Consider the following 130,273-nt stretch of genomic DNA (forward strand, 5'->3'; position numbering starts at 1 on the left):
TCATTTAAGGAAAACCCCAAATTTCTAGATTTCTTCACACAAACAATATATTTCTTCATTGTCTTGACAAAATTCCACCAAAACATCATTTCTATGCCAATATGTTTTAACTACTTCAAGAAAATCTTTTAATGAAACAAAAGAAGAATTTCTTTAACAAGCCACCAATTTCTTGAGTCAAAAACCAAAACCCTCAGAAAATCTCTAAGAAAGTTTCAAAATCAACATCAATCTTGCATAAACAAGTATATATAACTCAAAGAAATCCCTACCTCAAGTTTGATGAAGAGATTGATGAAACCCTAGGACCAAATGGTGTAGAAATCCGATCTCCGCCGTACAAAGTGAAGCTCTTGCTTTACTCCCCAACTTTGATGAAGGAACTTTGGTCAAAATGTGTATGGGTTTGGAGAAATCAAAGATCTTGTGGTGTTTTTGGGTGTGAAATGTAAAGAGAAGGGAGAACAATGTGTTTTTAAAGAGAGAGGGATATAGGAAAAATGAGATACACTCAGCCCCAAAAGAAAGAAAAATAGAAAATTTCGGGCTGCCCAGAAGCCCAAACGTGCGGAACGTCTTCCCGCACATACGGCCTTCATCCCCGTACGTGTGGTGGCCCCTCTCCGCACCTCACTCCACACCTGCCTTTTATGCAGGGACCCACTTCCCCGCACGTGCAGCCTCATCCCCTGCAAGTGCGACCCTCTCCCGTACGTGCGGTCCAAGGCCCCGCACGTGCGGCCATAGTCCTCCAGCCTAGAATTTTTCTGGTTCGATTCCAGATACTCCGGTCTCGACCGTGCACCCTCCGAAACAAGTGACACTCAACCCGGAATAAACCAAGACCAGAATTTGAGAAAAAACTTTTGAACACAACAAACCCAAAGAGGATGATGAGTGAAGCGGCGTATAATGAAACCGGTCATCACAACATGATTTTGCATTTTTATTTTTCCTCTTTTGATTTCAAATCCTAAAAATTCTACTTCTTTTTGTGCATACACACATTTCTTTTCCCCTAATATTATTCCATGTTTTTCACATTTTTCTGTTATTATTTTAATATCTATTCTATATTGTTCTATGGATCTGGAAAAAATTAAAATATCATCTATATATACAAGAGAAATATTATTCAATTCTTTAAAGATGCTATCCATTCTTCTTTGAAATATTTGAGGTGCATTTTTTAACCCGAATGGCATTACAAGCTATTCATAATGTCCTTGTGGTGCACTAAAGGCTGTTAGTGGAATGCAGTCTTTATCCATTTTTATCTGTCAGTATCCACTTTTACAGTCCATTTTGGAGAACCAGGAGGCGCCCTGTATTCTATTGAGAAGGATTTTCTTATTCGAAATAAAATAACCATCTCTTTTAGTATTATCATTTAATTTTTTTATAATTTATTACCATTCTAGCCTTTTCTCTTTTGACCTCAGTATGATTTCTGACCATAAATGCTGGACTACTATGTGGACTTTCACTATCTCTAATTAATCCTTTTTGTTTTAGATCTTCTATCTCTTTTCTGAATTCCTTTATATCATTATAAGTATATACCATTTGTTTTACTCTAATTATTTTATTAGGATCGATTAAGTCTATTTTAGCTATACTTTTATCTTTATGCCAAAATTTTAACGGATCATCAATATATAAATTTTTGCATCTTCTTGTTCTTCTTTTTGAATTTCTTCTTGAATACCAATTTCTTTAATACTTAGTGCAGTTTCGCGCCCAATTGGAGAGATTACCTCATCACCACGCTTGCTGGGTACGAAGTCAATATTGTGATGTATAACAGCCACTTTTAGTTTTAAGACTTCAACTGGCTTATTGTTATTTGTAAATATAACAGAGTGTAATGTTTGTATGCAAGGGCTGTATAATCTTTGAAAATTATTGCCTATAATTATGTCATGTGATGGTTAATCGGTTGCCCAAAGTTTAGGAATGATAAAGGTAACTGAATTAATTTGGATAACTAAATTTTTTATGGCATCGATATGTTTCATCGTACTATTGTTAACTATTCAAACTATTAATGATGGATTTTGCTTTTTCCACATATATTCGGGAATGAGTTTCTTTTTCCCAAAACATATTGAGTATCCACTATCTAAGTAAGCACATAGTTCGTAGGTATTAAATCCTTCTATGTGTATTTTTATTGGTATATATATATATACTATTAACATTAGTGAATGATAATGTCATTTTATTTTTTTCATTCTTTTTGTTATACCGTTTTACAAATGTATCGTATTCTTTTTGTGCATCTTCTTTATCGTCTTTTATCTATGCCATAAGATTCTCCTCATCTTCATATACTGGCATACTTAAAGGTTGTAGGTCGGTATGGCGCCATTTGAGACCTTGTATGGCCGACCTTGTAGGTCTCCAATTTGTTGGGCCGAGGTGGGTGATGCACCTTTGTTGGGCCCGGAGTTGGTGAGGGAAACAACGGAGAAAGTTGAGCTCATCCATAGGAGGCTTGTTACAGCCCAGAGTCGTCAAAAATGTTATGCCGACCGTAGGAGGAGACCTTTGGCATTTGAGGTGGGCGATCACATGTTTCTGAAGATATCACCTAAGCGGGGTTTGATGAGATTTGGTAAGAGAGGGAAGTTGTCCCCTCGATTTATTGACCCTTTTAAGATCCTTGAGAGGATTGGCGAGGTTGTCTACCGTTTAACTTTGCCGCCGCAGTTGTCCGGAGTTCATGATGTGTTTCATGTTAGTATGTTTCGGAAGTACGAGCCGGATCCATCGCATGTATTGGATTGAACCGACTTAGAGGTTGACGAGGATGCCTCGTATGAGGAGAGACTGGTTCGGGTCTTGGATAGGCGGGATCAAGTCTTGCGAGGCAAGACCATCCCTTTGGTGAAAGTTTTGTGGAGATATCACGGGGTGGAGGAAGTCACTTGGGAACGTGAGTTGGAGGTCCGAGAGAAATATCCGGATCTGTTTGTGGATGCTTGAGTATATGTTGTATATTTTATTGTGTTGTTAAACTTTAAGAGCATTGAATGTGTCTTAAGTTATAAAACATTGTATATGTTTCGGTTTATGGAAGTATTGTAGAACTTGCCTTAAAATGGAAGTTTATTATAACACTGCATATGTTGAATGTGTTGTAAAAATGGAAATATATCACGAACATTGAATATGATATGGAATTGTGAATCTTGTATATGGGAAATTGTTGGAATTGAAGGAAATGCATGTTGTAAAATGTATTATGAAATGCCTCTTGGTAAGAGATGGAATGACCAATATAGGGTCAAGTTATTGAATAATGAAATTTAATATTGCTGGAAATTGAGGAAAACTTGTTTTTGAAAACTTTTGCCTAATTTCGGGGACAAAATTCTTTAAAGGGGGGAGGTTATAGCGATCCCGGATTTTACACCTTTATGTACAGTGTTCTGGACTTATGTTCCGTAGTATTGGCTGTTGTGATATCTTGTTTCCGTCCTTCAATACTTTGTCTTTGAGTTATAGGATGTGTTGGGCAGGTTTGTAACAGGTTTGGTGAGTTTTGAAACAAATGGCTGCTGCCCAGATTTTGGTGTCTTCGCTCGAGTGAGGACTTTGTCGCTCGAGTGAGCTCTTTGTTTTAGATCCTTAGCTCGAGCTAGGGTTTGTTCGCTCGAGTGAGAGTTGAGTTTTGTGTCTGGTGGCTCGAGCGAGAAGTCCTTCGCTCGAGCTTGCGTCTGCGTCTGGTTCTGGACCTAAGAGTTGCATTTCTTGGCTCGAGCGAGCTTTTCTTTGCTCGAGCAAGCATTCTGTCGCTCGAGCGTGCTTCTGGGTTGCAGACCTGAACCTTCGAATTGTTGGCTCGAGCGAGACTTTCTTCGCTCGAGCGAGGGTTCTTTGTGTCTGGTCGCTCGAGCTACCAATCCTTCGCTCGAGCGAGCCTGTGTTATATCAGTAGGCAGTAACGGGTAAACACTTCACTTTTTCATCTCTTTTGTTTTGTAAACCCTAGATCCGAGCTCTCTCTCTCTCTCTACATACTCTCTCTTTAGGGATTCATCTAGTTTATGTGTGTTTCTACCCTAAGTTCTTTGTAAGAAAGATAGAGAGTGGCTTGGGCTTCGTTTTAATCTAAAAAATCTTGGATTTGGAGCACTTTGGGTTTTGGTCATCTTTTCCATTTGTGCTCTTCATTTCGAGGTAGGGATACCTTACTCAATCTCTTGAGTTTTGTCATAAATTTTGGGCATTTTGATATGTTGGGGTTGTTTGGTAATTGCTGGAAAAGTTAGGGTTTATTGTGTAATTTCTAAAAGAGGGGTTTTCCATGTTTGAGTTATATTTATGTTATAGACTTGAAATGGAGGTTGTTTATGGATTATGGATGAAAAATGAGCATTAGGGCTATTGTTGGAAAATGGGGAAAATGCCCTAATTGTATTGAATAATTAATCTGCATAATTAATTTGGGGAAATGTGAAATTAAGTTGAGAATATTGAAATTGGAAAATTATGGGATTAAATGGTGTAGTTGGATTAATTTATCACTCACCTATGAAAATGTTGATATTATATCCATTTGATGCATTTATTTTCTGTTTAGAAATAACTGCTTTGGGCTATCGGTGGAGGATAGTCTTGAATGTTGTAGACAATGCATGATGATTAGGCGAACTAACACTAATCAAATGAATATGTCATCAAATATGGCGGTTGGAATAATACATCAAATTTATGTATTGATTGATCTTGTATATGATACGTGTTTATATACATTGTGTTGTGTGGGAGGAGATACAGGATGTACTCCATTGATACAGCAAATGTGTGTATCTATTGAAGTATTGATATAGCAAATCTGTATATCATACATGAAGTATGGAAGTGTTTTGTTTGAGATTGATACAATAATTATGTGTATCTATTGTGAAGTGAGAAATGTGTAATACAAATTGTTATCCCAATTGAAATGGATGTACTATTAATATGAGATGTAATCTCATTTAAATTATCTGGCCAGGTTCTGAGCCACGTTTATGAAATGAGTTGATAACAAAAGTAAAGTGGAATGTAACATGGACATAAGTGTTAGGGAACTGTATTATGATAAAATTGGTTTATAAGTGTTAACCATCTATCAAATGCTATTATTTTAGTCATTGCTTATAGTTGGTTTAGTATATTTCTACTGGGCTGTGGCTCACCTTATATGGGACATCATTTTCAGGTACAGATGGTATGCCACCTCCAAGGATGTAGCTTGGGAGGCTAGAGGCTGACAAACTTTTTGTGTTATATTTTGTTGTATTACATGTAAATTCAGGCCAAGGGCTTAATATGTTATGAGTTAGTACTTTCTTTTGTATAACCAAGTGTTGGCTTGGAAAGTTGTAAGCCGTTGGGTATTTACTTTTGTTGTCAACATGTAATACATTTGTAAGGACTACTCTCATGAATAGAAAGATGTTTACTTCTCTTATATCAATGCATGTTAAGAATGTTGGGTTTTATGTATTATTTTGAGGGCATTACAATAACCTATTATTCTTTTGCTAATTGAACCCCTTCCAGATTGTATATTAGAATTATTTATAGAGTGTCTTCCTAACAATATACTTACGTTATCCATTTCATCATTATTTTCTATTGTGCTAGGAGTTTCTATTTTAATATTTCCACTATTATTGATTTTAATTATATTTTTTCTTTTTGTAATATTTTTAGGATTATTAAAACTTGCTATCCATCAATTTTCTAATTTGATCTCATTATGATTTATTCTTTTAGCTGTAATTTTATCTATTGGTATTCCATTGGTAGGTTCAAATTTATCTGCTTCTATAATTTTATGCTGTATTTTAGGATCTATGGTATTATCTAACTTGTATATTATTTTCCAAAATATCCTTAATGGATAGGTGGTTTCATGCATATCGATTCCTACGGTTTTTATTTTTAGAGTTAAATATTTATTTATGAATCCATCTTTTAAGCTAATATAATATCCTGGTCTGTAATTTAAACCTAATAGTCCTCTACATAGATTACTTTTCATTCCACTGATTATGGATCTTCCACAATTTTGTTGTCTAATATCACACAAAAATGCATATATATATATATATATATATATATATATATATCTATATCTTGTCATTTGTCAAATAACGGTGTTATTTGTATTTGTACACTCCCTATATACAGATATTTATATTTATTATCTTTATTATTCTTTAATATATTTTCATAATTTATTAAATTTATTTCTCCTTCCTCATATTCACAATTCTTAATTTCAATATATCATTCCATCATTTCGCATATATATTTACTTTTTAGTTTGAATATTGATTTATGATATATTCATCATTTCATGTTATTGGTAATATCCAATCTTTTTCTATTTCTTTTTTCTTGAGAATTTTCTATCACAAATTGTTCTCCTCTCAAATTTTATATACTTGTTTCTTCTGTCATCGTAAAATTTGACTCTTCTTCGGTGTCGCTATAGCCTTCGTCTTCTATTTCTATTTCTTCTTCAATTAATTCTATTATTCCTCTGTTATTCTCTAAAGCTATTTCTAAAACTTCTTCTTCTTTTAATTTCACATAATCCAGACTTCCTAAGGCTTCTATTATTTTATTATTATTTTTATTTCTATATTGATTAGCAAAGTAGCCTATTTCTCCACATGCCCAACATTTACAGGTTTTTTTTTCTTCTAGACAATAATTATTTTTTTCTAAAAAACCTTCTTCTTTTGTTGAAATTATAGGATTTTTTTTATAATATTTTCTTTTATATTTTTCTCCTCTTTGCTTATTGAAACTTTTTCTTTTATAAAATGTTTTCTTTTTTTTTTATTATATATTTTTCTTCTTAAAGGCTCACATCCCCATGAATTAGATGTTTGCTAACAATGTAAATATTGTTTTTTCATTTTTCTTCTTTCCTTCATTTTCATGCATTCTTGCTCTACCCAGTCTCTTAGATATTTAATTCTATGACCCAAGCTGTCACTTGTGGCATCTCCTAATTCTTTTAACCATTTTTCATATTTTTCTTCTATATTAACATTTATAGGATATGGTAATTTATGAAAAAGCATGGTTAAATGAATTTTATTTCTACCTATTTGATAATAATAATAGGAGTATTTACATATATAATTTTCTATATATTCCATATTTCATATTTCTATGTTACTTAATTTCCTGACCCATTCTCTTTTTCTTTTATCTTCATCCCACTCTTTTCCTACGAATTCTTCTTCAATATATTTTACGAATATGTTTAACATACCTTCTGGGGTAGTTTCTATTGTTAATTTTTCTTTGTTACTTTCTCTTAGGGATCGTTTGGTTTCTGAGTTGGGCTAAAAAATCATAAAAGGACAACAAAAAAAGTTAAAAAATCACAAAAGAACAAAAATCACAAAAAAACAAAAAAAAAATGCAATTCCAAAGCCAAAAAGCCAAAAAAACCAAACAAGAATACCAAACGAGGCCAAAAAAGTCATTGTTAAACAAGCATTTAGATTGCCATACCAGCTTGCTACTATACCTCTTTTCCGTTGTTTTATTACCCACTTGTGTTTGTCGTGCAATCAATATCTAATAAATACCCAATATTACTTATTGGCTTTAACGGTACCTCCCGTAAGAATACTTCCTTCCTAGGGGTAAAATCAACATTATTTGATGTTCCTCTAGCAAAAGACCCTTTGTTTAGATAACTATAATTTCCCGTTCTTCTTTTATATTCATAATTTTTCGTATCATTTTTTAATTGTCGCCTGGTAAAATTTTTAAAATCTAGATGATTTGGATTAGCTGGAGCAAACGAGTTATTTCCTTCTTGTTTTATTATTGCCATATCCATATCGTTAATGTTATTAGTTTCTTCTTCTAAAGTATTATCTTTTTCCATATCATTAACGTTATTAGTTTTTTTTTTTCTACGTCATTATTTCTCATTACTTGTTCTAATTCTTCTAGGGGAATGTGTTTCATTTCTTCCAAGCTGATTAATCCTAATTGTTTATAGGTATCTTCTTCTAATTCTATTCTTTCACTATTTATTGCTTCTATTATTTCTTCATCCATCATATCTAATAGTTCAGTTATTTGTAATATTATTTTATATTTTATTTCATTATCATTTTTTTTTTCAACCATTTCTTCTAATTGTTTTAAGCTATAATTACTTAACTCCATTATCTTTTTGTTTTGTATGTGAGATTAATTCAAAAGGCTCTTCCGGATTATTTCCTTTATATGGATGGGGATATAAGTCTAATTCTTTTTATTTTTCGCTACTTGTTTTTTTGGATCTTGTACAAAATGTCTAATTTCGTTTATTATTTCTAATTGATTAGTTCTAAGTTTTTCGTTAATTTCTTTTAATAGCCTAATTAAGGTATTATTTAGTTTTATTATTATTTGTAAAGAAGTATTGTTATTTAAATTATCAAATTTTACTTCTTCACTATATTTAATACTTATGCAAGAGTTATTGGCAAGGCTGAAAAATCGAGCTCTGATACCAATTTTATTTACAAATTTATTTTTGCTTTTTTGCTGGATCTAATTTAATATTAACTCTTGTAATAATTTTCGTTGATAATTTACACTTTCCTTTTCTAAGATATTTTATTTTTTATACTAGCAATTCTTTGGCTATAATTTATTATAAATTGTCCAGAGGCAATAGTTAAAAGAGAATTTAATCTATTTAACTCACTCTCTCATCTAGAAATATAATCTAAACTATCTTTATTTCAGCTCTAAGGGTTGCAATAAAACGCATATACTGATGAATTTTTAATAACTATTTATATTTTTATAATTTTGTAAGATTTTTGGGGTCAATTTATAATTCAATGAGTCTTTATAGGTACGGCAGTGATAGGTAGCTCGAAACCGAGCGGCTCGAAATGGCTCGAATTCAAAAACGGCCTCGTTTTTTAGATGAAGGTGAAGCAGAACCAGAAGCAGGGGAGGGAGGAGGAGGAGGGGGAGGAGGAGGAGGAGGAGGGGAGGAGGAGGAAGGAGGAAGGAGGAGGGACTGGAGGGGGAGGGGGAGGAGGATGATGGACTGGAGGGGGCCCAACATTTGGGGCTGGAAGCGGGGGCCGGGGGGCGGAGGCGAGGCAGAGCTGGCGATCGCTGGTGCTGCGACGATCGGCGGCAGCGAGGCGACGGCGGTGGCGATGGCGAGGCGAGCAGCGATGATCCTCTCTCCCTCTTTCTACTCTGTTCTTCCTCCTCTCTTCTTCCTTTTTTCTCTCCCTCTTTCTCCTCTGCTTCTTCCTCCTCTCTTCTCTCCCTCTTTCGAGCCAATTCGAGCCATTGGATTCGAGCTATGGTTCATTTCCGTTATAGGTAATGTGGCTCTGAGTTGGTGTTTGATATGTTGATTTGACCTTCCAGCTAGGATTCGGGGCAATTTTGAGCCAAGGAATTCGAGCTCTTTGGAATTTTAGGGAAAAAAAAAAAACACAAACACACAAATGGGTACTCAAGTTACATCTTTGTCATTAGCTTTTTCCAAAAATACTTGAGCTTAAATTGTTTTTGGTCAAAAAAATATTATTTATCCAAAAAGATGTATATTTATTCACAACTTACTTACCCTACAACATATAAGAGTTTTAGAGATCAAATATTTTGATTTCTAAAAATGAAAATTTTATTACAGAAGACATTTATGAAATTAATTTCTATCGTCATAAGAATAGTCACTAAAAGATCGTTTCGAAAAGTCAAAAACAAGATTTTTAGCGATAAAATTTTGAAAATTTCACTAATAACTAAACTTTTAGGGCAAAATAATTTGGTTTCAAAATAGTTTATTTTTTGAGACAAAAAATTTGGTATCAAAAGAATAATAATTTATCACTAATATCCAATTTTTGTTGCTAAAAATATAATAACGTCACTTTTTGTAATAAAATTATTTAGTCCCTAAAAAATAATTTTGTCTCTAAATTTTAGTCCTTAAAATCTTAATTTTTTGTAATGTTATTTGTTTATCTGTCTAACTATTTGTACATGTATCACTTATCGATCTAATTTTTTGTTCATATGTTTATCTATTTATACATATATCACTTATTTATTCACACATATATTTTCCATGTCAAATATCTGTCAATTTTACAGCCATCAACTGCTGCCGCCGACTATCGGTTATCAGTGATTTTCCGACGATGTGAATCATTTATTTGATTTTATTATGAATGTAAAAATTAAAAACTTAAATTATTTTGATAATCATAGTCATATGTTTTTGATGATATTATTTTAGAAAAAAACTAATGACATAGATAATTTTAAAAATAGATTATCTATTTTTTATATACAAATTTAATAAAATCATAAGTTATAATTATTAGATCAATATAATCTTTTTTTTTTTCAAAATTGATTAACATAGATAATCTAACAAATTAACCATTCAGATTGTCAAGTGAGACCTATGATAGGTCCATTGGCCACAACATCTCCATCATCTACAAAGAGATTGGAGAGAAGTGTGTCTTACTATTTACGTCTCCTATGAACATGACAATCCACAAAATAATAATCTTAATAATTTATTTGTATAAATTCCTCTAGTGGAGCAATTATCCATTGCGTACAATGTCACGAAATAATGTCATTGTGGATTTACACAAAACTTCCATACATAAATGATTGAGACTGTTTTATGACATTATCATTTAGCCAAGAAAAAAAATTTCCATCAAAGAAATAGTGTTCTCCATTTTGTTTTCTGGTCACATCTTTGCATTTTTTTCCTGGTACGACAAACCGTCGTTGGACACTTCGGTCCCACTTTCTTAATGTGTTTTGCTTTCAGATGTCTACTCCAACATTTATTTCCAAACACTAAGTGTGCTTTCAATTGATGTTATTCTTTCTTTTAAGTTAAGATTCTCTATAAGAAGAAAAACAAAAATCACATCCACTTCATGATAAAGGAAGCACCCTAAGGCAAGTGTTCTTTCTTCTAAGCTAAGATTCTCTATATAAAAGAAGAAAAAAATCACATCAACTTCACGATCAAGAAAGCACTCTAAAACAAAGTGTTTGAACCCACAAGGGCAGTTATATGGCTCATCCCAAGACGGTTATTGAAAAGGTTTCCAGTTGGCTTAGGGTTTTCAATGATAGCATGATCGACTGCATGTGAACCAGATCCCAGAAGTCAAGCTCATGGTGAAACCGGTCCCCCCTTATCAAGAATACATTAATGGAGTAGCAATTCGCAACGTAATCAGTGGTCCCGGAGAGAAATAGTGATATTCCAAACGAAAATAAGTATTTGATAGAATATTGGATAAATTATACTCGTAATCCTTATATTTTGTTTTTTATGTTATTTTGGTCCTTACATTTTTAATTGGTTCAATTTTGACCATCGATTTTAAATTTTGTGTCAATTTGATCTAATTAATGATATTGTTAGTATTTTTAATAAAAAAATAATTACTGAATTAGTTGAGATTAACTTACTAAGTAAGCCAAGTTTGTAATTTTGTTTATAAAAACATGACATATAACATTATGTACATATTTTCTATTAAAAAATACTAACATTTGTAAGACTAAATTGAGATAAAGTTATAAATTCAAGATCAAAATTGAACCAATTAAAATTATAGGGATCAAAATGACATAAAAAGCAAAATAAAGGAAATACCAACATAATTTGACCTAAAATATTTAAGGGTAAATTACACTAACACCCCCCCGGAGGTTTCTATTTAATATAGATCCCTCCTTACATTTGAAAAATTACATTCCTCTCTATGAGGTTTGAAATCTCATTACAAATTGTCCCTTGAATTTCTGATGTCATGCTCTAAAATTTTCTAAATGATCATCTTGCCCTTTTTATAATATTTTTTGTAGAAATTTTTATATGTGAATATATTTTTTTTTATATTTTTATTTCCACCATTATATTTAAATTAGATCAATAATCTAGATGTATTTAAAAAGTATAAAATTTGTACGATTTTTTTTTTAAAAAAATCCATTGAATACAACAAAATGAGATAATATATTGAATTTTTTTGTATTTTTGTATTTGGTGAATTAAAAAAAAATTACAAAATATTATACTTATTAAGTATATCTAGATTAGATTTATTTAAAAAATATAAAAAATTACTTAAAATATTAAAAAAATTAAGTAAAAATTAAAGTAAAAAACATGAAGAATAAAAAAACTCAATTTTTTGTGTGAGTTAAAGTAAATAAGATGATTGTTATATTCCTTAAAATGACATGAATAAAATATCTGTATTATTTTATTCAACAATGTTAGAGGGCCACAATTTTTGTGGCCACAATGGCTTAAAAATGCTAAAACCACGTCGTTTTGGCATGTTTTGCACCCAAAACGACGTCGTTTTGGCAGTTTTGAGCCATTGTAGCCACAAAACTTATGACCCTCAAACATTTTCCTATTTTATTATTTTATATGTATAAATGTTAATGAACAAATTTATCATTTTAATCTGATAAGGGGTAAGTGCAATTTTTTAAATGTAAAGAAAAAATTTATATTAAACAGAATCTCAAAATATATCAATATAATTTACTTAATATTTAATAATTCATTTAGAGTTCCGGGCATTCCTCAAACGTAAGATCCAGATATAGATGGGATAAGATAACAGTTTAATCCTAACCTAAGTGGGTAACTCCTTAGCTCATTTCTTTGAAAAGCGAATGGGGTGAATTATATTAGCAATCTCTATAATTTATGATTTGTATTATTTTGATAATTAATTTTTTAATTGTGATACATTTGACGTTAAATTTTGAATCTTGTTTTAAATAAGGACAATTAAAGATATTTCCTTTACAAATGGCCAATTTTAAAGGCAAAGTCATCATATAACTTATTTTGTGTTGTTTAACTTGTATGTTATTTGAAATATAATGATTTTTTTTTTTAAAATCAATAATGTTAAAACATTCTTAGTTATAAAGTTCTGTTTGGTTTGATTTTTAGAATCTATTTTGAATTTTTTTTCTAAGAAACTAAAAATTAAATTAGTAAAAAAGAAATTAAACACACATTATTTTTATGTAATTTTATCTATCGGGAGGATAGAAATAATTTTTTTAAATAAATTTTTTTATATTTATTTTCGTTAAATTAGTGTCTATTTTTTCAAAAGACGAACACGGCAACAACTTTAATACCATTATTAAACCAATCCATTAAATAAAAAAATCTAAAACTAAAAATATTTTATATATTAAACATATCAATTAAACATTAAAAGCCTAATAGCCATCGATTACATGATAATCATCCAAAAATATCTATTAATAACAAATATAATCATTTATTACATGATAATCATAAAAAAAAAATATCAATAAAAATAACCATCCATTACATTAATTTGGTAAAAAAATAAAAAAATAATTTGATCTTCATCGAAACGCATACTAAAAATTAATTTGGTAAAAAAATAAAAAAAAATAAAATGTAAAAGATTTATCATTTTTATATAATTTTATTTTTGATAGGTAGAAATATTTTTTTGACATTTATTTTTGTCAAAACTATTTATATTTTATCAAATTGACGACTTTAACATTGATATGGAGCAGCAATGTCTTCAATTGTTTTTATTTAGAACGAGATTTAAAATTTAAGATCAAATATATCACAATTAAAAAGTCAGCGATCAAAGTGATACAAATTCTAAACTAGAAGAACCATTAATGTAATTCGCCCAAAAGAAAATTATATATCTTTATCCCAAAAAAAATTATGTAAAACACCATAGCAACAATGTGTAATCTACTTTTTTCGTAAATAAATTTTGGGACAAATTACCACGGTATTTCGTGTATTTTACTTTGTGTGTCGTTTTAGTCCTTATATTTTTAATTGTATTGATTTTAACCTTTAATTTATGATTTTGTTTTAATTTGGTCTAATTGATTATAACTCTTAACATTTTTTTATAAAAAATACGCACATAAGTATCACATGTCATATTTTTAAAAGCAAAATTATAAACTTACTCATCTTATTTAATTAACCTCAACTAATTTAGTGATAATTTTTCTTAAAAAAACACTAATGATATTATTAATTGGATCAATTTGAAACAAAATTTAAATTTAAGAGCCAAATTGAGAAAATTAAAAGTGTATGGACAAAAATAATACAAGAGATAAAATATATGAACCACCGGTGTAATTTGCCCTAAAATTTATCTTTTTAAGTATTTTGTTTTAGGTTTAAAGTGGAAATTTTATATTAATTCACATCATTTTATAATTGTTCTTTTTAAAATGTTAATTTGTTTTGTTATTACCCATCAAGTACCAGTTAAATTTTTTGTTTATATAAAATTCATATACAAATATAAATATTAATATACCAACTAATGTACCCATCTCATCTTCCGTCCAACCAATCTTCATTTTTTTTTAAGATTAATATTTATTGTTTATTTTTAAGGGCTTGAGTTTTTCTTTTACAGTTTACTTGTTCGGTAACTATTTTATTTTCGATTTTTAGTTTACATTTATAAAAATTAAAAACATTATCATAAAAAATTGTTTGATAATTTTTTTTTTTTGCTTTATAAATGACTGGTATCTGTTTATAAATTTGACCACAAATTATAAACTCAAAAAAAAGTTTACGTTGGTTTTTAAACAAAAAACGGAAGCTGAAAAAATGCGGATGAACAATATTTAGGAGGGTGCATAAGTTTGTGTCGTGTTCAAAACTGCGTAGAAGCAATTTTCAAGTTCCTAAAATACAACGGTAATATCAAAGTTATCTTTGACTTTAGATCATCGTCTTCCTCTACTTTCTTACGCTGTTCAAAGACTTGAAGATTCAGGTCTCTCTCTCTCTCTCTCTCTCTCTCTCTCTCTCTCTCTCTCTCTCTCTCTCTCTCTCTCTCTGTGTTTCACAGAGAGCTTCCATGGATTTTTTTTTTAAAACAACATATCTGTTGCAAAACTGTAGAGCTCTTGCAAATTTCTCAACTGAATCAATCTTAGGTCAGTCTCTTTCTCATTTTCTCTCTCTCTCTCTCTCTCTCCGAGAACTTCCATCGTTTTTTTAAACACATATGTTTTTATTTATTTATTTATTTATAAATATTGCTGGTGGTTCCTTGTGGATCTATTGTAAATCTGTTGTGCTTCCATTATAGTTTTTTTTTTTTTTTTTTGAACACTATATTTGTTGTGAGGGTGGACTATAGGTCTTTCCTTGTTTTTGGTGAGGGTGTTTTTGTTGCGGTTTTATGAATTGTTTTGTTATGTTCCTGTTGATTGTTGGTAGTGTGAATCTATCTTTTATAGATTGTTTTTGGTGTACTGCTTGTACCCAATTTCATTCATATAATTTATCTATCTCTGATACGTGAAGTGTTGGCTTAGGTCAAGGAATATGAAAAATGTAAAGGTTATAGATGGTGTATTGACAGTGTCGTCTCATATGGGGAGTTGAAAATGTTAAGAATTGTTGTGTGGGTAATTTTCCGACCACACTGCCCGCTTAGTAACCAGCTGGAGAGCATTGGCAGAATAGATGGCACTTGACAGACCTGCAACAGAAATATAAGAATCCCGCGGTGGTTTCGACCACCCGGGGGCACTCCGACGATCAAGTCAGTATATCTCTCAAAGATAAATCAAGTACTAAACTCACAAGCTTGAGTATCAAAAGCATACCTTAGACCCATGGGGGTGCCTCTCTTTTATAGCCAATACAATCCTAGTCCCAATAGGAGCCTGGCCCTAATGGACTTAGGATTACTGCTAATCTGGGACTCCCAGTGGGATTAGGATAAACTCTCTAAGAGTCTTATCTTTACCTAAACTGAAGTCTTCTCCCAATCTAGGACTCTTGTCCATATCCAAGTTGAGTTCCTTCTTCATTCTAGGACTCTTGTCCCTTATCCGCTTATCTCGGATTCCGATATCTTCGGAGGCAACCTCGGCCTAGCCGAGATGACCTCGGCACAACGACCAAGACACGTGGCACCTCGGCTGACACGTCGGCGTCACATTTCCACGTGTTGGTACTCAGAAAATATATCCCCACAACTGCCCCCTAGGTTCTATTACCTCGGCATTCTGAGGTGATGGAACCTACACTGTTCGTTCATCTGTGCCCCTCTGTCCGAGATCAAACTTGCCGACCTTAAAGTTCCCTGGACTTTACTGTCCACTGGTGTCAAGAATCAAGTTTCATGCTTTCCAAGGTGCTTGAAATCGCACCTCCTAGCCGAGGTTTTGGTTCCTTTAATTTGTAAACTCCAAGAGCTTTGCAACTGCTCCACTCACACTCTCTGGTGAGTTCCCGATTTCCAGTCATCTATTTGACTCCGGCGATTTTCATATCGGCGTTCATTTGGTAGGTTCATAAATTCTTACTTTTTATTAAGCTCAATCTTTCAAAACTCTTCTGATTTACTTTGAATCTGTTTATTTGCCATCTGTTGCCTTCTGTTCTCGTCTGTCTTCAAGTTTTTGATTTCTTATTGCTAAAATGCCTGGAACTGTTCTTGTCATATCCGCTTTCTGTTGCTAGCATCATGTCTGGTTCATTACTTTCTTGTTCTTCACATACTTACTTAGTGCCTGTGTACTTGGCTTTATTTTTTGAACTTTGTCCTCTTCTTGACTCTATTTTTTCTCTTCTTATTTTTCTTGTTGCATTTCCAGATTCTTGCCTTAGTCCCTAGTTCTTAGGGTCTTCATCTTTGTACTTTTGTTTTCTTTGCATATGTCACCTTTTTTGCTTCTGAAAAATGTCTGTTGTTGGCCGATGTTAACATCCCTTGCTCCTTGATTATCATTCTTTTTTCCATAGTATTTGATAGCCATGTCGGGTAATTGACTTCTCGGATTTCCCTGGGCTCCAGAAGTCTGTCTACTTCTTCCTCTACTGCTTCGGCGTGCATCAACATTGGCCCTCTTGCTCGTTGGATTACAGGTTTGGCCGACCTGTCGACGTTCAATTTGTGGCATGTGACCTCGGGGTCAATGCCAGGCATTTCATAAGGTGTCCAAGCAAATACCTCAATGTTTGCTCTCAAACAAGCTTCCAATTCTATTTCTTCTTCTTTGGCTAAGCTTGAGAAGAAAGAAGCGTTCTTCATCCCCCTTCTGGACGAGGATTTTATTCAGTGCCTCTTCACTCTTCTCGGCTGGCTCCTTGCCGACATCATCTAGGACCTCTATGTCCTCGTTTTCAATCTCTGCCTTCTCTGGTTCTCGAATGCTGCAGGTGGATTTCATTGCTGCCATGGAGCAATTCTCCGCCTGCAATTGATCCCCTCTGACTTCTTCAATCCCATGTTCTGTTGGGAACCGCAGTAGTTGATGCAATGTTGAGGGAACTGCCCCCATTGTATGCAACCATGGCCTTCCCAAGATGATATTGTATGGCGAGGCCGTGTTAATCACCATGAATTCTGTCTTGATCTTCTTCTAACTGCTCTTGCATGATTCTATACTTAGAATATTTTGCGTGTCTTTCATACTTTGCCTCCTTTGTGCGATCTTCTCGGGGTTACATACCTCAGGTATAATAGCTATAAAACTTTTACTTCGGCAAGATACTGACCTGCAAACTTTTCATAAATTCTAACAAATGTGAAACATATATTACTCAATGTTAACTTTGCAAACTTTTTCTCAAGTTTCAACAAGTGTTTAAACGGTGATTTCGGTCTAGCCTACTTGTAAATTGCTACAAATTTCAACAAGGATTAACATATACTGTAACAGGGATCAACAAGGATTAACATAACAAGTGTTAAACAATAAGCTATTTGTAAATTGCTACGAATTTCAACAAGTGTTTAAACAACATACTTAGCTTTTTCCTCAACCTGTAAATTGCTGCAAATTTCAACAGATGGTCATATGTCGGCTTAACGTTATCTTGTAAATTGCTACAAATTTCAACAAATGTTAAGCATCTTCTTTGGTTTAACCAACCTGTAGATTGCTACAAGTGCTTAGCAATAACCTCGGCTTTGCTTCAACTCGTAAATTGCTACAAATTTCAACAAGCGAAGAGAAACAGTAATCTTGGCTTAACTTCAACTTGTAAATTGCTACAAATTTCAACAAGTGAAGATAAGGAACCATCTCAACTTAACTTCAACTTGTAAATTGCTACAAATTTCAACAAGTGAAGGTAAAGAACCATCTCAGCTTAACTTCAACTTGTAAATTACTACAAATTTCAACAAGTGAAGGTAAGGAACCATCTCAGTTTAACTTCAACTTGTAAATTGTTACAAATTTCAACAAGTGAAGATAAGGAACCATCTCAGCTTAATTTCAACTTGTAAATTGCTACAAATTTCAACAAGTGAAGGTAAGGAACCATCTCAGCTTAACTTCAACTTGTAAATTGCTACAAATTTCAACAAGTGAAGATAAGGAACCATCTCGGCTTAATTTCAGTTAAGCATCATCTCGGCTTTAAGCATCGTCTCAGTTTCACTTCGGTTAAACATCATCTGGGCTTAACTTCGGTTAAGCATTATCTTGGCTTAACTTCGGTTAAGCATCATCTCGGCTTAACTTCGGTTAAGCATCATATTGGTTTAACCAACTTGTAAATTGCTACAAATTTTAACAAGTGGTAAACGCATTCTTCTTCTCTCTGCCCCCCAGTGTGAACTTAAAATCCACTTGGGTTCTTATCATACATGTAGCTTCGACCTTGTCGCCGAGGTTTAATTCAAGCCGAGATTGTCGGCCTTGGTTTCTCTATTGATCTTACTTGGCTCCAACCTGAGTTTGATTTTCGGCCTCGCATCGGCGAGCCATTTCTTTTTTCTTGTTCCGACGCCTTTGTACCCGGCATGTCCTCCTCGGCCCTAGTATACTTCTCAATTTTGGCCAACTTTAGTCTGATCTTGTGTGTTTCCTTTTTATCTTCAGGGATCTGAGATCTGCTCATTGTGCTCTTCTCTTCTCGGACTCAGGTGCCGAGATCTTATCTTCTGGAATCTTGGATCTGCTCATTAGGTTGAACTCTTCTTTTCTCGAACCTGCTCATCTAGGCCGAGATCATATCTTTTGGGATCTGGGATCTGGGATTTGCTCACTCAGGTTGAGCTCTTCTATACTTGAATGTTATCTCATTGGGAGCGCTCATGCCCCCTGTCTTTGTATTCCTTCTGGAAGGGTCTTCGTTCCTCCGCAGGTATCTATCCTTCCATACCTGGAGGTCATCTTCGTTGTAGTATCCGCTTCGATATGTTGTCTTTGGTACGTCACCTTCCTGGCCGGCGTCTTTCACTCCGTGACTCTGGTCACAAGTTTCTGTGTTGCGGTCGTCCCCTTCAACGTCGAGATCGATAGGTCTCCCACTCCCAGCAGGAACGTTGTCTCTAATCTCATCCTTTTGTCCATCATTGGCCATCTATTCTTCTTTCTTTCCCACAGACGGCGCCAAATTGTGTGGGTAATTTTCCGACCACACTGCCCGCTTAGTAACCAGCTAGAGAGCACTGGCAGAATAGATGGCACCTGACTGACCTGCAACAGAAATATAAGAATCCCGCGGTGGTTTCGACCACCCGGGGGCACTCCGACGATCAAGTCTGTATATCTCTCAAAGATAAATCAAGTACTAAACTCACAAGCTTGAGTATCAAAAGCATACCTTAGACCCATGGGAGTGCCTCTCTTTTATAGCCAATACAATCCTAGTCCCAATAGGAGCCTGGCCCTAATGGATTTAAGATTACTGCTAATCTGGGACTCCCAGTGGGATTAGGATAAACTCTCTAAGAGTCTTATCTTTACCCAAACTGAAGTCTTCTCCCAATCTAGGACTCTTGTCCATATCCAAGTTGAGTTCCTTCTTCATTCTAGGACTCTTGTCCCTTATCCGCTTATCTCGGATTCCGATATCTTCGGAGGCAACCTCGGCCTAGCCGAGATGACCTCGGCACAACGACCAAGACACGTGACACCTCGGCTGACACGTCGGCGTCACCTTGCCACGTGTTGGTACTCAGAAAATATATCCCCACACTTATAATTTATTGTTGAAGACTTATTAAAATTTATGGATTATTTTCACACCATGGTATTTAGGCAGTGACAACAAAAGTACACAATGATCTCCCCATTAATGATGATGATGTTGTTGAAGTTGGTAGAGGAAACGGTGGTCCATGGCTTTAGGCAAATGAGGCTCTTTTCATTATTCTCATGGATGAGAAGTTCAAAACCATGAGTAGTAAACTAATTGAGACATTCACTAAACAAGCTTGGAATAGGTTGAGGGATCAAATGAATGCAAAAACCCAATACCAGTGTAACGCAGACCAGCTTCGAAACAAATAAAATCAACTGCGTATTATGTTCAACAAATTTACAGCATTATAGAAGCATACTTGTGTTGGTTAGGATAGCCAACGACTTACTATCACTACACCAGATGATGTTTGGGAGGCCTTTTACAAGGTTTTATTAACTTTTTGCATTTTTTTTGCTACATTTAATTGAAGAATTCTTCATGTTAACCTGAAATTTATTAGTTTGTAGGTTAATAGCCATGCAAAGAGATTTAGGAAGAAAGGGATGGTTTACTACCATGAGTTGTCTCGTATCTTAAGAGACACATCTGCAACTGGTCATTTGGCTCATCGTTCCACCAAATCACCTGCCGAAAGTAATGTTAGTTCTGATCCTGAATTTAAGCTAAAGAATGAGGACTTAGATGCATTGGAAATTAATAGTGATAATGATAATGGAGATGGCTAGGGCAATGGCAAGGGCAAAATGGCAGATAGAAAGAGTAAGAAGAAGAGCTCTTTTCAAGCTAATATTTCTGAAGCACTCAAAGAAACGAGTGAAAATAGTAGGAGGAAGGTGGACCTAATGGAAAAGAGATTGACAAGTGCTTCAATTACTAATGTTGGCGATGATAGTGGTTCAATTGAAGGTGGCTCTACTGGCTCACGTTCACTACTGAAAGAGTGCATTGCACTATTGCATGCTATGGAGGAAATTCTTGCACCTACTTATACTAAAGTTATGAACAAGCTTGCATTGGATCCCATAATAAGGGAGGTATTTGTTGACATGCCTGCTGTTAGGATGAGGGATTGGGTCCTCAATCTTTGAGAGTTATTCTTAGAGAGTTCAAGTTTAGTGCGGTATGTCTTTGTGTTGTTTTATTTGCTAGTAATGTTGGTACTTTTGATATTTGCTGATAATGTATAACAATAGTAATGGTAGTTGGCATGGTAGTTGAAGTATTTAATACTTATGTTAGTACTTTAGGTCTGTGAACAAGCTTTGCTATTATGGGTTTGGTATGGTAGTTGAAGTATTTATAGAGTATCTTTGGTATGGTCTGTGAATAAGTTTGCTTTTCTAATATTGTTTTTTTTTTTTAAATTTTTTTTATAGAGAATTATTTATTATGGAAATAGAGTATTGCTTGTTGTAGCATGTTTTTGATACTGTACTTAAATGTTATTACATTGGGAGTTGATGGGTAGATACCAATAAATTTAATGGTAGTTGAAGTATTGAACACAGACAACCTAACTTTAATGCTACTGCTGTATTCAATGATCTTCTGCTATATAATGCTTGTTGGTGGCCGTTCCAAAATTTTTTGGGTACATTATGCAAATAGTCCCTGTACTTTACACGATGTGTCAATTTCGTCCCTGTAGTTTCAATTTGCTCGATTTTGCCCCTTAATTTGACGGATTGTGTCATTTTAGTCTAATAAATAACAAATAATGTGTCAATTTGGTCCCTGTAGTTTCAATTTTCTCGATTTTGACAGGGATTAAGTTGACACATTATGAAAAATACAAGGACTAAATTGACATATTATTTGGCTTTCTGTTAACTTAACAACCATTATTTATTGGATTAAAATGACATAATCCGTTAAATTAAGGGGGAAAATCGAGTAAATTGAAACTACACGGACCAAATTGACACATCGTGTAAAGTACAAGGACTATTTGCCTAATTTTTCCAATTTTTTTTTTATCATCAGTCCAACAAAACTTCTGCATTGTCAACAATTGGAAAATGTATGTGTGACCATATTTACATGTGTTCTCTTAAGAGTCCAACAAAGATTCTTACTACATTATTAAATATATTTAATATATGTGTGACCATATTTACATGTGTTTTCAGTATCACTAATACTTTTCTTTTTAAGGGGTCAACACAGTATCATAGTGATATATATATATATATATATAAAGCCGATGCATGCTCTTTATTTGAGTTTTGACTCAAACAGTGACGATGAAAATGTACAATTTCTGGTGTGTGTAGCACTAAATGTATATTGTAATACTTACCTTTGACCTAGACCATGCCGAACGTCCATATTACAAGGACATAACTACGTATTAGAAACATTGAATGGAAATGAAGCAAGGTGTCCAAGGAAAATTTTAGATTGGAACCAGATGTACTTATTAGTTTGTGCGAGGCACTTAAGGTATATGACAAACTAGAACACTCATGTTATCTAACTGTCTAAGAGCAAGTTTGTATATTCTTGCTAACAATTGGTTAGAACGAACGAAATCGTGTTGTCCAAGAGCAATTCCAACATGTTGGCCATACCATCTCCAAATGCTTTAATTGAGTATTGAAGGTAGCATTTAGGCTTAGTAAACAAGTTATAAGGCCTCTAAATTTTGATGAGGTGTTTGCAAAAATCCGACATAATCCACGATTCTACCATTTTTTAAAGGTAATCACTTACAGAATATTTGAAGTATAATTTTTAGTAAAATATCATGCATTATTAAAGTCATTTGTCAAATAGGATTGTGTTGGAGCAATTGATGGTACCCACATATCTACAAGGGTGCCAGCATCAGAGCAAATACCATATCGGGGTAAGCATACTGTTACAACACAAAATGTAATGTATGTTTGCTCATTTGACATGCAATTTACGTATGTATTGGCCGGTTGGGAGGGCACTGCAAATTATTTAAGAGTGTTTATTTAAACTGTATATGATCCAGCAAATTCATTTCCAATGCCACAAAGAGGTACGTATTATATGGCATTTTGTTAATTTATAATTAATATTCTTCTGGCAACCCATAATAATAGATACATACATGTTGAACAAATAAATATTATGTTGTTGATTCAGGTTATACAAATATGCCTGACTTTTTTCACCATACCGTGGTGAGAGGTACCATGTAAATAAGTTTCGTACTCAATGTCGACAACCAAGAAACAGGGAGCAAATGTTCAATTACTGACACTACACAATGTGATTGAGATGCTTCGGTGTCTTGAAGGCTCGTTTTCCAATTTTGAGAGACATGACTCTGTATTCAACTAAGATGCAGAGATACATCCCCATTGCATATTGTACAATACACAACTGGATTAGGATCCATTCTCAAGGTGACACATTGTTCACTGAATGGGCCAATCCAGATCGTATCGTTGAAGATGTTGGGCCTAGTAGGGGTGGTAGTAGCAGCTTGAGACATGCATGAAGTAGTTCCCAGCAACCTATTAATGTAGACATTAGTCAACCTCAACTACGTCACATGTTTGATATAAGAAATTAAATTGCTAGTGAAATTTGGGAATCTGTCAAAAACAACTGAAATATTGTTTATGCTTATAATAGATTGTGGAAGATATTTTTTATGGTTTGTGGAAGAAATGAGATATTATTATTATGATTTGTATGTCAGTTGTTATGAACATTACTAATGTGGTTATTAAATTTATTTATGGTTGGTATTATATCAATATAGTTATTATAGATGCTTATTATAATGTGTATGATCGCATTGTCATAAATAATAAAAAATAAATATAAATATTTTAGGCCTTAACAAACATTTTTTTAGTTTATATTTTTAAAATTTTTCAAAAATTTTATCCAAACCAAATGCGTTTGTAGTTTATATTTTTCTAAAAATAATTAAAAATCAATTTATAAAATTTTTGTAAATATAAATTAAAAACGTAAATGTTACCGAATACTATCTAATAAATTCATTTTCCTACATGATTTTTATTTCAATATTCATGTTCATTAATTAACCAATCACATTGTAGTCATAATGGCCTTGTTTTTTGTGCATCTTTTTGTAAGTTAAAAATTAATAATAATAAAGAAAAAGTTAAAGCCACCCTTGTTCTGTCTTGCAACAAATTAGTTTTTTTTTTTTTTTTTCTAGTTTATAATTGTTGAATTAAATAGTTTGGTATAAACTCTAAAATTAAATAAGTTATAAAAATGTCATTTAAGCGGTAACAAACACCCTAATAATTGTCTTGATTTTATTTTGTTTAAAATTCTATGTTACATCAATGTTTCTCCATTACCATGACCTTCCTCCACAGGCCTAGATGAGATATTGGCCAATTCCGCATATCTATCTTCACAAGCTTCTTCACTAACCTCTTCCAAGACCTTGTAAGTATAGAACATAGTGCATATGAAATAATAAATGAGATTAATAACTTGTAGTCCCGACACAAACAAGTAGTAGTATTCCAATTTGCCCCTATTGAGATTTCGATTTGGTATCCAATTGCTCTTTTTGCTTGTGTAGTCGTGAAGCAACGATACTATCAATGTACCTGTCATTTTATTTTTTAGTTTAATAAATAAAATAAAATAAATTAACTCAAAGTAAGATAATACATCGATATAAAACAATACATCAAGATAAAATTAATAATATATTTCTCTCTACGCCTCTGTTTGAGAAGATGGGTTAGGGTGAGTTTGGGGTTATTTTAATCACAAAAAGATAAAATAGATTTTTTAATCTAATAAGACAAAATATCATATTCAACCCATAATTATTACCTTCTTTCTCTCACAAAAAATTTAAAAAGTCAAAAAAACCTTCTCAAACGAGACTTTTTAGCCCCAGACTAAAATAATCAAAAAATTAAAAAGTCAACTCACTTCCCAAACAAATTCTAATCTAGTTGAAAATCCTACGTGATATGTGATTAGATCAAGATTAACTTATTCCAAAACCCAATATTCAAAAACTCTCAACCTAAAATCATCAAACACTTACGAGAGTGATTTTAGTTTGTTTGTTTCTGAGAATAAACAATAAATCGACACAAACGATTTTTTACGTGGAAAAAACCACAATTGAAGAACCTTCAATTGTAATCAAAAACCACGGGCGAAACGCCACTATCAATCCACTACTGAAGAACAAAAAGATTACAAAGATACAATACAAATTACCCAACCCAGTCAATTTGTCTCTGAATCTTCTGTAACTCTTTTCACCACACCTTCGTCACGGAATTGATCCTGAAGTTGATTCCACACCACAACTCCACTTGTCGAATTAACGACTACGTAGAATCAAACGCCTTTTGAATTCTACGCTTTAATCTTCGGAATCCACCGAAGAGAACTTTCTTCTACCTTAAGAAGCAACCTCCTTGATGTATGAATCTCAATGCATAAGTTCAGAACTCTCTCAAGAACATCAAGGAAAACTATCAAAAATCTCCAAAGAAAACTTTGAACACAACCCTAGTTTGTTTAGATCAGATCTAGGAAAACGTCCTTCACAAAAACACCCTTAACAGCTTTAAATAGAAATCTGGATCCGCGATCTCCGCTCGAGCTCACCACAGCCCGCTCGAGCGGACTGACCAAAAACGGCGTGTGAATAAGCTGAGATGCGCTCGAGCGTATGATAATCCGCTCGAGCGTAAAATCACACCCACCAGTATCTGTGCTTGCCCTGTCAAAATACTGAGACCTGCTAATCTACGCTCAAGCTCAAAAGTCTCCGCTCGAGCGGACAGTACAAAAAAATACTTTTGAATCAACACAAGGTTTTGTCTCCGGATTTGACAACATAGGGACCTAACAATCTCCCCCTTTGTCAATTCCCGGACAAAACCATTCTAAACATTATTCCTCACACACACGCACTAAAACAATTTCAAAACAAATAAACAAAACAATCTTTTAAAACCCGCAAACACACAACTAGAAAAAGACTTCATTCATTCAACTTCATCCACTTAGGCGCGTGTTCCATGAGCCTGAAAAAAAACATCCAAACACAAACCAACCAAAAACAGGTGGAACTGGATTAAATAACCATTAAGCCAAGCATAAGCAACCAGTATCCATCCATCCATAAACATATATCCATCCATAAACATATATCCATAGTATAACCAGAAAAAAAAAGAAAAAAACTATATAAAATCCAACTGTACCAAGGAAGGATAACCAGAGAACAACTGTACCAACAAAAAATGGAATCATAAAAAGCTGTGTAATCAAAAAATCAACTGTACCCATCAAAACCATCAAAAGACCAGCAATATCACTCCCCCTTTTTGGCCGGGAATGAAGAAAGCAAGAAATCAAGCACCAGGTGGAGGAGGGGCCGGCTGAAGCGTCAGTAAGGAAATGATGTGGTCCAGCTGCGAAGTAGTGTGAGCGGCAGTTTGCTCCAGTTGACCAAGACGACGATCAAAGGCATCAAAACGAGCATCAAGAAAGTCTAACCGCCGAGTCATAGCCTCCTCAAAGTGCCGAAGCTGATCAGGAAAAGAGCTAGGTGGAACAGGAGCCTCAGCATCATCACCGGCTGCGGTGGCATCAAACTCGGCCTCTTCAGCAAGACCAGCAGCAACTCCTGCAGAAGGACCAACCCGGGATGACTCCCCCTTAATATGAGCCCGACTTTGAGACACAGTTTTCTTGGTAAAAGGGCGAGAAGGAGAGGCAAACTCATCATCTTCTAGGATAGGGGTCCCAAGGTCAGACAAAAGTCGGTTGATCAAGCAACCGTAAGGAAGGCCAAGCTTTTTATGCCCATGAGCACTGATCATCTTGGTGATAATAAGAGAGGCGAGATCAAAAGACCGGTGACGGGCAATACAAGACAAAATGAATCCTTGGTCTTGTTTGACCTCGGATGAGTGTGTAGTGACAATGATGTTGGCACAGACAATCAGATTAAGCAGTCGGAACTCCGGAAGAAGTTCAAACTGTTTAATCAAACCGCCTTTAGGCTAATGACGGGCAACACCACACAGTTCCAAAGCCACATCATCAAAGTTACAAGTAGGACGATCAGGAACAGGGAAAGGATAGTATTGGGGAAAGACTTGCTCAATCTGAAGGAGTTGGCGAATCAAAGCAGGGGTGACAGAAATGGATTTTGACCTAACCCATGTAGTGAAAGATGGCTCATAATCCCGAATACCCTCCATATTACAATAGAATTCTCGAACCCAATCGAGATTCTGACGCCCAGAAAACAATAAAACAAGGTCACCACCTAGAGGGTCGAACAATGGACGAATTTGGATGGACTCAAATGTATCAGGTTGAACATTCCGTTCTAAATGAACTGTGCGAGTCACAAAAGATTTGTGGAAGAACTTGGATTGTGTGGCCGACTGAAACCTATCAGGGTTATAGGTAGGGCGAGAAACGGTGGCCTTTCGGCGTTTAGGAGCAGGAGCAGACATACCGAAGAAGACACTATTACACCCAACAAACCAACAAACCCAAAACCCAAACCATACCAAAACAAAACCAAAACAAATCATTAGTTCAATAATCAAATTAAAAAACAGGGCATGAAATCCTCAGTATACAATGAAAAAGATCAAGCATGAACAAATAGGAGCATGGTATTGAAGAACTCATAACTAATACACTCAATATGAGAGAAATTGCTAAGTATAAGTATGAATCATGAGAAAATCAATGCCAAGAATTCAAGACCAGATCCATACGCACGCACAGTGACCTCAACAGAGATAAACAAACATGAAAGCAGCCCATACAGCGACAAGACAGCAGAAACACAGATAAACCCGAATACCACAGACACAATAAAGAAAACACCCATAAAAAAATAGACAAGAGGACGAGGAAAAAAATGTGGGAGAGAGAGGATCACAAACGACACACAAAACCCACAAAAGCACAAACCCAACAACCACTAGAACCAAATAAAACAAAAAACAACGAAAATAAAAGAGGGTAAAACTTACCAAGGAGCAAATCGGTGGGTAGGATGATGGATGTGAGGGAAAAACGACCACAATGCAGCCACAAAACAAACCCTAGATCGAGAAAAAGAAACAGGGAAAAAAAAACAAACTTGAAAAGGCGAGAGAGGGAGTTAAGTATGAAACTGGTCCGCTCGAGCGTACTAATTACCGCTCGAGCGTACAACAAAGCAAGCAGACTCCCGCGCGAGCGTGCAAAGGGACGCTCGAGCTAAAAAAACCATCTCTCAGAACTGCCAAAACACGAACAAACTGCTGCAAGAGTGAAAAACACGCTCGAGCGTAAAACATTCCGCTCGAGCGGAAAGAACCCCCTTTTTTTTTTTTTTTTGAAATAACAAAACACACCTAGAAAGTCCTGTAACAAGCAAGGAGAGCAAGTGAGACTAAACCACAAAGACAAGAAAATCCATCAAATGATGAGTCCTGCCAATTTTGAGAAAAGAGATGAAACACCAGCTCATGAACAACACAGATAGTATGAAATCAAAGCCACACGCATCATGAGAATGCATAACTCAAAAACACACATGAGAGCTCATGTAAAAATGTGTGTGTGTGCAATCCTTGAGAGCCACAAAGCTAGAGTTAATCCTAGTAGTGATCGGATGGCTGGACCTCCGACACGAGTAACTAACTATCACAGAGAAAAGTCAAACCACTAGGAATCACGGGGTATTTGTTAAGTAAATGTGGAAGCTCCCCCTCAGATTTTTTTTTTTTTTTTTTTTTTTTTTGGGTTGCACTCACTGGTGGCATGCACGCTCAAGAGTATGGATTCCAACCAGAGAAGAATGAAGTCAAAATGATGGCCTGGTTGGTGCCTCTGAGGTAGCCTTTTCTTAATGCCCGGAGATCATGTACTGAGGGAGAAACCATGGAAGTGAACTAAGGCGGTAGATGGTTAAGAGACTTAACATCACCCATGATGTACTAGTATGGGTCAATTTCTCCGTAAAAGTACAAGAAACACTGTCAGTGGTCCATAGAGAACTTTGATCACTTATGCGGAAACCCCTGCAACAGTTTAGCTCAAGAATGTGTACAGAATGAGATCACGAAGTAAATGAGTATGGGCATTCAGCATGAGCTATGAACTAAGATGTGAAACAAATCTTGTAAGAAACATGAGCAGTGTTCATTTAATATTTTGAAGCAAAAGATACCAGGACTCAATCACAATGAGATTAACACATCTAAGAATAGTAAGTCAGCCACTCACACTCACCTCACGACCACAGGAACCAATCTAGTTACTGAGCATTACACCTAAGGTCTTTCTAAGAAACTCAAATCGAAGAAGATCAAGGGGTTTTGTAAAAATATCAGCTTTTTGATGCTCAGTAGGGATATGTTCCAAAACAACAATGCCTTCATCCACTAACTCTCGAATAAAATGATGACGGATGTCAATATGTTTGGTGCGAGAGTGTTGGACTGGATTTTTTGAAATGTTTATGGCACTTGTGTTATCACAAAAAAGAGTGAGGGTATTCAGTTCTATTCCATAATCATGAAGCATTTGCTTCATCCACAACATTTGTGCACAACAACTCCCTGCAGCAATGTACTCAGCCTCAGCAGTGGAAAGAGAGATGGCATTCTGCTTTTTACTATGCCAAGAAACCAAATTATTCCCAAGGTAAAAACACCCCCCGGAGGTACTTTTCCTATCATCAGCACACCCTGCCCAGTCGGCATCTGAAAAACCAGTAATTTCGGCTGTAGTATCAGTGGAAAACCAAACCCCATACCCCAAGGTCCCATTAACATACTTGATGATGCGTTTTACCGCAAGAAGGTGCGACTCTTTAGGACTGGCTTGGTAACGAGCACAAACACCGACACTGAAAGAAATATCAGGACGACTGGCTGTGAGATACAAAAGACTCCCTATCATACTCCTATAAAGGGTAGGATCAACATCAATACCAGAGGAATCTTTGGAGAGGTGAAGACTGGTGCTCATGGGAGTGCGTGCAGGTTTGGCAGACTCAAGACCAAACTTAGACACAAGATTTTTCGCATACTTAGACTGAGATACAAATATACCCGTAGGAGACTGTTTAATTTGAAGACCCAAAAAATAAGACAACTCTCTCATCATGCTCATCTCAAACTCATGTGTCATGCAATCCGAAAAATATTTCACAAGATGTTCAGCAGTGGATCCAAACACAATATCATCAACATAAATCTGAGCAACAAGAATATGAGACTTAGTATGTTTCACAAATAAAGTCTTATCCACACTACCCCTTTGAAACTCATTGTCAAGAAAAAATGTAGTAAGTCTATCATACCAAGCTCGAGGGGCTTGTTTCAATCCATACAAAGCCTTGTCTAACTTGTAGACATGATTAGGACATTTAGGGTCCTCAAACCCTTTTGGTTGCTCAACATATGCCTCTTCTCTCAAGTACCCATTCAAAAAGGCACTTTTCACATCCATTTGAAACAATTTAAAGCCAAGAAAACATGCAACACCAAGCAAAATACGAATAGATTCGAGACGTGCAACTGGGGCAAACGTCTCATCATAGTCAACACCCTCTACTTGTGTGTAGCCTTGAGCAACCAACCTAGCTTTGTTCCTAACAACTGTACCATTCTCATCAGATTTATTTTTAAAGATCCACTTGGTACCTATCACATTCATGTCTCTAGGTCTGGGAACTAGAGTCCAAACTTTGTTACGTTTAAATTGACCTAATTCTTCATGCATAGCATTGACCCAACTATCATCTAGCAAGGCTTCTTTAAAATTCTTAGGTTCAATTAATGAAACATAACACATATGTGATACCTCATCCCGAATCTGTCTTCGGGTTTTCATTCGATCCGAGACACTTCCAATCACCTGTTGAGCTGGATGATTCAGTTTCACCCTAGCTGATGGTTTAAGCTCAGGACTTGCGGTGACAGGGGCAACAGGAGTGATGTCCCTTGGAGCACTCTTTGGGCTTGACCTTACCTATGAAGATGGTTCTGTAACCATTTCTTGTGATGGGTCCGCACCTTCTCCTTGATTTTGTGATTCCGTGTCCAAGATTGGAGACTCATCATTATCATCCTCATTTGTTGCTGGAGTAGGTGCACCTGTGTCATCTATAACCACATTGATAGATTCCATTAAAGATGAAGTTCGCAGGTTATAGACTCTAAAAGCTTTACTAGTGGTTGAATACCCTAGAAAAATACCTTCATCACTTCGGGAGTCAAATTTGCCCAAAGGCTCTCTATCTTTGAAGATGTAACACTTACTCCCAAAAGTTTTGAAGTATTTTACATTAGGTTTCAAACCCTTCCACAATTCATATGGAGTTTGTAAAGTGCCGGGCCTTAGATACACGCGATTTATGACATAAACAGCAGTATTTAAGGCTTCAGCCCAAAACTTAGGAGGAAGTTTCTTACTAAGGAGCATGACCCTAGCCATTTCTTGAACAACCCTGTTCTTCCTCTCAACAACTCCATTTTGTTGTGGAGTAATAGGAGCTGAAAATTCATGCTTGATTCCATGCATATCACAAAAATCCGAAAACGAACTATTTTCAAATTCACGACCATGATCAGTTCGGATTCTTATGATACGCCCAATGGAAACACCCTGTTCATTTTGGATTTTAGGGACTAAGGCCTGGAAAGCATCAAACGTATCAGATTTTTCCCTTAAAAAATTTACCCACGAAAATCGAGTAAAATCATCAACAGTTAAAAAAATGTATCTTTTACCTCCGATGCTTTCAGTGCGAGTAGGACCCATTAAATCCATGTGAACCAATTCAAGAGGACGTTTGGTTGTAAAGCTGTTCACCTTTTTATGAGGAGCACGGGTTTGCTTGCCAAGCTGACATGGTCCACACACATGGCTCAAATTCTTACCTAGTTTAGGTATTCCCCTCACAAGCTCTTTGTTGGCTATCTTAGTTAGGTCATTGAAATTCATGTGACCTAATCTTTGATGCCACAAATCAATGTTACTAATGATGGCAGAGTGACAAGTGAGATCATTAGTAGTAACAATCCCATAGCAGTTATCAGATGTGCGAACCCCATGTAAGACAGTATTTCCCTTTTTATCCAAAATTTCACATTTATTTTTTGAAAACAATACTTCATGATGGGAATCACACATTTGACTAATGCTTAAAAGATTTGCTTTAAGACCATCAACTAGTAGAACATTATCTAGCTTGGGAAGACCAGTAACACTGATAGAGCCCTTACCAATGACTCTCGAAGTGCCGCCATCTCCAAACGTAACAATTCCTCCTTCATATTTTTCAAGGGAGGTGAAGTAGGATTTGTTACCAGACATATGACGAGAACACCCACTATCAAGATACCACATGTGTGAATCACGTGCTTTTAGAGCAGTGTGAGCAACAAAACAAGTCAAATCCTTTTTTCTAATCCAAATCTTTTTAGTCTTGGTGTTCAGCCTAGACATGTAAGGTTGTCTCCTAACCCAAAAAGTATTAGAATTTCTACCCTTTTGAGACACCTTACCAAACAGTTCAAAACAGTAAGGACGAATGTGGCCATACCTACCACAGTGATGACAAATAAAAACCGGTTTTACCTCCTTTTTGTTGATTTTACCAGCTTTAGGTAGACGGAGAGAGAGATCAGTCTGGTCTACCTTCAATTTTCCCTTTGCTTGAATCTTCTTGTCATGTGAAGTAGAGGCCTGACCCTTGTGAGCTGTTGCACCATAGCCTAACCCGCTTTTGTCGCAACCCATTTGTTGAGACCCGAGGATGTCTTCTAAAGATTTGGAACCTTTGTTCCACATGGCAATAGTGGCTCTAGCAACCCGAAGCTCTTCATCCTTTTGACCGACTATCTCTTCCAATCTGGCTTGTGACAGCTCAAGACTTTTAAGCTTTTCTTCATATGTGGAATACACCCTCAGAAGTTCATTCCTTTCAGTTTCACAGGATAGTAATTTACCACATAAGTCTTGCCTGTCACTCGAGATCTTGACGATATTCTGCTTTGCTGCTACAAGTTCTTCTTTCAGCCTGACATTCTCACTCTCACATGTCTTGAGCTTGAGGGAGAGTTTGTCGTTGAGTTTGGACAAATTCAAAGATTCCTCGTACAGCTTTTCGTAGGCTTGTTGTAGTTCATCGCCATTGATCTCATCATTATCCTCAGATGTTTCATCATCCTCTTTTTGCTCTTCATTCTCCTTGACCTCATCCAGTCTAGCAACTAAGACAGGAAGGTTGCTGGATGGTAGTGAAGGCGAAATTCCTCTTTCGTGGAATTGGCTCAGAATTTCCCATGCCTCTTTAGCCTTTGTGCAATGAACAACCCGTTGCTGTTCTTCAGGAGAGATTGCTCCACGAATAATGATTAGGGCTCTCAGATTGCCCGGATTATCTGCACTTTCTGTATCTTCTTCAATGGCTTGCCAACCTTCTGGTTCAAAAGCTCTGATACCAATTGAAAATCCTACGTGATATGTGATTAGATCAAGATTAACTTATTCCAAAACCCAATATTCAAAAACTCTCAACCTAAAATCATCAAACACTTACGAGAGTGATTTTAGTTTGTTTGTTTTTGAGAATAAACAATAAATCGACACAAACGATTTTTTACGTGGAAAAAACCACAATTGAAGAACCTTCAATTGTAATCAAAAACCACGGGCAAAACGCCACTATCAATCCACTACTGAAGAACAAAAAGATTACAAAGATACAATACAAATTACCCAACCCAGTCAATTTGTCTCTGAATCTTCTGTAACTCTTTTCACCACACCTTCGTCACGGAATTGATCCTGAAGTTGATTCCACACCACAACTCCACTTGTCGAATTAACGACTACGTAGAATCAAACGCCTTTTGAATTCTACGCTTTAATCTTCGGAATCCACCGAAGAGAACTTTCTTCTACCTTAAGAAGCAACCTCCTTGATGTATGAATCTCAATGCATAAGTTCAGAACTCTCTCAAGAACATCAAGGAAAACTATCAAAAATCTCCAAAGAAAACTTTGAACACAACCCTAGTTTGTTTAGATCAGATCTAGGAAAACGTCCTTCACAAAAACACCCTTAACAGCTTTAAATAGAAATCTGGATCCGCGATCTCCGCTCGAGCTCACCACAGCCCGCTCGAGCGGACTGACCAAAAACGGCGTGTGAATAAGCTGAGATGCGCTCGAGCGTATGATAATCCGCTCGAGCGTAAAATCACACCCACCAGTATCTGTGCTTGCCCTGTCAAAATACTAAGACCTGCTAATCTACGCTCGAGCTCAAAAGTCTCCGCTCGAGCGGACAGTACAAAAAAATACTTTTGAATCAACACAAGGTTTTGTCTCCGGATTTGACAACATAGGGACCTAACACTAGTTATTGATCAAACGGTGTTGTTTAGGCTGTGGGATCCTCATAAATTCCTCGTCAATGAGCCCTTTCATTTATGTTTTAGTTTTGTGTGTAGATGTTTAATTTATAAACAAAAATAATTCAAATCAATCCCATAATCGTAATATAATGATTTTATTATTTTTATTATGTACTATGTTCTCAAAGTATACATGTCATCTAATTTTATTTTTTTTTAAACAAATGTGGTTTAATATATATAATTACAATTATCGAATCGATTTAATTTTTTTAATGAATAATGACAAATTAAAAGATATACAAAATGAATCTTCGAAATAAAATGATGGTGGGCTTCGTGAATTCAAACAACACATTTTAATGGATAATAAGACTGAACATAAGCCTTTTGCTAAGAAAAAACTTTATTAATAAGGCCGAGTTTGGCAATTCTTGAAAAATCTAAAAAGATAAAAAATTACTTAAAAAGTTAAAAAGTTAATACTATTTACCAAAAAAAATATTAAAAAAATAATATACACATATTAATACAAATCAAAAAATAAACTCATGGATTGGCATTGACGAGATGGTGAAGTCAGTGACCGAGGAAAAAAAAAATTATAATAAAATATTCACTAAATTGGATGGTAGAGCTAGGCTCGTGGGGGCTCACCATGGGTCCCGTTTTGATAATTGAACCGTTCAATAAGTAAAACTCGTATAGTACTATATTCCTGTAAAAAATCACGCTTATCGGATATCACTAAATATATGATCAAATCAGTTTTGTATAAAAATGGATGGTGTTATAGTTAACAGTTAACAAAAAAAACTAACACGATCAGATAGCTATCAATATCCAATCAACGTGATTTTTTACAAGCATATAGTACTTGACGAGTTCTACACATTGAATGGTTTTGATTAGTAAAACGGGACTCATGGTAGGTTCCCATGGACCGAACAGAACCGACCAATTTATGCCCGAAAAGTAGAGAATCAATCTCCTACATTGCCCTTTGCCGCGCTGCCCTTTACGCTTTTAGCTTCCAACCGTACGGCCTATTCCATCACTTTATTCCTCTATACACTTATTTATATAATTTTTTAATACACATTTTTTCAAAAAAAAGTTAAAAAGTTAACCCAAACATCCATATTTTTTTCCTCAATTTTTTAGTCTAAAAAGATAAAAAGTACACTTATTTCGAACACCCCAAACAACTCCCAAGATTGCGTTTAAATAATGAATTTAAAAAGTGATTTGAAAAAAAAAAAGAGCATTAATTTTTATTTTGTTCATATGTATATTTTTTATTTTTTAAAATTTCTACTCAAATTTATGATCAAGATACCTGCGTAATTCCCAAGTGCAATTGCTATCCAGTAGAAAGATGCCGCCGTGCTTCTCATGCTCTCTGGCGACTGATCGTAAAAAAACTCCAACTTCCCAACATTGAAGAAAACCAAAGCTATTCCATGAAGCGAATACTGAGGAACCAACCAAAACACACTTATAGGTATAGTCGCAACCGGTTTATCAAGCAAATTATAATATGCAGCCACTGATTTCCTCTTAATCTCTACCAAAGCCGCAACAACAGTACCCAAAATGCAAATCGTGTAGCCTATACCGATTCTCTGCAGGCATGTGATGCCTGTAGGGTTTCTAGTGAAACGACGAGCGAAGGGCACGAATAGTCGCTCGTATAACAGAAGGCCAATGAGCACTGTGAAAACATCGAAGACTTGCATGGTTGCAGGAGGGATTTGGAACGAGTTTGAGTGGGTGAGGTGACGATCCATTGTTCGACCTTGTTGAATGCTAAAACTTTCTTGATGGGAATATGCAGCAATTTGTAATATTCCGGATGCCCAGATGGGTAACATTCGGACGATGGATTTGAGCTCTTCGACTCGGTGGACTGTGGATAGCCTCCATTGATTTGGTGAGTGTGTTTGATCTGAGTCTGTTACTACCGCAGCTTTGTCAAGCCACCTTCAAATATGAGGAGCACAGTGCACAAAAGAAGTTCAAGTAATCAGACGTATGGTTTGTTTGAATGTGGTTGTTTAGTATAAACCAATGGGACCTATAAAAATGTGAGAATTACTTCATGTGAAGTATCTGAAGTATCATATCATATTCTATGGTTGGTTTTAGTGCACTTAAAATATTGAGTGATACATATAAAAAATTGAGTGCTCTAATCAGTCACGAATAATTTAAAATCATTAGCCACAAAACAAAAAGGTTTTTTCATAGCTGAATTGGTTGTCTCAATTGTAAGCTAACCATATCAGCTCATGAATTAGCTATTAACCAACACTTACTAGGATTTGGGCATATCAGATGTAAATCAACCGTATTAGTTTGTGAATTACCTATGAACCAACACTTACCAAGAACCGGTCAATAATATATGTGGTTTTCATTTTTGTTTGCCTACTAGGTACAACGGTATGAGAAAGTTTAAGTGCACCAAAATTAATCATAGAGTCGGATACATGCCCCTCTTTCATGAGGCGAGCTACACCTTTTTGTTGCCACCCCAACTATGTAAGAGAACATGCTGTGATTTTTCTATAAATGTAAAAGAAAAGGTATTTAAAAAAAGTTGTTGGATTAGCTCGATAACTAAAAACATGATAGAGATGCGAAAAAAAATCACACAAAAAAATTTCGGAAAAGTACCAACTCACTTGAAATCATTGGTGTGTAGAAGCCTTCCATTGGAAGAAATAGAAGCATCAAGATTTTTATTTGTGTACAACAAAGTTGAGTCTTCTGGCACAACTTCTTTTCTCTTACTCACAGAAGCAACAATCACTTGAACCAATCTAACCAAAGGACTCCCTTCTGGGTTCTCTTTCTTATAAAAACGAGAGCCAATAATGAAGACCACAATAGACAAAGCCATGGAAATGGTAGGAATTCCAAGACCCCAACCCCAACTCACATTGTCTTGAACATAAACAAGGAATGTTATAGCAATGAGTGTCGCTAAATCTAAGAAGAAATAGTACCAGTTGAAGAAATTCCAGCTCCTAGACTCTGTTTCTGCCTTTGACATGCCGATTTGATCAGCAGCAAAGGTGATCACACAAGGTCTGATGCCACCTAATCCGAGAGATGTGAGGAGGAGAGAAATATAGAGGATCGATAGCTGAAAGGTTGAGGCTTCCTTGCAGTCCACTTGAGTTGGGCACGGCGGAGGGCGGAGTCCTGGTAGGACTGCCGATATGATTATGCTCACCAATCCCTGTTCCAAAAAAAAAAAAAATGTTTCAATTTTGTCGCCGATGCTGAATCTAATTAAAGAGCTAACAACTTTCGAGTAAGAATGGTGTAATTTTTACACATTAATGGAACCATTTGTATTTATCCGAGGTATTAGAAGAGATCGGTATAATTTATGTATGAGGTTGGTTTGTATTATTTTGGTTTCCAATATTTATATTGTGTGAATTTAATTCGAATATCTAAAAAATATTTTAATTTGGACCCCAATTCAAACTATATAGTTAGATGTTGTTAATGTGAAGGGTAAATCCGTAATTTTGAAAATCAAAATGACAATTACATGTTTTGATATTGAAAGTGCCATTTACATGTGATTTTTCACATTAATGACAAAAATCACATATTTTAAAAATTGAAGTGTAATTTTTCAAATGAGTTTTCATATCAAAATGAAAAAGTTAGATCATATTGAAATAACTTTTATATATTGAGAATCAAATTGACATAAATTACATACTTTGGAAGCTAAAAATATAATTAACCCTATCAAGAATATTGCAATTCAGTCTATCAAGTCCAACCTATTTCCTTCTCTCTCCATATTGAGAATAAAGCATAAAAATTATAAATACACATAAATAAAATAATAATAATAATAATAACAATACCCAATAAATAAATAAATAACAGAGAAAAAAGAGCTAACATTGTAATAAAATTAATGGAACTATTTTTATTTATTATTCCAATTAAGCGAATAAAACTACTCAACTTAAAGTCATTTCGGCTTGTTAATCAATTCAATATGTATGCTAGCTAAATTTAAACACATTTTAGATTTCATTAAATTTTCAAGTCATTCTCAAACAACTTATAATTTAGCTCGATAAGATTTATATACACTATAGAAAAACAAAAAACGAAAAACAAAAATCAAATTATTTGAACTCCACATGAACTGGTCCCTAAAAACACATTCAAAATTCAAATTTAAATGATAAAATACTATGCTCAATTTGACACGTATTATAAAAAAGAATGGGGGAAGAAGATACCAAAGTATAGATAGAGGAACCGAGGATTATGGTCCAATATCTACCGACAAAAGCGTCGGCAATGAGTCCACCGATCAACGGAGTGAAACCGGCCGTGCCATTAAAATTGGTGAGGGTGTTGGAAGCCTGCACCAGTGGCAAGTTCAGCTTTTGAGTTAGGTATGATATCATGTTGGTTTGGAACCCAGTCGTCGCAAATCTCTCACTTATTTCATTCCCTGCAAAATCCTCAATTAAATACACAAATGGATCCTATTTATGTGTTTTTTTCTTCTATATATTTGATTTTCAATAAGTCTATGAACCTAAACTTATGTACTCCGAATGAAGATGTGTGGTTGGGATTGAATTTGTGTATTGTGAAATCTATGTATATAGTAAATTTGAATTAATTATGAGTAATTTCTAAGTAGTTAAGCCTGAATTTATAATATTATTGTTTGATTTTTGTGTTCATAGTAGAATTAGGAGGTGGGTTCCTTCTGGTCCATAATCCTGATTGGAAAACTTCAGACTTGTGGTACTCATCACAAGCCGCATTTCAATGATTAGAACTGTTAATTTTCTCAAACACTTCATGTATATCAATCATAAAAAGAATTACATTCATTTAATAATCACAAGCTATTCAATTTATTGGGTTTATTGCTAAAAAAAATGGACAACATATTTATAAAAATAGACTATTCATGATTTTTATGACAAATGCGATTTAATAGATTATAATTATTGGATAGACCTATTTTTTTTTAGGGGTTATTTGGGATGACCTAAATAAGTGTACTTTTTGTCTTTTTACGAAAAGATGTGCAGAAAAGTAGAGAGGTGATGTGATGGAAAAAAGATAAAAAGATAAAAAGTGTGTACTTATTTTGAGTAGCCAAACTTGGCCTTATATGAATAATATACATTATGTGCTCAAGAAAAGGAACTATTTGAATCGTAAATAAAACCTATAATTGTCCCCACAGACCTAGACAACGCACTCCAACTATACTCCTCTGGATTACTCTCTGAAGTTCTAAAAAATACTCATTTGGGTTGAGTAACGGGAAACTTCTGATTTTGTATTAAAATTTTCAAGTCAAACACTGAGCTTGTTCGAGGATTTTTTGTCTCACTGTGCTTTTTTCCATCCAAACTTCTTCTCTACTACAGAATTAGAGTTAGAGAAATAAATCATCTAATAGAGACGTGATTTAAGATAACAAAAACAAGCTCATTAATAAAATTGTCTCTTTTTGCAGATTAAACAACAACAACAACAACAACAAAAAACCCAAAAAAAACCAAAAAAAAAAAAAGAGAGTGACAAAAACAAACTTTTCTCACTTTTTTTTTTATCATTTTTTTTTTTTTTTGGTTGTATTAACTTAAAATAAGTATATCAAGGTAATAAAAATTAAGGAAAAAAAATTTATCGCTTAACTTATACTGTAAACTAATTACAATTGAGAAAAATAACAGACTTATGTTGTATTTTGCTAGAGAGAAATTAACAAAAACAAGTTGAGAGCAACAAAATGAAAATAAAAATGAAAACAATACTTACCAAGGATGAATGGAATTGGTTTAATCCCTCCAACCTCCCTCTTCTTCTTCTTAATCTCTTTCCTTTCTGTCTCTCCATTCTCTATCATATTTTTCTCTGCATCCATCTTCTTCTCAAACACTGGTGAAACGCCGAACGGTCATATATGATTATGATCCATGGGAAAAGAAGATCATAGACAATTTTTTGATAAAATAAGAGAGCTGGTGTGGGATGGAATTGACTTAATTAGATTGTTTTGCAATGTTTTAAGATTGTCTTCCATTAGGGAGTGGTTCCATGTAAAATATAATATTAATTAGTACATTATAAACCTATCATTTATTTGCTTTCAAGTTGCATGAGTTTGTATTTTTAGGAGGGGGATTCCTAGGGAATTGTTTAGGGCCGTGTGATCTATTACGAATCCCATCTAAATAATTTGAACAATTTATTTTGTTACGCACTTCGTGTATTTTATTCATAACAAAAATTTGGTCAATCCGATAACTGCAACTTGTTCAATTTCTTATATTTTTTTCACAAATTGTGTTTTAAAAAATTGAACCATATATTTTTTGACGACAAATAATAAATTTAACAAGTTGTAATTATTGGATCGATCTAATTTTTTTTATGAATGAAAAACACAAAGTGCCCGACAAAATGAACGGTTCGAATAATCAAAACAGAACCTGTGGTAGACCCCCGTGAGCCTAAACAATCTCCTCCAATCTAAATTTTGGATTAGAGGAATCCTCCTCCATATTTTTATGAGCTGGTAATGTAAATTATATTTTGTATTCATTTGGTAGTGTATAAAACAATACTTTAGATGAGAAGAATACGAGGGAGGTAGGTAACTATATCTTAGAACTTAAATTGTTTTTTTTTCCCTATTCATTTTCAAACTAGTTTTAAAGTAAAAGTACAAATTTCTCCATGTGGACGTTATATTTAGGATAGGCACTACAATCGCATCATTCGTTGGCAGTGCGCATAGTATATTGTGCACTAAAAATGAGATCACAATTAGTGAAAAATAAGAGATGTTTTTTTACTAAATTTGATGAATGAGTTCGATATTATCATTAGAAGTGTAACTTTCCTTCTCTATTCCTCTCTCATTGAATCCAAAACAATAAAAAAAATCAAAAAAATAAGAGATTTCGATAAACATGATGATTATGTTATTTAATTTTCTCAAAATAAAATAAATACAACAATATATATTTATATCTATTAAAAGACAAGCATAATTTTGTCATTCCTCGTTTCAGTACCTAGGACTTTTTTTTGTTTTTTTGTTTTTGTTTTTTTCAAATCCCATAAATGAAAATGTAGATAGACTGGTCCAACACCACACAGTAAATTGCATTTATGCGTGGGCCAAACATAAGATCTTGTGAGACTTGAAGAATCATCTTGGATAGATGAGAGTCAATGAGGAGATGAATTTTACCTTATAGATCTGTAGAAATAAACATGGTTGACACCATTCAATCGAGGTTGCCAGTCGAAGACATTCTGATAATAAAGTTAGAATCTTCAAGCAAAGAGAATAGATCTATTTTTTTATATAGAAATTATAACAACCCAAATAATAGTTTTATGAAAATTATATGATAATCTATTTTGAAATACCTTAAGTTAAATTAGTTAAAGGAAAATGCCCTGACCCCAGGGCCCAGTAGGCTGTGATTGGCCCTTTTTTTTTTTTTTTTTTTTTTTTGATCCAATGACCAACCTCCACATGTGTATGGGGGTGGTGGGGGTGATTGGAGACTAGGGGTCTCAATCAAAACTATTAGTTAAATAGACACTTGAAAAATCATTTATACTTTTATGATTATATGCACTAAAATATAACTTGAAATTAGGAATTATTATGTTTTATCAAAAGTTATAATGTAATTATATATTTATTCTGGGCCAAGTGTAATTAGGAGAGAGTGTGCAATTTTTTGGGGAACTTGTGCAATGCATTTGTTGCATTTGAAGGAGACGTAGATTGTTTGGTGTGCCATGTGGCTTCACCGCATGGTTGCACAATATTGAATTGTGCAGTATAGAGCTACATACTAAAGCCTCATTTGGGAACCATTCTATTTAGTTAAAAAATTATTAAAAAAAAATTAAAAAGTCAATAATTTATATTAAAAAGTCAAAATTTTTCTCTTCTCTTTACTTTTTGCATATCTTTTAGTAAAAAGTTAAAAAATCATCCCAAACATACTAGTTTTTTTTAACTTATATTATAGCCAAATAGTCAAAAAATTATTAAATTAGCATGTTCCAAAATGAGGCCTTAGGCCTTTTCAAGAATAGCAAATGAGAAGTATATGGGAGAGTGGGTTGAAATTAGAAGTGAGAGTATACTATTAATTTTGAGGTGAGTTTTATTATATTTAAGTTATTATAAACTGTTTTATGTAAATCAATTTTACAAATCATATTAGTTTAAAAATATATTATTTGTTAAATGAAACCTATTTGTTTAAAAAGAAAAATCCATTAATATAATTGTTACTAAATATCTTTTGAATAATTGTTTTGTAAGTACCACAACGGGGTTCCATGCCTTGGGAGACTTTAATATCCATTAGCCCTCTGAATTATCACTATATGTGACTCTCTGTTGCCATGGATTCAATGGCCCTCTGATTTCTGGTGTGGAGTAAAGTACTGTACGGAATTAAATGTTATACTATGGTAGGAGTCACCTCTAGAATTCGTATGAGTCACCTCTAGAATTCGTATGAGTCATCTCTTGAGTCCATATACTTGTTCAATTTTGTCATCTTCTGTATCGTGGTTATGATTATTTGTTTATATGATTTTTGTGTTATACTTCTGTTATTTAAAATGATTTATGTATTTCTGTTACCAAACAAATCTCTGTTTAGCCCAAATAATTATTCATGGTGATTTTTATACTCTTATGCTCTTAGTATAATATCTCTCACTCTGCCATGTGTTTATAGTTGTTAACCACTTTCAGATGATGATGCTTAAGGAGGGACTTGTTCCCTTGTCCGTACGTTGGTATAGCTGGACTAGGGCTTGGTTAGACACTGAGCACATTGTAATATAGCTTGGCTTTGTTATTGTATACAATAAAAAACTCCAATATATGTTTTAATGAAATAAATATTTGGGTACCCTTTTTATTTTATTCCACTGTGTATTTCATCTGATATATTTTGGTATTGACTTATGTTTTGTCTTGTCATGACGCCTAGACTCTAGGTACTGAGGTTGGGTTATGACAAAAGTGAGTGCGATATTTACTTAATATGCTTCCTTATTGGGGTTGAGCTCATTGTTAGGACTTGTTTGAATTACTCCTAATAATCTGACATTTTTTGGGCCACCACAAGTCTCAAAATGTGCTTTGGTCGCAAAGAGTACGTTTAAGCCTACTGGGCAACTATGGAAACTTTAATCCAAAGATTAAATGAGAAAATTCAAGTACTTATACACTAAATCAATCACTCAGTGGCATACCAAGATTATTGCCTTCTAACTAAAGCACATAACAAATCAAATTAAAATAAGTCGTGTATTCCAATCAAATAATGTGATCAAAATGAATTAATTTTTACTAATTTGCTGTTAATTAGGACTATATGCTCAGTTATTGGTGATTTGGTATGGTATTGGTCGTTTAAGGAGAGGTTTCAACATTAGACAGTCCCATGGAATCACAGCCCTAGCATTTTTAGCCAAAAGGTTTCAATCTAGGAAGGCAAGATGCGTTGGTAAAGCATAGAGATAGTCGCCCATTGGAATCTTGAAAAATGTTTTGTCATCATCGCTACGTTTAGTTTGACGGCCATGCATGCTTCTTGGATTTTAAAATTGATTTTGCCTTGGATCATTGTTTTGGTGTATGCTATTGATTTTAAATTGAATTTATAAATTTAGATTTAAAATTTAAAATTGTATTTGACTCATGAATTTGGTTATGAATTTAGAAAGAAAAGAAAAAAAATATAAGTAAAATTTAAATGAAATATAATTATATTTTATTTATATTTTAGACTTTTTTTTTAAAAAAAAAATTTAATCTAAATTCATGAAACAAATATAGCCTAACTCTGGCACAGGAACCATAAATTGTCAACGGCAACAGTTGCCAAACTTGACGAATAACTTACTTCAATTACTTGTTTAATAATTTAGGTTTTAAAAATGAGATTTTTGGTGAAACCTCCTTTTGGGCCTTTTTATTAAGGTAAAGGATAATTCAATCAATTTTCTTTTAAAAAGTCCCTGAGTAGAAAATGCCTACCTCAATAAGGACATTTTATAATTTCTAATTTTTTTTATCACAATATTGCCCTTATATATATAGTATCATACGTTTGAAAATTTTGAAATATGAGCTAAAGATCTTGCAGCCGATAAAGACGATGAAGACGATCTCCAAATTGATCATACTTCACAAAATCGATGAAGACCTCCAAATCTGAAGATCTCGCAGCCGAACATCTCTCACTTGTTCAACAATAGACGATCTCGCAGCCGAACATCTCTCACTTGGTGGCTGATGATCAACACTCTCAATTAAACGAGAGTTTCATTGAGATTTGTGATTGTTGATCGAGTTGTAGAGGTTTTTCTTCTCAATTAGATATGTTGATTTGTTAATTAATTTTTTTTGTTTTTCTTTGTTTGTTTGTTTTTTTTTTTTTTTGATTTATTTTTGTTGCGTTTGATTTGATTGCTGTGTCTTTTGTTTCAGAGAATGAAAGTAAAATTTTACTCTGGTTCGATTGCTCTGTCTTTTGTTTCAGAGAATGGGAGTAAAATTTTACTTTGGTTCTATTGCTCTGTTTACAATGAGAGAAAAATTTTACTCTGGTGTTAGAATGACAGTAAAATTTTGATTATTGAGTAGATAGGGGAGATATGTTCTTTTAGCTTATGCGTCTTAGTTATCAATTTTTTACTAGCAAAAAAGTTGCACCAAACAGAGTAAAATTTTACTTTTATACAGAGTAAAATTTTACTTTTAAATTCAGGGCGTAACATTTTACTCTTAGATTCAGAGTAAAATTTTACTCTCATGCAGAGTAAAATTTTACTTTTATGCATAATAAAATTTTACTTTTAGATTCCTTTTGTAACATTTTACTCCTATATCAGAGTAAAATTTTACTTTTATGCAGAGTAAAATTTTACTTTTAAATTCATGTTTCAAGTTGTGTTGGTGACACACTGTATAAGTTGTTAATCTTTGGCAAACTAAATAGTAAAAATTAACTATAAAATATAGTACAATGTTACACTAAACCACAGTAAAATTTTATCAATTCAAACTAAACACAAATTGTAGTGACAGTAAAATTTTACTTTGATAGTGATAGTAAACTTTTACTTTGATAGTGACAGTAAAATTTTACTATTAATTGATTGCAGATTTGTAAAATGGTTCCACCTCTTAAGTTGTTATGCAAGTATGGTGATCGTACCATTGTGTTCAAGGTTGTGTCAAACTGCACGTTGAAGGATTTAACTGATTTCTTAAGTTGTAAATTGAAGAAGTTTGATAATAGTGGTTACATACTATTATCGTATTGTTTGCCTGGACATTCGTAATGCATGATTGATGATGATTCTGATTTTCAGAATATGTTGTCGCTTGTTTATCCCCTTGGCGTTGATCGGGTTGATGTGACTATTACTGAAATGGGCATTTCAAATAAAAAACATGGAGTTGGAAAATCAGGGGACGTTACTGGATTCAACATTACTGATGATGAAATGGATTTACTCCCTATGTTTTGTCAACATGAAAAAAGGACTTTGTTGTCTTGTGGATGGGTGAATGGAATTACTCATGTAGGTCAAAGATTTATTGGAGGTGCAAAGGATTTCCGAACTGCATTATGTAAATCTGCCATTGAGATAGGATTTGAGTTTGTGTATGTGAAGAATGAGAAGTGTCGGGTCACTGCTATGTGTTCAATGCGGGAGTCGAAAGCTTGTTTATGGCGAGTACATGCATCTCTAGAAAGTGCTAATAATTTTTTCTATATTAGGACTCTACATGATGAGCATACTTATGGAGCTACAGTTCGTACTTCTAAAAACTCAAGGATGAGTTCAAATTTGGTTGCAAGTTTGATTGTTAATGAAGTTCGTGGAAACCCCCAAACTCGTCCAATTGATGTTGTGCGTCAATTTACAGATCAATACGGGCTCACCATTACGTACAATCACACTTAGTTGGGAGTTGAGAAAGCTAGGACTACTACTTTGGAGATTTTTCTATGTCTTATGATGAGATTCGATGGTATATGGATATTGTGATGAGCACAAATCTTGGTAGCTATTTGCGTCTTGACTATAACCATCAAAGTGGACGGTTCAAGAGGTTTTTTGTTACATTTAATGCTTCCATTCAAGGGTTTAGGCATTGTCGTCCTTTATTGTTTATCGATGGAACTTTTTTGAAAGGGAAATATAAGGGCACCTTGTTAACAGCTACAGCGAAGGATGGGGATCAAGGTACATATTACTATAGTTTATTCAAAAGTAACAAGTTACTTATTCAGAGTAAAAATCTGCTATATTTGTCCTTTTCGTTTAATGTACTTACTAATCGTAAAATGTTATTTTTCAGGTTTTTTCCCTCTTGCAATGGCGATTGTCGATACGGAGACTACAGACAGTTGGGAATGGTTTCTTATGCATTTGTCGAATATATTGTTGGATGAAAGACCAATTACCTTCATATCTGATCGGAACGCTGGACTTTTGAAGGCTTTACCCCAGGTTTTACCTACTTCTTACCACTATTTTTGTCTCCAACACTTGAAGGCCAATTTGAGGGATAGGTTCTCTGGTCCAAGTTTCAGCAATACTTTCAAGAGTAGAATAGTTTTTTTGTTTTCTTCATGTGCTTACGCTCTGACAGTGGGATGTTTTAATCAGTGCTTCAAAGAATTACAAGATAAGGAAAAATGGATCGTTTGTGGTTTTCTATCCAATTTGCCCTACGACAAGTGGACTAATGCATATTTTAAAGGACAAAAATACGGTGAAATGCACTCGAATGTGGCAAAATCTTTCAATTCATGGATCCGTCAAGCTCGCCATTTGCCCACTACAAAGATGATTGATTCAATTAGGTTGAAGATCATGAATTTGATGTCGAGAAGGAGAGAACAAGCTAAGAAATGGAATACTTTTCTTTGTCTGGAGACGGATTCAACATTAGTAAATGCTCTTAAAAGTGGAAGAACTTGGTTGGTTAGTCATTCAAGTGACCATGTTTTTGAGGCTCAATCCCGGCCATCGGTTAGCGTTGACCTCTTGAATAAAACTTGCTCATGTTACCAATGGCAATTGAATGGATTTCTTTGTGCTCACACAGCGACCGCTATCCAAAAGAGCGGAGGTGATTTTTATGCATATGTGGAACCATTTTATTACACTAGCAAGTTCAAAGATTGCTATGCTGAGTTCGATTTATCCAATACCCACTGTTGAGAAACCTCTTTTAGCTATGGATGATCTTGTTGTCCTTCCTCCAATTTGTAAGAAGCCACCTGGTAGGCCAAGGAAAAATAGGATCCCATCTAGGGGTGAGAAGATAAGACGAGTACAGTGTGGTAGATGCGAGAAGTACGGTCATAATAGGAAGACTTGCAAAGAGGCATTATGTAATAACCCTCATCACTGCTTACCGATAAAACACTGATTACCGTTAAACTGAACTGATCATGACTTATAACTGAGCTGATTAAAGTACTGAATTGAACTGATTGACTGAAAACTAGAATTGAATTGACTAAGTGTGTGTGTTAATTTGTATTCTATCTGTTTGATTGATTATTTGATCTGTTCACGTTTTACGTTTAAACTGCTAATTGAAGGCCTTATCGGCGGCCGAACCGGGAGTTGATTGATGTTTTATGATCATCATAATTAATGTGATTTTAAGGTGTAATTATGTGAAAACTGATTGGGTATGATTAATTAGATTAAATATTGACCAATTGCAGAGTTTGACTCATTTACAACTTTGCCCTTGAGTGGGCCACTGCCTATACACTTTTGAGCTACACCACACTTGAACCAAAACATTTCCTCAGCCTTGTTTGAGCTCTTGCCGACCTTAGAGAGTGAGGAAGGGAGAGTAGTGAATTCAACATAGAGATTTGGCTTGAATCTTGAGGAATTGATAGCTTAAGTGCTTAATTGAGCCTCTAGACTTGTATTCAAGGAACCTAGGTATGAATTTCATCTTTTGATTTTGTCTTTAAGTTGATTCATGCATGGTTCATGTCTAATTGTAGAGCTAAGTCTTGAATTGGTTCATTAATGGTGAATTGAAGCTCATTTCATGCATGCATGCTTGAATTGTTGAGTTGTGAGTTGATATCATGGTAAAATGGTATATGCATGTCCATAACCATGTAATGGTCCATGTCTTCAACTTGTTTTTGGATCAATCGGCTCCTTTAGAGCATCAAAGTGAACTTTGAAGTTGTTTAAAATTCATGCATGTTTGCATGTTCATATTGTTCTTGATATTGATTTGAAATTGAGTTTGAATTAGACACTCTTGGGCTTTGATTTCTTAAAATTGAGCTTTGAACCATGTCATTTTATGTGTTTACAAATGTTTTCTGGCAATTCAGCCCAAGAGGTCGAGTTTTGAGTTGTTAAACCTTGGTTTTTGGCTTGTAGGTGCAATCTGGGTTTTCCAGATTTTGCACTTCCGCTCGAGCGGGGACTGGTGACGCTCGAGCGTGGAATCCGAGCATCCAGTATTTTCTCTGCACTGTTTTACAGTCTGCTCGAGCGGAGGATTGGGCGCTCGAGCAGAGGCATGTGTCTCACGATCGAGCGGGCGTCGAGCGCCTGTCGAGCGGAAATTTCACCCATCCAGTACTTTTACAGTACGCTCGAGCGGGAGAGTTGACGCTCGAGCGTGTACCTTTGTTGCATGTCCGCTCGAGCGGGTAAACCTGCGCTCGAGCGGGACCCTGTTTTTCTGAAACTTCTGAAACTGCTTTTTGAGTACATCTTTGCATTCTCATCCCATTCTAGGCATTCTTAGGCCTAGTTTAAGGCATCTTACTGAGGATATAGATGTAGAACACACCGAGCCATTAGGGGTTAGGTTACTATCTTTCCCAGCTGTGTAGCTTAGTGTGTTCAATCTGTTAACTGTGTAGGGTTGGCGACTGGGGAGGCACGCTCTAGCATACCGTAGCCCAAACTCTGTAAGTAACGATTGTGTAAAGATATGTTCACAAATGATTATCTTCTGAACAACTGAACTGTACTGTTTTCTGAACAGACTACTGTTAATTGAATGAATGTATGTCCTATATTCTGAACTGTATTGTGGCATCCTTAGCACCTACTGTTTACTGTTACTGTGACAGAATTCTCTGTCGGTTCCCTTGTTGGAACCACTACTGTTTACTGACTGATGGCCATCATTACTGTTCGGTCTTTTAAGACCTACTGCTTACTGTACTGTTATGCTAATGGGTGTACCACATATGACTGTACTGACTGAACAACTGAAATACTGTTTAATTGAACTGTTTTCATACTATAAGGGCATTCATTCTTAACCCCTTTACGCATTATGTTATTCACTGGGCTTTAGCTCACTGCTCATATATATATGTAGGTGTTCAGGCACCAGACCGCAGCTAGGAGCGTCGAGGCTAACTCCAGTTTTGTCAAGCCAGCCTATGTGCCTCACTGAGAGGTTCTGAGCCTGTCGTGTTAAGGCTTAGGGGTGTTTTACAACTCCCCCTTCTGTACTGTCTTACTGTTTTGTAATAACCGAATGGATTGTATAGACTGCATGTTACTGTACTGTTATGTAAGGGATGAAGTCCCTAGTCTGAATGATTGTAAATATTGTGCATGCTGTTCTGCACTGTCTACGTACAAATGTATGAAAAGTCTTTTTGCATACAGATTGTCACAGCTCATTGGACATTGTTTATTTACTGTTTTGGCTTCCGCCAGGCCCGGTACTCTGTTTTACTGTTCTACTGTTCTGCAGGCCTTCGGTAATCTCGGATTACTGGCCGGTTACGGTGCTAAACCCATAGGGCCGGGTTTGGGTCGTGACAGAGTGGTATCAGAACGATACTTACCACGAGTTATACCGCATACACGTGTCCAAATGAGCTATAGGATGTCCTAGAAAAGTGATTAGGGCATCTCATGAGCATGATAAGTGTGTGGTTATGTTATGACTGAATATATGCTAACGTGTTAAACTGTTAAACAAATGACTGCTTATGTTTAAAACGGTTATAACTGCTTATAGTGCAATGGATAATGCAAACACTGCAAATGAAACTGGAACCTCATCCTCTGAGGCCAGAATGGCCAGACTGGAACAAATGATGGAACTGATAACTGCAAGACTGGACCAACAACTGAATCAACAGCCCCTACCTCCTCCTCCTCCGGTTGTACCGGAACAAAATGTGAATGTGAATGCTAATGATGGGGATATAATTGCTCTGACCCAGAAGTTCAGCAAAATGAAACTGTCATCCTTTCAGGGAGGCCTTGAACTGTTAAAAGCTGAAGCTTGGGTTCTAGAAACCGAAAAATTATTTGAGGTTTTTCCGTGCTCTGAAGCACATAAGGTACTGTTGGCCACCTTCACATTGCAAGAAGAAGCTAGAAGGTGGTGGATGCTCATCCGTGATGAAAATACCGTTCTGACTTGGGCTCAATTCAAAGGAGCCTTCTTTGAAAAGTACTTCCCTCAGTGTGTTAGGGACAGAAAAGTAACTGAGTTTGAACAGCTGAGACAAGGAGCAATGTCTGTGGCTGAATATGAGACGAGATTCACCGAGCTTGCTAGATATGCACCGCATATGGTGGATACTGAGTATAAGAAGGCCAGAAAATTTGAAGGCGGCCTTAATGTTGCAATTCTTGACCGAATAAATGTACTGAAGTTACCGAACTACGTGAATGTCCTTGACCAAGCCTTGATGGCTGAATCGAACATTGAAGCACTAAAGAATGAAACGCCAACGCCTGAATGGCGGGGTAAAAGACAGGGTTTCAAGTTCAAGAAAGGCAAGCATAATCCATTGAACAAGAAACAGAATACGGGGTCAACGACTACGTCTAGTCAAGGAAACCGTACAATACCGCCCTGTTCTGAGTGTGGTAAAAATCACAAGGAAGTTTGTTACAAGATATCAGGAGCCTGTTATAGGTGTGGCAAAGTGGGCCACATGGTTAAAGACTGTCCCTCTGCTCCACAAACTAGTAGTAAAGCTACACCAAGCGTAGCGGCATCAACTGTTACACCGAAACCGAACCCCAAAGCTACCGGGAAAAAGCCTATGAGGCAGGGCCGAGTGTTCGCCCTAGTACCGGGAGATGTCCAGAATACCGAGACCGTTGTGTCAGGTATTCTCTCTATTTGTACTCAGAATGCTTATGTACTGATTGATTCGGGGTCTACGCATTCTTATGTGTCGCATGCTTTTTCACGTAAATTGAATAGACCCTTAGAACCTATGAACTATCTGTTAGCTGTATCCTCACCCGTTGGGGGATCTATGACCTGTGCATACATGTATCTTTCTTGTGAAATTATTGTTGGAGATGCATATCTGTTTATTGATTTACTGCCATTGAACATTGACCATTTTGATGTAATATTGGGGATGGACTGGTTAACGAAATATCATGCCACCATAGACTGTGTAACGAAACAAGTAGTTTTCCATCCTCCTGGTCTACCTGAATTTGTGTTTAATGGGGTTGGAGTAGTACCTCCCCCATATCTGATTTCATCTGTGAAAGCTGTTAAATTGATTAGAAAGGGCTGTAAGGGATATCTGTGTTCTGTATTGACTGTGTCTACTGATGATAATGCTAATGTGAACTGTATTCCTATAGTCAGAGAATTCCCAGATGTTTTTCCAGAAAATCTTCCAGGAGATTTGATTAACAGGGAGATTGAATTCATCGTTGATGTGATTCCCGGAACACAGCCAGTTTCTAAAGCTCCTTACCGAATGGCTCCAACTGAACTGAAAGAACTGAAAGAGCAACTGCAAGAACTGTTAGACAAAAAGTTCATCAGACCCAGTACCTCACCATGGGGTGCACCTGTTTTGTTTGTAAAGAAGAAAGACGGCTCACTAAGACTGTGCATTGACTATCGTGAACTGAATAAGGTAACTGTAAAGAATAAATACCCATTACCGCGTATTGATGACCTGTTTGATCAATTACAGGGTGCTAAAGTATTTTCGAAGATTGATTTCAGATCCGGATACCATCAGTTGAAAGTTAAATCAGATGACATTGATAAAACTGCTTTTAGAACGAGGTATGGACATTACGAATTCTTAGTTATGCCTTTCGGAGTTACCAATGCACCAGCTGCATTTATGGACCTCATGAACAGGATCTTTAAACCGTACCTTGACAATTTTATTGTTGTATTTATTGATGACATACTGATTTACTCCAAAAGTATAGAAGAGCATGAACATCATCTGAGACTTGCCCTACAAACCTTAAGAGAACAGAAACTGTATGCTAAACTGTCTAAATGTGAATTTTGGCTTGACCATGTTATGTTTTTGGGGTATGTTGTTAGCAAAGATGGAATTTCTGTTGATCCGCAGAATATCGAAGCTGTAGTGAACTGGCCTAGACCAACCAACGTAACTGAAGTCCGAAGTTTTTTGGGTTTGGCTGGATATTACAGAAGATTTGTCAAAGATTTCTCCAAAATTGCTTTACCGTTGACTCAACTAACTCAGAAAGGGATATCATTTGACTGGACTGACCAAAGAGAATCTGCTTTCCAGGAGTTGAAAACCCGACTAGTGACTGCACCTGTTCTGACCTTACCTTCAGGTACGGATGGTTATATTGTGTTTAGTGATGCTTCTCATAAGGGTTTAGGATGTGTTTTAATGTAGAATAGGAGAGTAATTGCCTATGCTTCCCGACAACTGAGACCGCATGAAAAGAACTACCCGACCCATGATCTGGAACTTGCTGCAGTAGTATTTGCACTGAAAATCTGGCGTCACTATCTGTACGAGGTGACATGTGAAGTATATATCGACCACAAGAGCTTGAAATATTTCTTCACACAGAAAGAACTAAACATGAGACAGCGAAGATGGCTAGAACTGATTAAAGATTATGACTTACAGATATTGTACCATTCGGGAAAAGCCAATACCGTTGCCGATGCAATGAGCCGGAAATCAATTGGAAACTTAGCCTGTTCACTCACTGGACAGAAAGAGCTGCTTCGTGACCTTGAAAAATCTGAAATTGAAATTGTTTTGAGAGAACAAGGTGGAACCTTAGCTACTATTTCTGCTCAACCGGCACTGATTGAAGAGATTAAAGAGAAATAGCAACTGGATGACTTCTTGAAGAAGATCATCGAAGAAAGAGAATCTAAACCTAAACCGGGATTCAAATTTGAGGACAATATACTGAAATTTCATGAAAGACTGTGTGTACCGAATGATACTGAACTGAAAAGAAGAGTTCTGCAAGAGGGGCACAATTCGAAACTGTCTATCCATCCAGGGAATACGAAAATGTATCAAGACCTGAAATTGAATTTCTGGTGGCCGGGAATGAAGAAAGAAATCACAGAATTTGTATCAAAATGTCTTCATTGCCAACAAGTTAAAGCCGAACATCAACGACCCACAGGCTTATTGCAGCCCTTACCAATACCGGAGTGGAAATGGAAACATATCACTATGGATTTTATTGTGGGATTGCCTCGCTCCAGTAAAGGTATGGACTCGATTTGGGTTATTGTTGATAGACTGACTAAATCTGCTCACTTCTTACCTGTTAAGACAATTTATAATGCGGACAAATTGGCTATACTCTATATTGATGAAATTGTTAGACTGCATGGAATGCCTGTGTCCATTGTTTCTGACAGGGATTAGAAGTTTACATCGAGATTTTGGCAAAGCCTACAGACTGCACTGGGTACTGAACTGAAACTGAGTAGTGCCTATCATCCTCAGACAGATGGCCAGTCAGAAAGGACCATCCAGACTCTAGAGGATTTACTGAGAATGTGTGTCCTTGATTTTCAGGGGAGCTGGGAAAGCCATTTGCCATTGGCTGAATTTGCTTACAACAACAACTATCACTCGAGTATTGGCATGGCGCCTTTCGAGGCGTTATATGGCAGAAAATGTAGATCTCCGATTTGCTGGGTAGAAGTTGGAGACGGGCCTTTGCTTGGGCCCGAGATTGTGTATGAAACAACTGAGAAAGTGAAACTGATACAACAGAGACTGAAAACTGCGCAGAGCAGACAGAAGAGTTATGCTGATGTCAGAAGACGAGACAGAGAGTATGAAGTGGGTGATCACGTATTTGTGAAAGTGACACCGATGAAAGGCCATACTCGTTTTGGAGTCAAAGGCAAGTTAGCACCGAGATACGTCGGACCATATGAGATTATTGAGAAAATCAATCCGGTGGCGTATCAAGTTGCACTTCCTCCTGAAATGGAGCATATGCATAACGTCTTCCACATTTCTATGTTGAGAGACTACCTCCGGGATCCTTTCCATGTAATAGAGCCTACTCGCATAGTGTTGAGTGATGACTACACTTACGAGGAACGGCCTATACAGATTGTAAACAGACGAATCAAGAAGCTGAGAAACAAAGCGATCCCACTGGTGAAAATCGACTGGCGAAACCGTGGTGGTGTGTATGCCACTTGGGAAAGGAAAGAGGACATGGCTAAAAGATATCCTGAACTGTTTCCACTGAATCCTGTTTTCTTCCAGAATGAAGGTAACTCGAGTTTAGAGGACTAAACTCTTTATAAGGAGGGGAGACTATAATAACCCTCATCACTGCTTACCGATAAAACACTGATTACCGTTAAACTGAACTGATCATGATTGATAACTGAGCTGATTAAAGTACTGAATTGAACTGACTGACTGAAAACTAGAATTGAATTGACTAAGTGTGCGTGTTAATTTGTATTCTATTTGTTTGATTGATTATTTGATCTGTTCACGTTTTATGTTTAAACTGCTAATTGAAGGCCTTATCGGCGGCCGAACCGGGAGTTGATTGATGTTTTATGATCATCATAATTAATGTGATTTTACGGTGTAATTATCTAAAAACTGATTTGGTATGATTAATTAGATTAAATATTGACCAATTGTAGAGTTTGACTCATTTACAACTTTGCCCTTGAGTGGGCCACTACCTATACACCTTTGAGCTACACCACACTTGAATCAAAACATTTCCTCAGCCTTGTTTGAGCTCTTGCCGACCTTAGAGAGTGAGGAAGGGAGAGTAGTGAATTCAACATAGAGATTTGGCTTGAATCTTGAGGAATTGGTAGCTTAAGTGCTTAATTGAGCCTCTAGACTTGCATTCAAGGAACCTAGGTATGAATTTCATCTTTTGATTTTGTCTTTAAGTTGATTCATGCATGGTTCATGTCTAATTGTAGAGCTAAGTCTTGAATTGGTTCATTAATGGTGAATTGAAGCTCATTTCATGCATGCATGTTTGAATTGTTGAGTTGTGAGTTGATATCATGGTAAAATGGTACATGCATGTCCATAACCTTGTAATGGTCCATGTCTTCAACTTGTTTTTGGATCAATCGGCTCCTTTAGAGCATCAAAGTGAACTTTGAAGTTGTTTAAAATTCATGCATGTTTGCATGTTCATATTGTTCTTGATATTGATTTGAAATTGAGTTTGAATTAGACACTCTTGGGCTTTGATTTCTTAAAATTGAGCTTTGAACCATGTCATTCTATGTGTTTACAAATGTTTTCTGGCAATTCAGCCCAAGAGGTCGAGTTTTGAGTTGTTAAACCTTGGTTTTTGGCTTGGAGGTGCAATCTGGGTTTTCCAGATTTTGCACTTCCGCTTGAGCGGGGACTGGTGACGCTCGAGCGTGGAATCCGAGCATCCAGTATTTTCTCTGCACTGTTTTACAGTCCACTCGAGCGGAGGATTGGGCGCTCGAGCGGAGGCATGTGTCTCATGACCGAGCGGGCGTCGAGCGGAGATTTCACCCATCCAGTACTTTTACAGTACGCTCGAGCGGGAGAGTTGACGCTCGAGCGTGTACCTTTGTTGCATGTCCGCTCGAGCGGGTAAACCTGCGCTCGAGCGGGACCCTGTTTTTCTGAAACTTCTGAAACTGCTTTTTGAGTACATCTTTGCATCTTCATCCCATTCTAGGCATTCTTAGGCCTAGTTTAAGGCATCTTACTAAGGATATAGATATAGAACACACCGAGGCATTAGGGGTTAGGTTACTATCTTTCCCAGCTGTGTAGCTTAGTGTGTTCAATCTGTTAACTGTGTAGGGTTGGCGACTGGGGAGGCACGCTCTAGCATACCGTAGCCCAAACTCTGTGAGTAACGATTGTGTAAAGATATGTTCACAAATTATTATCTTCTGAACAACTGAACTGTACTGTTTTCTGAACTGAAGATCAATGAAGTCCTTCAAAGGTTGATCATCTCCTAAAGCTTCAGCTACATGATCTTCATCTTCTTCAGTCTCCAAATGTTCCTCCATGTCCAATGCATCTTCTTTAGTCTCCAAATTTTCCTCCATGTCCAATGCATCTTCTTCAGTCTCCAAATTTTCCTTTATGTCCAATGCATCTTCTTCATCATCATTGCAAATGAGTTCCATTTCTTCTCTGGAAATGGGCTTCAATTCATTGTGATTTACCTGCATTTGAAAAATATAAAAAAAAAAGAAGCCAGCAATCAAGCAAACTTTAACCACTAGAGTAAAATTTTACTCTGTTTCAAAGTAAAAGTTTACTCTGATTGTAAGTAAATTTTTACTCTAATTTTAAGTAAACATTTACTCTGTTCAAGAGTAAATAGAAGTTTACTCTGACTGTAAGTAAAAGTTTACTCTGATTTAAAGTAAACTTTTACTCTGATTTAAAGTAAACTTTTACTCTGTTCAAGAGTAAGTTAAATTTTACTCTGACTGTAAATAAAATTTTCCTCTGATTTAAAGTAAAAGTTTACTCTGATTTAAAGTAAACTTTTACTCTGTTCAAGAGTAAGTAAAATTTTACTCTGACTGTAAGTAAAATTTTACTCTGATTTAAAGTAAAATTTTACTCTGATTTAAAGTAAACTTTTACTCTGTTCAAGAGTAAGTAAAATTTTACTCTGACTGTAATTAAACTTTTATTCTGTTCAAGAGTAAGTAAAATTTTACTCTGTTTCAAAGTAAAAGTTTACTTTGATTGTAAGTAAACTTTTACTCTGTTCAAGAGTAAGTAAAATTTTACTATGTTTCAAAGTAAAAGTTTACTCTGACTGTAAGTAAACTTTTACTCTGTTCAAGAGTAAGATTTTATTATGTAAGTATAATTTTAAGCAAAGTGAACCAGTAAGGCTGAGTTTGGAAAGATGATAACTCTTCGGGCTTTAGTGTTTGCAATGACCTCTTCATTAGCTTTTTCCTCAATGTTGATAAGTCCCATCGAAGGAGCCTTGGACACAAATTTTTTCCTTGAGGTTGAATGAGGGTAGTATGCTCGCATAACCAGTACTATAAAATAAAAAATCAAAATTAGTTAATTCTCTACAGATAGATTGCATAATATTTCAAGTAATTCAATTTACTTACCAAAAGAAGAAGTATGCATCCAGTGACATTTTCAAGACTTACTAATGAAGAATGGATTGAAGTAGTCAACGTGGATGCAATTGCAGTTGACCATGCATACGAATTCATCATTTCCAAATCTTCTACAAGGGCAACAAAGGCCCATCCAACTGTTAGACCAGTTGTTGGTAATAGCAAAGTCGCCACAATAAATAGACACATTATTTGTGCAACATCCTCAACATCAACTCTCGTTGTTCCTTCCAACGCATCTCCTAATGTCTTTCGCAAACTCTTTACAAATATTCTTGACATATTACGAAACCTTCTTTGCACAAAAGGTGATTCTTGTTTCTTCCCATATGACACATCTACTTTTTTGGTTCCCGATTTTATCCCAAAAATCAAAGTAGCATCACTGTCCCGTATGTCACATGTTTTCCCCCTAAGCTTAAATCCCTTTGCATGAAAGTCATAAAATTTGATCACATCCATCACATTACCGTCAACTTTCTTGAACTTCTTTAACACCACATCATCTTTCTTCCAAAAACATTTAAACAACATCCCAAAGGTGTTCTCTCAAGAACAGTAATGTGTCTTTTATTGAACCTTGTGTCTCGCATTACGTTTATCAATGAAACAATATTTGACCTATATTGTTTCATATAGTTCTCCCTCTCCCATACTTCATGTACAATATTCAACTTCGAAGGACTTTCTTTACTACTTTTGCTCCTTTTTTTAGGGACTTTCTTATTTTGTATAAACGTTGGTGGAACTTCAAAATCATCATCATCATCATCACCACATTTGCTTCTTGTAACAGCTATTTTAAAACACCAAAAAGTTTCTCTATACCAACAGTGTAACATTTTACTTTAAACAACAATGTGACAAAACAAATAAGCAATAAACAAAATGCATAAGCATGGTAATGAGACAGTAAAATTTTACTCTGTTTGACAGTAAAATTTTACTCTGATTGGAAGTAAAATTTTACTCTGAAAAATTCATGAAGCAACTAAATTTGAAAGCATTGAAATTGCAGGACCAAAACACTACAGAAATCAAAGCATAATGAGCAAAGGCTAGACTTAAGTAAAATTTTACTTTCATTATAATCAAGTGAATTTGAAAGCATTGAAATGGCAGGACCAAAACACTACAAAAATCAAAGCGTAATGAGCAAAGGTTAGAATTAAAGTAAAATTTTACTCTCATTATAAGCAAGTGAATTTGAAAGCATTGAAATGACAGGACCAAAATACTACAGAAATCAAAGCGTAATGAGCAAAGGCTAGAGTTAAAGTAAAACTTTACTTTGTAATAAGTAAAATTTTACTCTCATTATAAGTAAAATTTTACTCTGGTTGAAAGTAAAATTTTACTCTGAAAAATTCATGAAGCAAGTGAATTAAAGCGTAATGAGCAAAGACTAGAGTTAAAGTAAAATTTTATTCTGTAATAAGTAAAATTTTACTCTCACTATAAGCAAGTGAATTTGAAAGCATTGAAATGGCAGGACCAAAACACTACAGAAATCAAAGCGTAATAAGCAAAGGCTAGAGTTAAAGTAAAATTTTACTCTGTAATAAGTAAAGTTTTACTCTCATTATAAGTAAAATTTTACTCTGGTTGGAAGTAAAATTTTACTCTGAAAAATTCATGAAACAAGTGAATTTAAAAGCATTGAAATTGTAGGACCAAAACACTACAGAAATCAAAGCGTAATGAGCAAAGGCTAGAGTTAAAGTAAAATTTTACTCTGTAATTCCGAAATACCTAAATTAGTTTTCAAAATTTTTAAACCTTAACAATCTCACGTGATTTAGTAATTTATAGTATTTTAAGATAGTGATAAAAATTTTAGAACAGATGAACCTTAGTGCAACCAAAAATCCCAAATTCTACTCACCCAACGTAATTTCATACAGCACTCCCAAAATGAAAACAAACCTAAACAAACTTCATAATATCGAAAAACTAGCAGAAAGAGAAAAAAATCACCTGTAAAATGTGTGTCCAAGAGAGAGAGTAAAGCATAATGCCGAGTTTGATTCGAGCGCAAGCGAGGAACTTGTAACGTTGCTAGGGTTTCAATTGACGAAACTTTAGCGAAGTAGCTCCAAAAAGCGAGAGTAATGAGACTCAGAGAAGGGTTTAAGAGAGAGAGTAAAGCCTAATGCCGAGTTCGATTCGAGCGCAAGCGACGAACCTGTAACGTTGCTAGGGTTTCAATCGACGAAACTGTAACGAAGTAGCTCCAGAGAGCGAGAGTAATGAGACTCAGAGAAGGGTTTCAATCGTTGCTAGGGTTTTAGAATGATGATATTCAAAGGAGAAGAGGGTTTTCAATCGATGAAACAGAGGGAGGGGAGAGAAACGGTGCAATTGTTTCATATTTCCCCACTTATATGGATGGGCATTTCAGTCAATTCATCTTATTTTTTTAATTGAGGGGCTTTTGGGGCCATTGTTTTCATCCATGGGCTTCAGACAAAAGAGGCCCCATGGAAAGGGCTTTTCACCAAAAATCCCTTTAAAAATAGATTAGACTTAATTTGAACTTAATCTTCATGTTAAGGCCCACTAGATCCATTAATAATTTAGGTTTTAAAAATAGATTGGACTTAATTTGAACTTGATCTTCATGTTAAGGCCCACTCGATCCATTCATTTTATAGAGCCTTTTGTGTGTGTCAATTGTTGGATTGTTGCTGTTTCCAAAATTTCATCATTTTGTCAGGTACTCTCTTTTGTAGTTTTTGATTGTGTTATTGTTAATATCTATGCCCCGAATGGTAGTACAAATAGAAGGAAGGTGTGGACTATTTTAACTAGACTAAAACCTCTGTATGATAAACCTTGGTGTTTGGGGGTTATTTTAATGAAATTATGCATATTTCTGAAAGGAATGGCTACTATAGGAGAGATAGGGGCATGCGTGACTTTAATGATTTAATTGACAATTTGAAAGTGTGTGACATCCACATGATGGGGAGAAAATTCACTTGGTGTAACTGCCAAGAAGAGGAAAGGTGAAGCAGGATTGATAGGTTTTTGTTAAGTCCAGAATGGGTGCAAAATTTCAATTTCAAGCTTTGGGGCTTACCTAGGAGGTTGTTAGATCACTGTCCTATTTTACTTATGAAAGATTATCGAGATTGGGGTCCATAGCCATTTAGATTTCTAAATGCTTGGTCCTTACATCCTAAATTCAAATCCTTGGTGGAGAGTACTTGGGCTGAAACCATTGTGTAGGGTTAGGCTGGTTTTAAGTGTTTAAGGAAGCTCAAAGCACTTAAATTAGCTCTCAAACAATGGAATATTGAAGTTTTTGGAAATGTGGATTTTAAACTCAAGCTTCTGGAGTAGGAACTGCATTTGCTTAACTTGGTAGCTGAAAAAAGACCATTAACTGCAACAAAACTTGACAGAAGAAGGGAGGCAAAAGGGGAAGCTTGGAAGTTGACCAAAATGGTGGAATGGGTTTGGTTACAGAAATCTAGAGCTAATTGGGCATTAAAAGGTGATAAAAACACAAAGTTTTTCCATATTATGGTTGCCTCCAAGAATATTAGAAATGCATTGTGCTCATTAAATGTTAATGGGGTTATCAAGGAAGATCCTGAAGAAATAAGGACTAAAGTTTTTCAGCATTTTAGGAACCAGTTCACTGAAACATGGTTCAGAAGGCCAACCTTATCTGGTTCTTTTAAGTCTATTGGGGGTGATGCGATTAGGGATGCTTTAGAAACTGAGTTCTCAGAAGTAGAAATCGTAGCAGCAATCAAAACCTACGATGGGAATAAGGCTCCTGGGCTTGATGGCTTTAATCTGTTGATTTTCCAAAAGTGTTGACAGTTACTTAAGGGTAATGTGTTTCAATTGATGAAGGAGTTTCATCAAAATTCTAAACTGGCTCATGGAGTTAATAGTTCTTTTGTTACTTTGATTCCTAAAAATGATAATCCTTCTTGCCTTAATGAATATATGCCTATTAGTCTCATAGGCTCTCTGTATAAAATTCTTGCAAAGGTATTATCAAATAGGATCAAGCAAGTGATGCCCATGATTATTAGCGAGTCTCAATCAACATTCATTGGGGGAAGAAATATATTGGACAGTCTTGATTGCCAATGAAATTATTGATGGGTGGAAGAAGAACAAGATAAAGTGTATTGTCTTAAAACTTGATTTTGAGAAAGCCTATTACTCAATTAATTGAGGGTTCCTTTTCTCTATGTTTTCAAATTTTTGGTTTGGCTCTAAATGGATCCGTTGGATGAAAAAATGTGTATCTTTAGCCCATATCTCTATTTTGGTTAATAGATCACCAACAACTGAGTTCAAACCTCAGAAAGGGCTTAGACAGGGTGACCTATTATCATTATTCCTCTTTAACATTATGGTTGAGGGTTTAAACATCTTGTTGGGTAGAGCTTTACAAATGGGGTTGATTAAAGGGGCTATTGTTGGATCCAATGGTATAAAGATAACCCACTTGCAATTTGTCGATGACACAATATTGGTTTGTGAAGCTAATTAGGAGGATGTTGTCGCCATCAAAAGGATTTTGAGATGTTTTGAAATATTGTCAAGGCTAAAGAGTAACTACCATAAGAGTGTGGTCAGTGGGGTTGGGATCAATGATGATTTTCGTGAAGAACTTGCTGCTAAATTGAATTGTTTGCATCAAAGATTGCCACTCAAATATTTGGGTTTGCCTTTGGGAGCTAATCCAAGGAGAAAAAGGACTTGGCAACCAGTGCTTGATAAATGTAAACAAAAATTGGCTTATTGGAAGAGGAGATTCTTATCATTTGCAGGTAGGCTGACATTCATTAAGTCTATATTATCTTCTTTACCAGAATATTACTTATCTTTATTTAAGATGCTAGAAGGGGTTGCAAAAGAGTTTGAAAAAAATCAATCTAGATTCTTATGGGGAGGTGATGAGCTTAGGAGGAAAATTCACTTGGTTAAATAGGGGGAGATCACTCAAGGTAAAAGTCAAGGGAGTTTAGAAATTGGAAAGGTTAGACTTTGGAATAACTGTCTTTTGTTGAAATGGTAGTGGAGATTTGGCACTGAAGATAATGCTCTTTGGAAACAAGTGATATGCAGTAAATACCCTGAGGTTGGAAGAGGATGGTGGCCTTTATCTATTGAAAATAACAAGCTATCTATGATCTAGAGAGATATAGTGGGTGTCACTGGCTTGTGTCCTAAGCTCGTGGATTTCTTTAAGCATAACATAGTTATGAATATTGGTGATGACAAGAGAACAAAGTTCTGGACTGACACTTGGGTTGGAAATACTTGCTTAAAAGATGAATTTTCCATATTATATTATGTGTCTCTGGACAAAACTGAGACTGTGGCAGAGGTAAGGAGCAGGGGAATTGATATTTAAGGGTGGAGGTTCAACTTCAGAAGAGTTTTGTTTCAGTGGGAAATGGAGGAGTTAGAGAGGTTGAATCTGTTTTTACTCAATGAACCAGTGCTTAGGCTTGGTAGGTTGGACAGTATTAGATGGAATACAGATAAATTTGGTTTTTTCATTGTGCCTCTGCTTATAATTGGAATATTTTATCTTCTAAGGATATTAGCAAAGTAGCTGGGTTCATTTGGAAGAATGTAGCTCCACCAAGGGTTCAGTTTTTTGGTTGGTTATCATGGAAAGCGATGATTAAGACATTCTACTTTCTTCAAAGGCTTGGGGTTCTTAGTAGTCGGTCAAAAATGAATTGTAACTTCTGTAATAATGATTTGGAGACTGTCAATCATGTGCTTCTCTTCTGCCATTTTACTTGGAGCTTTGGATTGGTGGCGAGTAAAATGGGCAATACTTGGGTCTGTGAATAGCCTTTTTCTTTGGTGGGCTGGTACAATACTCAAAAAATAGGAAATGGTGCCTGAAACATTATTCCGTTGGTAGTACTCTGGTCCATTTGGAGGCAGCGTAATGACAGTATCTTTAATGGCTCATAGGTGGACTTTGAAAAGTTGTGTGATGCTATCAAGATTAGGATTGCATTATGGATCAGATCTTCTTCCCCCTCTTTCAATTACTCTGTGAATGATATTGTGTATAACATGCAACAAGTGAAGTACTTCTTGTAGGCCAGCTCTGGTTTGCAGATTGCAGTTGAGTTTGGTGTGGCGTGTTTGTGGCTGCTGTGTGGTTTTTTTTTTCTTTCTCATTCGTGTTGTGTTGGTTCCTCACCAACTTTTTATGGTTGTACTGGCAGATGATTGGGCGTGCTCCTTGGTGCCAACCTAGTTGGGATTGGGGTAATTCGTTGTGATGCTATTTGCACTTCTACTTCTTTATTGATATAATCTCATATAAAATGTATATTTTCTCATCAATAAAGGTTTTTTGCTGATCAAAAAAAATATCCGATAATTATAGTAGTTTTATTTTATAGTGTTTTTTTTTTTCAAAAAAATAACGACAAATACATTTTTAAAAATATGCCATTTATTTTTTTTTTGGAGATAAACGCAATAATATAAAAATGTTATGAGACTTGATTTTTTTTCAGGGATAATATATACAAAGAATCCTACAAAATGAATAATTTAGATTATCAAAATAGAACATGTGCTGAACCCCATGGGCCCTAACATAACGGTCAAGTTCAAAATTTTAATTTAAGAGAATCCTCATCAAGTTATGGAATTTTTTGGGTGTATTTTTTTTATTTATTTTTAGTAAAAAAAATAAATAAATTATGTCTTAGTTAATTTTTATTTTAAACTTTTTTAATGCACTAAATCTATATATACTTAAAAAATAAAATATTTATAAAAAATCTGGAAAAGCAAAAAAAAAAATCAGCACATTTTCATACCTGTTTGTATTTAGTGAACTTGTTTCAAATTTTTTTCATAAATATTTTATTTTTTAGGTGAATGTAGATTGAGAATATCTAAAAAAATAAAAAAATTAAATTTAAATTAAGAAAAAAAATTCACAAAAAACAATTAAAAATATTAAAAATAAAAAACGTCACAAATATTTTTGAAAACTAAACCAAAGCTCCAACTCTTTTTGTAGTGGACTTCTTGTCGACCATCACTGGTCATGCAACACTAAAGATGCATTAATTTAAAGGTTAAATGACAATAGTTACCGCATCTTCACGACCATCATAATTTTTTCAGCAATGCTAGGTATCATGAAAAGACTTTCATGAAAATGGTCATGAAAGATTTATGACCTTTAGATTACACTTACAATAAAGCACCACACACTAATTTCAACATTTCTCTAACATTTCTCTAATTTTTTTTACATACATTGCATCCAAATTCTAACACTAAAGCTAGATCCCTAGAAATTTTGACAATATTAATTTATCCCGAATATTAAAGTGTGGCTAAAATTCAATCACTATATCTAGATTTATATTTTAGATGAATCTGAATCACACAATAATTTTCTTGATAAATTTCTATTTAAAATCTCAACATCACCAACAATTATTCTCACAAACAATCCAACCAAGCTTTCTCACTACTTCTTTGCTTCCCCATTACCATTAGCTTCACCCACTGGCTTAGGTCCAATATTCTCTGTGGCCAACTCTACATCTCCATCATTCCCATCTTCATCACTCACCTCTTCCAAAGCCTTGTAAGTATAGAACCTGGTGCATATCAAATAGTATATCAGATTAACCACTTGCAATCCAGATACAAACAAGTAGTAGTACTCCAATCTTCCCCGATTGAGGTTCCAATCCGGTACCCAATTCCTCTTACTTCCTGTGTACTTGTGAATCAATGAAACCATCATTGTACCAATGTAGCTCCCAATAGCATTCGCTATCCAAAAGAACGATGCAGCGGTGCTTCTCATGCTCTCTGGCGACTGATCGTAGAAAAACTCCATTCGTCCAACGGGGACAAAAACCATAGCGATCCCGTGAATCGAATATTGAGGAATCAACCAAAAAACACTCATGGGTATGGTCGCGGTTGGTATGTCGAGTAAGTTGTGTTTTGCTGCCACGTGTTTTCGCTTCACCTCGACTACAGCTGCAACGAGAGTACCCAAACTGTTGATTGCGAAGCCTATTCCCATTCTTTGAAGGCAGGTGATGCCTGCGGGGTTTTTGGTGAAACGACGAGCGAAGGGGACGAAGAGTCGCTCGTATAAGAGAAGGCCGACCATTACAGTGAGGTTTTCGAAGATGGCCATGGTGGCAGGAGGGATTTGGAAGGTGGGAGAGAGGAAACGGTCCATTGTGCGAGCTTGTTGGATGCTGAAACTGTCTGAATGGGAATATGCAGTGATGGCTAGGATTCCAGCAGACCAGATAGGTAACATTCGGACTATGGATTTGAGTTCTTCGACTCGGTGGACTGTGGATAGCCTCCATAGATTTGGTGGGTTGGTGGGGTGTGTTTCATCAGAGTCTGTTATTACAGCAGCTTTGTCAAGCCATCTGCAATGTAATTTCGGTGATTTTATAGCAGTGCTGTCAATAATTATTACAATATAAAAATATATATTTAAAAAATTATTACAATTTTATCGTATCATGAAATTTCAATTCTGCCTGTATTCTTGACCGTTCAAACTCTTTTTTTTTTTTTTTTTTGGTCCAGCCATCCGGTATCCGACCCTTCGGGCCGACTAATCCGGATTCGGGGCGTAGTTTTGGATGATTAGACTCAAAGCCCCTCCCAATTGGTGATGCGGGAAATCAAACCGTAGTCCTTCCTACCAAGTCAAGCTCCAATCACCACTTGACCACCAACCAATTGGTGTTCAAACTCTAACCATGCCCCAACCTCTGCTACTATCCACAGCTTTGGTCACAGCCTGCAACCTAGGACTGACAACAGGGCGGGCAGGGGCAGGGCCTACTTTGTAAATAAAAATTTAATGTATCATATCATCATTGACACATCCTATATAACCATTCAATTATAATATATCACATGCGAAAGTAAACCCCACCATGTAATTGTAATCACTTTATCCAACTCATCCCACTAACTGACACATACGCTATGAAATATGGGTATTTTGAAAAATATATTGTATTTATATCAGATATTTACCGACGTATGGTACTTCTACATATATTCTGAGTATACGAAACAAATACTTACATTTTTTCTTCTTAACTTTTGGTTTACCTAGACGTACTTACTATATATACAAGTCGCACCATATCTCAATTGAAACAATATTTTCTTCTACTACAGAGATGAAATTCATTTTACTAGACTTCTTTTTTATTTTTAGTTTTATACTTATCATGTTTTTAAAATTAAACTACAGTTTGTAAGTTATTTAATATATTGACATTTAATTTTGATTTATACATTTACTTTTGGCATTAAATGTTAATTGTAGGTTAAATCTTTACAAATTAAACCATTTAATTAATTTTTACATTGCTCTAAATTAAAAATAAATATTTTTTTACAAGTGTAACAAGTCTTACTTGTACTTTGCTTTTTTTTAAATTTTATTGTATCAACCTACCTGTATCGTACTCGTACTCATATCTGTACCCGTACCCGTACCCGTACCCGTACCCGTGCATCATCGCACGTATGTATAAAAGACCTAAATAAACATATATGCTAGTTTGGGTGTACCAATACTTATCTAAAACCGACATATATGAATGTGATTTTCATTTCTACCAATCTATTGGCTATAACTGTATTGTAAAGAAAAAACTTGATACATACCAGTCAATGCAATATATATTGATTAATATTTAAAGCCATAATAGAGATAAAAAGAAAAATGCAAAAAAAAATTATGTCAGAAAAATGCAGTAACAGCAACAACTTACTTGAGGTTGTTGGAGTGTAGAAGCCTTCCATTGAAAGAAAGAGCGGCATCGAGCTTTTTATTATCATACAAGAGGCCCGGGTCTGCCGGTGCAACTTCTTTCCTCTTACGTACAGCAGCAACAACAACCTGAGCCAATCTAAGCAGCGGACTTCCTTCTGGTTTCTCTTTCTTATACAATGCAGACCCTGAAACAAACACTACTATGGACACAAACATGGCAATGGTAGGAATTCCAAGACCCCAACCCCAACCCACATTGTCTTGAATATAGACAAGGATTGTGAGAGCAGAGAGTGATGCTATTTCTAAGAAGAAATAGTACCAGTTGAAGAAATTCCAGCTCCGAGACTCGGTTTCTGCTTTAGTCATGCCGACTTGATCTGCAGCAAAGGTGACCACACAGGGCCTAATGCCACCCAACCCGAGGGAGGTGAGGAGGAGAGCAAGGTAGAGGATCCATATCTGAGAGGGAGAGGCTTCCTTGCAGTTCACTTGGGTAGGGCATGGTGGTGGTCGGAGCCCCGGTAGGACTGCTGATAAGATTATGCTCACCAATCCCTATCCCAAAATTAAAGCGGTATATCATAAGAGGCATGTTTGTGGTAAAAGTTACGAAAGAGAGCTTGTGATTCTTGGATTATACTTAAAACAAAGCACCGCACACTAATCAAGATAATCCAAGAATCATAAATCTTTCATAATCATTTTAATGAAAAAAATTTCATGATACCTAACTTTTCTCATTTTTAGAATTATAGTTATGATCAATTGTTGGAGACTCCTGTCTCTGTTTTCCTCTTCAAGCAAACAGTACTTTGTGCAGTTGAGTAATGGATTTTTTTTTTTTTTTTTTTTTTTTTTGTTGAAATTCAATTTGTTCTTGTAATCTTTATAATTTGTCTATTAATTTAAATTGATCCTTATCAATTTCACCTTTAAATGGATTTTTTTTTCCCTGTCATTTTTCCTTAACGGATGTGATCATTTGAACAAAATCGAACATAATGTGAAAATTAAAAAATAAAATTAATACAATTAAAATTGCAATGACTAAATTAATAAAATGAGATAAATTACAGGGATCACAATTTTCTTAAAATAATTTTTATAATCGAAAAAGAGGAAATTTTGTTGACACTCAATTGGCGCAAACCATGGTGATATACAGTCATAAATCAGACAATATCAGCCAAGATAATAGTATAGAAAAGTTTAAAATCTCGATACATAATAAATGATAAAATATATAACAGATGATATTTAAAATTATCATACAGACACTCCGACACCACAAAACAGAGAGAAAGTGAAGGGGGAGCGAGAGATACCAATTGATAGATAGTGGAACCGAAGATTATCATCCAAAATCGACCAGAAAAGGAGTCCGCGATGAGAGCGCCGATCAACGGAGCAAAACCGGCAGTGCCATTAAAGTTTGTGAGGATGTTGGAAGCCTTCACCAGTGGCAAGTTGAGCTTCAGTGTTAGGTATGTTATCATGTTGCTATGAAAACCAGTTGTTGCAAATCTTTCAATGACTTCATTTGCTGCCAAAATTCACACTCTCACATATTGTCAATTCAAAATAGCAAAGCTAGCTAACTCACATAATGTCACACATAGGCTATAAAATTTGAAATTAGTAATTAGATAGTTACACAAGGACAATTTGATAAAAGTTAAAAAGTCATAATTTTTATAATATTTTTGTCCAAAAAAAAAAAATAGTTTTTAGATCTGTCTAATTTAGAAAGATCTAAAAAATAAAAATTGATTTTTTTTTAAGTTCAATTAATTTTTTTGACTTTTTTAGTATTTTAGTCTTTAGTTGAATTTTTTCAAATTATTATTATTATTATTATTATTTACTTTTTTAGTCCATCTAGTTTGATACAATCTAAGAGTATAAAACTTTTTTTTTTTAAATTACTATAAAAAAAACAGTTAAAAAACAAATTGTTAAACTCTACTTGAGTAATCGAGTTCTCTCTTTTGGAAGCAAATACTATAAAAATGTCACGATTAGCAGATTGATTTAATTTTTTCATGGGTTATATTTATGAAGAGTATTACAAAATGAATCATTCGAATTATCAAAACGGGATCTATAATGAGCTCCACGAGCCCCTCAAATTCTAAGACGAAAAATATGGAAAGCTTGAAAAGTAATATTGAAATTAATTCTACTTTCTTGATATTGCATTTGAATTTTAAATTTATGAATTGATTGGAAGAGAGAAATGGAGAAAATTCCAACATTTTCAGACTAATAAGTTCCTAGAAATGGATTTTATTTAAAACAAGAAAATAAAAAGTTGTTGCAAAATGGAATATTTTGCACAATTTTTTTTTTTTTACTCTAAAACAGATCTTGAAACACGTTCCAAAGTTCTTTACAGCTTTTTTTTTGATGTTGAAAAGGTAAAACAATTCTTAAAATGATGCCAAGGAAGCATGTTTCCATTTAAAAGTAATAAATAAATGAAAAATAATTGAAAACTCTAATAAATGAGTTCTAATGAGAGTGGACCCTATTATGATGTGATGTTTTGGCCCTGATTTTATTTATTTTTATTATTTTTAATCTTTGTCACATCATTAGAACTCAATTACAGTTCTAAAATTAGAAGAATGTATCATTGCTCTAAATAAGTTACTAGTTGACGACTTATCAAAGACTATCTAGCCAGAGGTCAATTGTATGAGAAAAAATTTCAATGCAAAAATGTCTAATTAACTTTGTTATGTAAATATAATTACTTTATTTAACACAACTCATTTGATTATGACAGGACAATTAGCCTAGTACTCCATATAATTGTTCTTTGGGACCTTCAGTAAGCCAAAGGTTCAGGATTCAAATTGATGGAGTGATGCAACCCTTCCATTGTAGTCTAACTTTTTTTTGTATGTTCAAGTGTTCGGGTCAGTTTACGCGCACCTCGACTAATCTCGAGACTCAAGCAAAATGTCCTCTCCATATAGATCGGATAAATCTCGAGCAGAGCCTGCAGGCATGGCCTCAAGGAGTTGATTGCACTTAATGAGAATTAAACTTGAAATCTGGAGGAAGTACACCCTAAGACCCCTAGCTGCATCTACTAAGCTAACTTCTTGTGATTTCATTGTAGTCTAACTTACTAACCAACTAAGATTCTACCGTTTGAAAATGGGACGATATGATTAGAACGTGTAGATTGAGTGATTGTGGTCATTTCATTATAATTTATTTCATTTGTTAGATTTAAAAAAAAATTAAATCTAAATTGGAAACTTGATATGTCAACATTAGTTGAAAACATGATCGACTTAACTAAACATCATAAACTAACATTATTTTTTGACAATTTATTAATCCATCGCCACAATAACCCATAATTAAATATACCTAATATTAATTTGGACCAAATTTGCATATGATATACAAGATATGTGACCCTAGTCAAAACAAGAATTTATATAAAACCATCAACTAAAAACAGACAGAATTATGATGGTCAATAATTATAAATACATTTATAGTAAGCTTTTTTGCCAAGTCCATTTATAACAAAGTTGAAGTAACAAACATATCTCCTTTGAGGTTTTTTTTTTTTTTTTTTTTTTTATCCACTACTCTTTGGAGTTAATACGTTAATTTCATATGAGTGTGGAACTCACTTCATATAACAGGGTTATGTCTAATTTTGTGATTGATTTTGTATTCCTATACATCTATATTCACCAAGTCAAGCATTGAGTTTGCAGTGTTTCACCAAATCAAAACAACTCATGTTTATTTGTATTAAATAGCAAGAGAGAAAACAACAACAAAAAAACAAGTTTAAGCAACAAAAAATAAAGATGCAAAGCAAAACTCACCAAAGATGAATGGAAGTGTTTTAATCCCTCCAAGCTGCCTCTTCTTCTTCTTCTGCTTCTTCTTCATCTCTCTCTTCTGACTCTCTCTACTCTCTTCCTCCCCATTCTCATTCTCAGCCATGTTTCTCTCTCCCTCCATCTTCACTTTCTCAAAAAACCCGGTTAACATACCACCATATTTATGGACAGCCGGTGATCGATTTCAAAACAAAAAATTAATCAAAATGTGATAAAATAAGAGTGGTGGGGTGGCATAAAAATTGACTTAAATTAGCATGTGATGTTGAGATTCAATCTCATCTTCACTCTTATAAATATCATTGTAATTGTCTTACCATAAACACTGCTTTCATGTAAATTATATAATATTAATACTAAATTAGTCTGTCACACAACTATCTTTTTATTCTCTATCAACTTGCTTGATTTTTATTATTTTTATTAGCTGGTACAGTTTAAATTAAACTATATTTGAACCCATTTGGTAGTATATGAAAAATAATATTTGAAAAGCACGGGGAGAGCAGAAACATTATTCAAAAAAGTACAAATTATCCAATGTGGACGTTGTATTAAAGTGGTTGAGTATCACAATGATCACAGCATTTGAAGTTTACGTTGTTGCAGAAATGGTAAGAACACAATGACAGGGAAATGAGTGAATCAATTATGAAAATTAATTTTCAAAAATAAATATATATAGTATGTTTGGTGCAAATGAGAAAAAAAGGGTCGAAAGCACTACTCCTCCAACTATCAAATAATCAGTTTTTTAAACTTATTTAAATTATTTTTGTTTAATATATTATAAATAAAAATTATACCAAATAATCTTGTAAAGATAAAATAATAAAAACAATTGACAGTTGATAAAAATTACACTAAACAGCTCCAGACCAACATATTTTTAGCATTGCATGAGGCTTCCCTCCAAACTAGTAATTACACGGAACGATTTAGTTGAAAGAGTTGTGGGCCCAGGCTTCGTATATTTGAATGAGTTAAATAAACTATTCATCTTTTGATGCCTTTCAATTAAATTTAAAAAATCAGGTTGATTAAATATGAAAAATGATATAGAAATTCACTTCTTCAATTTATTTTTTGGACTTAATAATGTGTAAATGATATGATTGATTGATATTTAAAAAGATAAGAAAGAGTGTTACTTTAGATATCTTAATTGATTGTCATATCATTGAGTTAAAATTTTGATCTAATTTTTAGATTTGTATAGCAATATCCATCAAGTATTGATATGCATATAGTTGGACCATATTTGTTTTTTTTTTTTTTTAAATGGACAATTTATTGTAGAAATAGACCGTCAATATTTTTAAGACAAATACGATCTAATTATATGATTACGTTTTTCAATCAACCTAACTTTTTTTTTTTTGGATTATCTGCTTAGCAACTCTAAAATAATTTATTTATACTGTGTTTGATTGGGAGTTTGAAGAGATATTTAGAAAAAGAAAAGGAAAATGTGTGTAAAATTAAATAAAATTTAGGTATATTTTATTTATATTTCATTTACATTTTTTATTTTTCTTTTCAAATTCCTTTCCAAATCTACCAACTAAACACAATATAATCTCTTAATTAGATCCTTCAGTCTAATTACTGAACTGAAAAGAAGAAGGTCGCATTAACATTCATCTGCATATCTAAGAATACTACTCTCAATCAAGTTACACAATTTTTTTTTTTCCTATCTATTTTTTTTTTTTTTTGAATGTTGGAGTGTTTTTGATTTTTTTTTTTTTTACATTTTTATAAGAGAAAGAAGTGGATTAAAAATTAAAAAAATGACTTTTAACCCACTTTTTAAAATAACTGTTATTGTTAATTTCCTATTGGTTCCTCAAGGAAGTTTCAGCTTTAGTCCCATGTAATCCGAGCCCTACTAGGTTTCAACCTAGGGAGGCAGTATATCGTCTCGGTTGGTATGGCCTAAGAGATTGTTCCTCGTGGGCTCTGGCGGTGTTTTTGTTATTATCCCAATTGTTTAGAAATGATAACCGTTGTTCTTTGATTTTAAAATTGTTTTTGTTTCAACCTTTGTTACCAGTGTTTTAAAATCTAGATTTGCAATCTTAAAATCTGACGCAGGAATCATGATTAGTCAACGGTAACAGTGACCAATTATTTCATAATTTTCCCAAGCTGATGTAATAACTCAGTAGGATGGAGTTTTTATGTGCATTAGAATCCAGTTATGTCAAGGCGTGGTAATGAGTTATTCTGTAAGCTGTGGTAAAAAGGATTAAGTGAAAGGATCTTACAGTTAGCTCGGTCCAAATATGGTAACAGTCACCACGGTCGGAGTGGTAATTAGCTCGGTCATAGTATTTGGAACCGAGGTATTTGGGCTTCTGCTAGTGAACCTTACTCTTGTTAGTTCGGTCAAAACTTACTATAGTTAGCTCGGTCTCAGCAGGCAACCAAGATGCAAGTGAACAAAAGTCGAGCTATGTGTTGCATGTGAAGGTGCTGGATTGAGTATGACAAAGAGATATTGTTAGCTCGGTTATATTGTTATCCCACCGAGGTAAAATTATTTCACTTGGTTTAAGCAGTGAGGGGGGTGTTGGAGGATAAATATTATCTTTCAGAAGTGTGATTCCTAGGAGGACTCTACATGGAGGAATAAGAGTCCTACTATGATTGTGCCACACGGAAACTATAAAAGCTCACAACATAACCTATGTACAGGTAACACAACTTTGATTCCCGAATACATAGAGCTTTCGTCTATTTGTCTATTTTTCTGACTTAGGCATCGGAGAGGTATCTGGCACACACCCGCCGACTAGCTCACGTTTGTGTTTTCAGGGAGTAAAGCGACGACGTTTGGAGGAGCGCAGACTTGATCAACAGGATTATACGAGAAGATAATTTCGTGCTCGTACAATTGGCGCCGTTTGTGGGAATTCCACAACAAACAAAACCTCTTGATCAAGCTTTCATCTCTAGTTGGAAGTAATGGCGCACAATGAAGACTGGCCGCAATCAGCCATTGATGGGCAAACCCCGGAGGGGGGTGGGAGGCGTGAAGGTTTGCCTTCTATCCCTTCCATTGCGGATTTAGAACCTTAGCGACAGAACTCCCGAAGGGATGCAAAGGGGAGGCGGGCTAACAGCCCCTGTCGCTCTCAAAGTCCTGAAAGACAAAGGCGAAGGATGGACCCTCAAGTTCTGGAAGATTGCGTTAAGGAGCAAGACGAGTTAATAAAAAGGATGGCGGCGGACATGGAGTCAATTAAGCGCCAGATAAAATAAAAAGGGGTGGCGACAGGAGAGGGGCGCAAAGGCAACTCGCCCTCTCACCATTCAGAGGATCGTGATAGGCGTACCACACCATCGCAAGCAGAAAGTAGGAGCCTTAGAGCAGGCGACACTCAATTAAGGACTTCAAGGACTCGTTACTCCAGGTTTGAGAGAACGAGAACTGAGAGGTCATATACTGAGAGAAGCACCTGTCGACCCTCGCACACGCACCAGACTTCATCTAGGCACACAGAGTTGCTTAGATCATTTGACTTACGAACTGTGCTTGAAGAAAGGGCACGATGGAAGGAGGATACCAAGGCATGCGACCTGCGCAGAGTTTCAGCCCTTCAGCGGTTGGCACCTCGGACGCATGGGAGTGTCGAGATAGGAATGCCAATGTCGCGCCTTGCTTACGAACCAACAGACAAAGCATTAGCAAGGTTATAGAGCCCGCCGTTCGTTTCGGCAATTGAGAATGCGCCACTACCTTCAGGCTTCCACCAGCCCAAATTTACCACTTATGAGGGGAAGACAGATCCCTACATGCACTTAAGCCACTTTCGCCAGGTTATGTCAATCTACCGGCAGAACGTGGCCCTGATGTGTATCCTGTTCCCATCCAGCCTTGGTGACCTAAGTCTAATCTAGTTCGAAAAGCTACCATAAGGCAATATCGCCTCCTGGGCACAATTGGCAAAGGCGTTCATGACTAGGTTCAGGACGAACACCAAGACACCAGTAGAGATTGACCAGCTCCTCTCCATTAACATGGGTGAAAAAGAGACGTTGAGGTCCTACAACAGTCCCTACTGGGAAACCTTCAACCAGATTGGGGATTGCCCTACGAACCTTGCCATTGCACAATACAAACGGGGCCTACTAGTCGGCAACAAATTGAGGGATTCAATTACTATGACGCCACTCCTCACGATGGAGGCCTTAATGGAGAGAGTGCACCAACATATTCGCGTGGAGGAGGATAGCGCCCGTATTAAAGCGAAATCTGGTACAACAGCAATGCCAGATAAAAGGACTACTGTAAAAGTCAACACGGTAGAGCAACCTAATAGGAATGGGCGAGGCAGGTGGGCCAACAGAGAGGACCCAGAAAAAAAGAAGTTAAGAGTTCGCACTACCATTACCACAATGTTCAAAAAACCAATCTACCGAATTCTCAATGAGATACGCAATGAACCTTTCGTCCGATGGCCAGCTAAGTTGGGAGAAGCACAAAAAGACTATGGCGAGAGGTCCCGGTGCACCTTCCATGATGAAAAGGGGCACCGCACTGAAAATTGCATGCCGTTGAGGCAGCATTTGGAGGAGTTAGTGGCAGCTGGGCACCTGGACCAGTACATAGAAGGAGGGACACAACCAGCCCCCAGAACCACAACAACCCAAAGGGGATGCTGGTGGACGCTCCACTGCAAGGCATAATTAACGTAAGACATGGGATATTTGAACCTGAGCGAGTATGTGAACTCAGGGGGATGATTAAAAAGGTTGAGCACTTAAGGGAGGTATTAAGCGCATAACCTACCATCAAAAAGGGGAGAACAGAGGCCACAAATGTCATATCTTTTTCAGACAAAGATTTACCAAGGATATACTGCCCTTACAATGATGCACTGGTTGTCACTCTACGCGTCAAGAATTTCAACATCAAGCGGATTTTGATTGACCAAGGAAGCTCATGTGAGATAATGTATTATGAAACCTTCAAACAACTGAAACTGGAGGACAAAGACCTGGCACCCGCAACATCTCCCCTAATCGGATTCAACTCAATGTCAGAGTGACCAGTGGGCAAGATAATCCTCCCGGAACAAGTGGAATTCTGGGTATTGAAAGTCCCTTCCACTTACAACATAATCTTGGGGAAAACATGGTTGCATGCCATGCGATCAGTAGCGTCAACCTACCATCAAGTATTGCGGTTCCCCAACGAAGCCGGAGTAATTGAAGAGTTCTTTGGAGACCAAATTATGTCTAAACAGTGCTTCGTCACAGTAAATGGCAGCCACACTGCAAAGGGATATGCACAGATGGTGGAAGAGCCTGAGAGCAATAAATTATTTGCGAATGTGGGCAAGGCAGCTAAACAGAAGGCAGTGGAAGACTTGGTACAGGTAAGGATAGATGAAAAAGACCCAGAAAAGTTCTTTTTGCTCGGCTCGTTTTCGTCCAACACTGAGAGAATAGAGGTCATGGAATTCTTAACCTCTAACATCAAAGTGTTTGTCTAGACACTGTACGACATGCCTGGCATTGACCCAAACTTCATTTGTCACCAACTGAACGTCCACCCAACTGCTAGACCAGTTATACAGCGCACTCGCAGATCAACACTCCACCATGTCGAGATAGTGGCGGAAGAAGTAGGAAACTGGATGGATGTAGGAACTATCAGAGAAGTGCACTATCCCATATGGACCTCTAATACCGTAGTAGTGCCAAAGAAGAATAGAAAATGGCGTGTCTGCATAGACTACAAAACAGTCAACAAAGCATGCCCAAATGACAGCTTTCCCTTACCACGGATAGACCAACTGGTAGACTTGATGGCAGGGCACAATCGACTTAGCTTCCTTGATGCGTATAGAGGTTAACATCAAATCGCTATGTATGAACCAGACCAAGAGGCCACATCCTTTACAGCGCCTAGAGGATTATATTGTTATAAGGTCATGCCCTTCGGCCTAAAAAACGTAGGGGCAACATTCCAACGAATGGTCACCAAGATGTTTGAACCACTGTTAGGCAGAACAATAGAAGCCTACATAGATGACATGGTGGTCAAAAGCAAGAATGAGAAGGACCATCTTAGGGACCTAGATGAGATGTTCCAAATTTTGAAGAAGAATAAGTTGCGTCTAAATGCATCCAAATGTGCATTCGGCGTAGGTTCAAGCAAATTCCTAGGTTTTTTGGTGACCAACCGAGGTATAGAAGCAGACCCTTCTCAGATCAAAGCAATCCAAGATCTAGAGAGGCCCAACATAGTAAAAGAGGTACAGTATCTCACTAGCCTAGCTGCCGCACTCAACCGGTTCATAAGTCGGTCATCAGACAGATGTCGACCATTTTTCTAAGTTTTGAAGGCCAAATTTGAGTGGGATGAAGAATGCGATCGCGCCCTAGAAAGCCTGAAATAGTACATGTCTTCTCCCCCATTGTTAGTAACCTCGGTACCTGGAGAAGAGCTCTTTTTGTACCTAGCAGTATCACAGCACGCAGTCAGTGCAGTGTTGGTCAGAGCAGAAGGAATCCAATACCTGCCCATCTTTTATGTTAGCAAAACCTTGCTAGGCGCAGAAACCAGGTACCTACCATTGGAAAAACTGGCCTTAGCCTTGATGATGGCCTCAAGGAAGCTGTCACATTACTTCCACGCTCACACCATAATCATCCTAACTGCTTTTTCCTTAAAAGCCTTGTTTGAGAGGGCGAACTTTTCTTGACGAATCTTGAAATTGGCGGTGGAACTAGGACAGTTCGATATCAAGTTTCAACCCAGAACCGCAATAAAAGCCCAAACTTTGGCAGACTTTGTAGCAGAGTTCACACCGGGAAGTCATCACATCTGCCCAGTTGACTTGACTGGTACGACAGGAATGGGGACGGAAAGTGCCGTAAGAAATGCGCAACCCCTAATTCAGGATACCCAGCCACATTACAAACCAAACAGGCTTGAAGATCAAGAGGAAGGAATAAACCATGCCATTCCCAGTAAGGACTCATCGACAAGTGGAGACTTGGGGCAATCAGATAATAAAAAGCAAACCCCAACAGCAGCTAGGGACTTGGAAAAAAACAACACTCATGACCCCAAGACATCATCCGACCCCTCCACTTGCTGGAGGCTATTCGTTGGAGAGATGTGGAAGCTCTTCGTGGATAGAGCATCCAATAGGCATGGTACAAGACTAGGTATAGTTCTCATCTCACCAGATGGCCTAATAGTAGAACAAACAATCAACTTTGGCTTCTCAGCATCAAATAATGAGGCAGAGTATGAAGCACTCTTAGCAAGCCTAAAATCAACACTCTTCATGCAGGCCACCGAGCTAACGGTTTACAGTGACTCCCAACTGGTAGTAAACCAGATTTCAGGTGACTATGAAGCAAAAGATAGGAGGATGGCAAAATATCAAGAGTTAGTTAGAAGGGATGTCATGAAATTCGAAGTAGTGCAAATAGAGCAGATCGGCCGGGAAGAAAACAGTAGAGCAGACAAACTAGCAGGCTTTGCTTCGATGACAGATACATCCATCCCACATCCATTACTGATCGACTTCCTACCAAGACCAAGCATTGAAGAACCCGAAGTAACTGAGGTATGTTGCGCCGAACTAAGCCCTTCATGGATGGATCTCATTATAATATTCTTAAAAGACGGCGTCTTACCTGAAGAGAAGAAAGAAGCCAACAAGATCAGAGCAAAGTCACAGCGATTTTGGCTCTCCCCATCAATGACCTTGTACAAAAAATCCTTCACAGGATCTTACTTGAAATGTGTCCATCCCAGCAAGGTCGAGGCATTCTTGTTCGAGATACACGAAGGCGTATGCGGAAGCCACCAATAGGGAAGATCATTGGCCTACAGAGCAATTTCGTAAGGATATTGGTGGCGTTACATACAAGCAGATTCAGAGAAGTATGTCAAGAAGTGCGAGAAATGTCAGAAGTTCGCACACCAAATACATCAACCAGCTAGAGAGCTTCTACCATTAACTAGCCCATGGCCCTTCGCAATGTGGGGCTTGGACATAGTAGGATCACTTCCAACGGCGCCCGACAACAGAAAGTTCTTTCTCGCAGCAACAGACTACTTTACAAATGGGTGGAAGCAAAAGCACTCGCCTTAATAAAAAGAGAAAGATGTGAAGAAGTTCGTCTGGCAGAATATCATCACTCGGTTCGGCATACCCAAGGCTCTAATATCAGACAACGACATGCAGCTCAATGGCAAAATTTTTAGAGGCTTTTGTGAGAAGTACAAGATAGAATTCTACAACTCTACACCAGCATACCCCCAAGCAAATGGCCAGACAGAAACATCAAACAAAGTCATCTTAGATGGATTGAAGAAAAGGTTGGAGAAAGCAAAAGGCAAGTGGGCTGAAGAGCTCCCTCGTGTTTTATGGGCTTACCGTACCACACATCGGCGGTTAACTGGAGAAACACCTTTTCCTTGGCCTATGGCACGAAAGCAGTAATCCCACTGGAAGTTGGCCTTCCCACTATTAGAAGTGAAAATTTTGATCCAGATTTAAATGGAGAAGCCATAGCCTTGAAACTCGACCTTACGAAAGAGAGAAGAGAAAGAGTACTGGTTCACATCGCCTCATACCAGCAAGAGTTATCTAGAAAATATAACAAGACAGTACATCCAAGGCAATTCAAGATTGGAGATTGGGTGCTGCGCAAAGTAATGGGAAACACTCTGGTACCCGGAGATGGCAAATTAGGGCCTAATTGGGAAGGACCTTACAAAGTGGTTGGATTAGTAGGAAAATGGGCATACCACTTGGAAGATAGAGACAGCAAGGCCATTCCCAGGCCATGGAATACTGCCAATCTCAAACTGTTTTATATTTAGCTTTTCTTTAACGTACTTGTAGTTTTTCTTTTTTTTTTCAATAAAACAAGTAGTTTCCTTTTTAGCATAATTGTTTTCTTCTGTAAAAGTAGTTTTAGTGAGCTAGGGGAAATGAAATCAGAGTTGGCCGGAATAACCAACACTGAGCTCTCTTCAACCGAGATCAGGATCTAGGTTGAAGAGGTTGGCTGGAATAACCAACACTTATCTCTCTTCAATCGAGATCAAGATCTAGACTGAAGAGGTTGGCTGGAAAAACCAACACTTATCTCTCTTCAGCCGAGATCAGGATCTAGGCTGAAGAGGTTGGCTGGAATAACCAACTTTAAGTACTCTTCAGCTGAGATAAGGATCTAGGCTGAAGAGTGGTTAGCTGGAATAACTAACTTTAAGTACTCTTCAGCTGAAATAAGGATTTAGGTCGAAGAGTGGTTGGCTAGAATAACTAACTTTGGGTACCTTTCAGCCAAAATAAGGATCTCGGCTGAAGAAACACGGCAGGTCTGAACAAACAGATTATAATGTTCCAAGACCGAGATAAGAATCTCGGCAAGAACAGAAAAAGGTAAAACTGAATACAAATTACAGTTGAAAAATAAATACAGGTATGGAACAGACCGAACAAAAAGAAGAAGAGTTTCATTCAAAATTCAAGTCAAAGTTACAAGAAGTGAGGCTTTAGCCCAGTTACATATTCTTTCCAAGAGTAAGAAGAAGAAAATACAGGATCAAGCAAAAAGGTCGTCAAGATCCGCATCCAGATCAACTCGAAGCCCGGTTTCAGCAGGTAGCTCGGTCACATTTTCAACCAAGTCTTCCACCGGTGGCTCCACCCGAGCTGACTGAACAACGGGATCATTGGGGACGACTGGGGCATTGTTGGGTTTTAGGGGACTCCTCTTCTTCTTCCTCAACTTGAAGAAATTTTTGCTGAATAACGTTGGCATACTCCGCCATATAGTTTGAGATGAAGTGAGGAGGGAGATTCTGGAATACCTCGGTTTATTCTCCTTGACCGAGCTTAAGGACGGCTGCCTTCCACCCACACTTGAAGAAAATGTCTTTGGCAGCTTCACACTGCAAGACGTATGTGGCTTCGCCTTCCTTGTAACCGCGGTCTTCCGTGTCCTCCATCTTCTTCTCAAGCTCGGTTATCTTAGCGTTCTTCTTCTTCTCGACCTTAGCCAACTCACGTAGATAGCGGTCCTTCAGCTCGGCCAATGCCTTTTGTTTATCCGCCTCCGCCGTATTTACTAGCCCGGTAAGTCGAGCTACTTTAGACTCAAGCTCGATCATTTTTTCCTTTGCCTCTTGTAGCTCGGCTGTCTTGGCGTTGGCATCTGCCACGGCCAGCCAAGCTGTCTTACGAAGCTCCAAAACTCACTTGTGAGCGAAGTGGTTCTTTTGCAAGGCCTACAAAGCAGGGAGAACAGTTATTAGTAAAACCGCGCTAACAAATGTACAAATTAGAAGGTCAAGCAAAATTAGAACTTACCAACACCATCGATTTTGTTGCCGACCGAATGGCCTTCAGCTCGATGAGATGGTCATGATGCTCCATATCGGCTGGCAGGTATACGCTCTTGGCGAGGTTAAAAGCTAGCGAATGGTCTTTTTCTACGACCACTAAATCTGTGTTCGTTATGGCTCGATTCTTATAGGTCACCTTTGGCGCCCACTTTGAAGAGCCAGCCCGATCAGAATGCTCTGGTTCTGGGCTCGGTCGGGTGGATTGGGGGAGCTCGGTATCGTCTTCATCAACAAGACGTTGCTCGGTCATGGAGGTGCGAGCGCGCTTACGGGGCCGAGATGACGATGGTCGGGCTGTTGGAAAGGCTACCACGGCCTCTTGTGTTTGGCCAATTTGTTGTACCACGGTCTAGTCCCCAATGGCTGATGTAGTTGTTTCGGTAATGAGGGCTCTAACTACTCTCTTCTTGGCCATTTCTTGTTCCGCTGTTAATTGGATCAAATTGATTTGAGGTAGTGTTGGATCTGGTTCTAGAGAGGGTTCCAGAAGGAAATCTGTCACCCTGGTCTTCCTTCTGCTACTGTATCTGTATGTCGGTTCAAAGTTAAGTAGCTCGACCCAAACTCGATCGCGGTACCGCAGCGGGGCACAGAGTGCGTCTAGATTGGGGCAACTGTACTGGGACTTTAGATAGTCAAAGCCTGCATAAGGAAAAAAGCAATGGTTAGTACAATGCAAAACTAATAAACAGAGTAAAGAACGCACGAAGCTAAAACCAAGGTATTCATACCAGCTACTCCCTTATTCTAGTTAATTCGGTCACCTGGGATCTGGGCCTCCTGGTCTTCAAAGTTTCCCGAGACCCAGAAAAAATCATCTTCATTTACATCTTTGTCTGGTGTATTTTTTATTATTTTCTCTCGGCGGCGTCTTATTCTTAAGTAATACACCCAGCTGTCTTCATTCTGGCCTAGTGAATATTGGTGAAATAGCTCGGCTAAACCGAGGTTGAGGCCAAGCCGGCGATTTAGCTCGGCAATGCCATTTATTATTCTGTAAGAATTGGTGCTGAGTTGGGTTGGGCATATTCTAGTCTGCCTTAGGAATTCACAAAGGAGTGGTTGAATGGGGAAGCGGAGCCCGGCTTCTACAATGGAAAGGACGGTGAAGGGAACGAAACCCTGTTTTTCCCAAGGAGTTGTGTCTAGCTCGGCTAGTGAAAGATGGACGTCATCAAGGATGTTGTAGTCCTTGCGGAATTCGGTAATAGCCCCTGGTGAATTTACTAGGAATCTATATTTGCCCATGTGGACTTAAGTTATGTATAAGTTAGCTCGGTGTTGAGATGGTATTGAGTATCTCGATTGAGCGTTCAAAGGAGTGCCTGGCCAACCTAAGCCAGTCTGCAAAGTGAAAAGGAAAAGTGTTAAGCACAGATTGTTAGATCGTGCTAAAAGAAACAAAGGCAAAATAAATGGAGTCCTAGCTCGGCTACGTGGGATACTATCCATTCTTAGCTCGGTTGAAGCGAATGACTTTAGTTCGGTTAAGTGGAACAAGAGGTTCGTAGCCCGGTTGAAGCTTGGGGTACGACATTCTTGGTTCGGTTTTGACTAAGTTAGAGAGTTGGTTTGGCCCCAAGTGATAGCCCAGTCATTGGTTAAGGCTTTCTAGTTCGGTAGTGTGCACACCTAATACAAACAGTTCCCTAGCTCGACTAAGTGAAACAGAAGGTTCTTAGACCGATTGAAATTTAATCTAATTCGGCTGGCTGCACACCTTAAGTACAAACAGGTTCCTAGTACAGTTGAAATATTATTTTGGATCAAAAGCATCATTTCTCAGATTGGTTGTGAATCCAGTGGGTCTATTACACGGGTTTTGGAACAAAGTGGTTATTTCCCATAGAAACTACAAGAAAGTGTTTTTGAGAAACATATATACTATGCTATGTATTACAATACAATGCAAAATGAACAAAAAAGAAAAAGATTTGAGTCACGTACCATTTCAAAATGAAGGAATCGAAGGTGAAAACAATACCAGCAGAAACACAAGCTTGGCAGGTGCTAGGGTTGAAAAAATGAAGACTCAAAGGGAAAGAGAGAGGGAAGATGAATAGTGATATGTTTTGTTCGTAAGATAGGGTTTTGTTTTGTGTAAGGCATAAGTTTGGGCGGGACTGTTCAAATTTTGCGAGGTACAAGGACAACTATGGCAGTTGTAATTAACCAATAAAGACTTGCCACGTGTCCAAGAGAATCGTAAGCGATTCAGTTTTACAGCGACTGAAAAGACGTTTTTTTGACCGAACCAATCGGTAGCCCGATGATAACTTAGCTCGGTTGAAAGTCTAAGGTTTTAGCTCGGCTGGAAACAGGTAATTCCAATCATGCTACACAGATTAAGGGGCAATTGAGAGGGATTTTTTATGTGCATTAGGGCCGAGCTAGGCCAAGGCGTGGTAATGGGCCGTTCTGTGGGCCGCGGTAAAAAAGGCTGAGTGAAAGGACCTTACAGTTAGCTCGGTCCAAATATGGTTACAGTCACCATGGTCGGAGTGGTAATTAGCTCGGTCATAGTATTTGGAACCGAGGTATTTGGGCTTCTGCTAGTGAACCTTGCTCTTATTAGCTCGGTCAAAACTTACTATAGTTAGCTCGGTCTCAGCAGGCAACCAAGATGCAAGTGAACAAAAGCCGAGCTATGTGTTGCATGTGAAGGTGCTGGATTGAGTATGATAAAGAGATATTGTTAGCTCGGTTATATTGTCATCCCACCGAGGTAAAAGCATCTCATTTGGTTTAAACAGTGAGGGGGGTGTTGGAGGATAAATTTTATCTTTCAGGAGTGTGATTCCTAGGCTCACAACATAACCTATGTACAGGTAACACAACTTTGATTCCTGAATATACAGAGCTTTCGTCTATTTGTCTATTTTTCTGACTTAGGCATCGGAGAGGTATCCGGCACACACCCGCCGACTAGCTCACGTTTGTGTTTTCAGGGAGTAAGGCGACGACGTTTGGAGGAGCGCAGACTTGATGAACAGGATTATACGAGAAGATAATTTCGTGCTCGTACACCCAGTGTTATAATTGTCTTCTTGTTCACTTAAGTAATGCAGTGTTTGCCAATTAATTATTGCCAAACAATATTAACGATGTTTTAATTTGCAAGTTGAAAGATAATCATAGAGTATAAGATTAAAATTATTAATTTATAAGATTTATATTTCAATGTTTGATTGTAATTTTTATTATTTAAATTATATTTCAATGAATATTTAATCTAATAAAATTGATGGCCATTTTAATCTTATAACTAATAATGTAAAACAAATATATATTTGCAATTATATATTTCTATATTTATTATAAAATAAACGAGGACGGAAAGGAATTATTTATTCCACTAATTCAATTAAATAATTAATCTTACATTAATTTTATGAATTATTAATCCTCTCAATATTAATTCTGCTAATCAAATAGAACCTTAATAAGACTTTTCTTGTGAGGCTTATTGTTTAATGGAGAACTTATTTGGTTACCTTGTAACATTACAACATTCATCTTTGAACATTTATTTTATTTTCTCCTAAAAGAATAATATTAATTATAAATTTCACTATTACAGCGCTAAGTAATTTTCTAATTTTATTTGATTTAACAGTCTACAGAGGAGATATTTGTCCATCGTTGATCAAGCATTTCGGAGCCTTTGGTTCAATCTACTGCGCAAACATGTACATAAAATATTTTAGAGTTGTTTTTGCCTTTTATTATTTTTCATTAATTTATTTTTGCAATTTGATTACAATTAGGAGCGGAGTCCTCCTTTTCCATATGATCGAGTTAAACAAATTTTTAAACCCAATTATAATATGGATGAAAAAGTAGTTTTAGACCAATTCAACCGACACAACCACAAATTATAGTATGCAATATTCTTTCGTATTTATAAAAATTTATATATATGTTTTACATTATTTAACTTTAATTTTTATAATCCTAAATTAATGTATTAGTAAAAAATTACTTATAAAATTTGAACTATTAGCTTTAAACAAGTTAAACACGCACCTAAATGATTAAATTAATTATATTTTCTTTATTTAAAATATGAAAAGATGTTAAATTATGTCTTTGTTTAGAAACTTGGGTTGGGTTGAGTTGGGTTGGATTTGGAGCTATTTTAGTCATAAAAAAATAAAATAGGTTTTCTAGTCTAATAAGACAAAATATTACATTCAGCCCATAATTATTATATTTTTTCTTTAACAAAAAGTCAAAAAAGTCAAAAATCTTTTCCCAAACAAAATTTTTTAACTCTAAACTAAAATAGTTAAAAAATCAAAAAATCAAAAAAACAATCCACTTCCAAATGAATCTAGGTTAGTTAGACGGATTTAGGATTTTTATATTGTTTCCGAACAAGCTTGAGAACAAGGTAAGACCCAATCGTGAGCTGTGCTTTGGAAATCATTTCAAGTGCTATTATGGATTCATTTGGGAAGAAGGATTGGGTTGGGGATTATTTTAGTTACAAAAAGTTAAAATAAACTTTTTAATTCAATAAAATAAAATATCACATCTAATTTATAATTATTTTATTTTTTCTCTCATAAAAGTTAAAAAAATTAAAAATCTATCCCAAATGAAACTTTATAGTTTTAGATTAAAATAATTAAAAACTCAACCCACATTCCAAACGAATCCGGTATAATATGGGTCTGGCTCGAACACGTCCAAACCCAGCCCAGGAAGGCTCTAACCACCTACCAGCCTTCATTATTGATTTTGGCATTGCAATATCTTTTGGGATTAGTTTAAATTCCCAAAATTCAGACAATCATGTCTGTTTTAGGTTTGATTAATTCCACGTTTCATCCTTAAATTCCATTTGCCCACCCACTCCTTTTTAGTCAGGTTCTATTATAAAAGCCTATTTAAATAAATATATAAATATATATATATATGTAAAATAAATAAAGTAATGGCAACTTATTAGTTATTTATTTATTTCTTAATTGTTGAGACTTAACAACCCATAGCGAATATACTTCAGGGGTGAAAAATTAGGCCTAGTTTGGGAAGACTAAATAAGTGCACTTTTTGACTTTTTTTGTATTATGTGTAGAAAAAGTAGAGAGGAGATGTTGATTGATGTAACCCAAAAAAGATAAAAAGATGAAATAAGTGCACTTTTTTGGCAGTAGCCAAAATTGGCCTTAAAAAAAGAATGAATCAAAAAATAAATAAATAAAGAGAGGATTCTTTTCCAGTGGACTTTGGGGAGTGTTGTTGGTTGGAGTCCGAGACTCACTAGGATGTATTATTTATTGCATCTCAGAATTTTGAAAGGTTTACAGGGTTTATCACCGGTTTCGTTTGATAATTTAAATTATTTATATTTTATAATTGGTTAAGTAAATATTTATATAAAAAAATAAGATAATTAGACATTAATAATTATATATTTAAATAAATTTGTATTAAAAAAAATAGTTATTTTTTAAATTATTTTGATCATTTATTTTTTTAAATAAATATGGTTCAAATATATAGTTATCAATGTTTAATCATCTTATTTTTTGCATGAATATGCTACTCAACGAATCTAAAAAAATAAACAGTTTAAATTATCAGAATTAGATCCAAAATGAAAATGAGTCTACTAAGTCTAAACAATCTCTTAAGTTGAGATTAAAAAAAAAAAAATGGCATGATAAAAGTCAAATGTTACATTGATTTTTGTCACTTTCCAAACACATTAACCAAAAAAAACTCCTAAAAATCCAAACCAAAAAAAAAATCCCAAAGCGGCACTTAGTTAGTTGGATTAATTGTAGGGGGAGTTATAGGCTAGTCCTTTGGACCGGACTTAATTCCTAAGAAGTCCTGACCAAAAATAATTTAGTCCATCTTCCATTTGTACCCTTTACATTTAGTTGAGTGATTTTATCCTAAACCCAAACACATCTCTCTTTCTCTCTCTCTCTCTCTCTCCCTATTTCTATCACTGGCACACCATTTCGTCCTCTCCCTTCATCACCAACCATCATCTCCTTCTCTTTCGCTGCCATCACCGTTACTCCTCCCCCATTATTCACCTGTTAGCTTCAACACTGTAATCCTCCATCATTGATCTACCAACTTCGACATCGTCATTGCTACCATCTTCCTCCATTACCAATCTACCATCTTCGACATTGTCGCTGCAACCATCTTCTTCCATCACCGGTTTGGGATGCAAAGTGTCCGATCAGGGCATTGAAAGGTGGTGTTGATCTTCTACAGACGTGTAACTGATTTGATAAATTTGTTACTTAATTCAGTGATAAATTTGTTGTGATGTCCCTTCTCTCTCTCAAATCAAGTCTGTTATTTGTAAATTTTTTAACAAATTCATCAATGATAAATTTATCACTGGTTTAAACAAATTTGTCACTAGTTTATCATTGATTTAAACAAATTTATCGTTGTCAATGTCGACACTCTCATCTTCATTCATGTCAATTTTTTTGATCTCTCTCAGATCTAACATCATCTCTCTCAAATCCAACGGTCACAGAGACAATTCTCATGTTTACCAACACCAACGAATTCATCAATAGCTCTGGAACTCATCAATGTTGACACACTCTATCTCCATTCATGTCGATTTTGTTGATCTCTCTCAGATCTAACACCATCTCTCTCAAATCCAAGGGCCACAGAGGAAGTCCTCATATTCACCAACACTTACTACAAGAAAAGGGGGCTTAAGAGACAAAACTTTTTGCGACGGCACATTTGCTGTCACAAAAAATGACTTTTTGCGACGGCACAACTTGCCGTCGCAAAAAATGTGACTTTTTGAGACGGGACAGCTTGCCGTCGCAAAAAATGTGACTTTTTGAGACGGCACGACTTGCCGTTGCAAAAAATAGAGTATTTGCGACGATATAAAATGCTGTCGCGAAAAAGTAGAGTATTTGCGACGACAGAAATTGTTGTCGCAAAAAAAAAAATAGAGTATTTGCGACGGTAGAGATTGCTGTCCCAAAAAAATAGAGTTTTTGCGACGGCACCAGCTGCAGTCGCAAAAAAAAAAAAAAAAAAAAAAGTTTTTTGTTACTGTAATAGGCACCGTTGCAAAAAAAAATAAAAATAAATAAATAAATATATATATATATATTGTGGCTTTAAGACGGCTTCATATATATATAGTCACAAAATGGTTTAAATAAATGCAACAGTATTTTTGTATCACAAAAATAAAAAATAAAAAACGACATTGTCTTACTCTTTTGAACATTTCTCTTTTCACCCATTTTTTTATCTTCTTATCTCTCTGTCTCTGTCTCTGTCTTTCTTCTCTTTCTCTCTCTCACTCATCACACTTCTCTGTCTGTCTCTTTCTCTCTCTCTCTTTGTGTCTCTCGCCCATCTCTCTTCTCTCTATCTCTCTCGCTCTCTTGCTCATCTCTCTCACTCTCTTTCTCGTTTATCTCTTTTCGCTCTTTTTTTTTTCTCTCTCTCTCTTTGTCTATCTCTTTTCACCTATTTTTTCATCTTCCTCTCTCTCTTCTCTTTCTCTCTCTCACTCATCACTCTTTTCTGTATGTCTGTCTGTCTGTCTCTCTCTCTCTGTGTGTCTCTCACTCATCTATCTCTTCTCTCATCTCTTTTCTCTCTCTGTCTCTTTTGCTCATCTCTCTTTTCTCTATCTCTCTCATCTTTCATCTCTCTCTGTCTCTCTCGCTCATCTTTTTTCTTTCTATCTCTCTCTCTGTCTCTCTCATTCATCTCTCTTCTCTCTATGTCTCTCTCACTCATCACTCATCACTCTTCTCTCTCTGTCTCTCTCGTTCATCTCTCTTTTCTCTCTGTCTCTTTTTCTATCTCTCACTCTCTATATCTTTCTCTTTTTGTCTCTCTCTCTCTCACTCTCATCACTCTTCTCTGTCTGTCTGTCTTTGTCTCTGTCTCTGTCTTTCTTTCTTTGTCTCTCGTTCGTCTCTCTTTTCTCTATCTTGCTCATCTCTTTTCTTTCTCTATCTCTCTCACTCATCTCTCTTCTCTCTATCTCTCTCTCTGTCTCTCTCGCTCATCTTTCTTCTCTCCCTCTCTCTCTTTTTTTCTATGTCTTTCTATTGATCATCTATTTTTGCTCTCTTTCTCTCTCTCTCTCTCTGTTTATCTCTCGCTCATCTTTTGTTTCTCTCTCTTATTCTATCTGTTTCTCTCTCTCTCTCTCTCTATATATATATATATATCTCTTTCTCTCTATCTCTCTCTTACTCATCACTCTTTTCTCTCTCTTTCTCTTTGCGTCTGTCTGTCTCTCACTCTTCTTTCTCCCTTTCTCTCTCCATGTCTGTCTGTTTGTCTCTCTCTTTCATTGTGTTCACTTTGCTCACTCTTTCCCTCCCATCTTCTCTATTTACTGAGCTCTCCACTACAAGAAAATGTACTTTTAGCGACCACTTTGCCTTTCTCTCGCTCATCACTCTATCTCTGTTTCTGTCTGTCTGTCTGTCTCTCTCTGTCTCTCTCTCTCTTACTCATCTCTCTCTCACCACCAATCTCCTCTACCACCTTCACCACTACTGCAAATGTCATTCCACTATCACCATTATTACCACTGTTGCCATTCCACCTCTTCGACTACCATTACTACCACCATCGCCACCACTCCACTATCATTACCACCACTACTACCACTACTACTACTACTACAACTACTACTACTACTATTACCTCTCATCCACCACCGCCACTCAATCTCCTCTACCACTACCACTCAATCTCCTCTCTCTCTCTATCTCTCTTGCTTATCTTTCTTCTCCCTCTCACTCTCTCTATATCTCTTGTTCATTTCTTTTTGCTCTCTCTCTCTCTCTCTTTGTCTATCTCTCGCTCATCTTGTTTATCTCTCTCTTTTTTTCTTTCTCTCTGTCTCTCTTTCTCACTCATCTCTCATCTCTCTCAATTGTTCATTTCTCTCAATCACACTCATCTTTTTCTCTGAGCCCATTGTTGTTGAAAGAGGAAAAAGTCAAAAAATGAAATGGGTCTCTTTTTCTCTCTGTGTTTCTCGCTCATTTCTCTTCTCTCTCTCTCTCTTTCTTTCACTTATCTCTCTTCTCTATCTCTCTTACTCATCTCTCTCATCTATTTTCAAATATTTTTTTTTCAAATATTTTTTTAATTAATTTTTTTTCAATTATAATGTGTATGATCCATCGTCATAAATAATAAAAAAATAAATATAAATATTTTAGGCCTAGATAAACATGTTTTTTAGTTTATGTTTTTAATTTTTTTTAAACATTTTGTTCAAACCAAACGCGTTTTTAATTTATGTTTTTCTAAAAATAAACAAAAACCAATTTATAAATTTTTTGTAAACATAAACAAAAAACGTAAACGTTACCCAACGCTACCTTAAATTTTTATTTGTGACGGTTATACTTGATGTCGCCAAAAAAAAAAAAAAAAAACTCAAAATCTGATTGGCGCTCATTTTTCCCCTTTAACCAAAAATCCCCAAATCTCAAATCCCTAATTTTTGAATCACAAAAATCTCCATCTCTCTCTCTCGCGCGATTGTAAGCAAGGCAGACGACGGCGTTGAGCCATATCATCGATCAATCCTTCATGTATCTCTCTCTCTCTCTTCCTCCCTGTATCTCTCTCGACGATACAACACTTCAACCCCAGAACCAGAAACCCTAACCTCCTACTCATCATCATCAACAGATCAAACCTCCACAGACTGCTCCAAACTCGATCCAATTTTCCACATCATATACGGTCCAAACCATACACGGTTACACTTCCTCCCTCTCTCTCATCTGCCTCTGACGCCACGACTACTGCCACTGTGACTACCGCGCCACCGCCATCACCTCCGTTATCGCCCTCTCTCTCTCTTTCTCGCTCAGAAACCCATTCGATTTGAAGCTCAGAAACCCTCACTCTCAATCGATCGCTCAAATTTGTAAGTTTTATTTTATATATACATATATATATATATATATATATACACGTGTATATGTGTTCTCTCTAATATTAAGTTCATTGTTTTGGTTCTATATATATACATGACCTGTATGTGTGACTACTTGTTTAGGTTCTTTGGATGATTTTTAGTTGTCAACTTATTTTGGATATTTTTCTTTTACACTGCTATAAAGGTTTATTTTCTTAATTAGGGAAAATGATTTAGGGATATTAGGTTTAGTTGATTAAAAATGTGTTGTTGTCTTCCCCATGTTGGACCAATTCTAGCAGAGAATGACCCAGACAGAAATCAGAGTGAATGGTTCAGTCTGTAGCCCTCTCTGGAGGCTATGAAGATGATGAGGATCACGGTGAATGGTTCCTCTACACAGGAAGGTATGCTCATGGGTGCATTAGATATGTTATTGTTTGAGTAATTGCCATTATAGGCAATGTGTATATTTTCACTGGCATCCCTATACATTGGGTTTTGGTGTCAAAGTTGCTCCTTCATGAACATTTTTTCTTACAAGCTGTTGTTGTTAAGTCATGCATATTTGTCATTAGTGGCGCATTGTCACTTGATTTGGCCTTTACATTGATGTTTATCTTGTAAAAATTTGCAGAGTAAGATTTATCTAAATGGTAGGACTAAGTCAGGCTATTCATCGATGAACAATCCAATTTTGTATGGCTGGGCATAAACATGATTCATGTGCTACTATAAATACTTTATATTTCTGTTGTTCTTTTCATGCATGCATTGAGGTTGATCTATTTTCTATTTCTTTATCTATCTAAACTCTATCTATCTATACATATATATTTGTGGACAGTGGTGGAAGAGACCTCAGTGGAAACAAAAGGACGAACAAGATAGTCATTTGATTAGAAGTTTGATAAAATGAATGAGGCATTACGGGTTAGTTGCCGAAAAGGTTATCCTGTCCAAGTTGTGAGGTGAGTTTTGTCAATATGCTTAATATTGCATCTTCTAGTGAAATTGAATATTGAGTCTATGTTCTTGAAATTTCCATGGGATGGACAAGGATAGAGGAGTTCTCAAATCATTTCAAAAAGTAGTCAAATCATTTCAAATTTGGTAGTCAGATTAAAATCAACATTTTAAATTAGACTAAGATTTAATGGAAATCTGAAGGAAATTTGAGTTAGTAAAAAAATTACACTTCGCCCCCAGCCTCTTTGGGGAAAGAAATCAAGTACGATGAAAGAGGAAGACTGTGGGATCTTCTTGCAATTGACATTGGCTGCTAAGGTTTTAATAGTGTAGATTTAAAGTCGACGTGTTCAAATTAAATTATGTACTTTTCTATAAAAAAAAATTGAGGTACATGCAATGATGTTTCCAACTAAATGTATTACAAAGGTTCATTATGATCATATAATGCTTTCATTCAATCATATAATTACATGATTATAGGCTCCACAGTGCATTACAAGCTCAAATAGCTAGATTTAATTGTCAAGTTTTTATAACAATTTTACTAGATAGAAGTATCAAATGACACTCTGTTACATATTGAGAAAATGTATTTAGAAAAGTTCTAAAATTTAAATTATGTAAACCAGATTTATTCTCGTTGTGATCCAAGTTTAAATATACAACATACATTCAAATTCTGCGTACTTTTTCTGAGTATTTTTTTTTTCTCTAAATACTCGACATATCTAAATAAAACCCAATTATCTAAATTGCACATGACATTTTCAACTTTAAGATCTTTACCATGTTTATATGTGATAAAGACAATTCATGCAAGTAATAAAAAATTGTAAATTTATTAATTTAATATAACATTATTCCTAGAAGAATAAAGGATGAATTTGAGGAATTGAGATATAGGGAATATATACATACCATACTTAGAAGGATTATTAATTCTATCTTCAAGCCAGACATAGAAATTGGAGTTGCAATACTTGAAACCTTTAAATAGATGTTCAAGGCTGGTGAGGACAGCTTTGAGAGCATTTTTATGTGCTAGTGCTAGGGCGCAAGCTTCTTCAAAACAACCTCCTTATTCATTGCCTTTAGGGTTTGCTGCTCTCAGTGCTGGTAAGCAACCCAAAAGTGACAGGCTTAGAAACCCAAATTTTCTACATACAATTCTTGAATCATTACCAATAATCATATTATAGCCTCAACAATGTATTAATCTCACAGCCAATTAGTAAGATGAGAACTGTTATATACGATCAAAATATTTCATGTTCTTCACCAAAAATAAAAATAAAAATTTAATGAAATGGTATGGCATGGCATGGCCCATAAACAAATAAAGCTGTACAATGCTTGAGTTATATATACTAGAATGGTAAGTACACTATCTTGTACAAATGAAAATAGGATAAATTACAATAAACCCTTTTAAGTTTTGATTCGTTTGCACTTTTTCCTCCTAAACTTTAATAGTTACACTTAACCCTTTCTGTTAAGATTTTGTTAGGGATTTAAATAGAATCTTAACACATGACACATTTAATTTTTAGGACAATAATGTCCTAATCTGGTAATCTCATTTGCATTTTGTCTCCTTTATCTTAGTAGTAAAGTTCAAACGGAATCATTAAATAAGGACATTATTGTCTTAAAAATTCAGTAAGTGTGTCATTTACTTTATACATGATTGATTTCGTTTCAATCTCTAATAGAATCTTAATAGAAGTGGTTAAGTGTAACAAGATAATGCTTCAAGTTAATTAATTGTTGAGTTTTGAAATTCATAGAAGCACAATACAAATGGATCATAGTTTAAGAAGTTTACTATAATTTACTCTTGAAAATATCGTGTTATGAAATCTACAATCAAAGTAGTTAAAGATTCAATCTATGGTATCATCGCTCTTATTTTTATGTAACTTCGCTTGTGGTTATTTTAGAAATTAAAAAGAAAAAAAAAAGTGATATATCTATATCAACTCACACTACAAGAAAATGGGGCTTAAGGGACAGAACATTTTGCGACGACATATTTGGCACACACGACCGCCTAGGCACAAGAGACAAATGGAAGAAGATGGGGCTCGAATCGGGTTCTTGGTTTGGAAGTTAGAGCCAGATTTCGGTCTAAACAAACTAGTTCTTTAAGAAACTTAAATTCGACGTGTTGACGTCCCCAAATCACCAAACGGCGTCGGTTTGGCACGAAACTTGGCACACACGACCGCCTAGGCACGAGAGACTTGTTGGAGAAGACGGGGCTCAAATCGAGTTCCCGGTTTGGGAGTTAGAGCCGTATTTCAGTCTAGGCAAACTAGTTCTTTAAGAAATTTAAATTCGAGGTGTTGACGCTCCAAAATCACCAAACGGCGTCGGTTTGACACGAAACTTGGCACACACGATCGCCTAGGTACGAGGGTATTGTGTGAGGAGACGGGGCTCCAATCGGGTTTTCGGTTTGGGTGTTAGAGTCGGATTTCACTCTAGGCAAACTAATTCCTTAACAATTTGAATTCGAGGTGTTGACGCCCAAAATCACCAAACGGGGTCGGAATAGCACGAAACTTGGCACACACGACCGCCTAGGCACAAGAGACTTGTGGGAGAAGACGGGGCTCAAATTGGGTTTTTGGTTTGGGAGTTACAGTCGGATTTCGGTCTAGGCAAACTAATTCTTTAAGAAATTTGAATTCGAGGTGTTGATGCTCCAAAATCACCAAATGGCATCGGTTTGGCACGAAACTTGGCACACACGATCGCCTAGGCATGAGAGATTTGTGTGAAAAAACGGGGCTCCAATCGAGTTCCCGATTTGGAAGTTAGAGCCAGATTTCACTCTAGTTCCTTAGCAACTTGAATTCGAGGTGTTGACGGCCCAAAAGCACCAAACGGGGTTGGATTAGCACGAAACTTGGCATACACGACCGCCTAGGCATGAGAGACTTGTGGAAGAAGACGGGGTTTGAATCGGGTTCCCGGTTTGGGAGTTAGAGTCGAATTTCGGTCTAGGCAAACTAGTTCCTTAAGAAATTTGAATTCGAGGTGTTGATGTCCCAAAATACCAAACGATGTCAGTTTGGCACGAAACTTGGCACACACAACCGCCTAGGCACGAGAGACTTGTGGGAGAAGACGGGGCTCAAATCGGGTTCTCGGTTTGGGAGTTAGAGGTGGATTTCAGTCTAGGCAAACTAGTTCTTTAAGAAATTTGAATTCGAGGTGTTGATGCTCCAAAATTACCAAACGGCGTTGGTTTGGCACGAAACTTGGCACACACGATCGCCTAGGCATGAGAGATTTTTGTGAGAAGACGGGGCTCCAATCGGGTTCTTGGTTTGGGAGTTAGAGCCGGATTTCACTCTAGGCAAATTAGTTCCTTAACAACTTGAATTCGAGGTGTTGAGGGCCTAAAATCACCAAACGGGGTCGGACTAGCACGAAACTTGGCACACGCGACTGCCTAGGCATGAGAGACTTGTGGGAGAAGACGGGGCTCGAATCGAGTTCCCGATTTGGGAGTTAGAGCCGGATTTCGGTCTAGGCAAACTAGTTCTTTAAGAAATTTGAATTCAAGGTGTTGACGCTCCAAAATCACCAAACAGCGTCGATTTGGCACGAAGCTTGGCACACACGATCGCCTAGGCACGAGAGATTTTTGTGAGAAGACGGGGCTCCAATCGGGTTCCCGGTTTGGAAGTTAGAGCCGAATTTCACTTTATGCAAACTAGTTCCTTAACAACTTGAATTCGAGGTGTTGACGGCCCAAAATCACCAAACGGGATCGGATTAGTACGAAACTTGGCACACACGACCGCCTAGGCACGAGAGACTTGTGGTAGAAGATGGAGCTCGAATCGGGTTCCCGGTTTGGGAATTAGAGCCGGATTTCAGTCTAGGCAAACTAGTTCCTTAAGAAATTTGAATTCGAGATGTTGACGCCCCAAAATCACCAAACAGCGTCGGTTTAGTACGAAACTTGGCCTAGGCACGAGAGACTTGTAGGAGAAGACGAGACTCGAATCGGGTTCCCAGTTTGGGAGTTAAAGTCGAATTTCTGTCTAACCAAAATTATTTACTTAATTATCTTTGTAATTATATTATAGTTAATTTTTTTATGTTTTTTTGTAATTAAAATATTAACACATAATTATATTGTCATTAATTATTTTTATTTTTTGTTTTCAGATATTTCCCCAGTAGCAATTTGCTTCTTGTGGAATGCAGGCGTGTGAAGATTGCGACTAACTTTTGTTTTTGTTATGGTTACCCACGGAAGAATCATGGCGAAAACTTTGATTTTTGATTTACCTTATTTAGATTTGTGAACAACATTATGTATGTATTATGCAACATTATGTGGTGAGATAATTTTGTGGGTGTGTTGTTATGAATGGAAGAATATTTTAATTATGGATGAATTTTTATTTATTTTTTGGAATTTTTATTCTTATTATGTAATTATCGGTTTCTTTTTTAGTTATTTTTCATTTAATACAGGTAATTTTTATATTTTTAATAATTTTATTGCTGCTTCTTTCTTGTTTTTTTTTTTTTTTTTTGAGACGGCACCACACCGTCTCAAAAAAAAATTGGAACCAGGTTTTCTGCGACGGTAGTATAGTCGTCGCCAAAGATAGTGGCATTAGCTGAAACAAAAAACCTTTAGCGACGGTATTCTTTGCTGTCGCAAATAATTTTTTTGGAGACATGTTTGCGTTCTCAAATAACCATTTAGCGACGGTATTTTTGCCGTCGCAAATAACCTTTTTAGCGACGGTAACACAGTGCCGTCTCAAAAAATTCAGATTTCTACGTATTAATGCCGACAACATTTTGCCGTCGCAAAAAGGCATTCTTGTTGTCACAAAAAAGAGGCGATGGCGTTATATTGTCGTTAAAACCCTTTAGCAACCCCCTTTGTTGCGACCCCTCACTTGCCGTCGCTAAAAGTCAGTTGCCGTCACAAAAAAGCTTTTGAGATGGCGTTTTGGGTATTTGCGATGGCATTTTGCCGTCGCAAAAAACAAATTTTTGTAGTGACTATTAATTCATTAATGGCTCTGGCAGTATAACAGCAGGGGCAAAATCAGGATAAAAAAAATATAATAGGACTTCCTAGTGTATGAGATAGAAACTTTGGACTTAATGGATAATAAATTCAATTATCAGGATCGACTGGTAAAAAACCCTTAATTTATATCTTCTTGATTTTAGGGTTACTATAAAAAAGAGAAAAAAAAAAGTGTGTTGTATTTTTCATATTGAGAAATTTACTTCATTAGAGTCTTAGAGACATCCAGTGTCTCTTCTTCCCTAGCTAGAATTCTATAATGAGCACTCAAATTTTTATTGTTACACATTTTCAATCAAATTTTTCATTAACATATCCAAAATCCATTGAGATATGACTGGGTGTTAAGGTGGCACAATCAAATAATATCAAAGCAAATCTATTTAATTGAATTAATATTTTTTTCATTATCAATCCAAATTGTGTTACGTTTCTTAAAATAAAATAAAATATAAAAAAAAATCCAAAATTGTACTCAAAATTTAAATATGTGAACAAAATTCATTTTACATACTTCTCAACACGCTAATTTTAAATTTATACCATATACTTTACTCTCATAGTAAAATCCTGTGTAAATTTTTATGCTTATTAAGGATGGTTACAAACAAATCCTTTATTTATCAAAAAGTCATATTCAACTTTTAGTGATAAATTTATCACTGTAAATTTTTTTAAAATAAAAATACAATTCAACTATTTATACTTCCTGCATCATATTTCAATACAAACTTAAACAAATAAACTAAAGTTAAATGAAAACTCACAAACAAAAGCTAAATTGTTTCAATCATTTTTCACTTTGATAAATTTATCAATATCATTACTAATATCAAATGATCATTTAAAAATACAAAACACATTTAAAAAATCTCAAAATTTTCTAATTCTCATCATACATTATAACATAAATAAATAAAATAAAATATACTCAAATCTTATGAATAAATATGTCCAGTTAATAAGAAACGCTGGTATAATTATTTTAAATCATTAAGTGTCTTTAAAGCGTTATTTATATTTTTGCCAACAAATGCCGAATCTCATATTGTTTTTAGTACTGTATAATTTACGACTAGTTCTATTGACCATTGACCGGACTTATTTAAAAATCCTGAATTTGTCGATATTTATGGGCTTGAAATGGCCAAATTCCTCCTCTTTAGATCAAACTGGACTAGTTCGGCCCGTTAATTTGAGATAATCCAGCCCAACATGAACTTGTAGTGGACAATGGACATGAACAAATGCAAGTTTAGATCAAGGACCTCCACGGGTCAGTAATTCATACGTTCGTCCAAAACAAAATGAGAAAAATGTATTGTATAAAAAAATAGAGACAGCCCACCAATATGGGATAAAATAAAAACTCAGTACACTAACAAAAACCACATAACGAGGGAAACATGATTTCTCAAATAAAGTGTATAAAAATAACCAATTATGTTAGTCTAGTCTTCAAAATAGTTACCACATATAAATAACTAACATAACAATTGATAGAATGGAAAAATTGCATAGTCCACATATTCAAACTCGAGCATTACACCTGATAAAAAAATATTTTATTTATTATCATATCTAACTTTGATGCATGCTATATGAGAGTAAATATTCTAATCAAGTTCTAGCAATAATCATGTCTACAATGAGACCTTGATTAAAATATATATATAAATAGACATGATTCCTTCTCTTTTGTTGGTTTCTCACCAACTTGGAGGTTTGAGTTTCCTCTAGCTCCTTCCTCCTCTTTATTGATGTTTCCCATTGTACCCTGTACGTGCTTCATCAATAAAGTTTTCTTTGCCGATCAAAAAAAAAAAAAAGACATGATTCCTTTTTGCACTCACTAAAATTAGAGCCAAGTACTGCAAATATTTTAACATCGCACAAGTTGTCATCACTTGGTCACTCCTACTTCCCCATTTCCATTGGCATCATTCAATGCCTTATGATCATCTCTACCTAATTCCACATCACCGCCTTCACCATTTCTCTCATCAACCACGTCTTCCAATGGCTTGTAAGTATAAAACCAAGCACATATCACATAATACAAGAGATTCAATACTTGTATGCCACTCACAAGCCAATAATAGTTTTCCAATCTCCCCCTATTCAGATTCCTATTAGGCAACCAATTCCTCTCCTTCCCACTATACTTATGAACCATTGACACCATGAAAGAACCAATAAAGTTCCCCAATGATATCGATATCCAATGCAATGCCGCAGCTGTGCTTCTCATGCTTTCTGGCGATTGACTGTACAAAAACTCCAAATGCCCGACCGACATAAAAACCTCCGCCAATCCATGGAGGCAAAATTGCGGTACCAACCAAAACACACTTATGGGTATGATCGCGGTAGGCTTGTCGAGTAAGTTGTGATTTGCTGCCACCTTTTTTCTTTTTATTTCAACTATGGCTGACACAATAGTTGCAAGAATGTTGACTGTAAACCCTATCCCCATCCTCTGCAAGCACGTGATGCCTGCAGGGTTTTTAGTGAAACGACGAGCGAAGGGCACGAAAGCACGTTCGTAGAGGACGAGGCCGATGAGGACGGTGAGGATGGAGAAGATGGAGAGGCTGGCAGGAGGGATTTGGAAGGTGGGGGACAGGTGGCGGTCCATGGAGCGAGCTTGGAGGATGATGAAGCTGTGCTGGTGGGATTGGGCGGTTGCGAGGAGGATTCCGGCAGCCCAGATGGGGAGCATCCGGATGATGGACTTGAGTTCCTCGACGCGGTGGACGGTGGCGATTCTCCAAAGGTTTGGGGAGGTTGGATCTTTCGTGTCTTCTTCTGTTACAATGGCTGCTCGATCTAGCCACCTTCAAATAACAATGTGTATAAGAAACAGTTTTAATCATATCAGACATAATGTTTGAATACAACAAAATATAAGAATTGTCTAGTTTCAATGGTCCAAACTATGTATTTGGTTATAGTTTTGTCAATAGAGTTTTTAATTTTTTTCAATTTAATTTCTAAACTATGAAATGTGAGTTTAATTCAAATTGTCCTAACTCGTATATCATCTAAATTGATCAACTGACTTGGGATATTTTTTGAACTTCAAAATAAATACACAATAAAATTTTAAAATATTGGGGGACCATAATTCAACAAAGTGCATAATTTGAAGACCACAACACAGTATACTTTTGGCATCATGAGTGTATTTGATCTTTTTAATTTTTTTAAGAAGAAATTATCTGCCAATTGAAAAAAAAGATTTATAAATTAATGATAAATTTTATAAATATTAAAATATAAACTGATAACTTTTTTATTAAAGAACAATTAATTTTTTGAGGTTCTACTAAGATATAATTTGGAAAACTTACGTACAGGTCTTAATAGGTAGATTTATTATTCAATAGATTCTATGATAATTAATGACATTTTTCATCAAACACTATTAAAAAAAAAAGTCACTAATTGTTAATTTTCAATTACAGTTCGAAAATTTTGTCACAAAATATCATTAATTATAAGGTTTAGTGACGATTTAAAAAAATCGTGAAAAAAAAGTAACTAATTTTTAACTTTTTTGAAAAGTTCATTACAAAAAAAGTCACTAATTGTAAATTTTAACAACAATTTATAAAAATCGTGACAAAAAAAAAACAAATTGTCAATTTTTTTGGGACATAAAAAAAGTCGTCACAAAAAAATATTTTAGAGACAATTTTGTTAATACTTATTTTCAATATGATTTGATGAGAATTAGGTCAAACAAATTTACCCTAAATATAAAATGTGAATCTTACTTGAGCTGGTCAGTATGTAGAAGCCTTCCATTGCTAGAAACCCCAGCATCAAGCTCTCTATTCTCATACAAATCCCCAACGCCATCTGGCACAACTTCCTTCCTCTTCTTCACAGCAGCAACAACAACTTGAGCCATCCTAACCAAAGGACTCCCACTTGGTTTCACTTTCTTATAAAGAGGTGACCCCAAAACAAACGCAATCACTGACACAGCCATAGCAATGGTGGGTATTCCAAGTCCCAAACCCCAACTCACATTGTCTTGGATATAAACAACTACTGTCAGGGCACTCAGTGAAGCCATTCCCATGCAGAAATAGTACCAGTTGAAGAAGTTCCAGCTTCTAGACTCTACTCTTGACTTGGACATGTCCAATTGGTCGGCAGCGAAGGTGACAACGCAGGGTCGGATGCCACCTGAGCCGAGGGAGGAGAGGAGGAGGGAGATGTAGAGGATCCATAGTTGGAGGGTAGAGGCTTCTTTGCAGTTAACCTGAGTTGGGCATGGTGGTGGGCGGAGTTGGGGGAGTGTTGCTGATATTGTCATGCTCACTAATCCCTGTTTGGCCGAATTGTGTTATTTCAATTTATCATTGCAAAACCATATAGTAGTATTAACTCCTGACATTATTTTTGTCGCGTATATTATTATTTGGATGATTAGGAGTGTGACAAAATTTTGAAAAAAAAAAGTTGTCGATTTCACTTTTATCCTTTTTAATTATTGTTTTTTTATTTTTTTCACATTCCTAAATTATCAATTTCATTTATTTAGTCTCTAAAATTTTTATTTTCAGAATACATATTAGAGACACTTTATCCAAATCATAATAGTAAAAGATAAGCCACGACAAAACCCTTCTAACTAAATTAGACATCCAAACTTGGAGATAAATGCACCACTCCACAGCAATAGACTAGGCTTCGCTTAAAAGTTGAACTAAATACCTAAGGTTATGAATCCAAGTCTTACCAACTCAACTACATTCCTGGGTACTGTCAAGTTAAATTTTAATGTTTATTGATTGGAACAGCCTGTAGACTACATTAGTTGAATTAAATTTGTAACGAGTAAATAGATTAAATTGATAGTTTAAAAATGAAACAAATTTTTTTTTAAAAAAAAGCAATAATTTAAGAGATGAAAGTAAAATTAATTAAAAATAATAATAAACATTAAGAAAATAATTCATATCTTTTGAGTGAGAGAGAGAGAGAGAGAGAGAGACCAGTTCATAAATAAGGGAACCAGCAATGATGGTCCAAAAACGGCCAGCGAAGGAGTCAGCAATCAAAGCACCAATAATAGGTGTTAAACTGGCTGTCGCAACAAAGTTACTCAGTGTGTTTGCTGCTGCTACCATTGGCATGTTCAGCTCCTTCGTCAAGTATGTTATCATGTTTGCGTGTGATCCAGATGATCCAAATCTATCACATATTTCATTTGCTGCCCAAAATCACACACAACAATCACATTATATTAGTTTGTCAGTCAAAAGTCCTTTTACACAACCCATCAATATTTTTAAAAAAAATATAGAAGAATGAGGTGGAAGTGGTATTGTTATAAATAAAAGGTATTTTTATGGATATTTTGTTTTAAAGTGAAATTATTAAATCACATTATTATGTATGAAAGTTCTTTATAAATTTATATTTGTATATTATTACTCATATTTTTATTGATGTAATCGGTCTTGTTTTTATTTTTATTTTTTTCAATGTTCATTAGTAAATTTATATTTACTAATTAAAAATTAAGAGAAATTGTACTTCAATGCATGTTTTCAAAAAAAAAAAAAAATTACAAAATTTTTCCAAAATTTATACTCCCTCCGTCCCAAAATATTAGTCCCTTATTCCATTTTTCATTGTCCCAAAATATTAGTCCCTCTTCAAAAATCAAGTACAAAAATAATATAAATTTCCTATTTTGCCCTTCTTTTAAATTAATAAACAATACAAAAAGTACAATTATAACATTGATATTCCCAAAAAATGTACTATCAAAAGGATAATTTTGGAAAATCAACTTTTTTCAAATGCAATAATTGTACTACCAAAAAAAGTTGGATTCCCCAAAAGGGACCATTATTTTGGGACGGAGGGAGTAAATATTTTGGGAATGTATCGCTGATTGGTATTTTTTAGGGGAGTATGTGCAACTTATCTGAATTGTTTGTAACTTTTTTATTAGGGGAGTATGTGCTAAATTATGTGGTATAATTTATGCTTATAAATTATTAGGTGAAATAGAAAATAAGCAAAAAAAATGTAATTTTCAAAAATTAACTGAGGATGCTTTTAATTTCTGTTTTTAAATTGTCAACTTTTACCAAACATAGCCAAGAAGGTGCGGGTTGATCATTTTTTATTTTTTTTGGTTAGCTTCAACAACCCACTGTAGACGGCGGGTCGACCCCCATTCAGAAGCATATGGGTCAACTAATTGAGAAGTAAAGTGTGGTTTACACTACAGGAAATATATGATTTAATGGCGTTTATTTAACAGCGTTTTTAAAAATGTCACTATTTATAATATTTAACGACATTTTGTAAACGTCGCATTTTGTTTTAATTAAAATGGCACCGTTTTAAGTAATAGGAGTCGTTTAAAAAGCGCCTCCAAATGTGTTAACAATGTTTCTCTCTCCACACCCTCAAATCTCTCGCCAACTTATTTCAATCTGAGAAACTCTACAGTCTCAGAGAAACTGATCCCCCAAATCTCTGACTCACTCTCTCTCCCTCTCTAAGTCCTTCAGCTCCTTCAGCTTGATTCAACCTTCTTCAGCTCGGTGATTCATCATTCGGTCGATCCAATCTCAGAATGATTTTGATTTCGAAGCTCCACCGCCACCACCATCTGCATCGTCTACTAACCATCTGCACGATTTTGATTTCAATCCAATCTCAGTTTCATCGATTCTTCTCTCTCTCTCTCTCTCTCTCTCTCTCTCTCTCTCTCTCTCTCTTCCTTCGGTCGATTCTTCTCCTAGGGTTTACAATCTTAAATCTCTTCATTGGGTTTGGATCAACTCTACTCTTGCCTGACTTGCCTCTTGCGATTTAATGCAGTAAATTCTCTCTCTGCTCATGAAGTTCATATTTAATTATAAATTTGTTGTGAGAGATTTGAATTTGAATCCATGTGTTCATTCGAATATGAATTTATAGTTATCAAATCGTGAATTCAATCTGTAATGCTATGATGTTGAACTTGAGTGATTGCTTCCTCATGAATTTGTTGACACAATATTAGCATTTTAGCATTGTTCATATTTTAACTACCTTTGATGTTTTCTCTAAGTTTATATTGCAAGGCTTCCTATTCTTGACCAAAACAATGTAGGCAGATTTTCATAGCAGTTTATATTGCTCATTCTGTGTTTTTGCTATTAGTGGATGCAGAATTTATTCTTTGTGAAACAGGGGCATTTACATTTATGATTTTTCTTTGTTCCAGCTGTTCATCTTTATGTATGGTATCCATCTTCATATACTCCTTTTCCCTCATCTATATTTGCTTTTATTTTATGGTGTATGCTTTTTGTACATAGTTTAATTTATAGGGACTAGTTTTTTTAAATTTTGAGTCTTCATTGTAACGACACCTATCAGGTTATGGTAAATATACACTATAGGCAATGAGTTAATAACAGTTTATGCTTATTTAGACAAATCACATAACATAAATATAAATTGGTGTGAATTTTTTGTACATCATATCCAACATGAACAATATACAAAGTGCAATAAGAAATGATATAAGTTAAGTTTTGTTTTTAATGTTATGATATCTTGTTAAGATAAGTTTGTGTGTATTAGTTATGTGTGTATATATCTTTGTGTGTTCAAGAGTATTTGTGTCTTTTGTGGGAGTAGCCAAGGCAAGCAGAGCAGCTACCAAGCTGATGTTGAACTTAGCAAGGAATTGGTATTGTTTTCATGAAACTTTAATGGCCTTGTTTTTATCCGATTTTTATGGTCTATTTATTTCAAATAGATTTACCTATTTTCTTGCATAGACTTTGTTACAAAATGTTTTTTGCCCAATTTGACTTTGGTCTCTTGAAGGTTTCAAGGAACATTGATCAGGTCTATGGAAGAGATAGCATAGGCCTCATGGGTTTGTAAATAGTAATTGTTTAATCCTATAGAAAAATTGGTGGCTGCACATTTTTGACATCTTTTTCTTCACAAATGAAAGTTCTGCATCTAGTTTTTGTTAATTTATTTTATCTTATTTTTGGGATTGGAGTAGGTAAGAATTTGAGCTCTGCATAAAAAGCTCTTTTCCTTCCTTTTTTTAATGGCTGAAGGTCTCTGTTTTTTACCATAAGGTAATTCTGTTTCATTTACTAATCACCTTTTTTTTTTTTTTTTTTTTTTTATTTTATTTTAAGTGCAGGGTTGTTCTTTGATATTGGAAATAAGATTTGTATTATTAGATGTAGAGCACCCTACATCCAATGGAAATAAGATTTGTATTATTGATTTTTTTCAGTAGAAGCATATTCTTCACTGCTGGAAAAATGACTTTTAGCGGCGTTTTAAAAACGCCGCTATATGTATGAAAAACGCATATAACCTGTATAGTGAGATTTTTAAGAGAAAAAAAGGATGATTATTCAATCAATACATATATAAATTCATATATATACTTGTATAGTGAGATTTTTAAGAGAAAAAAAAAATTATCCAAAAAAAAATACAGATAATGTGTACGCATATAACGAGATTGTGCGAGAGAGACAGAGATCGAGAGAGATTGAGAGATCGAGAGAGAGAAGAATCGATAAAACTGAGATTGGAAGACCAACCTTCAGACGGCGCTGATCTTGCACAACCTGTTTAGCACGGGCCCTAACCTCATATGGATCAATCTTGGATTGGGGCTAACTAGAGCATATACAACTCATCAATCACTGAAACGGAGAGAGAGACGGGAAGGAAGAGCTTCAGAGAGAGAGAGAAAGAGAGACGGTGGAGCTCACCTTAGGAGACGATGGTGTAGATGATGATGTAGACGATGGTGCAGATGGTGGAGACCGATCTGAATCTCTGAATCTCTGCGATGAAATCACTGAGATGAAATCGCTCTGAATCTTTGTGATGAAATCACTGAGATGAATCTCTGAATGGCTCTGATAAGGGTTTAGAGAGAGTTGAGAGAGAGATTTAGAGAGAGAAAGAGAGACAGTGGTGGAGCTTCGAAATCGTTCTGAGATTTAGAGAGAGAGAGAGAGAGAGAGAGAGAAAAGTTGGGTCTGAGATTCAAAATTAGGCTTTGAAAAGAGGAGACCAAGCGCGTGAGGCACAACACATTCGGAGGCGTTTCAAACGCCTCCTATTATTAAACGATGTCGTTTTGTTGAACAAATATGCGACGTTTTAAAAAACGTCGTTAAATGTTAAAAAAAAGTGACGTTTAAAAATGCGTCGTTAAAAAAACGCCGCCTAAACCTCTTTTTCCTGTAGTGCTTGGATATTGAATTTATTAACAGAAATTCTGAATTGTTGGTAGACATTTATAGCATTGATAATATGGCCCACCTTGATCCATGTTTTTTCCTCCTAATTCATTGTGGACATGAAAATCTTCTTTCTTTCTCCAATCTTTGAATAATTAATCGGTATTATGTGGATCTTCCTTTTCTTTTTTAGTAAAGAAATTCCTTAAGGGGAAGGGGGTGCAACCATAGTATACATGAAAAATACAAGACCAAACCAACTTACCATTTACTGAAACAAATACATCACCCAGAATTCCACGGATGATTCTAAAAGAATTTGCATTTGGAAAGCTCAGTGATCCAAAAATACAAAGTGCTCAAGAGAAATCTGTTCACCTTGAGGATTAGAGCTCCATTCCCTTAAATGCCCTCCTATTCCTGTATTCTACTTCTAAACTCACCATGCCAAGCACAATGGTGGGGCTTCCAAAGCCTTCCTCCAAACACGACCCTTGGCTATGATGGTCCACTAATGCTTTTGATGTCTAATTTTTTTATTCACCTGGTGAATCTTTTTACTTCTCTTGTAGCCCTAGTACTTGTTGAGAATGGTAGTTTTTTTAAATTGAATATTGCTTTCTCTTGGGTGCTTAATTTTTTATTCACTTGGTAAATCTGTTAAATGTGTGTTGTAGTACTAGCATTGAGTGGGTAATTTTTTAAATTGAAGATTGCTTGCTCCCTTGATTTGCGCACACAATTTTTCCATTTACTAATTGAAATTTCTGGATCAGTTTGTAAATAAATTGCGAATGCAAAAGAACATGTAAGGGATATAATGGACAGAACTTGTGCTGACTTACCATGGCAAGTTTGGCTTGAAGTTGATGGGAAAGACATCCCAATCCCAAAGGTACTTCAACTCAAATAACCTAAGATCTTTATTGTTATTGTTGTTTAAATTATTATTACTATTGTTATTTCATATTTTTAAATTTTTTTCTTTTAACTTTTCCTCCAGGATGCTGAGGGTTTAATTGTGCTCAACATAGGCAGCTATATGGGTGGAGTTGATCTTTGGCAAATTGATTATGGGCATGATGACGATTTCAGTCTTCAGTCCATGCATGACAAAATGCTTGAGGCTTTTCTTTGGATTCTTATTTCTCTTCTTTTTTTTTTCCTTTGATCTGACAAGGGATTGGGTGTTTTGGTTCACTTTCTTCTTATCTTTTAGCTTTGTATACAAAGTAGTAATTTTTTTGTTGAGAATTGTGAATTGAATTTTTGGATATGTTATTTTGTAGGTAATAGTGATTGGATATTAAATTGAATAGAAAGTGAATTAATTCTGCATTTACTATTTGAATGAGAGTTATTATTTCGTATTAGTGCTATTCAATTTTATTAGAGATATTTTTTTAGTTCAATCACATAAAATTAGCACAATTTTAAAAAAAAAAAAGAGAGGATATCACGGCGTTTTGAGAAACGCCACCAAAACTTTAAAATTAATTTTTTAAAAAAGATATGACGGCGTTTTGAAAATGTCACTAAAAGACATTTGGCGGCGTTTTTACTAAAATATAGCGACGCTTTTAAAGCGTCATAAAGCTATAGCGACGGCCGGATCTTCGACGTTTGATATTAAACGCCACAAAAACAATTAGCAGCATTTTTGATAGCTATAGCGTCATTTTTTAAACGCCACTAAAAACCTAATTTCCAGAATTAAGTCAATAGTGGGCTTTGGGTTGACCCACAAAGAGAATAATTCGACATCTTCTCTGTTTAAACTCCATTTGTTTGTGGGGCAACCATTAACACCGAGTGGGCCGGACCATTAATTTCAAGTTTGAAAATAATAATAATAACAATAATAACAGTAAATAGTTGTTGGAGTAGTTATTTAACCAGGCTTTTCGTTTAGTCATGTGCTTTGAGATTATAAATTTATGTCCACCCAAAAACGAGATTATAAATTCAATTTCTAGAGAGAGAAATTTGATATTTTTTATTTATTTTTTATTTTTTCTAATATGGGAATTGTATAGGTTGTTTATTTATTCCCTAATTTAGGCTAGTGGTGATTGTTAGGGTTAGTAACTGTTAGGCCTTCTACCTTTTGTTGGACTTTAGTTAAGCTAATTTGATGTAATTGTTCAGATAGTTGTATAAAGAGAGAAAAAATAAAAGAGAATCTCTGTATATTGAATATTAATATTATAATTATTATAAGTAATAGTCTATATATAAGACTTATATGAATTGTTAATCAAGAAACTATGAGAATAATGAAATCAAAAGAAATATGGAAACTTAACAAATATGAAAAATAATATATTGTAGATATGTTTTAATAGTCTCCCTCAAACGTAAACTACCAGTTTGAAAGAAAAAAACAAACAAAATAAATGAGAAAATGAGAGTTTGTCGTGTACAACAAATGAAAGAGCCTGCTAAGGGTGATTGAGAAAAGTCTGCTACTAGGACAAACGATAATGGCCTGTTAAGGGCAATTGAGGAGAATCTGTTATTAAGGCAAATAATAAAGGCTTGTTAGGGGCAATTGAGCGGTGTGTTCACCATGAGAAGGCCTACTAAGGGTGATGTTGAATGGTGTGTTCACCGTGAGAGGGGCTTTAAGAGGTGACTGATGTGATGGGCTCTTATAGGAGCTTGAATGTGGTGCACCAGGGAGTGACATATGTGATTGTACCATGGAAGGCATAGGAGGGGTACCGGGGGCGGCTTGGGTAGTTCGCATAGTATATCACCATGCTCACCATGGCATGAGTATATTCCCTCCTTTCAAACTCAAATAGGTTAGAAAATAGTAATTTATTTGAGGTTGAAATGAAAAGAACTATGAGAGACAGAGAGAGTGAGTGAGTGTGTGTGTGTGCGCGCGCGCGCGCAAAAGTAGAAAAAGAATAGATTTTGAGCGATTGAAGGAGGCTAGGGTTGGACGATGATGGAGGCTGTTGGCATAGGTTGCCAACTAAGTCGCTCGTCGATAAACCAGGAAGACAAGCCTTATATGTTAAGATAATTGTCTAACGAGAGAGAGAGAGAGAGAGAGAGAGAGAGAGAGAGAGAGAGAATCTCTCTATATTGTGTTATTGTGTGTAAAGATTATAAGAGGTGACCTATATATAAGACTTATACAAAGTAGGGGTGTTCACGGTTTGTTTTGGACGGTTTGCGGATCGGTTTAGACCCACTTACATTTATGCGGTATGGAAAAAATTTAACCTGCAACCGCCTGCAGTACGGGTTGGGGGTTGTGTGGATAGGATTCGCGGATGTGCAAGCGATTACAGGCGGTTTGCGAATTGAACTTTTTTTAATTTCCAAATTCAATTTCAATTTCTAGATTCAATATAATATAAGATTGATTTTAATTTCAAAAGTAATTAACAAATTCAATTTCCCCTCCATGAAGAAGTAGATTCAATTTTCTACAATGTTCACAGAACAAACAAAAACAAAAACATTCAAAAACAATATTCACAAACAATGTTTTCTATAACATTTCTTTTTGTATCATGAAATTAGGGTTTGGTGCGTTGGCCAAAAATATCTACGATAGGATGAATGAATTTTTTTATTAAAAAAAAAAAATTCTAAGTGCAGGTGGGTTTTAACTCACCCGCAACTCGCAATTATACTATATTCCAAATCTCATCAGTTTGTATTGTGTCTGCGAAACTATCCATTTGTATGCGGATCGGTTTGCGTTGGGCGGGTTGAACGGTTCAGATAATCCTATACCCACCCCTAATACGAAGTATTAATTAAAAAATCATGAGAATAAAGAAATCTATAAAATATGAAAATCTAGCAAATATGAAAAATAATTCTATATATGCTTTAATAGTAATATTTTTTATATTTATAATTATTCTTCTACTGAAAATTTTACAAAAATAGTAGATTAAAAGTGTATAGAAGACAGTAGTGAATGATTGAGAAAAATACTTGATTGATTATGTTGATTTCTCATCAATATCAAACATACAAACAAAAACAAACAAGATTTTTGCTTAAAAAATTGAGATTATCACAATGAGTGCCAAACTGAGGATGAAAAAAAAAAAAAGAAAATGTATAAAGGCTGTTCATTGATAGACAAAAGTCATTTTCAAAACAAATGGACCCCTCATCAAACACTACATGAAAAATGTACCTATTTTATACACTTTGCTCCAAGTGAAAATTATAAAATTTATAAATAAATAAAAAGTACTGGCAAAAAAAAAAAATTCTATTAACTTAAAAGTAAAGAATTACGACGAGTTAATAAGGAGTAAAAAAAATTCTTAAAATTAGTATATCCGAATTAGGTTAGGTAACATTTAAAAGAAAATTCAAGAAAAGTTATAACGTAATTATATTAGTGTTGCATGTGATTGCCACATCTAAAATGAATCCCAAACAAATCCTTAACCCCAAACAAAATTTAAAAATCAAAAATCAAAAGAACAACAACAACAATGGGTCTTACAATGATCATATGTTCTTAACGCATTACAGTTATTTATCATTTCATATATTAATTTTACATTGGTATAATAAGTCATACCACTTATGTTTATGTCCAATATAAAATTGACACATAAGATAGCAAACAAATGAGTAATGATATACAAATAAAAAATTTAAGTAATATTATACAACCTAATAAATCTCCTAAACTTTTCTTACCTACTGTTGCATTATGCAATAAAAAAAAAAATTTAATTTGAAAGAGGACTCATATCAATAATGTGATACGTGTCCTATAAGTTAGCATTCAATTTCTTTTTCTTTTTTTCCATTTTTTTTGTAAAATTCATAGCATTTTTTAGCTCTCTTTCCTTTTCTTTTTCTTTTTTTTTTTCATTTTTATTTTTTTTTTAACAAACTTACTATGTCACAATGAATTGTTCCTATCATTCAAATTCAATGGATTTGTTTCACGTTCCAAAGTTTTACTATTACATTACGTATTAGATTGGGAAAAATTAATAAAAAAGTTATTTATATAATATTTTTCTAACCAAAATATGATAAATTAAATATAATTATTATAATATTATTATTAAAAAAACATATTTTTTTTATAACCAAATATCCGAGTGAACTTAAGCGCGCACACCAACTAAACAAAGTTTTTTTTTTTTTTTTAATTGAATAACAAAGCTGGTAAATAGGAGAGCAAAAAATCACAACATAACAATGACTAACCACCTCCTAAACCAATCCAACCACTAAGAATACGACAACATAACACTCAAAAAAACTACACCTAACTCAAAAAGTTGTTTTGGATCACTTAGAGGTGTAAAATTAGCCCGTGGGCTCATGGGTTGTTCGAAGCTTGTTTGTGTCCCAAGTGGGTTTGACTCGGGCCTGAGCCTAGTCTGAGACCTTAGGCTTGGACTTTGGCCATCTGTTTTATAGTCCGGCCCATCCCATTAGCTCGACCTGCGTGGTTTGGACCATTGGCCCGCTCTAGTCAAGGATTGGCCAAGGCCCAGCCCAAGGCCCAATGTCATTTTTGGTATAAAAAAAATTGGTGAAAAAATAAAAAATGGTTAGGCTTGACCGACGACTCCCCAAACTCGAGCCTAGGCCCGGTTCGCCAACCTAAGGCTCGAATACTCCTTAGGCCTAGTTTTCTGGCTCGCGGCCTGGTCCGACTTGAATTTTTTCGGGGGCCAAAGGAGCTCGACATGAGGCGACCCAATGCCGAGCTCAGGCCCGAATAAGCCAGACCATGCCAAATTTACACTCCTAGGACCACTCTAGTGATTAGCAATGCAATCCATCCGATTGATAGAAATTTATGAAAAACAATTAAAAAAATTAAAAAAAAACCTTGTCAATTGATAGGAATTAATACATATTAAGAAAATTATATTAAATTAAATAATCAATTATATAAGCAAGTACAACAAGTCATACCCATAACGCCAATACCACAACATCATCAATATAAAATAAAATTTTATAGAAGAAAGAAATAAGTAAAATAACTTAAGAAAGAAATAAGTAAAATAAATAAATAAATAAAAATGTATATATTGATTGAAAAATGTATAAATTCAAAGAATCAAAACTTTAAACCAAGCATATGAAGTGGAAATAAGCATTCACATACAATAAAAAGAAAACAACACCAAAATGCTAGCTAATAATTGCGTTCATAAGAACCGAAAAAAGTATCCAAGGACTCAAATTAAACAATAATGGGAGGTATGAAATACCCTCAACGAAAATTATAAAAAATATTTAAAATATTACATGTTCACACTTTTTAATCAATAATCATCATTTATTATATTCTTTTATACTTTTCAATCACTCAATATAATACTTCATCTATCCACTTTTAGCACCAATTACAATATCATAGAGTATTACATGTTCATACTCCAAAACTACTCAATAATCACCATAACTCTAAAAGTTGAATGCCAAACTAGCCATGCTTAGCGAAGGTTTTATTTGGAAATCTTGATTTTTATCTAAAATGTTAAAAACTCATTATAATTTATTAAGTTATCTCTCTATCTTTTTACATGTCTTTTTATAAATAATTAAAAAATTATTAAAAAGTCATTTGCCAAACATTTCAATATATGATTTAAACAAGGTAAAACAATGAACAAAAATTTGAGCTAGAACACGAAAATGCGAACTCCCCGACGATAAAACCAAGGTACTGCTAACCATACATAATGTTTAAGTTCGAGTTTTATCATTGCAAAAAAACTACCCCTCTTCTATTTCTCTTTTATCGATTATAATTAAGGGAGAGAGAGAACTCACCAAGGATAAATGGCATTGTTCTCATCCCTCCAAGCTTCTTCTTCTTCTTGTTGTTTTGAAGCTCTTTCTTCTCTTGGTCCTCTCCATTTTCAGTCATGTTCTTCTCAGGCTCCATCTTGACATCCATGTTACAGGTTGAGAGAGAGATGGAATCCAAAAGAGTGTATTTATTGTTAGGATCAAACACACCCAGAGAATTATCTCACACACACAGAGAACACAATATTTACGTGGTTCGGCCCAATGCCTACATCCACGGACAGAAATGAGAATTATCACTAAAATGGAGCAAAAATACAAATACAGAGGAGGAGATAAAACTCACTCAACTCACAGCTCTCACACTCAATTTCTGATCTCTCTTGGTTCTCACTCTCTCTCTGTCCATTTCAACTCTCCCCTCAACCTCTATTTATACACCAATGAGGGAGAGCCTCATTGGTCACCACCTACCTTCTTCCACTCTCTAATGGGGTTGGTAGAGTGGGAGAGCCACTTCCATTGGGTGGAGAAAGTGGGCTCTCCAATAGGAGCTCACATGGGATGAACCAACAAATCACCCCCTCAACTCATGTGAGGTAATCCAGTCCACACACTGCTGCTAATCTTGTCACGCCCAAAAGACCAACAGAATCTTCATCTCCTCACTGAGACATTGCATCCCCTGAAAGCTAGAGATAATACACCAGAGATACAAGAGGAAGAGGGAATCCTACATCCTCAACTCAACTCACACCACTCTCTGATTTGGAGAGAGTCTCTGCTCCTATCTCCCACAAATCTCTTCCACGCTTCCTGTCTCGGATATCTTCACTTGCTATGCTTGAACTTGCGCAACCAAGATATCTTGACACCCCCTGATTGGATGTCCTGCACCCCCTGCTCGGGATACCCTTGCATTACCGTGCAACTCCTTGCATGATGAACACGGGAGCAACTAGAAAACTTCAGAGTTTGACACATCAACATCCTCAATTTTCCTTGCTCGGAGCTTATTTCTGAACAACCAGCCTTTGTTTTCTGCACTTCAGAACAACTTCCCAGCGATCTCATACGCCCGTTGTCTGTGCTGCAATCCCTGATGTTCGGTTCTGTCTCACTTGTACGTCCGTACTGATGTTTGACAGTTAGCCCTTCTGCCAAGACAACTTCCACCGGTCTGTACAAGTTACCACTATGCAACTCCGTGCATAGTGCTTGCACCCCCTTATTGGAGTGCATTACAAAGCTCACTTTGCGACTTGAGATTGCATCCCTCCCTTCCATGCATCTTTTGAGAGGTTGCAAAATGTCTCTAACACGGAAGCAAAAGAAACTCTCTTCTTCACTGGCATAGTCTCCACAGATTTGGTTTCTTTGCTCTGAGCTTTCTTCAAGATAGGCTTTACTGGCTCAGATCTGTGCACCTTTGAACTACCTCCTTGCGTTCCCGTGCACCGTTTTCGCCATTCCTGATGAAAGCTTGGCTCAATCATACGCTTTGGTTGCGTATGTTCTCTCTTTGTACCCTTCGACTGGCATTTGACAACACTCATCTTTGTCAAAACTTCTCCTTCCAGTCTATACAGTTTGTTGCACAATTTGCCTTGCAACATTTCTCTATCACCTCTGCGTACATGAAGAACCCCGCCACTAGATGAGAAACAATTTCCTTTTAGATCTAGCATACTCAGGGAGATTAGATTCCTCCGTACTCCTGGCACATGTCGGACCTCAGATAAAATTACTTTTCTTCCATCCTTAGTAAGGAATCGCACTGTCCCTATGCCGACAACTCTGTTCACTGTGTTGTTGGCCATCCGGATAATGCTACCGCTGACTCTTCGGTAAGTGGAGAAAAGCTTCCTATCCGCACATATGTGGAACGTACACCCTGAATCCAAAATCCAGCCGGGTGTCTCCAATTCTGACGAGATTGTAAGCAACACCTCTTCATCGTCAGAGGAATGCACTGCAACTGCTGTAGTTGAGGGACCTCCGTGTCCCTTAGCCTTCTCTTTGGCTTGTCTGTCCGCCTTTTTCTCTGGGCAATCTCTTATTACGTGATCCTCTTGATCACAGTAAAAACACCTCCTCGTGTTGTCCTGTCTGGACTGTGAACGCCCTCTGCTTTTACTTCTTCCTCTACCTCTGCCCCTTTCTCTATCTCTGCCTCTACTTTCTGTGACAAGGGCATGAGACTGCTCTCCGTCCATCTCTTTCTTCCTTGCCTCCTCGTTGAATAAGGCGTCTGTGACCATCCCCATGGTCAGCTTCCCTTCGGGTGCAGAATTACTGAGAGAAACCACCAACGTCTCCTAGCTGTCTGGTAAGGAACTGAGTAATAATAATGCTTGCATCTCATCCTCCAACTCCATTTTGATAGATGCAAGCTGGTTCACAAGGCTGTGGAATTCACTGGTGTGTTCAGCAACAGACACACCATTCTTCAGCTTCAGGTTTATAAGCCTTCTCATTATCAAGGCTTTGTTCCGTGCGGTCTTGGACTGGTACATGCCCTCCAATTTCATCCATAGGGCATAGGCGTCTGTCTCTTGGGCAACATGGTGGAACACACTGTGGTCAATCCACTGTCTGATTTGACCGACAGTCTTCCGGTTATTTTTTATCCAGTCCACATCCTTGTCTCCATTTGGTTTGACCCCCTTTAGCGCTATAGGATCAAACAAATCTCTACAATACAGGATGTCCTCCATCCGCGGCTTCCATATCGCATAATTAGAAGCGTTCAACCGAATCATCGGCCCTGAAACTGATGTGGATTCCCCCATCATCTAGAAAATAATCTCTGATTGAAAAACAGGCTTTGCTGTGAAGTCCGGACTACTCAAATTAGTCGGAAAAGCACTTCGGATTGCCAAAATAAAAACTGCAAATTTTTGAAAGTTTATTTGCAAAATCTGACCGTACGGATGTGTCCGAAATATTCCAAATAGTTGGAAAGTACTATTGGATAACCCAAATCGGACCTCAAATGGCTTAGATGTAGCCAAAACAATTTTAACGGTTCAGATCGGCAGAATCTGGTGCGCCTGCGAAGCACCAGATTAATCCTCCGGTTATGCTGACGTCAGGCTGACGTCATCGGCTCGGTCAGCGGCTCGGTCAGCGGCTCAAACTCGGTCAACGCGGCTCCGGCTCGAGCGGCTCGTGCGCGCGCGTGCGGCGCGTGTCGCGCGTGAACTCACGCGTCTTCTTCCTTCGTCCGCGCGTGGAGCGCGTGGTTGAGAGTGGGATCACGCGCCGTCTGCCTAATCGGCGCGTGATGGCGCGTGGCGAGACTGGGACTCACGCGCCAACTTCCAGGGGCGCGTGAGGGCGCGTCCGGCCTCCGTTGGGTGTGTGCTTTATGTTTCTGGACTCCTCTCGTCGAGCCCTTGCTCCTAGTATGCTCAAAACCTGATTTCGAGCAATACGATTTCTGGGCAGTTTGGAAACAACGCTCTGTTTTTCCGAAAAACGTACAACTTGGCTCTGATACCACTTTGTTAGGATCAAACACACCCAGAGAATTATCTCACACACACAGAGAACACAATATTTACGTGGTTCGGCCCAATGCCTACATCCACGGACAGAAATGAGAATTATCACTAAAATGGAGCAAAAATACAAATACAGAGGAGGAGATAAAACTCACTCAACTCACAGCTCTCACACTCAATTTCTGATCTCTCTTGGTTCTCACTCTCTCTCTGTCCATTTCAACTCTCCCCTCAACCTCTATTTATACACCAATGAGGGAGAGCCTCATTGGTCACCACCTACCTTCTTCCACTCTCTAATGGGGTTGGTAGAGTGGGAGAGCCACTTCCATTGGGTGGAGAAAGTGGGCTCTCCAATAGGAGCTCACATGGGATGAACCAACATTTATAAGGTAACTTGGTGATCTGAGAGAGAGATAAACCTAAAACCTGCAATGAGTAGAGAGAAGTGGGGACTTGGAATTGACTTGGTTGCCTTGTGATGTGGTGGCTTATGTCATGTTCAATATAGAGGTTGTCTTTACTCATATATTAATTAATCTGTGTATGGATTGTGTTGTGTTGTGTGCCTCCCAGGAAGTGCAGAGATCTTCATATTAAAAAACTATTTACTGACGGTGTTCAGATAAAAAAATAGCGTAAATTATAAATTATAAATACATCATCCAAAATTTATTTAAAATACAAAATATTTTTTGTGATTTAAAAAATTATAAATATTTAGTAGGGGTGTTCGCGGATCGATTTTGTGCGGTTTGCTGTTCGATTTTGACCTGCCCGCATCTATGCGATTTGGGAAAAAGTCAATCTGCAACCGCCCGCAGTGCGGTTTGCGGTTTGTGCGGATAGGGTTTGTCAATGTGCGGGCGGTTTGCAGTTTACACTTTTTTCTTTAAAAATTAATTTCGAGTTTTTTTTTTCCAACGAATTTAGGCATCATATTCATTTTATATATTTGTGATAACAATTTTCTGATGAGTTTACAAATAAAAATTGAATATCAATGTATTAAATGAAAGTACCCAAAACAAAGAGACCCTATACTAGCATTTTTGCCATGAAAAAAAATGTATATCAATGCATTAAAGGTTGTACTCAATTAGAATTGTCAGTTCAGTAATCAATAATCAAATTAGAAATTCCATCGACCACCAGAATGAAAATTTTATTAGGAAAAAGTGGATGAATCACTAACAAAAATCATATAAGAAACCAAGTTTAGGACTTAATAATTCTACGGCATTATGAAAGTTGAGAAATACTTAAAAACAAGGATCCTAGTGTCATAGAGAATATAATGGTGTTCCTGTAAAAGTTACAAAGTTGGTATATAAAAAATAATAATAATAATAACAATTAAAGTGCGGGCGGTTTTTGCGGGTTACGGATTTAAACCGCGACCCGCCCGCAACCCACAAATTTATCATATTTCAAACCGCATCTGCCTGCATTATGTTTGTGAAACTGCCCATTTATATGCGGGTTGGGCGATTTGAGCGGTTCGGATAAACCATTGCCCACCCTTAATATTCATTCGTAAAATTTTTCTAGAGAAAATTAATAACACATCACTTTCCAACTTTTGGTAATGGAAGAGGTCCAATATGTTTTTTCTTAATATAAATTATAAACACACCTCATAAACTTTGCTTAAAATACGAACTGTCCCTGTAGTTCTAGAAATTACATCCCACCTACTATGGTTTCTAATTTCATAACAAATGACCTCATTTATTAATAAATTATCAAATCAATTTATAATTTTTAATTATGTTAAATAAATAATTCAATTAATAATTCAGTTAATTTTATTATTATATAGGAGAGAAGTTAGAAATTTTATTTTTTTAATTAATTATGTTAAATAAAAAATTCTGACAAAGGAATATTTATAATTTTCCAAACCATAGAGGTCAATTTGTATTTTAAACAAACCTCAGAGGTGCATTTGCAATTTATCATTTTTCTTATTAGTTAAGGTCTCTTAATAATATTATTAGAGAAATTTTCTCAATGACGAACTTAAATTTTCCTATGAAGTTGAAATTTCTTTGTACAATTTTTCTTTTGTGCAGAAAATTTTTATTGAAAAATTGAGGGACTCACAATTACTATGAAAATATTATATGTCATTAATCTTATAAAATCATAATATCAAGGATCTTAAACTAAAAATCGCATTTTTTTGTTAATAAAATTGACCGAAAAAATAAAATTTATAACATTTTCCTAATAATAAAATTATTTGAATTATTAATTGAAATAAATTTCTGACATCATTAAAAACCATTGATTGAGTTGATAATTTATTTGTAATGAAATTAGAAACTTCAAGTGACGAGATGTAATTTTCAAAACCATATGAGACAATTCGTATTTTAAACAAATCTCAATAGGTATATTTATGATTTACCCTTTTTTTAAAGTGATTTTTTAGTTTTTTTCCTTTTTTTATTTGCTGAAAAAAATTGATGTGTTTAAAAATAAAATTTTAAATTTAATAGATAATTGTGGGAAAAAAAAACTGATTGATTGATATGTAAGGTGTAATTTTTTTTTAATGGAGTTGAATTTATTGACTTTTTAACTTAACTTTCGTTTTTTTGACTTTTTAAGCCAAAAAGTCTCTTTGGAAATTAGGAAAAAGCCAACTTATTGACTTTTTTTTTGAAAAAGATATGCAAAAAAGTATAGAAGTGATTTGATCCAAATGAGCTAATAAATTGGTTTTTTTTTTTCTAATTGCCAAAATAGGCCTATGGGGTGGAGCTTGTTTAGAAATTGACTATTTTAATTAGTTTTTGACTTTTTATAATAATAAAATAATAATAATAATAATAATAATAATAATAATATAATTTATAGTGATTTTTTACTATTTTAACCTATTTTAGGCTATTTTTGTCTAATAATAACCTTTTTAGTCAATAATTTTTTAAAGAAATATCATATCAATAATATTTGTAAAAAATAATTACTAATCAGTAATAATTTTTTTAAATAGTAATAATTACAATTATAAACTTTTTCACCGATTTGAAATTATTTTCTAGAAACTAGGACTGAATTGTAATTTTCCCTAGTTTTTTTTTCTCCTTTCATAATTTTTTAAAAAAAATTTCGAAAAAGTTTCGTACTTTTTGGTACTACTAGGCAGACCAAAAAAAGTAAAATAAAAAATTAATAAATAAAACTGGAAAATAATCTTTAAATTTTTAATTTTTTTTTTCTTTGCTTTAGTAATTTTTTTTCCTCAGTTTTTTTATCCTTCTATACTAGATAGACCAAAAATAAAAATAAAAATAAAAATTAGTCACAATTTTTATTTTTTATTTTTTTGTAAAAAAATTTGAAGAAAAAAAAGTGTCAAAAGAAATGTCTTTTTTAGGTTGATCCCAAACTCAGCCTAAATGTGTAGGTCTTATTTTATGTGAATCTATGATCAATTTTAGGGGTGAGCATGGTTCGGATTGGACCGGATTGGGATAAAACCAGGACCAATCCGTTATCTACGGTTCCTGAAAAATCGGAACCAATCCGATCCGTTTAAATCTTGGAACCAATCCGAACCAATCCATTTCAACACGGATTGGATCGGTTTAGGACCACGGATTCACATAATTAAATAACAAAATATATATATATATATAATACTTTAATTTTATAAAAATATAAACATAGCGCTATATTAGTTCTACAATAGCAACATGTTTTTTTATAATAGCGACATAATGTTCTAGAATTTAAACAGTCATAAAAAAACTAGTTTCATCATAAGTATTTAGACTATTACAAATTAAAACTAAAAACTAAAAAACAAAAGTAATAAAAGAAGATATTATACGAGGTTTAGGTTTGAGTTTAGATTTTATATAGAATAAGAGAAGATACTATGGGGGAGGATGTATAATAAAAATATAGACTATTTGTATACGGTCCGGATCGGTTCCAATCCGGAACCGTGAGGTTCAATCCGGAACCAATCCGTGGACTACGAATTTTTAATTCTTCAATCCGGAACCGAACCACGGATTCGAAAAACCAATCCAAACCTATCGGATTGGACTGGACTGGATCGGATTACGGATTTTATGGATTTCTTGCTCAACCCTAATCAATTTTCACCTTCTATTTAAGCACAAATTAATTTGAACCATGTATTTGAGCCACACAAATAGATGGCTCAAATTTGAATTGTGACATTTTTGGGTGTTTTTTTTTTTTTTTTTTTTTTTATCATAAAGAAATTTTCATTAATGAAGCCAAACGACACATACAGAAAAGAATCCATTCAACTAATAAACTGACACTAAACAAAGAAAAAATAAAATCAAGAAACACACATGAGTAAATCTATGAAGATACCCAGACGCACAACTCATGTTTATGCTAGTACTATAAAGCAGAGTGTAGTCAATCGGTCGAAGAACATGTCTAAGATAGATCATAAGGTACAATCACAGAGTAGGTAAGTTACAACAAATACTGATAGACCCCATAAACAATCCAAACCAAAAACAAAAAAGAAAAAAATCAAAAAACTTGACCGCAAACCAGAGATAGCTGGATTCGTGGAGTATTGTAGAGAAGTAGACAAAACAATTACGAAATTAGGCAAAACTTTTTAACATGATGTGAATTTCAAAATTGTAACTAATTTTATAATCAAATTTTGTGTGTATATGTGGGCATGTGTGTGTCTGTGGTTCTTTCTCTTTTTAGGACTTCTCCCTGATGTTGAAACTCCTCTTTTAGGTCCTGTTGCTGGCCCTACCACTAGTAACTTGCCAAGACATCATTGTCATCACCATCGTATGAAACCTATTTCAATCTCCTCAGACCCTTCTAAACCAGGTATATTTGAGTGCTAGTTACTGAACTATTTAGTCAGGTCCATCTCCCCCTCCTATTGATAATCTCCATATATTAAGAAAGTAGAGCTGTGGTGCCAAAAAAACACAAGTCTAAAGACAATTGAAATGTCTCAAAAAAATTGGTATATATCCCTATCGTTTAGTTTCTTTTCATCCATGCTAATTTGAAAGTCATATGCCAAGAGTAGCTCAAGACGTCAAAAAAATAAAAATAAATGACCTATTTTTGCTCATACTTTATCAAATGTTTAAACTAAAAGTCAAGCCATCATGACTACACTATTGGATTGCTAGTCAAGTTATGATAATTTGACTACAATCCAATGGAAAATTATTTGGCGGCCTTGGGCAAGTCCATGTGATGTCCCAATCTGATTTTTATTGGTTACAACAGTAAAGCCTAGTACTTTTGTGTTGGTTTTGAAGAGACAACCTGACGAGTGTTATGTGATGCATTGCTCTAAGACCACCAAATAACCTCTCCAATCCAATAGTGTAAAACCATAATGGTATGAGCAATCCAATAGTATACCAAATTCTTACTGTTGACAGTACCAAATTCTTATTGTTGCTTTGCCAAAAGAAAATTCAACTTCACAAGTTTCAAAATCTCTATGCAGTTTTCTTCCTAGAAAATAAGTAGAACTATGCAAGTATTTGACCTATTGAGAAGGTGTTAGGATTCTTAATTATATGGAATGAGTCTTGAGTTTTAATCATTTCTGGTTTCTTGAGCTTCAACTCTCACTTATAAGCACACCCTTTACTAAAAACACAAGTAAAGGAGCAAAAAAACTCTTGAGAATTGGGCTCTCTGTACTTTCAGCCATTGGCCTTCTTTTGTACCACCTTGTCTATTTATTTTTAGAGATCACATTGTAGACAATTTGTTTGTTGTCTTTCTGTTTTAATATAAACGGATTAGTTTCAAACTTTGCATTGTGGATCCAAGTTCTCTATTTTTTCCAAATAGGACCATGGCACTAATGCACTGCACTCTCAATAGCGCTTTCACAAACTTGGACTGAATTCAGCAATTCAAAAATTTCAGAGCACAAATTGATGAGTAAGAGTGCCGATCCAATATCAGGACACTCTTTAGTTGAATATTTTATGGATTTTGACTAGGCTTATTATGGACTTGCAAGCATTCTATTATTTGGTGGCTTGAGGAGAGTTAAACACATAAGAATTAAAACATTTATCTGTGTAGTGAACTGATTGAGAATTGAACTAGTAACCCCTTTAACTTATTCAAAACGTAAGGCACTTACCATTGTGTTGCCTCTTGTATTGTTTAAAATTTTCTTTCTATTATTATAAGTATATGCAAAATATGCATTAAGTAAATATGAATCATGGAAGCTTGGTTTTGCTCTAAATATGGCTCTATGTAATGGTTAATGCATAAAAGTTGATAACGTTCTTCTTCCCGAGTGAAAGGGTCGGACTGGTCCAGGCTCTTCAGGTTCCGGTTCAGGGTGATGATTTCGTCAAATGACCTGCATGCAAGCCCAAAGGGGAACGGGGCAGTCCCCCAGTGAACCCTCCGGCGTGAGAATTAGTAGAGGAAGAAGTAGGGAATATGGGAAGAGGGATCAAGAGAGAGATAACTTAACCTTATTCTTGTCTTTCTATCCTTGCTTATATCCTTTGGTCATCATTTCCCTGTCTCCTATGACGTGCTTCCTTTCGCCGAAAGCCTGTGCCATAGCTTACCTTGTTCAGGGTGATGGGGCTCTGTTCCGACGGGGGGGTGTTGTCGTAATAAATGCTGTGATGGGATGCATTAATGGTGATGTGTTGTGATAATAACTCTGCAGATCTTTGTTTGCTGATGTGGCCCGTGTCCCACCTGCCATGTGCCCAAATGCCATTGGCCATCCATGTCTAGATGGCCTCCAGCTGTCCTGGGCTTTGCCAACCGGGTTGTGCCATTGGTCCCAAGCGATGAGTTTGGGGTGGTTTGCTGTGAGCCGTATGCCTTGTGGGCCTATCCGTGTCAGTAGTCCCCCATTTCCGAGTGCAGCTTTAGCCCAACGAAGGGAATAGTAATAAGGAAGAGAAGTGTGAATCGAGTGGAGAGGCCGACTGGAAGCCGTGCTGACCGCAAGGGTGACTGAGCGGGAGAAGCTGACCGTGAGGCGTGCCGACCGCGAGGGTGGCCGGGCTGGAGGGGTCGACCGTGAGGCGTGCCGACCGCGAGGGTGGCCGAACGGGAGGGGTCGACCGTGAGGCGTGCCGACCGCGAGGGTGGCCGAGCGGGAGGGGTCGACCGTGAGGCGTGCCGACCGCGAGGGTGGCCGAGCGGGAGGGGTCGACCGTGAGGCGTGCCGACCGCGAGGGTGGCCGAGTGGGAGGGGGCGACCGTGAGGCGTGCCGACCAGGAGAGTGGCCGAGCGGGAGGGGTCGATCGTGAGGCGTGCCGACCGCGAGGCGTGCCGACCGCGAGGGTGGCCGAGTGGGAGGGGGCGACCGTGAGGCGTGCCGACCGCGACGGCGTGGGGCTCAAAAATGTAATAATGTGAAATGGAAAGGACAGGGTAAGGGGATGGGACAGTGCATCGTGGCCATACACGTGGCGATGTCGTGGGGGGAATGAAACGTTGGAGCGGAAATGAAACGATAGGTCACGAGGGGGGTTTTGAAAAGGCGGTTTTGGCGGTTGATTTGAAAGGTTTTGAAACGGGCGAAAATTAATGTGGATCCATGGGATACGGGTAAAACCGTGGGTTTTTGGTATAATGCGTTTCACCTACCTTTTTACAAAAACTCAAAATATCCAAGTGTTAATTCCTTCACTGCGTACGACATATCTATGTAGCATCCTCTCAACTTCCTTGCGTCTGCGTCAGAAGTGTTTTGTAAGCAAACCCTAAAAATGGCGCAAGAAGAAGTAGACAATGTGAGGGTGGACCCGCTGGGGGATGATGATGCGGAGGAGTTAGCAGCGCGATACAGGACGGAGGTGCGAATGGTGGGGGAAACGGTGGGAGAATCGCAGGCGTCGGTCCTGGTATTGGCGCCACAGCCACTAAGCCAGGTAGAGCCAGATCAGTGGCACACTAAGGCGGATAGATCCACACTCACGGCGGCGGATTTGGAGGTGATTAGGGGACGGTACTAGATTCCGGCGGAGGTAGAGTTACGGCTGCCAACATCAGGGGAAAGGCCGTCTACGGTGAGGCCAGGGGAGTTTTCCCTATACGAGGAGGCGCTAAAAGGGGGGCTGAGGCTGCCACTACCACTGCCTCAAGTGGTGGTTGACGTGCTAAATCGCTTGGAGGTAGCACCGGGGCAATTGATGCCCAATGCGTGGAAGATTCTGCTAGCCTGTGCGAGTGCGTGGCCTAAGGCGAATGGGGGGGAGGCTATGACGATAGATGAGTTCTTCTCATGTTACAAGGCATTGGGGCAGCAAGAAACTTGGGTCACCCTACAGGCGGTGATGGGGAGGAGATTGGTGGCAGGGCTGCCTACGTCGATCAAGGGGTGGCGGCCACGGTGGTTCTTCGTGGCAGTGAATGGGGGGATGGGGGTACGCACCATCTGGAAGGTGCCAACCCGGTCGATGGAGTCGAGACTGGGGGCGGTGGCGGAAGAGAGGGTGAAGAGAGTGAAGGAGTGGAAAGAGAGAGAGAAGGCCAAATGGAACGATCTTGTCCAGCCGTCTGCACTGTTTGAGGCGGGGCTGGGATCGCAGCCGAAAGGTGGAGACCTCGGCCGGGCGGAGTTGGAGCAGAGGAGAAGAGCGCAGGAGGTAGAGGATCGAGCCGTTATGGCCAAGGCCGCGAAGTTGATGGAGGCGCAGAAGGACCGGCCGCCTCAACCGATCGCGCGGGAGAGGAACCGACCGCACCCCAGGCCGTTGGGGGAAAAAGACTTAAGCAGCTTTGAGCTGCGGCCGCCGCCTGTAGACCCTGTAAAAGAAAAGGCCAGGAAGGGGGTGGAGCCTCTGAAAAAGAAGAAGAAGAAGATGAGTGCCCCAGAGGAAGCTGCAGAGGAGTCTGGGGCCAAGAGGGCGAAGGTGGCCCCAACGGAGGTGGAGGTCCCTGTGGCAAAGGACGCCCCAGAGGTGGTGGAGATCATCCCAACGGTGGAGGTTGTGGAGATTGCTCCACCAGTGCAAGTGGAGGTTGGGGTGAGTGAGGCGGCGCCGAGCGGAGGGGAACAGGTCCAGAAGAGGCCTGACCCCCAGGAAGGAGGGATTCGTCTGGCTACAGCGATTTATCATGCGCGCGCGGTGGCTGGAAGGTTGGAGGGAGAAGAAGGCCCAGCTAGGGCGGGGGCAGACCGCCTGGTGAAGATTGTGGAGGAGGGAGCTCTGCGCGCAGCATCTGGGTATAATGAGGCCGACCTGCTGAGGGGGTTATGCTCCGCCCAAATGGAGGTAACTACCTTGGCGGGGGCCCTTCTTAAGAAGGCTGGGGCTGCCAAGTTGAAGGCTGAGGAGGCCAGGGCCCAGTTGGCCAAATTAAGGAAAGACAGTGCCGACTGGAAGACTGCCCATACCGATCTGCCATCAGTCAAGTTGGAACTAGAGGACACACGCCGTAAGGTTGTGTCGCTTGAGTTCCAACTGGCTGGTGAACAGAAAAAGTTGGAAGAGTCTGAGAGGGCCTGCGCCGTGGCAATCGAGCGGCATGAAGAGGCCATGACCAGCAATGAAGAGCTGGTCAGGCAAAAGGATGAAGCGGACTTCAGAATTGGAGATCTGTTGAAAGAGTTGGGGGAGGAGCGTGCCAGAGCAGAGGAGAAGAAGGGGAGGCTTCTGAGGGAGTGGGAGATGGAGAAGGCGAAGGCGGCGGCGGAGCTGGAGAGTCTGAGGAAGGGGGTGGAAGAGGAGAGGGCGACGGCGGCTGCTGAAAGGGGGGCCCTGCAAAGGGAGCTGGACGAGGAGAGGGCGAAGGCGGCGTCTGTAAAGGCGGCCTACCCTGATCTATACATCGCAGCAGTGGAGTAATATAAAGGGTTCCCCGAATTTCAGATGGTGGTGGATGCTGCTGTCGCCAGGAGTCTGGCTGGTCAAGAGTCTGGGGGGGTGGGCCCATCAAGGAAGACTGCTGGAGGTAGGACAGAGGCAGAGGTGATTGAAAGCTTCCAGCAGTCAGATTTCTATAAGCACGAAATGGCCGAGTTCTGGGACAGCGGTTGGAAAATGTTCAAGCGCAGAGCTGAAGAGCTGTTCCCACACTTGGACCTTAGTAGTGTGACAATAGGCGAAGATGATGTGGCCCAGACCCCCCTGGACGAAGGCGTTGAAGAAGAGGATCTGGTATCTAGCGAGGAGGAGTAGCCAAGGAGAAGAAAAACTGGGCGTGCTCTGTGTTTGTTTGTTTGTTTGTTTGTTTGTTTTTTTTTTTTTTTTTTTTTTTTTTTTTTTTTTTTTTTAAACTTGTAAACACATTGTAAAGGAATGAGTGAATGAATGAAGGTATGGAGAATTTAACTGTAATGAAGTTGTGTACAAAGATTATTTAATTGTAATGGATGAATGTATAACCAGTTGAATTTTGTGTATTTTGCTTATGTTGCCAGCATGAATGAAATGTTGTGATTAAAACTGGTCATAAAGATTGGGTCAATAAAAATATCGTGCAACGTGAAAGTTAAAAGTTCCTCCCTGTGGAGTGCGATTGGAGTTGTATGAAAATTGAAAAGATAATGGAAAAATTGGAGTAAGAGGCAGGTTGTAAATTGTAACTAAATAGTTGGCAAATAATCTGATCAGTAAATGTAATACGTGAGAGTATGTGAAGAATTTAACTAGGTAAAGACGTGGCCCTGGAACTGTGAAGAAGCTTCAGAATGTGACTAAGTGTTGAAAATGTGGTTCTGCTTGGCGTTGAAGTGCTCAGTCAGGCTGAGGCTGTTGAAATGCTCGGTCTGGCTGAGGCCTTTAATGTGCTCGGTCTGGCTGAGGCCTTTAATGTGCTCGGTCTGCCGAGGCTTTGAAGTGCTCAGTCTGGCTGAGGCCTTTGAAGTGCTCGGTCTGGCTGAAGCTTTGAAGTGCTCGGTCTGGCCGAGGCTTTTGAAGTGCTTAGTCTAGCTGAGGCTTTGAAGTGCTCGGTCTGGCCGAGGCTTTTGAAGTGCTCGGTCTGGCCGAGGCTTTGAAGTGCTCGGTCTGGCCGAGGCTTTTGAAGTGCTCAGTCTGGCTGAGGCTTTGAAGTGCTCAGTCTGGCCGAGGCTTTGAAGTGCTCGGTTTGGCTGAGGCTTTGAAGTGCTCGGTCTGGCCGAGGCTTTGAAGTGCTCGGTCTGGCTGAGGCTTTGAAGTGCTCAGTCTGGCTGAGGCTTTGAAGTGCTCGGTCTGGCCGAGGCTTTTGAAGTGCTTAGTCTGGCTGAGGCTTTGAAGTGCTCGGTCTGGCCGAGGCATGGCTGAGTTCTACGGACCACTGCATCAATCTACCTGAGAGTTCTGGTTGCTGCATGACCTTCTTCAGGGGCTGGTCGGTGAGGACCACTATGGAGTGGGCTTGGAAGTATGGGCGGAGTCGTCTGGAGGCAATGATCAAGGCCAGGGACAGTTTTTCCAGCAGGGGGTAGTTCTGCTCCGCGCCCCTGAGAGCCCGACTGATGTAATAGACCGGGCGTTGGATTGAGCCATCTTCTCTGAGGAGAGCTGCGCTGACTGCGGTTCCCGATACTGCTAGGTAGAAGAAGAGGGGTTCGCCCGTGATAGCTTGGGAAAGAAGGGGGGGTTGGCCATGCATTGCTTTAACTGTTGGAAAGCCTCTTCGGATTCAGTTGTCCATTCAAAAGTCTGTCGAAGAACTTTGAAGAAGGGCAAGCACTTATCTGTCGCACGGGAGATGAAGCGGTTGAGGGCTGCCACTCGGCCGGTGAGTCTCTGAACCTCTTTGACCGTCTTAGGCGACTGCATCTCAACCAAGGCCTTGATCTTCTCAGGGTTGGCTTCGATGCCGCGCTGGCTGACCATAAAGCCCAAAAATTTGCCAGACCCTACGCCGAAGGCGCACTTCTCTGGGTTGAGCTTCATCTGGTACTTGCGCAAGGTGGCGAAGGTCTCACATAAATCAGTAAGGTGATCGGAGGAGTATTTGCTTTTGACTAGCATGTCGTCAACGTAGACTTCCATATTCCGGCCTATTTGGTGATGAAAACGGTGTTAACCAGCCGCTGATAAGTGGCCCCAGCATTCTTCAGTCCGAATGGCATTACACAGTAGTGGTAGGTACCTCGGTCGGTAATAAATGATGTGTGCTCCTGGTCAGATGTGTGCATCAGGATTTGGTTGTACCCAGAGAAGGCATCCATGAAGCTGAGCATTTGATGACCGGCTGTGGCGTCGACCAGCAGATCTATGCGAGGAAGGGGGTAGCTGTCTTTGGGACAAGCTCGGTTCAGATCAGAGTAGTCGACACAGAGCCGCCATTTGCCATTGTGTTTGCGGACGAGGACCACATTGGACAACCACCTAGGATAGTCCACATTTTTGATGAATTGGGCCTCGAGAAGTTTGTCAACTTCGGCAGCTATAAGGGTGTTGCGCTCCGGATGGAAAATGCGTTGCTTCTGGCGGTGGGGTCGAAAGTGGGGTTCGATGCTGAGGCGATGGGTTATGAAGGAGGGGTCGATGCCTGGCATGTCAGAATGGGTCCAGGCGAATACATCTCTGTGCTCGGTTAGGAGAGCAGTAAGGTCGGCCTTGGCTTGGGCGGGTAATTGACTGCCGATCTTGGCGGTTCTGATTGGGTTGGTGGGATCGATGTGGACTTCAACAAGTTCCTCTACAGTTTCACCTCTGACCAGCTCGTCCTCGTCTCGGACGTCAAGCCCTTCGATGATCATGGCCTCTTTTAGCTTGACTTCCTTGAGTGAGGCGACATAACACTCTCTGGCCACGGTTTG

At 36.6% G+C, this 130,273-nt stretch overlaps 5 protein-coding genes and 1 long non-coding RNA gene across 6 annotated transcripts; 3 read left to right on the plus strand and 3 right to left on the minus strand.

The window, feature by feature from the left end:
• Positions 1 to 24,295: 24,295 nt before the first annotated feature.
• On the minus strand, positions 24,296 to 40,477 carry LOC114257047 (protein NRT1/ PTR FAMILY 3.1). The gene is made up of 5 exons (XM_028196765.2): positions 40,288 to 40,477; positions 38,736 to 38,953; positions 37,140 to 37,699; positions 35,792 to 36,435; positions 24,296 to 24,639 (listed from the first exon to the last, which is right to left on the minus strand). Exons 1-5 carry the CDS (start codon positions 40,391 to 40,393, stop codon positions 24,359 to 24,361), a joined length of 1,809 nt encoding a protein of 602 aa, XP_028052566.2. The 5' UTR covers positions 40,394 to 40,477; the 3' UTR covers positions 24,296 to 24,358.
• Positions 40,478 to 46,544: 6,067 nt separating this feature from the next.
• Positions 46,545 to 47,766, plus strand: LOC114257115 (uncharacterized). Its single transcript, XM_028196853.2, has 2 exons — positions 46,545 to 46,782; positions 46,898 to 47,766. The coding sequence occupies exons 1-2, from the start codon at positions 46,545 to 46,547 to the stop codon at positions 47,764 to 47,766; spliced, it is 1,107 nt and encodes a 368-aa protein (XP_028052654.2).
• Positions 47,767 to 61,405: 13,639 nt separating this feature from the next.
• Positions 61,406 to 64,054, plus strand: LOC145800224 (uncharacterized). The gene is made up of 7 exons (XM_082889879.1): positions 61,406 to 61,741; positions 61,826 to 61,966; positions 62,478 to 62,909; positions 63,006 to 63,068; positions 63,126 to 63,317; positions 63,533 to 63,784; positions 63,923 to 64,054. Exons 1-7 carry the CDS (start codon positions 61,406 to 61,408, stop codon positions 64,052 to 64,054), a joined length of 1,548 nt encoding a protein of 515 aa, XP_082746005.1.
• An 853-nt stretch (positions 64,055 to 64,907) lies between these two features.
• Positions 64,908 to 71,996, minus strand: LOC114257039 (protein NRT1/ PTR FAMILY 3.1). Its single transcript, XM_082891077.1, has 4 exons — positions 71,621 to 71,996; positions 69,089 to 69,306; positions 67,759 to 68,318; positions 64,908 to 66,387 (listed from the first exon to the last, which is right to left on the minus strand). The coding sequence occupies exons 1-4, from the start codon at positions 71,787 to 71,789 to the stop codon at positions 65,454 to 65,456; spliced, it is 1,881 nt and encodes a 626-aa protein (XP_082747203.1). The 5' UTR covers positions 71,790 to 71,996; the 3' UTR covers positions 64,908 to 65,453.
• Positions 71,997 to 91,457: 19,461 nt separating this feature from the next.
• On the plus strand, positions 91,458 to 97,332 carry LOC114257032 (uncharacterized). The gene is made up of 4 exons (XR_003627433.2): positions 91,458 to 91,959; positions 92,253 to 92,357; positions 92,798 to 92,921; positions 97,108 to 97,332. It is a non-coding gene; the product is annotated as an uncharacterized LOC114257032 (long non-coding RNA).
• A 2,364-nt stretch (positions 97,333 to 99,696) lies between these two features.
• Positions 99,697 to 114,172, minus strand: LOC145801016 (protein NRT1/ PTR FAMILY 3.1-like). Its single transcript, XM_082891079.1, has 4 exons — positions 114,046 to 114,172; positions 103,003 to 103,220; positions 101,773 to 102,332; positions 99,697 to 100,830 (listed from the first exon to the last, which is right to left on the minus strand). Exons 1-4 carry the CDS (start codon positions 114,170 to 114,172, stop codon positions 99,897 to 99,899), a joined length of 1,839 nt encoding a protein of 612 aa, XP_082747205.1. The 3' UTR covers positions 99,697 to 99,896.
• Between the last annotated feature and the right edge of the window lie 16,101 nt (positions 114,173 to 130,273).

The sequence above is a fragment of the Camellia sinensis genome, chromosome 10 (genome assembly GCF_055761805.1).
Source record: "Camellia sinensis isolate YWXY chromosome 10, ASM5576180v1, whole genome shotgun sequence".
Classification (NCBI taxonomy): domain Eukaryota; kingdom Viridiplantae; phylum Streptophyta; class Magnoliopsida; order Ericales; family Theaceae; genus Camellia; species Camellia sinensis.

What these genes read in the sequence shown, in the direction of transcription:
- LOC114257047 (XM_028196765.2), bottom strand. Translation starts at nt 40,393, where the DNA reads ATGGATGCAGAGAAAAATATGATAGAGAATGGAGAGACAGAAAGGAAA. An exon ending in GTTCCTCTATCTATACTTTG is followed by an intron (nt 37,700 to 38,735) that starts GTATCTTCTTCC and finishes TTTTTGGAACAG; the next exon opens with GGATTGGTGAGCATAATCAT. An exon ending in TGCACTTGGGAATTACGCAG is followed by an intron (nt 24,640 to 35,791) that starts GTATCTTGATCA and finishes ATAAAATGACAG; the next exon opens with GTACATTGATAGTATCGTTG.
- LOC114257115 (XM_028196853.2), top strand. Translation starts at nt 46,545, where the DNA reads ATGTCTTATGATGAGATTCGATGGTATATGGATATTGTGATGAGCACA. An exon ending in AGCGAAGGATGGGGATCAAG is followed by an intron (nt 46,783 to 46,897) that starts GTACATATTACT and finishes GTTATTTTTCAG; the next exon opens with GTTTTTTCCCTCTTGCAATG.
- LOC145800224 (XM_082889879.1), top strand. Translation starts at nt 61,406, where the DNA reads ATGGTGGAATGGGTTTGGTTACAGAAATCTAGAGCTAATTGGGCATTA. An exon ending in AAACCTACGATGGGAATAAG is followed by an intron (nt 61,742 to 61,825) that starts GCTCCTGGGCTT and finishes CAATTGATGAAG; the next exon opens with GAGTTTCATCAAAATTCTAA. An exon ending in AAACTGAGACTGTGGCAGAG is followed by an intron (nt 63,318 to 63,532) that starts GTAAGGAGCAGG and finishes TTATCTTCTAAG; the next exon opens with GATATTAGCAAAGTAGCTGG.
- LOC114257039 (XM_082891077.1), bottom strand. Translation starts at nt 71,789, where the DNA reads ATGTTAACCGGGTTTTTTGAGAAAGTGAAGATGGAGGGAGAGAGAAAC. An exon ending in AACACTTCCATTCATCTTTG is followed by an intron (nt 69,307 to 71,620) that starts GTGAGTTTTGCT and finishes GAATTTTGGCAG; the next exon opens with CAAATGAAGTCATTGAAAGA. An exon ending in GTTCCACTATCTATCAATTG is followed by an intron (nt 68,319 to 69,088) that starts GTATCTCTCGCT and finishes ATTTTGGGATAG; the next exon opens with GGATTGGTGAGCATAATCTT.
- LOC145801016 (XM_082891079.1), bottom strand. Translation starts at nt 114,172, where the DNA reads ATGGATGTCAAGATGGAGCCTGAGAAGAACATGACTGAAAATGGAGAG. An exon ending in AACAATGCCATTTATCCTTG is followed by an intron (nt 103,221 to 114,045) that starts GTGAGTTCTCTC and finishes GATTTTGGGCAG; the next exon opens with CAAATGAAATATGTGATAGA. An exon ending in GTTCCCTTATTTATGAACTG is followed by an intron (nt 102,333 to 103,002) that starts GTCTCTCTCTCT and finishes TCGGCCAAACAG; the next exon opens with GGATTAGTGAGCATGACAAT.